Source organism: Balaenoptera physalus, assembly GCF_965194825.1.
Source record: "Balaenoptera physalus genome assembly, chromosome: 5".
Classification (NCBI taxonomy): Eukaryota; Metazoa; Chordata; class Mammalia; order Artiodactyla; family Balaenopteridae; genus Balaenoptera; species Balaenoptera physalus.
The window spans coordinates 70165209-70309387 of record NC_138884.1 but is presented as its reverse complement, the minus strand read 5'-3'; positions in this window follow the sequence as shown (position 1 = coordinate 70309387).

Genomic DNA, 144179 nt, shown 5'->3' with positions numbered 1-144179 from the left:
CAAGGCAATTCTTGGTATATTATGGCTATGGAGTCATTCACTCCAGCACTCAGTGTTCCCTTCTTCCTAAACTCCATGAGTCCAACACAGACTAATGCCTGTCTTTAGCCCTTTTCATACACAATCCAGATAGTGTAGCTGACACTCCTACCTAGAGGAGCATGAAGTCACACCTGAGGTACATAACTACCTTAAATATAAAATGGCTTACTGGAAAACATATCAATCAAAGTAGAGTTACTGCAATCGACACACAAATAATTTTAAATGATAATGACATATAATTTATTCTTAGGAGATAAGAAGCAATATAAGCAAAATTAAATCAGAAAGAAAATACAACAACCAATCAAAAAGAAGAAAAATTAGGTGAAATAAATGAAACAATGTATTAGATAAGCAAGTAGAAAGGTGAAGCCTGATGAAGAACATGAGTTAGAAGATCCGATGCATGACAAACATAGCAGAAATGAATAAAGAGATATAGAGACATACAGGAGATAGATATGCTGATATCAGATAATATCATTCCCAGAAGATAAAAGGCATAAGAAAAGACAGGTAAAAGATGAAAAATGCCAGCTTTAAATGATCTATACATTAAAAAAGAGGATGGATAAGGTGAAATGTAAAAACACCAAAGACAAAAGAAAATTCTATAAGCCTACCAAAAGAGATCACCTACAAAAGTACAAGGATCAAAGAATTTCAGAAGTCAATGGATACAGGAAGAGAGTATAATATTTCTAAAATATTAAAAGAAAAGGGTATTGAGCCAACAATTTGATATTATAATTTAAATGGATGATATAATAACAACAACAACAACAACAAAAATCCCTGACATACAAGACAATGTGCCATACAGGGCCCTGAATTGGAAGCGCTTTTAGAATAAAGACTCAAATAATAAAGAAACTTTGAAAACTAAATATTTTAGCTGGTATTTGAGCTGCAATCAATGTGTTTATAAAGTCCTATTCTTTTCATTCCACCATATTGACTCTAAAATTAAGAGTAACGTTATCCAAGCTTTAAATGATACATTAAACAAGATGGACTTAATTGATATTTATAGGACAATCCACCCAAAAACAACAGAATACACATTTTTCTCAAGTGCTCATGGAACATTCTCCAGGATAGATCATATCTTGGGTCACAAATCAAGCCTTGGTAAATTTAAGAAAATTGCAATCGTATCAAGTATCTTTTCCAACCACAACGCTATGAGACTAGATATCAGTTACAGGAAAACATCTGTAAAAAATACAAACACATGGAGGTTACACAATACACTACTTAATAACGAAGTGATCACTGAAGAAATCAAAGGGGAAATCAAAAAATACCTAGAAACAAATGACAATGGAGACACGACGACCCAAAACCTATGGCATGCAGCAAAAGCAGTTCTAAGAGGGAAGTTTATAGCAATACAATCCTACATCAAGAAACAGGAAACATCTCGAATAAACAGCCTAACCTTGCACCTAAAGCAATTAAAGAAATAAGAACAAAAAAACCCCAAAGTTAGCAGAAGGAAAGAAATCATAAAGATCAGATCAGAAATAAATGAAAAAGAAATGAAGGAAACAATAGCAAAGATCAATAAAACTAAAAGCTGGTTCTTTCAGAAGATAAAAAAAATTGATAAACCATTAGCAGACTCATCAAGAAAAAAAGGGATAAGACTCAAATCAATAGAATTAGAAATGAAAAAGGAGAAGTAACAACTGACACTGCAGAAATACAAATGATCATGAGAGATTACTACAAGCAACTCTATGCCAATAAAATGGACAACCTGGAAGAAATGGACAAATTCTTAGAAATGCACAACCTGCTAAGACTGAACCAGGAAGAAATAGAAAATATAAACAGACCAATCACAAGCACTGAAATTGAAACTGTGATTAAAAATTTTCCAACAAACAAAAGCCCAGGACCAGATGGCTTCACAGGCGAATTCTATCAAACATTTAGAGAAGAGCTAACACCTATCCTTCTCAAAGTCTTCAAAAATATTGCAGAGGGAGGAACACTCCCCAACTCATTCTACGAGGCCACCATCACCCTGATACCAAAACCAGACAAAGATGTCACAAAGAAAGAAAACTACAGGCCAATATCACTGATGAACATACATGCAAAAATCCTCAACAAAATACTAGCAAACAGAATCCAACAGCACATTAAAAGGATCATACACCATGATCAAGTGGGGTTTATTCCAGGAATGCAAGGATTCTTCAATATATGCAAATCAATCAACGTGATACACCATATTAACAAATTGAAGGAGAAAAACCATATGATCATCTCAATAGATGCAGAAAAAGCTTTGGACAAAATTCAACACCCATTTATGATAAAAGCCCTGCAGAAAGTAGGCATAGAGGGAACTTTCCTCAACATATTAAGGCTATATATGACAAACCTACAGCCAACATCATCCTCAATGGTGAAAAACTGAAACCATTTCCACTAAGATCAGGAACAAGATAAGGTTGCCCACTCTCACCACTATTATTCAACATAGTTTTGGAAGTTTTAGCCACAGCAATCAGAGAAGAAAAAGAAATAAAAGGAATCCAAATCGGAAAAGAAGAAGTAAAGCTGTCACTGTTTGCAGATGACATGATACTATACATAGAGAATCCTAAAGATGCTACCAGAAAACTACTAGAGCTAATCAATGAATTTGGTAAAGTAGCAGGATACAAAATTAATGCACAGAAATCTCTTGCACTCCTATACACTAATGATGAAAAATATGAAAGTGAAATTAAGAAATCACTCCCATTTACCATTGCAACAAAAAGAATAAAATATCCAGGAATAAACATACCCAGGGAGACAAAAGACCTGTATGCAGAAAATTATAAGACACTGATGAAAGAAATTAAAGACGATACAAATAGATGGAGAGATATACCATGTTCTTGGATTGGAAGAATCAACATTGTGAAAATGACTCTACTACCCAAAGCAATCTACAGATTCAATGCAATCCCTATCAAACTACCACTGGCATTTTTCACAGAACTAGGACAAAAAATTTCACAATTTGTATGGAAACACAAAAGACCCCGAATAGCCAAAGCAATCTTGAGAACGAAAAATGGAGCTGGAGGAATCAGGCTCCCTGACTTCAGACTATACTACAAAGCTACATTAATCAAGACAGTATGGTACTGGCACAAAAACAGAAACATAGATCAGTGGAACAGGATAGAAAGTCCAGAGATAAACCCACACACATATGGTCACCTTATCTTTGATAAAGGAGGCAAGCATATACAGTGGAGAAAAGACAGCCTCTTCAATAAGTAGTGCTAGGAAAACTGGACAGGTACGTTTAAAAGTATGAAATTAGAACACTCCCTAACACCATACAGAAAAACAAACTCAAAATGGATTAAAGACCTAAATTTAAGGCCAGACACTATCAAACTCTTAGAGGAAAACATAGGCAGAACACTCTATGACATAAATCACAGCAAGATCCTTTTTGACCCAGCTCCTAGAGAAATGGAAATAAAAACAAAAGTAAACAAATGGGACCTGATGAAACTTAAAAGCTTTTGCACAGCAAAGGAAACCATAAACAAGACGAAAAGACAACCCTCAGAATGGGAGAAAATATTTGCAAATGAAGCAACTGACAAAGGATTAATCTCCAAGATTTACAAGCAACTCATGCAGCTCAATAACAAAAAAACAAGCAACCCAATCCCAAAATGGGCAGAAGACCTAAATAGGCATTTCTCCAAAGAAGATATACAGATTGCCAAAAAACACATGAAAGAATGCTCAACATCATTAATCATTAGAGAAATGCAAATCACAACTACAATGAGATATCATCTCACACCGGTCAGAATGGCCCTCATCAAAAAATCTAGAAACAATAAATGCTGGATAGGGTGTGGAGAAAAGGGAACACTCTTGCACTGTTGGTGGGAATGTAAATTGATACAGCCACTATGGAGAACAGTATGGAGGTTCCTTAAAAAACTAAAAATAGAACTACCATACGACCCAGCAATCCCACTACTGGGCATATACCCTGAGAAAACCATAATTCAAAAAGAGTCATGTACCAAAATGTTCATTGCAGCTCTATTTACAATAGCCAGGACATGGAAGCAACCTAAATGTCCATCATCGGATGAATGGATAAAGAAGATGTGGCACATATATACAATGGAATATTACTCAGCCATAAAAAGAAACGAAATGGAGTTATTTGTAGTGAGGTGGATGGAGTTAGAGTCTGTCATACAGAGTGAAGTAAGTCAGAAAGAGAAAAACAAATGCAGTATGCTAACACATATATATGGAATCTAAGGCATAAAAAAAAAAAAAAAAAAAAAGGTCATGAAGAACCTAGTGGCAGGACAGGAATAAAGACACAGACCTACTAGAGAATGGACTTGAGGATATGGGGAGGGAGAAGGGTAAGATGTGACAAAGTGAGAGAGTGGCATGGACATATATACACTACCAAACGTAAAATAGATAGCTAGTGGGAAGCAACCACATAGCGCAGGGAGATCAGCTCTGTGCTTTGTGACCGCCTGGGGGGGTGGGATAGGGAGAGTGGGAGGGAGGGAGATCCAGGAGGGAGGAGATGTGGGAACATATGTATATGTATGACTGATTCACTTTATTATAGAGCAGAAACTAACACACCATTGTAAAGCAATTATACTCCAATAAAGATGTTTAAAAAAAGAGTAACGTTATCTATTTTTGATGTCTTTGTATTAAAAATATGGTAAAGCAGCAAAAACTAGAACAGTGGTTTTAAGTTTTTAGTAGGATTTAGATAATTATTTAAAATTCAATTCACTTAAATTATATAATTTCTTTACATATTAATCACAGCACATTTCATTATAAGATTATAACTTTATGATCATTGTATAAATCAATATGTGTCTGAGAATGAATGTGAGATACCCAAAATAATTAGGGGCAGCTAACTTTCCAATTGAATTGGCTATAGCATTTATGTAGCCCTTAACATGTGCAAGACATTGTGGTGGTACTTAATGTGAGTGAGGGGAGATAATGGTTATACTACAATGGTGATAAAAAGGATAAAAGGATAAATAGTCATTTTAACTGTCCCCCAGTCCCCCTAAGTAAATCTGATTTGTTCACCATCAAAATAAATCTAAATACAACTACTTCTCACAACTCCGCTGGCACCATCCTGTTCCCTTATCACTGCTCCTATAGCAGTGGTCTTCTAACTATTTTCCCTATATCTAAACTTCTCTTCCTTCTATATAATTTCCCAGAGTGATCATTTTAACAGTTTTGGACAGATGGGAGCATTCTCCTACTCAGTCTACCCAGTGGCAGCTACTACTCAGTGGCTACTACTCAGTCCTATTCAGGGGCTTCCCATACATTAAAATAAGCATGTTTCATGTGCACTGTTCTAACTGCTGACATGTGCTAATCTGTTTGTTCCTGAAACATACCTATGTTCCTGATGAGTAAATTAAAGCATAAAGAAATGAAGCATCTTACCCAAAGTCACCTAACCAGTAGGTAGCAGTCAACTCTGGAGCAGAGGTGCTTCAGCTGTGTCTAAACTGCCTGATTGATGAATGTATGCTTCTCCACTATCTTTTTTCTTTTGCCCTCTTCATATTAGACTCCCACGCCTAGCTAGACACATGGATGCTTCAAATAAAGACCATACTGTCCAGCCTCTCTTGGGGCTAGTTGTGGTCATGTCCTTAAGTTATGGCCAAAAAGATGTAAGAAGAATTGTTCTAAGGAAGTTAAAAGAGAAACTTCCTCACCAGATATCTAGAGGGTGCCTTTGATCCTTCTTTTTTATCTCTTTATTCTTCCTGATTGTTGTGATGCAGACATGATGGCAGGTGCTTGAGCAGATCTCTTGGAGCTAGCAGAAAAGACCTACACTTTAAGGAGACAGGGGAGTTAGAATGGGATTTGGTCCCTGATCATAACCAGCTCTGGATATCCTACCTCCAGACTTTTCTTACTTGAGGAAGAAATGAACTCTATCTTATTTATGCACTGTTATTTGTGTGATTTTTGTCTCATGTGGCCAAACTAATCCTACCTAAAAAAACCTTCAAGTAAAAATGTTGAGTATTTTAATTAGATATAAGAGGAGTTGTGGCCATTTACATTAGATATGAGTTATATGTATAGCCTGTAGTTATAAATAGCACATAGATACTATTCAAAGGCATGGAATGGATGAATATTTAGAATGCATACAGTCATCATTATCACATTTCTTAAATCAACCAATGAGATAAATGAACGGGTGAGATTATTATGTATAGGATATTATGGGAAAGCTAGATATTTGTAATATGTTTCCAATTTCTGAGATTGATTATCAAACTAATAATAATAAAATATATATTAAAGACTTACTATGTGCTGGGCACTGCTACGTATATCACAGGGATTGATTTATTTGATATTCACAATAACTCTAAGAGTCAGGTACTAATTTTATCTCCATTTGAGAGATACGAAATTGAGGCTCAGAGAGGTGAATAACCAACCAAAGATCAAAGCATGTGTAAACATTGGAAGCTGGAGTCGAACCCCAACCATCTGACAGTGTGTACATACATATTGGATGCCTGTGTCAGAGACTGCATAATTCTGTTTTATCATGATTACTTGTTGAGTGTTCATTTTCCCTTAGTTTATGATAATCTCCAGGCCAACAAGCCATACGCAGTAGTAACTGAAAAGCCATTGAAGTGCCTGTCACTGAGGAGTCACACTGATGGATTATTAATGGAACTGCGTATCTCAATTTTCACCTTCTTAAATACAACCAAAGGCATAGATTCTAAAGCCATTTCTATTCCCAACATTAAACACTTAAATTTCCACCAATTACATTCTTTTTTTAGACTGAAGTAAATCTATTCCTTACCATCAGTGAAATGAACTAATGAGTAATTCACATAGTACCCTGTCTGACACAATCAAAAAATTATCCTGGAATTTTCATTTAAGAATGTAAATTTGTATACATTAAGGTTGAAAGTCTGATTTCAATAAAAACATGTAAGTTGATCGCAAGATAATGTAAAGGAAAAGTTTCCTTTGGATAAAACCCTGCCAATAACACTTCTATGATGCTCATTGCTTTTAAAATATTAGAGCAGCATGATAAAAAATCAGACATTCTGTTTGGGTTTTGTGGATTTGTATCACATGAGCTTTCTTCCTCTTTTGAATCTATTTTTTGTTTTGTTTCATACAGAGGCCACTTTATTTATTCCAGCCAAGATCTGAAAATTCTGTGATTTTTGTTCATTGTTACCCATTTGCTTAGTTTTATACCCACTTTCATGCATATAACCACAGAGTCACACAGCTAGAATTTTGGAGATGCCAGTAAATTGCAGAGTCCCTTCCTGGTAAATAAGAGGCCACATACCACTCACTCCTCCCTTCTCTGGCTTTGTTTGCAGAGTCACATATGTGGAACACAACTGTTCTGTGCTGTCAAAAGTCAAATGCTTTCAGCAGTTGCCCTGGCTCAATTCCTACCTCTCAGCAGATGTATGAATATTTCCCGAGCCCTCCATCACAAATCGGAACCTGCATTCTGCCAAACAGAGCCAACACATTCCAGACACAAATTCCAGAAACTGAAGAATGAGAGACTCATGGAATTGGATACAACCAAAATAAGTTCCCAGTGAGATATTCTAACCGTTACCAAGGTTCACCTGACACATTCCAGGTATAAACATCACTAACAAGTGCCAGAAGCTGGGGGAAACACTGACAGAATGGAATAAAGAGGCTTCCCACAGCCCATTTAGAAAACCCTAATACATCCTCATGACCCCCACTTGCCAAAACATGAGCATGATGAATAAATGTGATGGATTATACACATTTAGATGAGCAAAATTTCCAAATGTGAGCATTAAAGAAAGAGTCGGAGAGATGGTTGACATGGCATGATTTACAATTTTTTCTTTCTATAATGAGTTGCTTCAAGTTGGGACTATCCGTGGATCCCCAGATGAAAGACACTTGATTTTATTCAGGCCTGGACTCTTTTCCTTTTTTCGATTTGGACATTAGGTATACACTGCCAATCTCCACTAGTATCATTATTTACACACATACTTCAGATTCCCCAGTTGGACCCCTTTCTAAAGTTTTTGGACAGACCCATACCTAATCTGTAGTAGCGGCAATGCTTTTAACAGCAGTTCTTTCCCATGTTCCATATTTTTCACCAACCTCTGAAAGATCAAAGCCATTAAGTACAGAGGAAGGGAGTCCAGGCCACCACTGGAAAAAGCAAAAACAAAGGAAGGGGCCTCTTATTAAGTACTTAAATGCATCAGCACCATCCTAAGCATTTTACATGTATCAAGTAATTTAAACCTCTGAGCAACCTCCTAATATGGTTGTCATCGTTACTGACATTTTTATCACAGATGAGGAAACTGAGTCCCAGAAAATTGAAGCTAACTGCCTAAGATCACAACAAGTAAGCAGTATGTCAGGATTCAACCCAGGCTGTCTCATTCCAGAGCCTCATCTCTTAACTCCTATACTCTGCTTACTCTCATTCATAATGATAGCCAACATTATTTAAGCACTTTCTAGGGTTTTTCTAAATATTCTGCAGACATGGGGCCATGAGTAGCTGTCTCTTTCCAATTGCTCAGCAGACTGAGAAAGAACCTTACTTTCCCAGATATTCGAGTCATGTAAAAGTGGTGGAAGCCAGTATAGCTGTCAGTCTACTTTTCCATGATGGACTTTAGGAATGAAGAGGCAAACATATGGTGTAGCTGGATGAAAACAGCATCCTTGGTTCACATCATTAAGGCTATGAGTTAACCATGCCCCTTACAAAGCTAGGAAAAATAGTACAAAATTGGTCTTCCAATTCACTATTTTGTTAATAATTGTTTTATCCCACTTGGCACTCTCTTCTTGTACGTCCAATTTAATATTTAAATATGAAGGGGAAACTACTTTGAGCCATCTGAAGGAAAATTTAATCTGAATGCAATGTGGTTCATGTTCACTGTTTCTTTTTTTACTAAGATTATTCAAAAATGATTCAGATCATTGAGTTCAGAGCTCTGATTCAAATTATAACTGGAATGAGGAAATGGATAAGCAATCTCAATAGGTAGGGAAAAAAGGTGAAGATATAACTAGAGATGTAGCAGGATCAAGTATTGCTTTTAAAAAAAATGATTTTCATGGCTTTTAGTATGTTAAACACTTAATAGAAATCTGCTGAGTCCACAACGTTAGGAAAGTTGAGGGTCTCATGGTCTGTCTGAGCATGAGTGAGAGCAAGACAAGGAGATAAAATTGTTCTTCATGGGAAAGTAAGAACAATGTTGAGGTTTGGAGTTTGGTGGCCTAGTGCAAGTAGCAAGGTGTCAGGTAGAGAAAGAGGCCCAGGGAGTTGGTGATAAGCTGAGCTCTAATGAAGAATATAGCCATCAGGAAATTCCTTAGGGCATGGAAGAGATGATAAAATTTAGGACAGTGGTTTCTATTTGAATTTTGTTCTTCCTTGGGCTCTAATTACTCTTTGCTACCTCTTTGGTAAGTGTCCAGTCTACACAATAACCTCGTGTGAGTGGTGATTTAGGAAAATGAAGGGAAGGATCAAATTGGCTGGGTCTGGCATGATGGTAGTTGTAGGAGCTTAGAGTGGTGATAAGAATGAGCTCAAATGGTGAAGCCAGATGCAGTGTCTTTTAGAAGAGGATTGCAAGCCTCCTGAAAGTGATGTGACCCTAGAAAGTTAGACCAAGAAAGATAGAGTAAAGATGTTTAAATAAAAAATAAATAAAAAAAATAAAAATTAAAAAAATAAAATAAATAAAATTAAATTAAAAAATTTTTCTAAAAATTAAAAAAATAAAAAAATAAATAAATAAAATAAAATAAAATAAAATAATAAAAAAAAGAAAGATAGAGAAAAAAGGAAAGAAAGAGTGGGGGGAGGAGGAAGGGAAGGTAGAAGGAAAGGAGAGAGAGAAAAAGATAAAGAAAAAAGAAAAGAGAGTGCTTCTTTTTTAAGGAATTTAAATTATTTTAATAAAGGGGCTACAAAGGATGATGCCCACCCTCCCACCTCCCCCTACTGCCACAAATAACTATAGAAAGAGTCAGAGCAGATGACCCCCAAAGTATTCACTGCATCAAAACACAGACCCCGATCCCAAACTAGAAATATGATAATCACGTTATCATCTTTTCTCTAATAAAAACAATGACCTCAATCCAATGGTTTTATTCAAAACAGAGTAGAAAAAAATATTGCATTAGGCCTGTAATTGTTTAGCTTTGTCTGCCAACAACAAATAGAAGTATCATGTACATTAAGGAAAGGAAACAAATTTCAAACAGAGTTGACACTTTTAAAGTCTGGCTGTGCATCAGCTTTCATTTAGTGACCAGGATGCCCATGAGTGCATGCCTAAACGAAGTAATGAGAATATACTTTTGAGTTGAGGGTGAAACTTTTTAGGTACATTAGAAAAAAATAGCCATACAGACCAGTTTTTATCTAGAAGACAAACGAAGGGAGAAGGACACAGTGTTATGTTTACAAGTTCATGAAAACGAGAAGATATAGATGAAAACACAGCTTAAATAAAGTTAGTAAAAAAAAAAAAAAGAAATTTTTTTAAAAAGAGGAGAGAAAGGAAAGAGTTTATTATCTGCAAATGTCTATTTTTCAAGACTTTTAGGGAGATAAAATGTAGGACAAGATAATAAGCAGAACTATCAGGCCATAACAAATAGACTGAACTCTATATATTTGTATTAGAAATGAACGTCTTAGACTTCACCCATACCCCACATGGATGGTGTCTTAGTCTTTTTGGGTTACTATAACAAAAATACCATTGACTGGGTGGCTTAAACAACAGCATTTATTGCTCACAGTTTTGGAGACTGGAAAGTCCCAGGTCGAGGCACCAGCAGATACCGTGCTTGGTGACAGCCCACTTTCTGGTTCACAGACAGCTGTCTGCTGTTGTGCCTATGTGGAAGAAGGGGTGAAAGAGCTCTCTGGAGTCTCTTTTTATAAGGGCACTAACCCCACTCATGAGTGCTCCACCCTCATGACCTAGTTAATCACCTCCAAAAGGCCCTGCCTCCTAATACCATCATCCTGGGAGTCAGGATTTCAACATATGAATTTTGGGATGACACAAACATTCAGTACATAACAAATGGTGTCACATAAATAGACATGAAGTTATTGGTCAATTTCTAGTGAAGGACTGTACAGGTGAGTGAGAGGCTGTGATGGTTCATAGCCTGACTGTTCACAGGGTGGAGGTAAAACTGATTATTGTTATAATTTAACAAGGAACCAGGCTCTTCCTAAGTGAAAACACATGTCATACAGTGGATATAACTTTTCTTGGAGTTTCATGTTATTTAAAAATGAAGAATTGTTTCCAGTCCTGTGTCCTGGCCCTTCCTTTACTCTAGTGACTGAGTGTTCCTGAAGACTCCATCTCTGAATCTCTAAGAGAGTATTGAGTACTCACTCCACCAGGAATATACATACACACTTTCTTTTCTAAGCTTCAAATATCACATGCCAGCGGTTGAATATTCATCAACCCTGGACAGATTTAGTGTACCTTCTCAGTATATAAGACATATCTCTCACCTCTCTCTACACACTGTAATTTGGAAATGAAAAACTAAAAGTTCATAATCATTTATATTGTATTTTACTCTTGACCCATGGTTGAAATTTTAGAATTGAAGCCACTAACTCTGTCTGTATGCCTATTGGTCTGTAATTCAGAGAGGGGAACCATACTCAATATCTTGTAATAACCTGTAATGGAAAAAAATCTAAAAAAGGTTAGATATAAATATATGTATAACTGAATCACTTTGCTGTATACCTGAAACTAATGCAATATTGTAAATCAACTATATTTCAATAAAATTTTTTTAAAAATTGTATTTTACAAATCTATAACCGTAAATAATAATGCTATAGACCTTATTTCTGTCTCTACTATATTTAGGACTGTGTATGCACAACTACTTTGAAGAAAGGGTTGGTAGTTTCTATAAAATTAAACATGTCCTATAACACAGCAATTCTACTTCTAGATATTTTCCCAAGAGAAATAAATATATGTATATCTCCCCTCCCCAAAGACTTGTTAAGATAATCATAGCAGCTTTACCCAAAATCACCAAAAACTGTATACAACCCAATGTCCATGTGATACATTCATACAATGGAGTACAACTCAACAATAAAGAACCAGTACATACATACCCAACATAAATAAATCTCACAGACATTATGCAGAACCAAATAAGCCATACCCAAATGAGTACATACTGTATGGTTCAATTTATGTGAATTTCTTGAACAGGAAAAATAATTTATGGTGAAACAATTCAGAATATTTGTCTTAGGGAATTGATTGCATTTGGAGAGGTAAGAGAACTTTCTGGATGATGCATTCTGTTGTTTGCCTACCCTTTCTTCTCCCTAATAAAATCTTTTAGTTTTAATTTAATTGTTAATTTATTTTTCTTTCTTTCATTCATTCATTCATTCATTCATTCATTCATTCATTCATTCATAGTTATCTATCTCATCCCTAGTTCCAGAGAGGGATCCTGATGACTGTAATTGTTGAAATGGCAACTCAAGTGGACCTAACATGCTTAAAAGATGGAATTACAATCCATTTTTAGGTTAGAGCCTTCTCTGTTGCTCTTCCACAGGACATGAAGAAATAAAAATTACCTTAGGTATTCCTATAAGCTGTTTTAAGAATACAATGGGAACCAGTATCAAAGTGAAGTCTACAATTAGAATGATAGAACAGAGATGTAAAAAGTACTTGGGTTTTGGTCACAGTCTAGCCATTAACTAACTCTGTAGACTACCTTTCTCTGTACTTCTTCATATTGAACTTTATACATTTTATTAACTCTACAGCAGTCTCTGTGAGGTATTCTGCTACAGAAAGCCAAAGCATGCTAAATGGAATGGCTCCATTCTTCATTTGGGATTCCTGTAAAATTATTTAACTAAAAATATACTGGCACCTGGGTTTTGCTATTTTATCCTGCCACAAACAAAGTTTCCTTGATTTCAAGAAACTTTCCACACCCAAAACTTTTAGATTATGCCCTGTCCCAACAAATATCTAGATAAAAATGGTGGGAAATTAAATCTCTATGATCCCAAACCTGTTTCTCTTGCAGGTTTCCTCAGCTATGTAAATGGTATCTCCATACTTCCTGTTGCTTCCGCCAAAATCTTTGGAAACATCATTGACTCTTCTCTTACATCCCACAAATAATCCATCAGGAAATACTCTCAGTTCTGTCTTCAAAATATTTCCATACTATTGTCATGTAGGCTACTGTTCTTATTCTTAGTGCTGTACACTGAAGTTAAGAAATGACATGTCATGATTTTTCTATAAAATACCTTTAAATGAGTTCAGCTAAAAAAAAATTGAATGTGTATATACCCACATACTTACATATACACATAAATATAGGGATGTAAAGCAAGTATAGCAAAATAATAATAGGTGAATCTAGGTGAAAGATATTTGGTTGTTCATTTTACTAATATTTCAATTTTTTATAGGTTTAAAATGTTAGAATATAAAGTTTGGGGAAATGCTGATTCTAAAATACACAATTTTTTTCCAGAATCTAACCACTTCTTACCATCTCCAACCAACCCTTCCTGCTTGTTCTTAGCCACTCTCTTCTCCTGCCTAAGCTATCAAAGTAGCCTCATAACTCTTCTCTTCTGCTCATATGTCTCCATAATCTCTTGTCAATAGCAGCAATAATAATTCTCCTCAAAACTGTATCACATCATCCAATGCTTAAAATTTTTTTTCAATGGCTTCTTATCTCTGTCATAGTCAAAATTTTGACCATAACTATAAAGGCTCTAGCATCTGCCCTGGTCATCTCTGACTTTTGCTTCTCTGACTCTCCCTTTGGCCACTGTACACCAACTACACTGACCTTCTTGCCATTACTCTGAAAGTACATTCCCTCTTGCCTGCTCAGGATCTTTACATTTGCTATTTCCTCTGCCTAAAATGTCTTCATTTAGAGAGCTATGTGGTTGACTTTACCATTTCCTTCAAGTCTCTGCTCAAATGTTAACCGTTTGGTCAAAAATGTCTTGATCGCCTGCAACAAAGAGAGCTAGCTCTCCACCAAAGATGGATTTCCTCTTTTGTGGTGTAAAGCTGTTGCTGGTAAGTGGCTACCCAGACATGGACCACATTTCCCAAGTACCCTTGCATCCAATGAGACCATGTGATTGTATAATACTCAGTGAAATCAGTGAGGGAGGAAGTAAAGTCCATCACATTTATGCTGACCCTATAAAGTCTCCTGTGAGACCTCTACACTTTCTTCTCTTACCAACCATCTAGATGTTGATGTTCCAGGTGATATCAGGAGCCACACTTTGAAGATAGTGGAGGGTAGAGAATGACTTCAAAGAGCAGACCACCCCACTGTCACTACCACCATTTATACTTATATATGAACAAGAAACTTCTATTTGTATAAGCCACTGATGTTTATCTGCTACAAAAGCTACTATATACTTCAAATGATACATCATCCTATGTACAATAGAAAGCCCCTCATCTCCATCTAATACACTCCATTTATCTGCTGTCTGTTTCCCCCAGTAGATCATAAATTGAATGATGCTAGATAACCTCTTGCTTTTGTGTGTTGTTCTTTCACCATTACTTGAGGCATGTACTTGCATCCACCTCACTGTCCACAATCTGCTCCTGTCACAGTCTAACCATGGCACTTCCTTACTTTTGGTTACTTGAAGGCATCCTTTAGCTCTCACATTTTTCTCAAATCCCGCTGCCTATCCATCAACAAATCTATTGGTTCTGCCTTCAAAATATAACCAGAATATCACTATTTCTTACTATTTCCACTGTTACACCATCACCTGGTGGATTACTGCAAGAGCTTCCTGTGCTCTTTATGCTACTGCTATGCCCTACTTCATTCTATATATTTTTTTAAATTTTATTTTATTTTTGGCTGCATTGGGTCTTCGTTGCTGCACACGGGCTTTCTCTAGTTGTGGCGAGCAGGGGCTACTCTTCATTGTGGTGCGTGGGCTTCAGTAGTTGTGGTGCACGGGATTAGTTGCTAAGTGGCATGTGAGATCTTCCCCAACCAGGGATCAAACCCACGTCCCCTGCATTGGCAGGTGGATTCTTAGCCACTGCACCACCAACTTAAGATATTCAGTTAAAACCCAAGTTCAATGATACTACTTCTCTGTTTAAAACCCACCATCTCAGATTAACAAGTCATGCTTACTATGGTCTCCCAAGCCCAGGAGACTCACTTTTTATTCTAAGCCGCTTTTTTCTTACTTCATTTCCTAATATTCTCTTAATATCACTGCTCTAGCTATAGTGGCCGCTTCTGTGAACCTGAATTAAATTTGCTTGGCCCTCAAATGAGGGCCTTTTTATGTGCCCTCTTCCTAAAAAGCTCATGTGTCAGATCACTGCAGGGCTTGCTCCCTCACATTTTTTGAGTCTTAACTCAAATGTCACCTGAAAATGAAGGCCTCCCTGGCTACCCAACATTTTCTAAGCCCCTTCTTCATTTACTTTTATAGAGTATTTATCACTAACCAAAATATTATATATTTTAGTTTAAACCTTTTATCTTGTATATCTCTGGGCCAGAATTTTAGTTCCACAAGAACAGTGGGTTTTGCATGTTTGTATATGCCATATCCCTGTGTTTAGATAAGTATCTGCTATAAAGTTGATTCTCCATAAACATACACTGAATAAAATAACTATAAAACTTAGGAAGAAATATAAAGCAGTTAAATATAGAGTGACGGGCAGTGATATCTTAGACAGGAGAGTCAGGGGAGGCTTCTCTAAATATGTGCAGAGACTTGAATCAAGTAATGGACAAAGCCGTTCAGATATCTAGGAGATGAGAGTTCCAGGGAGAGAGAATGGAAATACAAAAGCAATGAGGCACGTGTGTGACTGGTGTTTTCTAGGAATCTAGCAAAGAGCAAAGTATAATTATAGCTTCAGAGAGAGAAAGAAGTAGTAGGAGGCATAGTCAAAGTTTTTGCCAAGTGAGATTATATTAATCTTCTAGGATATGATAAGAAATTTGGATTTTAATTCTAAGAATTGACTACTTAGTTTCAGGAGCTGTGGCAGAAGATAGGAATACTATAGTGACCAAAATTTCTCAAGCCCTGATCTATTGACAATCTAGTGAGAAAAATACATGTTAATGAACCAAATCACATGCATACATGCAAATTACAACTATTTATAACTTCCTCATAGTATACCCTGTTTACCTCAAATAGATTTGCTCAGAGTGGTAGAGGTATAAAGTTCCACCCTAGGTCTTCTAATTAATTGACTTTGAAGAATTAATTAGTTTTTTGTTCTCGTTTCTTTCTAGAAATTTCAGGATAATATTTCCACAGTGAGAGAATGTGAAATAAAATATTGAAATTATATCTAGAAATTAAAAAGAAAACCACTAAATAAAGGGCTATTTTCATACCATGTCATACGTGTGAAAAAATGCTTTTGCTTTTTTATACTTACATGAACTCCTCTTTCCTTCCACTCTTTTCCAATGACCTCATTTCTCCCTTTCATTCTCTTCTTTTCTCCTCTTTGCTCTTTGTAACCCAGAAATATCCTGAAACCAATCCCTTCCAACTTTCAAAGGACAGTATGCTTTAGGCCATTATTCTCCAAAAAAGTTAGGAGAAAAATGATCCATTGATCGAAAGAAAACATTATAATTATATTTACATTTTATTTTTATATAAAAATAAGAATATGTTAGTTTACTAATACTAAAATATTGAATGAAAACAGTACATTATATGAGTGGAAAACAAATACACATATATTAGGGATGGTTGCCTTTAAAAAAAACAACAATAAACAAATGAACAGAAACTGATGTCGTGTATGTATCCAAAGAATAAAAAGACTACTTTTACACCTATGGGCATAAACAAAATGCTCAGTTTTGTTGTTTTCCTCCATTTAGAACACTCTCCCAACATTATGAATCTTAACTTTTGTTCCTGACTTCAATCTGATTACTCTTAATTATCATTGGGAATATCTTTACAAAATTATAATAATCCATCTGCTATCACACTGAAACTTTCAAACAAGCCCAAAATCTAGGTACCATTATCCCTATCTTATAAATGAAGAAATTAGAGCTCAGAGTGACTAAGTCAATCAATATTAAATAGCTATAATAGGGAAAGGTTGTATCTGTTTGTTCTATCCTCAGCCTTCGAAGTGCCAGGTATGCACTAGGTCACCACACCAATAAATATTTGTTGACTACGTGGTCATGCTTAGATCTAAATCCAGTCTTCTAGAAATCAAAACTTCACTATCTCTTGCAGTACATGCTAAGATATTTAGGTTTTATTTTGTGAAAATAGGGGAATAACTCAGAGAAATTTGAAGTGGGGTGAGAGTAGTGTTTGGTCATTTTATGGCTAGATATGGCATCTGAGTAATGAATTTTTTTTTTTTTTGGCCGTACCACATGGCATGCGGGATCCTAGCTCCCCCACCAGGGATTGAACCCGCGCCCCCTGCAGTGGGAGCTAGGCGTCTTAGCCACTGGACCGCCGGGGAAGACCCCTGAGTAATGAATTTTATCACAGATTGGTGGGCAGTCAAAAAACATTAATAATTATGCTTATAAAGATACTATATAGTAACTATTTTTTACAGGTAATATCTACATATTTATATACGTATATATAATGTCATTTTATTCCTTCTCACATTCTTTAGAGATAAGTACTGTTTAGGAGATTCTTTAGGATCCAACAGACATTAAATGGCTGTACCAGGATTTATGACCTGGGCTGTCTGACTTTGAAGCCATTATGCTAAATACTTAAGGGAGTGCTTTCCTGGTCCAGGTGAGATACAATGAGGCTAAGAATTAAAGTAACAGAAATGTGTATAGATAGGACAGGATTGATTAAACAAATAAATTGGTGACATCATTGGCAAATTTTGAAGAATAAATAAATACTGAAATAAAAGATAATTAATGTCAAAGACGAACTTAATGTTTTTAACCAGATTAATTGTAACATCATTGGCAGAGATCACAAGAACAGAAGGATTAAGAGGATGGAGATGAGGTGGATAATGATTTAAAATATGTTTCTCAGAACCTTCATTCCCGATGAAGTGGAATGTAAATTACAATAGGGCAGTTGGAAAGAAAAGGTAAAATTGAAGAAATAGAAAAGAATAGCTTGAATATATTAATAGGTTATATAAAGATGAAAGAGATATAAAATTGCTATTGCTCAGATAATGTACTTGTGCTTATGTGAAGAGGAAAATCATAAATCTTTTCTCTGAAAAATTGTTTATAAGATGTACTACCTTACAAGTAGCATGGATAGAATAAATGTTCAGTATGATTTTTGTAGTTGATGATGATACTTATTTGGAAGAAATATCTACATCCAATATTTCCTTCAAAAAACATCTTGAGGGCAAAGCTTTACATTTTTCTCTCCTCCAACAAGCCCTGAATTCTAGCCTTAATTTCCTACACAATAGATCTGTATTGATTAAGCTTAAATGTTTGAGATTTACGAAGTTAATTCATTGCTCAGCTAGAGTGGTAAGTCATATCATCTCAACCATAGAGGGCAAGGTTGTACACCAAAGGCTGTTTCCATACACACTGGTGTCCATGAGCCTTTCTTAGTCAAATACGACATACATTTTGGCTCTTGAACTTGCTTGCCCAGCTCCATCTGCCATTATGGCAGCATGCCCATTCACAAGATGCTTTGCCAGGTTTAGCTGGACAAAGGTACAGCCAAGGAGTGGTTAGAAAGGGAATTTGCTTCACATGCAAATGAACACGCTAAACTAAAAAAATGTGCCTGATCCTAGAAGATACCACATCTGAACTCTGAACACTGAAAACATTTCACACCATTTGATCAGCATAATCAATAGCCTTTGAAAGCTTGAAGATTCAGTTTGTTCCCCAGTGTGTTAATAATAGGTCTCTTTCATTAAAACTGCAGGAACTAACTGCTGACCCTTCAGCACACTGCTTAGACTTTAAGAGCAGTAAGTCCTTATAAAAGGAAAATTTATATTATAAAAGAAATATTAATATGTAAAATTAATAGTGTTGTAGAAGAATAACAGTCGTCTTGATAGTGGCTAAATGATCATGTTCAAAGTGGTCATTCTATATTCTACATTCTTTAGCTTGCTCATTTTGCTATTTATAATTACATTAGTTCCTCACCTTATGAGATTATAGGAATTCCACCACCATTATATGTCACACAATTTCTCATGAAAGTATGACATTCACTTGAGTCATGTTTTTTCGGAGAATCTAGTCATCTAAGAGATCATCACCATCCCCTTTTCTTTAAGAAAAAAAAAGAGGTTCTTTATGGTATTTGGATACAATAATTACATAGGTAGTCAGTCATCAGAAACAAATTATTATTGCTGGTTTTGCTATGTCATCAGAATTACATTTCTTTAATTGACTTATTATCCATCAATTTCTGCCAAATTATAGGTTTTACTTATTTAACCACTCTTTTTTTTTTAACTATCTGTTGTATTACTGATGAATGGAAAATTCACCAGAAATTCTTAGGGCTCCAAACTCATTTTTCACCTTCAGACCTACAGATATGTACTGCCCACATTCTGCTAGCTGGCTTCTTTTCATAAACCAGCTCTGATCTAAATAGGTGTCTATTATATCGCTTCATCTCACTGATTTTCTTCTTAGCACTAATTATTATTTGAGCATATATTTATTTGTTTATTCACTTGTTAATTATATCTCTCCCAATAAATTTTTAACTTCCACATCTAGGGTTACCTGTTTTAAGTCACCAGTTTATGTGCAGCAACTAACCCAGTATCTTATGCTCAATAATTAACTTTAATGGATACATATATGAATAAAGATTATCTTATATTAATAAACTTTAATGAGGCACCCTTCTTTCAATGTTCAAAATTGCTATATTACTTTAGGATTCCTAGTTGCAGACAACAGTCCATTCTAACTAGTTTAAGCAGAAGAGCCCTTATTAACACCTATTACTAACTCATAAAATTGGAGGAAGTCCAGGGAACTAAAGTTGATGCTAAACAGTCAAAAATGACCCAACCAGAAGATATATCCAACGTTACCATCCGAAATGGTGTTGATTTTACCATCTGCTGTTCAACGGCATGAAAAGCAAAGGTTCATATATTCAAACATAAGAATCCTCTTAACAGATGTTGTAGAAATAAAAGGACTCCCAGACTATGCTCACGAAAAGAAACAAGTAGGCTTTGCCCACCAGTATTTATTTTTCCCTTCCTAGTCTCATATATGTGTGTCTATTTGGTGGAAAAATGTCTCATTGGAATTCTGATGCACTGATCTCTAAGAAATGCAGTTTTATTTTATTTTATTTTTAAACATCTTTATTGGAATATAATTGCTTTACAATGGTGTGTTAGTTTCCCCTTTATAACAAAGGGAATCAGTTATACATATACATAAGTACCCATATCTCTTCCCTCTTGCGTCTCCCTCCCTCCCACCCTCCCTATCCCGCCCCACTGGGTGGTCACAAAGCACCGAGCTGATCTCCCTGTGCTATGCGGCTGCTTCCCACTAACTATCTATTTTACATTTGGTAGTGTATATATGTCCATACCACTCTCTCACTTTGTCCCAGCTTACCCTTCCCCCTCCCTGTATCCTCAAGACCAGCCTCTAGTAGGTCTGTGTCTTTATTCTCATCTTGCCCCTAGGTCCTTCATGACCATTTTTTTTTTTTTTTTTTTTAGATTCCATATATATGTGTTAGCATACGGTATTTGTTTTTCTCTTTCTGACTTACTTCACTCTGTATGACAGACTCTACGTCCATCCACATCTTACAAATAACTCAATTTCATTTATTTTTATGGCTGAGTAATATTCCATTGCACATATGTACCACATCTTCTTTATCCATTCATCTGATGATGGACACTAAGGTTGCTTCCATGTGCTGGCAATTGTAAATAGGGCTGCAATGAACATTGTGGTACATGACTCTTTTTGAATTATGATTTTCTCAGGGTATATGCCCAGTAGTGGGATTGCTGGGTTGTATGATAGTTCTATTTTTAGTTTTTTAAGGAACCTCAATGCTGTTCTCCAGAGTGGCTGTATCAATTTACATTCCCACCAACAGTGCAAGAGGGTTCCCTTTTCTCCACACCATCTCCAGCATTTATTGTTTGCAGATTTTTTGATGATGGCCATTCTGACCGGTGTGAGATGATACCTCATTGCAGTTTTGATTTGCATTTCTCTAATGATTAAGGATGTTGAGCATTCTTTCATGTGTCTGTTGGCCATCTGTATATCTTCTTTGGAGAAATGTCTATTTAGGTCTTCTGACCATTTTTGGACTGGGTTGTTTGTTTTTTTGATATTGAGCTGCATGAGCTGCTTGTATATTTTGGAGATTAATCCTTTGTCAGTTGTTTCATTTGCAAATATTTTCTCCCATTCTGAGGGTTCCCTGTTCATCTTGTTTATGGTTTCCTTTGTTATGCAAAAGCTTTTAAATTTCATTAGGTGCCATTTGTTTATTTTAGTTTTTATTTCCATTTCTCTAGGAGGTGGGTCGAAAAGGATCTTGCTGTGATTTATGTCATAGAGTGTTCTGCCTATGTTTTCCTCTAAGAGTTTGAAGGTGTCTGACCTTACATTCAGGTCTTTAGTCCATTTTGAGTTTATTTTTGTGTATGGTGTTAGGTTGTGTTCTAATTTCATTCTTTTACATGTAGCTGTCCAGTTTTCCCAGCACCACTTATTGAAGAGGCTGTCTTTTCTCCACTGTATATTCTTGCCTCCTTTATCAAAGATAAGGTGAACAAATGTGTGTGGGTTTATCTCTGGGCTTTCTATCCTCTTCCATTGATCTATATTTCTGTTTTTGTGCCAGTACCATACTGTCTTGATTACTGTAGCTTTGTAGTATAGTCTGAAGTCAGGGAGCCTGATTCCTCCAGCTCTGTTTTTCTTTCTCAAGATTGCTTTGGCTATTCGGGGTCTTTTGTGTTTCCATACAAATTGTGAAATTTTTTGTTCTAGTTCTGTGAAAAATGCCAGTGGTAGTTTGATAGGGATTGCATTGAATCTGTAGATTGCTTTGGGTAGTAGAGTCATTTTCACAATGTTAATTTTTCCAATCCAAGAACATGGTATATCTCTCCATCTATTTGTATCATCTTTAATTTCTTTCACCAGTGTCTTATAAATTTCTGCATACAGGTCTTTTGTCTCCCTGGGTATGTTTATTCCTGGATATTTTATTCTTTTTGTTGCAATGGTAAGTGGGAGTGTTTTCTTAATTTCACTTTCAGATTTTTCATCATTAGTGTATAGGAATGCAAGGGATTTCTGTGCATTAATTTTGTATCCTGCTACTTTACCAAATTCATTGATTAGCTCTAGTAGTTTTCTGGTAACATCCTTAGGATTCTCTATGTATAGTATCATGTCATCTGCAAACAGTGACAGCTTTAATTCTTCTTTTCCGATTTGGATTCTTTTTATTTCTTTTTCTTCTCTGATTGCTGTGGCTAAAACTTCCAAACCTATGTTGAATAATAGTGGTGAGAGTGGGCAACCTTATCTTGTTCCTGATCTTAGTGGAAATGGTTTCAGTTTTTCACCATTGAGGATGATGTTGGCTGTGGGTTTGTCATATATGGCTTTTATTATGTTGAGGAAAGTTCCCTCTATGACTAATTTCTGGAGGGCTTTTATCATAAATGGGTGTTGAATTTTGTCCAAAGCTTTTTCTGCATCTATTGAGATGATCATATGGTTTTTCTCCTTCAATTTGTTAATGTGGTGTATCACATTGACTGATTTACGATATTGAAGAATCCTTGTATTCCTGGTATAAACCCCACTTGATTATGGTTTTTGATCCTTTTAATGTGCTGTTGGATTCTGTTTGCTAGTACTCTGTTGAGGATTTTTGCATCTATGTTCACCAGTGATATTGGCCTGTAGTTTTCTTTCTTTGTAACATCTTTGTCTGGTTTTGGTATCAGGGTGATGGTGGCCTCATAGAATGAGTTTGGGAGTGTTCCTCCCTCTGCTGTATTTTGGAAGAGTTTGAGAAGGATAGGTGTTAGCTATTCTCTAAATGTTTGATAGAATTCGCCTGTGAAGCCATCTGGTCCTGGGCTTTTGTTTTTTGGAAGATTTTTAATCACAGTTTCAATTTCAGTGCTTGTGATTGGTCTGTTCATATTTTCTGTTTCTTCCTGGTTCAGTCTTGGCAAGTTGGGCATTTCTAAGAATTTGTCCATTTCTTCCAGGTTGTCCATTTTACTGGCAAATAGTTGCTTGCAGTAATCTCTCATGATCCTTTGTATTTCTGCATTTCAGTTGTTACTTCTCCTTTTTCATTTTTAATTCTATTGATTTCAGTCTTCTCCCTTTTTTTCTTGATGAGTCTGGCTAATGGTTTATCAATTTTGTTTATCTTCTCCAAGAACCAGCTTTTAGTTTTATTGATTTTTGCTATCATTTCCTTCATTTATCTTTCATTTATTTTTGATGTGATCTTTATGATTTCTTTCCTTCTGCTAACTTTGGGGTTTTTTTTTGTTCTTCTTTCTCTAATTGCTTTAGGTGTAAGGTTAGGTTGTTTATTTGAGATGTTTCTTGTTTTTTAAGGTAGGATTGTACTGCTATAAACTTCCCTCTTAGAACTGCTTTTGCTGCGTCCCATAGTTTTTGGGTCATCGTGTTTTCATTGCCATTTCTTTCTAGGTATTTTCTGATTTCCTCTTTGATTTCTTCAGTGATCTCTTGTTTATTAAGTAGTGTATTGTTTAGCTTCCATGTATTTGTATTTTTTACAGATTTTTTTCCTGTAATTGATATCTAGTCTCATAGCGTTGTGGTCAAAAAAGATACTTGATACAACATCAATTTTCTTAAATTTACCAAGGTTTGATTTGTGACCCAAGATATGGTCTATCCTGGAGAATGTTCCATGAGCACTTGGAAAGAATGTGTATTCTGTTGTTTTTGGATGGAATGTCCTATAAATATCAATTAAGTCCATCTTGTTTAATGTATCATTTAAAGCTTGTGTTTCATTATTATTTTCATTTTGGATGATCTGTCCATTGGTGAAAGTGGGGTGTGAAAGTCCCCTATTATGCTTGTGTTACTGTTGATTTCCCCTTTTATGGCTGTTAGCATTTGCCTTATGTATTGATGTGCTCCTATGTTGGGTGCCTAAATATTTACAATTGTTATATCTTCCTCTTGGATTGATCCCTTGATCATTATGTAGTGCCCTTCTTTGTCTCTTGTAATAGTCTTTATTTTAAAGTCTATTTTGTCTGATATGAGAATTGCCACTCCAGCTTTCTTTTGATTTCCATTTCCATGGAATATCTTTTTCCATCCCCTCACTTTCAGTCTGTATGTGTCCCTAAGTTCGAAGTGGGTCTCTTGTAGACAGCATATATACAGGTCTTGTTTTTGTACCCGTTCAGCCAGTCTATGTCTTTTGGTTGGAGCATTTAATCCACTTACATTTAAGGTAGTTATCGATATGTATGTTCCTATTACCATTTTCTTAATTGTTTTGGGTTTGTTACTGTAGGTCTTTTCCTTCTCTTGTGTTTCCTGCCTAGAGAAGTTCCTTTAGCATTTGTTGTAAAGCTGGTTTGGTGGTGCTGAATTCTCTTAGGTTTTGCTTGTCTGTAAACGTTTTAATTTCTCCGTCAAATGTGAATGAGATCATTGCTGGGTAGAGTAATGTTGGTTGTAGGTTTTTCTCTTTCATCACTTTAAATATGTCCTGCCACTCCCTTCTGGCTTGCAGAGTTTCTGCTGAAAGATCAGCTGTTAACCTTATGGGGATTCCCTTGTGTGTTATTTGTTGTTTTTTCCCTTGCTGCTTTTAATATTTTTTCTTTGTATTTAATTTTTGATAGTTTGATTAATATGTGTCTTGGCATGTTTCTCCTTCGATTTATCCTGTATGGGACTCTCTGTGCTTTCTGGACTTGATTAACTATTTCCTTTCCCATATTAGGGAAGTTTTTAACTATAATGTATTCAAATATTTTCTCAGTCCCTTTCTTTCTCTCTTCTTTTTCTGGGACCCCTATAATTCAAATTTTGTTGCATTTAATGTTGTCCCAGAGGTCTCTGAGACTGTCCTCAATTCTTTTCATTCTTTTTTCTTTATTCTGCTCTGCAGTCGTTATTTCCACTATTTCATCTTCCAGGTCACTTATCCGTTCTTCTGCCTCACTTATTCTGCTATTGATCTCTTCTAGAGAATTTTTAATTTCATTTATTGTGTTGTTCGTCACTGTTCATTTGCTCTTTAGTTTTTCTAGGTCCATGTTAAACGTTTCTTGTATTTTCTCCATTCTCTTTCCAATATTTTGTATCATCTTTATTATCATTTTTCTGAATTCTTTTTCAGGTAGACTGCCTATTTCCTCTTCATTTGTTAGTTCTGGTGTGTTTTTACCTTGCTCCGTCATCTGCTGTGTGTTTTTCTGTCTTCTCATTTTGCTTAACTTACTGTGTTTGGGGTCTCCTTTTTGCAAGCTGCAGGTTCGTAGTCCCTGTGGTTTTTGGTGACTTTCCCCAGTGGCTAAGGTTGGTTCAGTGGGTTGTGTAGGCTTCCTGGTGGAGGGGACTAGTGCCTGTGTTCTGGTGGATGAGTATGGATCTTGTCCTTCTGGTGGGCAGGTCCACGTCTGGTGGTGTCTTTTGGGGTGTCTGTGGCCTTATTATGATCTTAGGCAGCCTCTCTGCTAATGGATTGGGTTGTGTACCTGTCTTGGTAGTTGTTTGTCATAGGGTGTCCAGCACTGTAGCTTGCTGGTCGTTGAGTGGAGCTGGATCTCGGCATTGAGATGGAGATCTCTGGGAGATTTTCACCATTTGATATTACGTGGAGGTGGGAGGTCTCTTGTGGACCAGTGTCCTGAACTTGGCTCTCCCACCTCAGAGGCACAGCCCTGATGCCTGGCTAGAGCACCAAGAGCTTGTCATCCACATGGCTCAGAATAAAAGGGAGAAAAGAAAGAAAGAAAGAAAGAAGGTAAAATAAAATAAAATAAAGTAAAGTAAAGTAAAATAAAATAATTAAAATAGAAAATAATTATTTTTAAAAAATTTTTTTAAGTAAAAAAAAAAAAAAAAAGGAAAGAAAGAAAGAAGAGAGCACCAAACCAAAAAGCAAATCCAGCAGTGATAACAAGTGCTAAAAACTATACTAAAAAAAAATCACAAAAACAAAACCAGACAGACAGAACCCTAGGACAAATGGTGAAAGCAAAGCTATACGGAAAAATCACACAGAGAAGCATACACATATATACTCAGAAAAAGACAAAAAGGGAAAAATATATATATATCATTGCTCCCAAAGACCACCTCCAAAACTTGGGATGATTTGTTGTCTATTCAGGTATTCCACAGATGCAGGGTACATCAAGTTGCTTGTGGAGATTTAATCTGCTGCTCCTGAGGCTGCTGGGAGAAATCTCCCTTTCTCTTCTTTGTTTGCACAGCTCCTGTGGTTCAGCTTTAGATTTGGACCCACCCTTGTGTGTAGGTCGCCTGAGGGCATCTGTTCTTTGCTCCGACATGACGGGGTTAAAGTAGCAGCTGATTAGGGGGCTCTGGCTCACTCAGGCCGGGGGGGAGGGAGAGGTACGGATGCGGGGCGAGTCTGTGGCAGCAGAGGATGGCGTGACATTGCAGCAGCCTGAGGTGCACCATGCGTTGTCCCGGGGAAGTTGTCCCTGGATCACGGGACCCTGGCAGTGGCGGGCTGCACAGGCTCCCAGGAGGGGAGGTGTGGATAGTGACCTGTGCTTGCACACAGGCTTCTTCATGGCGGTAGCAGCAGACTTAGCGTCCCATGCCCATCTGTGGGGTCCACGGTGATAGCCGCGGCTCGTGCCCTTCTCTAGAGCTCCATTAAATGGCACTCTGAATCCCCTCTCCTCACGCACCAGGAAACAAAGAGGCAAGAAATAGTCTCCTGTCTCTTCAGCAGTTCCAGACTTTTTCCCGGACTCCCTCCTGGCTAGCTGTGGCGCCCTAGCTCCCTTCAGGCTGTGTTCACACCGCCAACCCCAGTTCCCTCCCTGGGATCTGACCTCCGAAGCCCGAGCCTCAGCTCCCAGCCCCCGCCCGTCCTGACGGGTGAGCAGACAAGCCTCTCGGGCTGGTGAGTGCTGGTCGGCACCGATCCTCTGTGTGGGAATCTCTCCATTTTGCCCTCCACACCCCTGTTGCTGCGCTCTCCTCCATGGCTCCGAAGCTTCCCCCCTCCAACACCCGCAGTCTCCGCCCGCGAAGGGGCTTCCTAGTGTGTGGAAACCTTTCCTCCTTCACAGCTCCCTCCCACTGGTGCAGGTCCGGTCCCTATTCTTTTGTCTCTGTTTTTTCTTTTTTCTTTTGCCCTACCCAGGTATGTGGGGTTTCTTTCCTTTTGGGAGGTCTGAGGTCTTCTGCCAGCGTTCAGTGGCTGTTCTGTAGGAGTTGTTCCACATGTAGATGTATTTCTGATGTATTTGTGGGGAGGAAGGTGATCTCCACATCTTACTCTTCCGCCATCTTGAAGCTCACCCAGAAATGCAGTTTTAGCTTTTTAGCCTCTGGTTTAAAGGAACATAGGCTATAAGAGGGACATCTGGGGTTGAATGAGCCAATCTACAATATTGTCCACAATGCCTGTGGCTGGACAGAATGTAATGCAATCAAAGAATTGAAAAAAGCCAATGGAGTTGAGGCACAATGAGGGTGAGTATGCACTCTATACACATCTTCCCACTTGATTCTCACCACAATCTGCTAACTCAGGCAATCAACTCTTTAACCCTATCTATTTGACTCCAGAACTATGTACCTAAAATTTACCTGTATTTCTTTTACTATTATTACCAAATATTGAACAGCAGAAACATTTAGCAATTGCTTCAATATTATATATAAAATATAGTAACAAATGGATGTCTCAGGATCTTAATAACTTTAAAAAAATTCCCAAAATATTAGAACTCACTTTCCAGTACCTTAGTTGTCTTTTATTTTAGAATCTAAATTTTAAAATTCCCATTATTACCCATTTGTAAAGCCCTGAGTTGCCCCATATGATTCTGGAAAATGAGCAGTCAATGTTAGTCTGTCTTGTGGGAAATAGTCCAAAATTATCCTGTTGGTCTACTTAAACTGAGTCACGCATAATTTACTGGATAATCACTAGTGTCCTAATCAATATCTCTATCTACCTACTCACTAATCCAGTTCAAGATGCACCAGACTCAAGACTAGCCCTTGGTAAAATTGAAATCTGTGGTGTCTTCACTTCTCTGTTTACCAACTATCCTTTCTGAAACTCAGACTATCGTTCTCATAAAATTTAAAGCAAAAAAGGACTTTAAAGGTTTTTTTTTCACTTCCTCTGTCTCTATGTGAGGAAATGGAAGCTTTAAAGAGAAAATGACTGACCTAACACCATTAAATTAAACAATGATGAGGTCAAAGCTAACAACCTTTGTCTAAGGCATGCTAATTCCACAACCCATGAAACTGCCCATTGTCTCTCTCTAAAATATTCCTAGGACTGCCTGTGGGTCCCAGTCAGCTCTATCACACAGGTCACTAATGTAAAAAAGAGAAAAAAAGATAAAAACCCCTGCCAGTATGTGATGGAATAAGTACGAGATGGAATAACTAAGGTTCTATCCATTCCATTTAATTCCAGCTCAAGAAATACACACTTGCCTTAAAGCCACCTTGAATACCTAAAAAATCACTGGGTTTCTAGTGTAGCTATTGTATTAACCGTATTTTATCTTGGGCAAGTAATTTCATCTCTCTGGGTCTTAACAATAAATAAGAAATTTGGATTTCATGACCTCAAAATTCCCTTCCAACTTAAGAAATTCATGAAGTAGTAGCACTGCTGCTGTATCCACTAAAAGAACGACATGAGGCCAATGATGGCAAATTCACATTTTATATATGACAACCATCTGACACAGTTTTACCAAGACAGTGTTAGTTTACGCCTGTGGTCCCCAAGTTCTGTAATTAAACACTTTCACTCTCAAAATTATTGAAAGATAAACTGTAAAAATATACGTGTAGGAGAGGTCAGTGCTGGGTCAGGCTGAGATATTTATGTATCATGTAAAGCGTCGATAATGATAATAACAATTTCTACATTTATGAGAGCAAATTTGATATGTTTAGACACTTTTTCTACATTATGGCATTCCAGGAATGCAGTGTTATTGCTAAGAGGATGATCTCTTTAGTCAGATTGCTGGATTTGAACTTAGTTGTGCCATTCACTTACTATGTAAGTAAACAGAAATCTCAGTTGCTCATCGAGAGAGAGAGAGAGAGAGAGAGAGAAGGGCATCTTATTTATAAGATCTAAATGAGTAAATTCAGATCAAATACTTAAAAATAATACATGGTAAATGAGATTTCTCAATGTACATTAGGTATCATTATTCCCAAAGCAGTTTCTGGGTTGTTTGTTTTTTTGACATAGAGTTGCATGAGCTTATTGTATATTTTGAAGATTAATCCCTTGTCAATCAAAAAATGGGCAGAAGATCTAAATAGACATTTCTTCAAAGAAGACATACAGATGGCCAAAAAGCACATGAAAAGATACTCAACATTGCTAATTATTGGGGAAATGCAGATCAAAACTACAATGAGGTATCACCTCACACCAGTCAAAATGACCATCACCAAAAAGCCTAGAAACAATAAATACTAAGAGGGTGTGGAGAAAAGGGAACCCTCCTGCACTGTTGGTGGGAATGTAAATTTGTACAACTACTATGGAGAACAGTATGGAGGTTCTTTAAAAAACTAAAAATAGAACTACTATATGATCCAGCAATCCCACTCCTGGGCATATATCCAGAGCAAACCATACTTTGAAAAGGTACACACACCCCAATGTTCATTGCAACGTTGTTTACAATAGACAAGACATGGAAGCAACCTAAATGTACATTGGCAGAGAAATGGATAAAAAAGATGTGGTACATATATACAACAGAATATTACTCAGGCACAAAGAAGAACAAAATAATGCCATTTGCAGCAACATGGATGGACTTAGAGATTATCATACTAAGTGAAGTAAGTCAGACAAAGAAAGACAAATATCATATGATATCACTCACATGTGGAATCTAATTTTAAAAAATGATACAAATGAACTTATTTATAAAACAGAAACAGAACTGTTTGTTTTCACAGATTTCGAAAACAAACACAGTTATCAAGGGAAACAGTGGGGGGAGGGATAAATTAGGAGCTTGGGATTAACATATGCACATTATTATATTTAAAATAATAACCAAGAAGTACCTACTGTATAATTCAGGGAACTCTACTCAGTATTCTGTAATAACCTATATGGGCAAAGAATCTGAAAAAGAGTAAATATATATATGTGTATAACTGAATCACTTTGCTGTACACCTGAAACTAACACAGCATTGTAAATCAACTATACTCCAAAGCAATCTTGAGAAAGAAAAATGGAGCTGGAGGAATCAGGCTCACAGACTTCAGACTATACTACAAAGCTACAGTAATCAAGACAGTATGGTACTGGCACAAAAACAGAAATATAGATCAATGGAACAGGATAGAAAGCCCAGAGATAAACCCACACACATTTGTTCACCTTATCTTTGATAAAGGAGGTAAGAATATACAATGGAGAAAAGACAGCCTCTTCAATAAGTAGTGCTGGGAAAACTGGACAGCTACATGTAAAAGAATGAAATTAGAACACTCCCTAACACCATACACAAAAACAAACTCAAAATGGATTAAAGGCCTAAATGTAAGGCCAGACACTAAAAAGCTCTTAGAGGAAAACATAGACAGAACACTCTGTGACATAAATCACAGCATGATCCTTTTTGACCCACCTCCTAGAGAAATGGAAATAAGAGCAAAAATAAACAAATTGGACCTAATGAAACTTAAAAGCTTTTGCACAGCAAAGGAAAACATAAACAAGATGAAAAAACAACCCTCAGAATGGGAGAAAATATTTGCAAATGAAGCAACTGACAAAGGATTAATCTCCAAAATTTACAAGCAGCTCATGCAGCTCAATATCAAAAAAACAAACAACCCAATCCAAAAATGAGCAGAAGATCTAAATAGACATTTCTCCGAAGAAGATATACAGGTTACCAACAAACACATGAAATAATGCTCAACATCACTAATAAGTAGAGAAATGCAAATCAAAACTACAATGAGGTATCACCTCACACCAGTCAGAATGGCCATCATCAAAAAATCTACAAACAATAAATGCTGGAGAGGGTGTGGAGAAAAGGGAACCCTCTTGCACTGTTGGTGGGAATGTAAATTGATAGAGCCACTATGGAGAACAGTATGGAGGTTCCTTAAAACACTAAAAACAGAACTACCATACGACCCAGCAATCCCACTGCTAGGCATATACCCTGAGAAAATCATAATTCAAAAAGAGTCATGTACCACAATGTTCATTGCAGCTCTATTTACAATAGCCAGGACATGGAAGCAACCTAAGTGTCCATCGACAGATGAATGGATAAAGAAGATGTGGCACATATATACAATGGAATATTACTTAGCCATAACAAGAAATGAAATTGGGTTATTTGTAGTAAGGTGGATGGACCTAGAGTCTGTTATACAGAGTGAAGTAAGTCATAAAGAGAAAAACAAATACTGTATGCTAACACATATATATGGAATCTAAAAAAAAAAAAAAAGGGTTCTGAAGAACCTAGGGGAAGGACAGGAATAAAGACACAGACATAGGAAATGGACTTGAGGACATGGGGAAGCGGAAGGGGAAGGGGAAGCTGGGTTGAAGTGAGAGCGTGGCATGGACTTATATATACTACCAAATATAAAATAGATAGCTAGTGGGAAGCAGCCACATAGCACATTGAGATCAGCTTGGTGCTCTGTGACCACCTAGAGGGGTGGGATAGGGAGGGTGGGAGGGAGATGCAAGAGGGAGGAGATATGGGGATATATGTATACGTATAGCTTATTCACTTTGTTATAAAGCAGAAACTAACACACCATTGTAAAGCAATTATACTCCAATAAAGATGTTAAAAATATAAAATAACTGTAATGGGGTTTCTAAGGAAAAAAAAAAAAAGAAATACATAGGGTAGATCACATTAGACCTATTTTTACACATTCTCAGTGAAGTTTGTGGGAGATTTAAAATCTTGCCTAAAAGGTGGTATAGTTCTTTTATTCAATTTTCTAACATGCTCAGCTCTTTCTTCTCATGGGGCTTACAGACTTCACTCCCATTGTCTCAGTCACTCTACCAGTTTCCAAATGGCTGCCTCCATTATTTCTCAGAGCCTTAGTTTAATATCCCTTCTTCAGAGAAGCACTGTCTGATCCACCAATACCAACTGAGCTAAAAACCCCAAGTCCCATTACTTTCTTTTTTTTTAATTAAAAACAAGGTTTTTTTTACTTCTTTATTGGACTATAATTGCTTTACAATGGTGTGTTAGTTTCTACACTATAACAAAGTGAATCAGCTATACATATACATATATCCCCATATCTTCTGCCTCTTGCATCTCCCTCCCACCCTCCCTATCCCACCCCTCTAGGTGGTCACAAAGCACCTAGCTGATCTCCCTGTTCTATGTGGCTCCTTCCCACTAGCTATCTATTTTATATTTGGTAGTGTATGTATGTCCATGCCACTTTCTCACTTCATCCCAGCTTCCCCTTCCCCCCTCCTCGTGTCCTCAAGTCAATTCTCTACGTCTGCGTATTTATTCCTGTCCTTCCCCTAGGTTCTTCAGAACCATTTTTTTTTTCTTTTTTTTTAGATTCCACATACATGTGCTAGCATACGGTATTTGTTTTTCTCTTTATGACTTACTTCACTCTGTATGACAGACTCTAGGTCCATCCACCTCACTACAAATAACTCAGTTTCGTTTCTTTTTATGGCTAAGTAATATTCTATTGTATATATGTGCCACATCTTCTTTATCCATTCATCTGTCAATGGACACTTAGGTTGCTCCCATGATCAAGTGGGGTTTATCCCAGGAATGCAAAGATTCTTCAGTATATGCAAATCAATCAACGTGATACACCATATTAACAAACTGAAGGATAAAAACCATATGATCATCTCAATAGATGCAGAAAAAGCTTTCGACAAAATTCAACACCATTTATGATAAAAACCCTCCAGAAGGTAGGCATGGAGGGAACTTTCCTCAACATAATAAAGGCCATATATGACAAACCCACAGCCAACATCGCCCTCAATGGTGAAAAACTGAAACCATTTCCACTAAGATCAGGAACAAGACAAGGCTGCCCACTCTCACCTCTATTATTTAACATAGTTTTGGAAGTGTTAGCCATAGCAATCAGAGAAGAAACAGAAATAAAAGGAATCCAAATCAGAAAAGAAGAAGTAAAGCTGTCACTGTTTGCAGATTACATGATACTATACATAGAGAATCCTAAAGACTCTACCAGAAAACTAGTAGAGCTAATCAATGAATTTGGTAAAGTAACAGGATACAAAATTAATGCACAGAAATCTCTTGCATTCCCATTACTTTCTGTTGCATCAGTCTCCTTCATAGCATGGATCTCAATGTTTATTTATATTTATCTTATTGGTTGCCAGCTTGTGTCTCTTTTCTCTACTAGACTAGATACTCAGTGAGGTCAAGACTAATGTCAGTCTTTTTCATTATGGTATATCAAGGACTGAATCCAGTACCCAGCACATAATAAGCATTTTAATGTATTTTCTTAGGAGTTTTGTTATGCATTTGTTCAATGAATGGACAACTTGTAGGTGCCTAACTCAGGATTTACATCTATATCCACTCACTTCAAATTCTCTGCACACTATGACACATGCTTTGTTGGTGCATTCATTGCACTGCACCTCTGTGTTAGTTGATTCATTCAAGAAATCATATGGAACCTGTAGAAAACCATTAAAACTAAACTTGAAGCTAAAAGCCTTAAAACACAATTTCTAGTCGTTCCTCCAGGCTGTAGTTTCTCAAACACAGGACAAGAAATATTTATATTAGGTATTAGCCACATGACGATGTCATTTTTGTGGGTCAATATCAGTTAAATAATTTCTAGCCCCAAAGAATCATTCATCCATTTATAAAAATGTGTCTTCTCGGGTATAATTTCTGATTGTGCATAGCTGATCTGGTAATAGAACTAAAACGATTTGGGAGGCAAAGAATTGACTAAAAAGTAAGAATAAAAGGAAATTCTGAAAAATTGAGTATTTACCACAAGTGCCGAAGAATAAATTAAAGAAACTAATTTTTAATAAATCTTGTTTGAGGATCTTACATCTATGAAAATAATGCTATTATCAATTATAATTTTTCTTTGTTTTATTCGATTTAGGCTAGACAAGGAATGCAAAGTCTATATTAATATTTTGTTTATATAATTCAAGAATCGTTCAAGGAAAGACTAAAATGAACTAAGGCAATTACATATGAGAAAACAATATTTAATGACTAAAAGTAAATAATATGTGAGATGGTCATGTTTCTACCCATTTTTTTAGCAAAAGTTACCTTTCTTCTTTTATTTTTTAGTAGGCAGTCTGCAACCTAGTTTCATGGTCTCTCAGGGACTGGAGTTCTTTAAATAAAGATTAAATTAGATACCACAGCTGACTCCAGTATTTAAAAAAAATTATTTCTAGGTTTTCTCTAATTCTCCTCATCACATTCAGTTTAGATCTTAGCATCTTGAAAGCTTGTACGTTTTATATTTTAAACAGGTAATTGAATAACATTGCAAGCAAGAACTAATTAAATCTTTGAAATCATCTCTCTCCTTCCTGTTCTTGCTGAATCATACACTGGAAGAAACTTCATCTGTAGAACTGGGAAGATTAGCAGGAGAGACTGTTTAGACAGTTTTTGCATTAACAGGCTGACCAGTTGAAATCACTCCCCAGACTTGATTTGGCCTGCAGCCAGATGGTTGATACTGTTAATAGAGAAAACATCTGCTTACCCTAATGTGTTAGTTTAGTGTGCTTGGAGGCCATCAACATGAGCTGCTGTGCACAGGTATTATGAAAGGAATGAATAATCTTTTTTCATTTGGAAGCCAACAGTAGATAGAGGAATCTTGTTTTAAAATCCCCATATTAGGCCGTGCTCAGACCCTGAAGATAAAGAATTACAGACAAACCAGGGACCACACAGTGCTCTCATTAATTCTAAATACCTATTTCCCTTCCTTTAGTCCTGAGTGAAATCAGAAGACTTTATATTCTTGTGCATTTGGCTAAAATGAAGCAATTAATAAAAACATATACACTGCATGTAGCTAATTAGCAAATTCAACAATATCACCTATTATTTAATTCTGTGACTTGTTCTGAAACTGCCTCAGAACATCATCCTAGAACTGTTTTTCATCTAAAAGACAAATACCTGATTTACATGTTTTATGGAGGCCATGTCAAAGTCACCGATGGCACTAAGAAGCCATCTCTGCAAATAGATGAAGCCTTGCAAACTGTACAAATGTGTGAGAAAGACATAGAAGTTGGGTATGTCTTCAGAAACTTGGAATAACATGTTCACAGAAGTTCTTATGAAGGTCGTAATGTGACCAAGCTCCTGTACTATCTTGGGTAATTATGCAAACCTTCATAAATAATTATTGGTTATTGAAGTACAAGGAAAACAAGTTTGAGTTTATATGGAGAAGGTCATAACTTAAATGTAGACCGTCTCATTGCTTTGTGGGATAGGCTAATGAAAAATGTACTTGCTCACCACAGCAAGAAACAGGGCATGAACTAAAGCCATAAAACATTTATGGAGCTTCTCCACAGATACCACATTGTTTTCTTTGCCTCACTCTCTGCAGTGCACTTGATAGGAAAAAGCTAAGTGCAATACCTTCACTTCAAAAGAATTGCTCAAACTTCAATTGTTTTGCTTTGGAGCCAAAGCAAAGAGTCGTTCTGACCATTTTACTGGCTGCAGGTCTGTTGGGAGGTAAAGTTGTACTTCATTATAGTGCTGCAAGTATGAAGTATAAATCAGGTTTCACAAATATGCCCATTTGGTGTACTCAATTGACTGTAAAATAATTATGCTCTGCTGTGTAATTGTTGTGCAGTGGAAGAAAGCAGAACTTCTAAACATGTAACAGAAAATGATTATGGGACCTGAATTAAGACTGTATTTTCTCCCACCATCTTCTGCAGTGCAACAAAAGCATTTTGTAGCAATTTCATCTTAAATCTATAGTGTGCAAGGCTGCCTAGGTATTAGTTGTTGTTGTTTGTGTGTGTGTTGTCATAATTTTTTCTGACGGTCTACTTCTCCTCCTGCCCCACCATTTGAAAACCAGGGCACGTTTCAGTGAAAGTATTAGGAAGTCCATTTTTTCTAGCAACATTTTATTGACCAACTAAAGGGTGAGACACAACGTTTGGGGAGAAAATATTCATTAGCTAAAATATTTTGTTTCATCTTTTTGTTCTCTTTTAAGTTTTTACTGGAAATTTGGTAGTTTATATTTCAAAATCTACTCCTCATCTGGGAAGCTTTGGACATATTAATAATACAAACATTTCAGGTACACCTTGAAAGGTATGTTCAGTCACATAGCACCATCCATTTCCCTATCGTGGTACAACCTGACAGAAATGTCAAGTTCTGTGCCCTTTTTTATTTTTCCAGATATTTCTATTAAGCTAAGAAGAAAAAAATTACATTAGAAAATGTGTTTTGAGCTTTCAATTGTTATATGTTCAGTTCTGTACTCTCCTCTGTTTATAAAATCAATTAAGTGCTCATTGTGTGAAACTTATGACAGGTTACCTACAATCCTATTGTTGACATTTCCATTTATCAAAAGTACATTTTAATATGAAAATATCTTCCCACATCAAATCATCAGGGTTCTGGCTGTTCGTCAGTCAGTATGTGGCCATGTTTCTCGGTACACTGAGTTATGGTCTGAATGTGAGCCACAGTGTGGTATGTACCACTTTATAAATGCTATTATATGCCTGTATTAAAGTTCCTTTAGAAGCATTATATCATACCTAAATTTGTCAGCTTTTTAATATTTTTCTCATGAATCTAGGAAAGAAAATTAGGAAAATATTAACTGTGAGCTCTTTAGCCTATCTTTGTTAGTTTCCTTTTTTTAAAAAAAAAGTTTGCTCCAGCTTGAGTTTATCAGTTTTATTTTGTTGTCTCTATTACAACCGTCACAACCAATTTAATATACAAATCACAGGGCTTCAATATTTAATTGCTCCTTACATGAAAACCTATCACATCATCTTTCCCTTATTCGCCTTAAATTTTTCAGTAGCTGAAGAAATTTGGAATGTCTAGGGTGAAGCCATTATTCTTATGTCTAGGTTTCTTCAAAGACCATCACAATCTATGGAATAGTACTTTGAAGTTTATCTTTTTTCTACTTGTCCTTTCAATCACCAGCGGGTAAGCATTTAATATTTCTTTAATCCAGAGCCAAAATGACTTCCTGCTCCAGTGCTGGCCTCAATTATGGTGCTGGAAAATTATCCTCTCTTAATTAAGGAAATCAATGCTGTCTTGGAGCACGGAACATTCCAATTCAATTTACGTCTTCAGGTAAATATAAAATATTCTGTTTTCACATGTGTTCTGGCTGGATTTTTGGAATAAAATTTATTTCTACCTACTTCATATATAAAGAGCACATGGGGCTTCCCTGGTGGCGCAGTGGTTGAGCGTCAGCTTGCCAATGCAGGGGACGTGGGTTCGAGCCCTGCTCTGGGAAGATCCCACATGCCGCGGAGCAACTATATCCATGAGCCACAACTACTGAGCTCTGCGCGTCTGGAGCCTGTGCTCCGCAACAACAGAGGCTGCGATAGAGAGAGGCCCGCGCACCGCGATGAAGAGCGGCCCCCGCTTGCCGCAACTGGAGAAAGCCCTTGCACAGAAACGAAGACCCAACACAGCTAAAAATAAAATAAATAATAAAAATAAAGGAATTCCTAAAAAAAAAAAAAAAAAAAAGAGCACATGTAAGTATCTAGAAACTGTCTAATTAGAAAGATGAAGACTACAGATTCAAAAGGGGATAGAGTCAATAAACCAGTTCTAATGGCAATACTCAATTTACTTAAACCTATTGAAAGTGATGTTTTTTCTGGAAAAAGAGGATAATGCTAGAGTAGCTTTCAAGAAAGTTATTAGGATAATTTGGTGATACTGCAAAATTGTTTCTGATTTACATGTCATTCATTAATCTAAAGCATTACCTAGATTTAAATGGTTGATTGTCTTGCTTTCCTACGCACTAATGATGAAAAATCTGAAAGTGAAATTAAGAAAACACTCCCATTTACCATTGCAACAAAAAGAATAAAATGTCTAGGAATAAACCTACCTATGGAGACAAAAGACCTGTATGCAGAAAATTATAAGACACTGATGAAAGAAATTAAAGATGATACAAATAGATGGAGAGATATACCATGTTCTTGGATTGGAAGAATCAACATTGTGAAAATGACTCTCCTACCCAAAGCAATCTACAGATTCAATGCAATCCCTATCAAACTACCACTGGCATTTTTCACAGAACTAGAACAAAAAATTTCACAATTTGTATGGAAACACAAAAGACCCTGAATAGCCAAAGCAATCTTGAGAAAGAAAAACAGAGCTGGAGGAATCAGGATCCCTGACTTCAGACTATACTACAAAGCTACAGTAATCAAGACACTACGGTACTGGCACAAAAACAGAAATATAGATCAATGGAACAGAATAGAAAGCCCAGAGATAAACCCACGCACATATGGTCAACTTATCTTTGATAAAGGAGGCAAGAATATACAGTGGAGAAAACACAGCCTCTTCAATAAGTTTTGCTGGGAAAACTGGACAGCTACATGTAAAAGAATGAAATTACAACACTCCTTAAGACCATACACAAAAATAAACTCAAAATGGACTAAAGACCTGAATGTAAGGCCAGACACCATCAAACTCTTAGAGGAAAACATAGGCAGAACACTCTATGACATAAATCACAGCTAGATCCTTTTTGACTCACCTCCTAGAGAAATGGAAATAAAAACTAAAATAAACAAATGGGACCTAATGAAATTTAAAAGCTGTGCAAAAGGAAACCATAAACAAGACGAAAAGACAACCCTCAGAATGGGAGAAAATATTTGCAAATGAAGCAATTGACAAAGGATTAATCCCCAAAACATATAAGCAACTCATGCAGCTCAATATCAAAAAAGCAAACAACCCAATCCAAAAATGGGCAGAAGACCTAAATAGACATTTCTCCAAAGAAGATATACAGATTGCCAACAAACACGTGAAAGAATGCTCAACATTATTAATCATTAGAGAAATGCAAATCAAAACTACAATGAGATATCATCTCACACCGGTCAGAATGGCCATCATCAAAAAATCTAGAAACAATAAATGCTGGAGAGGGTGTGGAGAAAAGGGAACCCTCTTGCACTGTTGGTGGGAATGTAAATTGATACAGCCACTATGGAGAACAGTATGGAGGTTCCTTAAAAAACTAAAAATACAACTACAATACGACCCAGCAATCCCACTACTGGGCATATACTCTGAGAAAACCATAATTCAAAAAGAGTCATGTACCAAAATGTTCATTGCAGCTCTGTTTACAATAGCCAGGACATGGAAGCAACCTAAGTGTTCATCATCGGATGAATGGATAAAGAAGATGTGGCACATATATACAATGGAATATTACTCAGCCATAAAAAGGAACGAAACTGAGCTATTTGTAGTGAGGTGGATAGACCTAGAGACTGTTATACAGAGTGAAGTACGTCAGAAAGAGAAAAACAAATACCGTACGCTAACACATATATATGGAATCTAAAAAGAAAAAAGAAAATGTTCAGAAGAACCTAGGGGCAAGATGGGAATAAAGTTGCAGACCTACTAGAAAATGGACTTGAAGATATGGGGAGGGGGAAGGGTAAGCTGGGACAAAGTGAGAGATTGGCATGGACATATATACACTACCAAACGTAAAATAGATAGCTAGTGGGAAGCAGCCGCATAGCACAGGAGATCAGCTTGGTGCTTTGTGACCACCTAGAGGGGTGGGATAGGGAGGGTGGGAGGGAGGGAGATGCAAGAGGGAAGAGATATGGGGACATATGTATAACTGATTCACTTTGTTATAAAGCAGAAACTGATACACCATTGTAAAGCAATTATACTCTAATAAAGATGTTTAAAAATAAATAAATAAATAAATAAATAAATGGTTGACTGACTAATTTTCCTCTATATATTATTCCCTTAGTTGGATATTTGTTCTTAGATACATCTTAATTTTTATAAGTTCTCTGTCCCAATTCTCCATTAAAGTTCTATGAAGTGTACTCATATTTAGTATTTCTGTTAGAGCAGCACTCTCCAATAGAACTTTCTGTGATGATGGAAATGTTATATCAACACTGGTACAGTAACCACTAGCCAACATGTGACTATTGAGCACTTGAAATGTGGCTAGTGCAACTAAGAAAGTAAATATTTAGCATTACTTAATTTTAATTAATTTTGTTTTAAATTTAAATGGTCACATATGGCTAGTGCTAAATTGGACAGTACAGAGTTAAAAGACATCCATACAAATTCTCAGCAACTCATTCAGGCATGAGTCTTAAGGCAAATAAAAATCTTTTGTGTGCTTAATCATATTTATGCAATTAGATTTTCTGCAGCTGTTATTTATTTATTTATTTCATGTTGTATTACCCTAAACACAAGAATTAATGACAGCTTAAAAATCTCATCTATGCCTTATCATACTGATACCCTTTTAGGAACTGAGCAGCTCATCAAAATTACCAGATCAGAATACTTGTGTATAACATTTTAAATTGGAAATCCAAATGTCTCATTAAGCTTGGGTGAATTTTAATAACATAAGGTTAGATATACGTGTGGTAAAATTTAAAGTAAACACGTTTAAGATCAACTATGTCTAAGAGGGAGTTAAAACATGTCTTATTGATATACAAAGTCAATTCTTAATTCTCCTCCATCTTCCTTGAACACAAGATCCCGCCACAGGGCCTTTGCACTGGCTATTTGCTGCACCCTTCCTCCAAAGACCCAGAAGCCTTATTACCTTATCTCTTCCAAGTGGACACTAATATCGCCTTCTCGGTGTGGTCAACTCTAACTACCCTATTCAACAGCACATCTCACCTGCCCCTCAACACTCCCAAATTTCCATACCTTGCTCTGTTTTCCTCCACATCATTTATTACTTTCTGACATATTATATAATTTATTCACTTCTTTCATTTTTATGTCTTCTAAACAGATGTGAGATTCATGAAAGCAAGTAATTTGGATCATTTTTGCTTACAAATGTGTAACCAACTCCGGGACATAACTAGGCAGTTGGTAGCCGCCAATAAATTTTAGATACCATCCAAAAGACTTAATGAGTTGTCTAATTCACAGATTGGCAATGGTGAACTTTTTCTATAAAGTGCTAAATGGTATGTATTTTAAGCTTTATAGGCCACATATGGTTCCTGTTGCAAATTCTTTAAAAATATGAAAGTTTCTTGGCTGGCAGACAGTATGAAAGCAGACTGTAGGCCAGACTTGGTCCACGAGGCATAGTTTGCTTATCCTTGGTTCGATTGAATGGAGAGATGCAACAGAACAATACTCACAAGATGATTAGCCCTAAAATTATTTTTATTTGATATTATGAAAAGTTTTGTGATTTTGCATGTGGTGTCCAACTTCCTTCAACTAAAAAGAAAACACTATTGAGGTGAATTTAGTCAGACTGGCCAGAAAGTGATCCATCTTGGCAACTACAGCTTTTGCATTCCCCAGTCTACCAAAATTGTTAGTCTCGGTCCCTTATAAAACGTTAATACTAAAGTGATGTTTCTAAATAGATCATGAACCCCATTTAAGAAACCAATAAAGGTTATATACACTTTTCTTGTTAAAAATGTGCATATACACATGATTTTGCACAGATTTTCGGGGCTTATGAAATCAATGAAGCCTGTGAGTTAGAATCCCTTCTCTTCTTTTTAGATTTGCTGTCTCTCTGGCTCACACTCGTTTTGTGCATCTAATAGAATGCAAAAATTGGCTTTAAATGGCTTTTGCGTCTAACTCACTGTTAAATGACATGGTAGAGACTGTCAGAGAACTTTAGTCAAACACAGCACCTAGTAATTCAGCAAATACTTAAAAGCATACTTTGCCTGAGATATCATTTCAGGCAGATAATTCCTCCAGTAATCAGGATTTCATCATAATAAGGAAACTCATTTTGTGTTGCCTTTCTTTGTTTGTTTTTAGTGGTCAAGCCCATTCCATCCTTAGACTCCTCCAGGTTGATAAGATCCTCAGTCTTTTATTTTGAGTGTTGAAAGTCTTAGTATAAACAAAAACAAAAGCATAATAAGTGTTAATATTCTTTCACTTCTTTAGTGAGGTTATCAAGAAGTCTAGGAATTGGATGTTTACCCATCCTCTTAACATGAATCGTTACCAATGTCATACGAGCATATTCTGTAAATGAGGTATGCAAAGATAGCCATTTACCAATCTCTGAGTTTTCAGTGTCTGGTTCAGGCCTGCAGTCTTAGAGATCATCTAGAACAGCAATCCTCAACCAAGATACTGATATGCCTTGCTGGTGAGAGAAAGGCATGTTAAAAGATTTGTTGCTGATCATATTTAAAATATTGCTTTTCCCAAATAATTTACTTCGCCAAAAAACGTTTAAAGTTGGTTGTAGTTATTCCTAGAATAGTAGTTAACTGCCATTTAGTTGAACGTTTCTGAACAAGTGGAAAACAGTGAACTCACATGGGGGATTGAGAGTCCCCCAGCGTAAATCCATGGGATCGTGTTGGTTACCAGAGCATCATCTTTCATGTGTGTTTCTGCAGAAAATAATAAATGGTGAGGACAACTGAGCTAGAGAAATATCTCTCCTTATTGAAAATATATACTCAGCATCCTTATTAAGGAAAATTGCTGCATATAGTCAGTAATATTAGTGGGCACCCTATTTAATAATTTCCAGGGACCTAAGAGGCACATCAACTGCTTAGGCTTAAATGAATATAAGCTGAAAATTATTCTGTTCTATAGTTAAACACAATCTACTTACTGAGGCTGTTTGGGAGGAAATGAAGATAAAGTTATAACAAAGCACATCCAGCATTAACAATGTCAATGTCAAAGTCACACATATTGCTTGGAAATGATGGAAATTACAGTAAGAAAAAAACAATGACAGAACTAGGATAATGACAATCTTTTAAATAGAAATGGATTGTTGCCAAAAAAAAAAAACAATAAAAGAAAGAAGTGATTTACCTGTGTGATTATTCATAAATCCCATTGCCTTTCAATAAGACATCTCTTAGTCTTGTTTTGTCACATTTGTAGATAAAGGAAAACCAAAATGTATCCCGTTAGCCAAGTATTAGATAATATAAACAGATCAGCTTTTGAGACGCATAACAGTAGTAGGAGGCCCAATAAATTATGGATAGAGGGGACTCTGAACAAGCTATTTCCTCTCTCTTCCAAAATAATAAATTTTTAAAGATCAGAGTGCATATCACATGGAGTTAATAAAGTAGAAAATGACACTATATACCTTCATCAAATAATATGGCAAAAAATTTATAGCTCAGCTCCTTGAAAATCTGTCTTATTTAGCCTGCTGTTCTGTGTAACAATAGCCAAAAGCAAATAGCCAAAAGCAAATGGGGAATATAAAGCATGTTAGGCCAACTTTTTTAAGTTTTTAAAAACTCTTTTACTTTATTTGCAGCTTCCTCATGACATATGTTTTATTGTTTTCTGTGGGTGGCATCTATAATGCTACAAAAATTAACGTGTAGTATTAAGTAGTTGGAAGTGGCAGAGAGTTGCATGATGAGTAACTAGCTAAACCACCAAAGGAAGGATAATTGGCAAGATGACTTTATGAATAAGATTTGTGCTTATCCCAGGTCTGTCTACAGATTACTGCATAATGTTCATTACATAATGTTCAACAAATATAAGAAACTCCTATAGTTGACAAACATTTAAAATCAATCTTTATGAATGGATAAAGAAGATGTGGCACATATACACAATGGAATATTACTCAGCCATAAAAAAGAAATGAAATTGAGTTATTTGTAGTGAGGTGGATGGACCTAGAATTTGTCATACAGAGTGAAGTAAGTCAGAAAGAGAAAAACAAATACCGTATGCTAACACATACATATGGAATCTAAAAAAAAACCGTGGTTCTGAAGAACCTAGGGGCAGGACAGGAATAAAGATGCAGACATAGAGAATGGACTTAAGGACACAGGGAAAGGGGAGGGTAAGCTGGGATGAAGGGAGAGAGTGACATTGACGTATATACACTACCAAATGTAAAATAGATAGCTAGTGGGAAGCAGTCGCATGACACAGGGAGATCAGCTCGGTGCTTTGTGACCACCTAGAGGGGTGAGATAGGGAGGGTGGGAGGGAGACAGATGCAAGAGGGAGGGGATATGGGGATATAAGTATATGTATAGCTGATTCACTTTGTTATACAGCAGAAACTAACACAACAATGTAAAGAAATCATACTCCAATAAAGATGTTAAAAAAAAATTAACCCAACAAAAAATAAATAAATAAAATAAAATAAAATCAATCTTTAGAATTCATGTGGCATTTTTAAACTCTAGTATTTTTGTTCTTTGTTACTTAATCCTCATTACTTGTTCATGTGGTAAATGCTTTTCAATACCAGTTTTATAAATGCAGACATTGAGATTGAAACAGACTCAGAATAATCTTTACATGTAAATAATACTCTGGGAGGTTTATTTGTGCTATATCATAAAGTTTCAAGATTCTATTAGTAGTCATATGATGACTAAATGCCCACTAAGTGGCAATGTATGCTTTGTACGGCTGAAAATTTCTTGAGGTGATCACTTACTGCTACCTGAGCATTCGTTCACTCATTTGGCAAAGCTGAATTTTTAAAGTTTTTTTTTTTATTTGAAACTGTATCTAACCCCTACTTTTAATGCCATCCCTTAGTGTCATACAGAAGTAAAAACTAGCTTCTAAATACTTTGCTTTTGTATATTTGAGCTGCCTACGTTTGGTGAAATAATCAGGAATTTTCTGTAAGATTTATTTTAAGGTGTACTTTTTTAATATGATGAAACATTTCATCCGAAATATGAAATGATTGCAAGATATGGCTAGACAAATAGATCATCTATCTACCTACCATCCATCTAAAGAAATAAAGTGTCACATCATAATATAATTGAAAGCTCCTAAATACTTTTGCTTAATTTCCTCTTCTCCTCCCCAAATTATCTACTCTCCTGAATATAATGTTTATCCTTTACATGCTTTCTTTCATAATTTTAACTTATGCATATTTATCTTTTAACAATATATAGCATTTTGGCTATTTTTTAAAATTTATATAAATGGTATTACACACTGCAATCACTTTTGCTTATTGGCTTAATATTTTGTTTGTGACATTCATTTATATTGATATATGCAGCTCTAGTTCACTCTTTTCACTTCTGCGTCATATTCAATTTTATCAACTTTTAAAATTTATCTTTAATATACACTGAAAAGGACACAAATCATGATTGTACATCTCAATGAATTTCCCAGAACTGAACATATCCATGTAACAAGCACCTGATTAATATCAGAACATTACCATATCCAACAAGCACTTGTGCCTTCTCTGGTCACATGCCCTCCACGATGGCAATCACTATCCTGACTTCTACCACGACAGTGTAGTGTTACATACTTGGTTTTGAACATTATATAAATGGATTCACACTGAATGTATTACTTTGTGTCTGGCTTCTTTTGTCTAACATTATGTTTGTGATATTCATCAGCATTGTTTCTTGCTGTTGAAGATTGTTCATTGTCCATTCTCTAGATACCTTCTTAGAAATGGCTAATCCTTTTATTCCACAAGTACAAACAATTCTTATTACTCACAGCATTTGTTTTATAAAGTTGTGGCAAATACAGAACTAGCAAATACTGAATTATTACCTCAAAGGAAATACAGAATTAGATTCCTGTGAGCCTCAGATCACATTGGTATTACTCAATAAGTGCATAATCTTGTTTTATGTGTGTTTCAGTTTAAAGACACCTTATTTAATAGATATTTTTGATTTAATAACATTGAGTTTAACAGAAACAGTACTATAACTCACTCCTAAATAAAGCTTACCTAAAACATTCATTTTCTGTTAAGGCACACCACAGCCTTCTTCCACTTAGGAAAAATAGACAGCACGTCAATACTACACTTGGGAATTATTTTAAACAGCAAAATCAACAACAAAAAGCACAAAAATATAGAAAACATGGCACTAAACAGACTGTGAAAATCATACTTGTTTGCAGTATTAGAGCTGAAACCTAAAGGCTGAAACCTCCTTGTTCGACTTGAGATGAGAATGTTTGCACTGGGTGCCTCAAATTTTTTTTATTTTTTTATTTTTTGCTTTTCTGTACATGTGCATGTCCCTGAATATATGAGAGAATCATGAATACTGATTTCAGTGTTACAAATAAATTCTAGTGATTAGGCAAACTCACAGATATAGAGTCCACAAATGAGGATGAATTGTATCTTCTTTTAAAATCAACTTCACAAATGGAAGATAGATTTTCTGGGTATAGAAATCAATAAACCCAAAAGTCAATAATTATTGCGCCACATCAGCTAAACTTTTGTTACCATATGAGATATCTGAAGTCAGTCCGAATCTCAGTTTCTTTTATATTTGTTTCTTGTTTGTTTGTTTATTTGTTTGTTTACTGAATGGGATTTTGTAGAAAATTTTTCTTAATTTATCTGAAAGAACTATTTATCTAAAAAGTAAAGACATGACATTAGAAAATGTCTAGTATAGCTATTTTTATTGTCAATCTTGCCCAGCAACTAAAGAGCAAGTCCTTTATTTATTCTTTTTTTTTTTTTTTTTTTTTGCTATTGTGCAATGTTTTGGGAGTTCCTGAACATCTCACTCTTCCTCAACAAATTAAATTTATCTGTAAACTACTACTATTGATATATATAGTGGGTATTTTTTCTTTTTTTATTAATTTTTATTGGAGTGTAGTTGCTTTACAATGTTGTGTTAGTTTCTGCTGTACAGCAAAGTGAATCAGTTATATGTATACATATACCCCCACTTTTTAAGATTTCCTTCACATTTAGGTCACCACAGAGCATTGAGTAGAGTTCCCTGTGCTATACATTAGGTTCTCATCAGCTATCTATTTTATACATAGTAGTGTATATATGTCAATCCCAATCTCCCAATTTATCCCACCTCCACTTCCCCCCATGGTATCAATAAGTTTGTTCTCTACATCTGTGTCTCTATTTCTGTTTTGCAAATAAATTCATCTGTGCAGTTTTTCTACATTCCATGATATTATACAATATTTGTTTTCTTTTTCTGACTCATGACACTCTGTATGACAGTCTCTAGGTCTATCCACATCTCTGCAAGTGACACTATTTTGTTCCTTTTTATGGCTGAGTAATATTCCATTGTATATATGTACCACATCTTCTTTATCCATTCCTCTGTTGATGGACATTTAGGTTGCTCCCATGTCCTGGCTATTGTAAATAGTGCTGCAATGAATACTGGGGTGCATGTATATTTTGAATCACGGTCCTCTCCAGGTATATGCACAGGAGTGGGATTGCTGGATCATATGGTAGTTCTATTTTTAGTTTTTTGAGGAACCTCCATACTGTTCTCCATAGTGTGTACAAATTTACATCCCACCAACAGTGCAGGAGGGTTCCCTTTTCCCCACATCCTCTCCAGTATTTATTGTTTGTAGACTTTTTTAATGATGGCCTTTCTGATTGCTATGAGGTGATACCTCAATGTAGTTTTGATTTGCATCTCTTTAATGGTTAGTGATGTTGCCCATTTTTTCATATGTTTGTTGGACATCTGTATGTCTTCTTTGGAGAAATGTCTATTTCGTTTTTCCACTCATTTTTTCATTTGATTGTTTGCCTTTTTGATATTGAGTTGCATAAGTTGTTTCTATATTTTGGAGATTAATCCCTTGTCAGTTGCTTCATTTGCAAATGTTTTCTCCCATTCTGAGGGGTGTCTTTTCATCTTGTTTATGGTTTCCTTTGCTGTGCAAATCTTTTAAGTTTAATTAGGTCACATTTGTTTATTTTTGTTTTTATTTTCATTACTCTAGGAGATGGGTCAAAAAGGACTTTGCTGTGATTTATGTCATAGAGTGTTCTGCCTATGTTTTCCTCTAAGAGTTTTATAGTGTCTGGCCTTACATTTAGGTCTTTAATCCATTTCGAGGTTATTTCTGTGAATGGTGTTAGGAAGTGTTCTAACTTCATTCTTTTACATTTAGCTGTCCTGTTTTCACAGCACCACTTATTGAAGAGGCTGTCTTTTCTACGTTGTATATTCTTGCCTCCTTTGTCAAAGATAAGGTGACCATATGTGTGTGGGTTTACTTCTGGGCTTTCTATCCTGTTCCACTGATCTATTTTTCTGCTTTGTGCCAGTACCATACTTTCTTGAATACTGTAGCTCTGTAGTATAGTCTGAAGTCAGGGAGCCTGATTCCTCGAGCTCTGTTTTTCTTTCTCAATATTTCTTTGGTTATTCAGGGTCTTTTGTGTTTCCATACAAATTGCAAAATTTCTTGTTCTAGTTCTGTGAAAAATGCAGTTGGCAATTTGATAGGGGTTGCATTGAATCGGTAGATTGCTTTGGGTAGTAGAGTCATTTTCACAATGTTGATTCTTCCAATCCAAGAACATGATATGTCTCTTCATCTGTTTGTATCATCATTTATTTCCTTCATCAGTGTCTTAAAGTTTTCTGCATACAGGTCTTTTGCCTACTTTTGTTGGTTTATACCTAGGTATTTTATTCTTTTTGTTGCTATGGTAAATGGAATTGTTTCCTTAATTTCTCTTTCTGAGCTTTCATTGTTAGTGTATAGGAATGCAAGAGATTTCTGTGCATTAATTTTGTATCTTGTTACTTTACCAAATTCATTGATTAGCTCTAGTAGTTTTCTGGTAATGCTATTAGCATTTGCCTTATATATTGAGGTGCTCCTATGTTGGGTACCTAAATATTTGCAGTTGTTATGTCTTCTTCCTGGATTGATCCCTTGATCATTACATAGTGTCCTTCTTTGTCTCTTGTAATAGTCTTTATTTTAAAGTTTATTTTGTCTGATATGAGTATTGCTACTCCAGCTTTCTTTTGATTTCCATTTGCATGGAACATCTTTTTCCATCCCCTCATTTTCAGTCTGTATGTGTCCCTAGGTCTGAAGTGGGTCTCTTTTAGACAGCATATATATGGCTCTTCTTTTTGTATCCATTCAGCCAGTCTGTGACTTTTGTCTGGAGCATTTAATCCATTTATATTTAAGGTAATTATTGATGTGTATGTTCCTATTACCATTTTCTTAATTGTTTTGGGTTTGTTATTGTAGGTTTTTTCCTTCTCTTGTGTTTCCTGCCTAGAGAAGTTCCTTTGGCATTTGTTGTAAAGCTGATTTGGTGGTGCTGAATTTTCTTAGCTTTTGCTTGTCTGTAAAGGTTTTAATTTCTCCTTCGAATCTGAATGAGATCCTTGCTAGGTAGAATAACCTTCATTGTAGGTTTTTCCCTTTCATCACTTTAAATATAACTTGCCACTCCCTTCTGGCTTGCAGAGTTTCTGCTGAAAGATCAGCTGCTAACCTTATGGGGATTCCCTTGTATGTTATTTGTTGCTTTTCCCTTGCTGCTTTCAGTATTTTTTTCTTTGTATTTAATTTTTGATAGTTTGATTAATATGTGTCTTTGTGTGTTTCTCTTTGGGTTTATCCTGTATGGGGCTCTCTGCGCTTCCTGGACTTGATTGACTATTTCCTTTCCCATGTTGGGGAAGTTTTCAACTATAATCTCTTCAACTATTTTCTCAGACTTTTTCTTTTGTTCTTCTTCTTCTGGGATGCCTATAATTTGAATGTTGGTGCACTTAATGTTGTCCCAGAGGTCTCTGAGACTGTCCTCCCTTCTTTTCATTATTTTTTCTTTATTCTGCTCTGTGGCAGTTTTTTTTACCATCCTATCTTCCAGCTCACTTATCCGTTCTTCTGCCTCAGTTATTCTGCAATTGATTTCTTCTAGAGTATTTTAAATTTCAGTTATTGTGTTGTTCATTACTGTTTGTTTGCTCTTTAGTTTTTCTAGGTCCTTGTTAAACATTTCTTGTATTTTCTCTATTATATTTCCAAGATTTTGGATCATCTTTACTATCATTACTCTGAAATCTTTTTCCAGTATTTTGCCTATTTTCTCTTCATTTATTTGGTCTTGTGAGTTTTTATCTTTCTCCTTTGCCTACAAGATATTTCTCTGTCTTCTCATTTTGTCTAATTTACATTATTTGAAGTCTCCTTTCCCTAGGCTGCAGGGTCGTAGTTCCTCTTGCTTCTGTTCTCTGCCTGCCATGGTGATGTTGGTACAGTGGCTTGCGTAGGCTTCCTGATGGGAGGGACTGGTGCCTGTGTTCTGGTGGGTGGAGCTGAGTCTTTTCTCTCTGATGAGCAGGCCATGTCAGGTGGTGTGTTTTGGGGGTGTGTGTGAGCTTAGTTTGATTTTAGGTAGTCTATTTGCTGAGGGGTGGGTTTTCATTCCTGTCTTTGTTGTTTGGTGTAAGGCTTCCAGTGCTGGAAGCTCCTGGCATTGGGGTGGAGCAGGGTCTTGGATTCAGACAGAGGCTACCGTGAGATCTCTCAGCAATTAATCTTCCCTGCAGTCAGGAATTTTCTGGTGGTCCAGCATCCTGGACTCTGGGCTCCCACCCCAGAGCCTCAGGCCCAACTTCTGGTCAAGGAACCAAGACCCCACAAGTCACTCGTCCCAGCAATAAAGGAGATTAAAAAAAAAAAAAAAAAAGACTAACAAAACCCCAGACAAATGGTAAAAAAGCGAAATTAAACAAACAAAAACAGAAACAAGGAAATACACACATACACAACAGAAACAAAAACAGAACCAAATAAAACAGAAAGCAAGAGAACAACCAGACAAACAACAGAACACAAGATGAAATAAAACAATTAAAATGAAAACTGACAAAAACACAATACCAAAAAGCAATACCAAAGCAGATTGCCAACTGAAGAATGAAGCAAAGAAACAAAACAAACTGGCAAAAATGATACAAAAAAAAAAAAGAAAAAGAGGAAGGGGAAAGAAGACAGAACAACAGAAAAGCAAAGTAGAAATAGAAATATAATGAAATAAAATAGAAAATATATTAAAGAAAAAAAAGACAAACAAAAGCCCAGAGAAATGGTAAAAACAAAATCAAACAAACAGAAACAGGGAAACACATATACATGCAAAAGAAACAAAAACAGAACCAAATAAAACAAAAAGCAAGAGAACAACCAGACAAATAAAAGAACTGAAAAACAAAATTAAACAATTTGGATCAAAACTAACAAAAACGCAAAACAAAACCAAAGCAGTGTGCCAACAGAAGAAGAAAACAAGGAAACAGAATGAACCAATATAAATGATTAAAAAGTAATAATAATAGATAAAATAAAAGGGAAAAAAACACAGGACAATGGAAAAGCAAAATAGAAATGAAAATATAAAAAAATAAAAAATATATTAAAGAAAAAGAAGAAAAAAAATAAGGGAAAAGAACACAGAGCAACAGCAAAGCAAAGTAAAAATAGAAATATATAAAAAAATAAAAATGAAAAATATGTTATAAAACATGAAGATCCCAAAAGACTAAATAAATAAAAAATAGTACTAAAACAACAACAAACAAACAAAAAGAAAGAAGGAAACACACACAAAAAAGCCAGAACTAACAACAGAATAAATCAAAACATAATAAAATTAATAGTAATAATTATGTTTCCCTGGGGTCTCAGCTGTAAGTGTCCTTGCATATGTTGTGAGCCACAGCCCACCTCTGCCTCACCAAGAAGCTCTCCTCTCCTTCTGGGCTGGTCTCTGGACCTGCTGTGGGCCCTGTGGGGACCACTCAGATTCTCATCTTGCCCAATTCCTGCATGTGCTTGCCCCAAAGTCCACAGCTGCCAGAGCTAGACCGTTTTAATTTTTGGAACACTCATTGTCTACTCAGATATTCCATAGACACAGGGTCTACCTAGTTGATCATGGGGATTTAATCTTCAGCTTCTACAGCTGATGGAAAGATTTTTGATCTTCTTCCTTAGTTGCTTCATCCCTGGGTTTCTGTTTTGGTTTTATCCCCACCTTTGTGTGTGGTCCACCCACAGGAGTCTGGTCCTGAGGCTGCCTTGGAGCTCTTGGGTCTGCCCTAGTGAGAACAGGGCACAGAGATGGTACGACTGATTGGATCATGGGATCCCCAGTGGCACCAAATGCACAAGGAAGCCAGCACCACAGGTGCAAGAGATATGGCCCTAGTGAGGGCCTTTTCTGGCACCCAGCTTAAGGTGTGTGAGTGCCAGCCCTGACTGGGCTTTTTCTGGCACCTGGCAGCAGGCATGCGAGGGCCAGCCCTGAGGGGACTTTTTTTAATTGCTTGGTAGTCAGCGCACAAGGGCCAGCCCTGAAAGGGCTTCTTTTATTGTCTGTAGGCAGGCGCCGGCATGTGGGGAGAGAGAGGCTACAATAGTGGCTCCTCCCCTTGCGTGTGACTCAGCAGTAGCACCCTGCTCCCATGGCAGTCTAATCTTCCTCTGTAGGCATTCCCTGCTGCGGATTTCCTCCCTCCTGTTTCCTCAGTCTGTCTCCCTACAGCCAACAGCAGTTCTTGCTCTGGGCCTGTTCTCCAATCCCCACACTCCAGCTCCCAGCCCACTTGCACACCTGTGAACGCATGTCCCAGTCCAAGGCACATAGCGCCATGGTACAGACCATCTATGTATGTCTCACTCTGTCCCGTCTGTCACAAATTGGCCACTTCACCCTCTTCTGACAGCCTTAAATGCTTCCCTTCTGTCCCAATCGATTTCCCCGTTGGAGAAGGGCTTTCCCCGAATTCCGGAATCTCTCCTCTGCTTTAGCTCCCCTGCCCTGGGGTGCAGGCCCCATCCCACTTCATCTCTACCTCCTTCTCCCTTCTTTTTTATCATCCTACCCAGTTATGCAGGGATGTTTATAGTCCTTTCCAGTGTCCAAGGTCTTCTGCTAGTATTCAGCTGGTGTTCTGTGAGAATTGTTGCATCTAGAGATGTAGTCCTTACGCATCTGTGGAGAGAGATGAACTCCACATCCTCTTACTCCTCTGCCATCTTAACACCGCCTGTAGATGTATTCTTGATGCATTTGTGGAAACAGATGAACTCTACGTCCTCCTACTCCTCTGACATCTTGCTTTCTCTGGTGTTTGTTTTTGTGTGTTTTTTTTTTAATTTCAAGTCTTCTTTTTCTTTGAACTTCCACCACTAGCCCCCACTTTCATTGTTTCTCACCTAAATTCTTGCTGAGGTCTCTTAATTGCTTAATAATTTCCCAGGAATTGCTGTTTACTCTCTCCTTACTGTTACTAAATCTTCAAATGTTTAGAAAAAGCTCAAGAGCTAGGAAAGGTACACAAATGTACCTAAGAATTTTAGACTCTCTTGCTTGGAAAGAAAATTGGCCAGCACCTCACTTGTGTTTGTGTCTCAGTGCTATCTCCCTCCCCAACTTTCTTTTAGATTCTAATATAATTATCTATGGAAGTTAATGTTTTCCTTTACAATTTGTCCATTGAGGATACAACAGAATGTATTGGAGAAGAACTATTTATTCCAGAACTAATTTATCACTATCTTTTCCTTCATATGCCATGTGTCATGGTGTATATTAAATCTCTTCCTTTTTTTAACCTGTTTGTCATCACCATTACTGTATGATTTTCTTGAAGACAAAAAAGGGTTTTCATTTTTATTTCTGTGGCCTAACGGATCAATAAATATATAAAGTGATGAATTAATGATAAAGAAAATGAAAGTGGCAATTTCCTGAGTACTATTTCCTTTTTTACACACTCCTACACACCAAAATATAAACCAAAAGCAAAAGTCAACTTCCAAGGATATCTTGTATATGATTTTTCTTCATATAAAACTCCTAGAGTTTTCACGTATACATAATTGTACTTGCGCAATCTAATCACATATTAAACCAGAGAGGTAAATTTCAACAGTTTAAGGGAGAGAAGCTTTTATTAGTTTGGTTGTCAATATACTAATTATTTCTGATAATCTTTATACAAATTAATAAAACTTTGCTCTTTCAAGAATTTATTTTAATCCATTTAGCCTAAATTTCTATTTACCTCTTTTCCCATTGTTTCAAGTTGTTTTAAACCCCTGGTGTCTGTTCTTAAATTAAAACTTTATAATGGACCACTAGGTTTAAACTCTTTCCAGTTAGCATTCTCTTAGCTCTGGAAGTTGATTTAAATTAGTAGAAATACACAATGTTCCCAGATGTGGTAAATGATTAGGGACAGTAGCCAACTGTTCTCTCATATAAGACAAAACAATAAGAGTAAAACTGCAGAGGGAGAGATTTAAGTAAAATAACTGAAAGAACTATCCTTTAGAGCTATATGACAAAACAGATTTTATGAGCAATTGATACTATAGAGTCAAAATTCTGAAGATATGTAGGATGTTGGAAGATTGATAGTTTTCTGTAATTACGAAAATACATCTTAAAAATAGGCTCAAGTTGTGTTCATCTTGAAAATGCCTTCCCCGGAGACTTCCATCTCCCCAAAAGTCTTGAAAGACTTTTGTTGCCTTCATTTTCTTACCTCTCCCCAAAGGAATTTTCAGTTCTTTCCACTTCAATTCCAATATATTAAAATTAATCTGACCATCATCATCACTGATTTCTTTCTACTTTCATATTACTTGAAGTATCTGCTACATCTGGCATTTTTATCATCTTATCTTATATGAATTCTACTTTCCTACATGTTCTTGACATCAAATTCTGCCCTTTTGATTCTACTTTTAATTTTTTTGATTCCTGATGTGCTGATACTTATCACTCCCGCTGATTTGTTTTCCTTGCCACGCCCATAAATATTTGTATTCACTTATATGTATCTTCAATCCCCTTCTTTCATCTTTATAAATTTTCTCACTGTGAAATCTCATATATCTCTGCATATTCAACTATCATAGTTATGCTTAAGGATCTTTCACAAAACACGTGGCTGTATTTAAACTGCCTACAAGTTCTTAGCCAAATGATTCACAGACATCTCCAACACATTAAATCCAAAGTGAATTTTCCATCTTTTCTTTTGAGAAGCATTACAATGTGGTGATTGATTAAGAGCTTGGTTCTAGAACTACACTCTCCCAAGCTGTCCCACCATCTACTAGTTTATTATCACCTTGAACAAGCTTTTAACTTCTCTGGGCCTCAGTTACTATATCTGCAAAGGGCAGAAAGAATAGCATTAACTTCATAAAATAGGTGTGGTGTTTTAATAGGTTAATACATATAAATTGCTTTGCACAGTACATGTTAAGAGCCTGATAAAAGAGAACTATCTTCATTTTTATTGTTCTTATTGTAAACTTCCCTTTCTCAGTGAAGACCATCACTATCTACACATTTACCCAAGCTGAGACCTTGAAGTAATTCTACCAACTTCATCACTGCCCAGATACTCAATTCTTTACTAAATACTTCCTCTTCTGCTTTTAAAGATTTCTTACTGATGTCTTCTTTCTATCCTTTTGTTAATGCCATAATTCCATCACTTACTGCCAGAATATTTTTCTAAAACTTCCTAATCATTCTGTCTGTCTGTATTCTCTCTTCTTCCATGAGTGTGGTATTTCTCAAAACAGAGCTATATCTGTTACTTCTTTCAAAACTGCTGTCTCCTGATTGACTTTAGAATAAATTCCAAACTTCATAGCATGGTACAAAGGTCATAGTCTGATCTTTTCCTAGTGTTATGTTGCTATGTCCCACTCCTGTTCACTTAGACCATGTCCTTATAGCTCCGTGCCTGAAAACTTTGTCTAAAGTACCCTGTCTAGTTGGGAAGGTCCTATCATTTTTTAGTCCCCATCCCAAATACATCTCCTCTCTGTATAGCTCCCTGACTCTCTTGATGACCTACCCTCACTCTCTCAGAAAGTTGATTGCTTTTCTCACCCTATTAAAAGCCTTTTCACATTTTACCCTCATTATTTGTACTTCTATTTAGTCTACTCTTAAACTTTGGTATTCTTAAACGACAGAACCAATGCCTTCTCCTGCACATTTTAGTACCAAGTAGATTTTTGGTACTATAATAATTACAGCTGGTTAATTATAACAAATTGTCCTGAATTTAAATAATGGTTTAAACACAGTAGAAGTTTGTTTTTTGCTCATAAGGAATTTCTACCTCACCAGGGAGGCTCTGCTCCACACACTGATTTACAAACATGGATGGAAGAAGAAGCTGGAATCTGCAAATGGTAATAAAGGTTGGTCATGGAAAAAACATCCAACTGACAGAAAGGGAAGGCCATGGAAAAGCCTTAATAGAAAGATCTTCTTTGTTGAAATCACAAGTCACTTCTGTTCATACCATATTTGCCAGAATTCAGCCACATGGCTACACCTAACTATAAAGGAGACTGAGAAATGCAATCTGTCTGGAAGAAGAGAACAGTGATTCTGGTGTGTAGCTGCTAGAATTTATTCCCCCTCTCTTACACACACACACACACACACACACACACACACACACAAAATGAGCAAACTGAATGGTTAACTAGCTCTTGGAATCAGAATTCTTTATGGAGTTTCTTTTTTAATGCAAATACCTGAACCACTCTCCTAAACCTTCTTGACCTAAATATCCAGCTATAGAATTAAGGAATCTGTATTTTATAGTTACACAGATGATTATGCTATATAGGCAGGGTAATCATTCTACAGTCACTGACTAACTAGACTACTGAACAGACCTAATAACATACAGAAATGGGAAATGAGGATAGTCCTTATAGCACAGACTAAATCAGAAGATTTTTAAAAACAGGTTAAATTCTAAACAGAACACATCTCATCTATCTCATTAAAAATTCAGTAAAATGAATGTTAGACTCAGCAGTTCAGAAATGCTTGATTGTTTTGCATGTTTTCTTAAATTTTCTCCTATAATAAATACATACTACATGTGATCAACTGAAGTATAAACTCTGAGAGGACTTTTATCTCCTCTAGTAGAGCCTCCAGCAATAATTAGTACTTACTTGGGACCAATAAATATCAAAGGACAAAGTTCCATCATTTGCCTTTTCCTTTTACAATAGGTTTGAGTAGAGGACTATACATAAATTAGTGAGTTTCCTGAGGAATAGGGTAAGTGGTTTTACTTTACTGATAATAATAATCTCTTTGGTTACATTATCTATGTGCAAATCAGACTTCATATTTATTTCAACTTTAATCTTGTGTTCCTCAATCACTTCAGGGCCACAAAATTAGTTTATAACCTATAATCAATTTAGCCTTTCATTACCCAATGTGAAACTATTTATTCACAAGTGGCAATAATTAGTAAAGTTGTACAGAATACTACACTACACTATACTCCTGTGTTCACTGAGTTCTCTAGCCTTCTGTCAGTTCACTGGAGTAAATATCAAATCTAGACAGGCATGAACACACAAAAATGCAATGGTTTTAAAATAATAACTAATTAAGCATAGGATAATTCTAGATGTGCAATTCAAATAACTTTGTTCACTATACTGAAAACCATGAATCAGTAACTGGTTTATTTCCAAGAGCAAAAGTGAGGTTTCAAATTTTCAAAATGACTATTTTATTTCTAATCATTATCAGCTTATTTCAAAGCCTTCAATAGCATTTCTTGACATGGGAACGTTTTACTCAGATCTATACTGCTTTTAGATTGGTCCCAAACTTACGTAAAGATGGGGTAGGTCAGGTCCTTTGTGAAAAAACTGTTAAGATATACTTGTTACATAGAGATGTGGTATTGATTTGTCTTTGAAGCTTGAAGGCTTAGATGGCAGTGGATTTCTACTTTTTGTCTAGATGGTACTAAAACTGTAGCCATGGAGGCACTTTCTGTAAAAGGCTAGATGTTAACAATAATGAAAAGGCTAAAGGAAACTGTAAAAAGATTACTGTAATAGGAGGAAAGAGAATCACATTTATTGTACATTTAGGTACCAGGCTTTAGGATAGTATTTTGTTTTGTTTTAGTTTTTAAGAAACTGTTGCAGTTATAATGAAATCAATCAAAATAATATCTAGGGAGACTAAATAACACTCTGTTAAAACAACAGAAAGTAGAGGGACTTTGGTTGGTTTCCTCATTTAAGAATCTAGCCTTCAACTTTGCAGCTCCAGAAATTCAATTGTTGAATCAAAGAACTGAATAAGTTCACAGAAATTACTCATGAAGAACAAGGGCAAATGGCAGATAAATGAGTAATAGACTACAACAGTATTTCTTCCAGTGGCTACCAGTGCAAGAATACAATAACAAGGCAATTAGGGGATTAAAAACTTATTACCCAGAATATTATATAGTATGTATTTATGCAATATTCTTTCATACAGTATTGGTATAACTACTTATAAAAACTGTCAGTGTCTACTAAAATCTCATAGATGTAGGTATATAGATACAGATATAAGTATAGATAAAGATTTGGTCATCCAGCAATTTCATCTTTAGCTATATACCCAACAAAAATCTATGTATATGATCACTAGCAACAGCAAAATGTACAAGAATATCCAGAGCAATACTATGTGAAAAGTCAAAAACTGAAAACAATCCAAATGCCCATCAATACCAGAACTGAAAAATAAATTGTGGTATGTTCACACAATGGAATACCAAACAGCAATCAGGTGAATCAGATTTGCCATATGAAACACCATGGAAAAATTCATAAACACAGATTGAACCAAAGAATTAAAACATAAGATAGGACGCATTGTATGAATCCATTATAAATGTTTAACAACCAGCAAACTTCATCAATGGTATTGTAAGGATAGAGATTCCTTTGAGGACATTAGACATCTTCTGGGGAGCTGGTACTATTTAAATTTTTGACTGAGATTCTGACTATATCAACATACATACAATAAAAGATACAGTGAAATGTTTTCACTTTGTGAAAATTTATTGAGGTAGATACTTATGATTCGTAGATTTCTGTGTGTACCTCAATAATATGTGTTAAAAATATTAATAACTTGGGAGTATGTGGAAGTAGGAAGGAATACAGATGAAACAAGATTGGCCACGAGTTGATAACTGTTGAAGAGGGGTGATGAATACATGGCAGTTCATTATACCATGTTTTCTTTTGTATATGTTTGAAATTTTCATAGTAAAAAAATCAAATTTCTAGAAAAATCATAGTAGTCTTCATCAACTTGTATTAGGCATTTTTCCAAGCTAGTTATAGTATCAAAAGCACAATTCAGGACTTCCCTGGTGGCGCAGCGGTTGAGAATCTGCCTGCCAATGCAGGGGACACGGGTTCGAGCCCTGGTCTGGGAAGATCCCACATGCCACGGAGCAACTGGGCCCGTGAGCCACAATTACTGAGCCTGCGCGTGTGGAGCGTGTGCTCCACAGCAAGAGAGGCCGCGATAGTGAGAGGCCCGCGCACCGCGATGAAGAGAGGCCCCCGCTTGCCACAACTAGAGAAAGCCTTTGCACAGAAACGAAGACCCAACACAGCAAAAATAAATAAATTAAAAAAAAAAAAAGCACAATTCACAAAAAACTGATAAATTGGACTTCATAAAATTAAAAACTTCTGCTCTTTGAAATATTCTGTTAAGTGAATGAAAAGACAGACACTATTAGGAGAAAATATTTGCTTAACACATATTTGATAAAGGACTTTTATCCAGAATGTATAAATAATTCTAAAATTTCAATATGACTATAAACAATCCAACTCAAGAAATGGGCAAACGATTTGAACAGATATTTCAGCAAAGACAACATAGGGATGTCAAATCAAATAATCTCATGAAAAGATGCTCTACACAATTAGACACTAAGGAAATGCAAATTAAAATGACAACGACATGTCACTACTCATCTATTTGAATAGATAAATTTAAAATATTGACCATAACCAAGTTTTGGTGAGGATATGGACAACTGGAACTCTCCTATGTTGTTGACGAGAATGTAAAATGTTACTAACCCTTTGAAAATCGTTTTGGAAGTATTTTTTAAAATTAAATATATACCCATCTTTTAACTCAATATTTTCCTAGGCATTAAACAAGAAAAATAAAAGCATATAAAGACTTGTATCTAAATCTTCATGATGGCTCTATTTATAAGAGTCAAAACTGAAAACAACACAAATATCCACCAATAGGAAAATGGATAAAAACATTTTGGTAAATCTGCACAATAGAATATTACTCTGCTATAAAAATAATGAAGTACCTATATATGCAACATGGATAATCTAAAACTAATTATGATAAATTTTTAAAAGCCAGGTTAAAATGAATAAAAAATGTAAATTTCACATTTATGTAAAATTGTAGGAAATGTTAACTCATTTATAGTGAAAGAAAAGAGAGGAATGTTTGAGGATTGGGGAGGGGGGAGAAAAGAAGGACAGAAGAGAGGGATTATAAGTGAGCATGGGGCAACTTTGGGGGGTGATAGATATGTTCACTTTATTGATTGTAATTATGGATTTCTGGGTGTATATATATGTCAAAACATACCAAGGTGTATACTTTAAATATTGTAGTTTTTAGTATGTCAGTTAAAATTCAACATAGCTGTTAAGAAAAAGAAATAGCTGCACAATATGTTGTTTTCCTAGTATGAACTTACTCATTATACATCTCTTAACTTGCAATAAAATAAAATAACCCTGAAAAACTTAGCTATTTTATTCAGGATATAGTGCAGCCTGGTTACCTATCTCCACTTCTCAAAAATATATACATCCTCAACGCCTAGAATATTTAAATCCATTTATATAGACTAACCTGAAAAAGTGTGAGACTAAATTTTTCTTATTTCAATGGTTGGATCATTCTGTGGATGCTTTCCCTCATATTTTTTTTCTTTTAAAGAATGTCTACAAACTGGAGAGTCTACAACTTGATTGGAATTAGAATAGTCCAGTATGCTCTAGCCACCATTAAATTATTCTTATATGCCCCCTTTCATTTCCTCTGATGAATCTTACTTACATGTATATGGTTCATAATTTTATCTTCAGATGTAACCTTATCCTCAGATTTTGAGGAATAGCATATTATGTCCTTATGCACTGTCAAAATATATGTAATTTAAACTTCACAAACTCTCAAGTAGTTATTATAACAAACTTTTGCTGATGAGGAACTCAGATTCAAAGAGTTAAAGTAATTTGCCCAAAATTACACACATGTTAAGTTGCTAAGCAAGGACACAAACCCAGATCTGACATTTTGTCCTATTACACCGTTTTCCAACAGATGAATGTTATAATATTTCTAAGATGCTAGAATTTTTAAATTTTTCCCCCCTTTATATCATTTTCTCTCAGAATAAAAATTATCTTTAAATGTTCCAAATTTAAGGGCACTTATGTACAGCTACATAATCTTTTGCAGTGGGAAATTCAGTCATTGACAATGATGGTGTAAGAGAAAAAAATTCAGCGGCCAACAATGTACATGAGCTTAGGAAAGTTATTTCAACCCCCTAGATTTCTATTTCCTCAATCTGTAAAACTGTGAAATAATACTTAACCTAGCTGACCACTGTCAAGTTTCAAGGTCATGTGGACACAGTAGCATCAAAGTGCTCAATAAATGGCTGCTCCAAAAGACAGGATTGCTGAGTAAAGATACTACTTCAAAGGGCAGTCATTAGATGTTGCTACCACTTTGAAACAATTATTTACAAAAAATCTAAATTCTGTGTGTCTGTGTATAAAATACTCATTTTTTACAGTCAACCGCCAGTATGTTTTTCAAAGATGTATTTGGAGATTTAGAAGACTCACAGATGTGAATCAACGTATTCCTCTTAAATGATGATCATGTTTCCATAACCTCTCTACCAGTTCTGACTGCTTCGTGTGGCTTTGGGAAATTTACAGCCACGTTTCTACCTATTATAATACAAGACAATAGAACTAGATGTTCTCTAAGTTATATTAAAACCCAAAAGTTCTCTCCTTACTATATTATTCTTCCTAATTAAATAATATAAAATAAGCACAACTTTGACTATTAATTTTATCCCACAAAATTAGCACCCTGTAGGATAATAAATTAATCTATGCCAACCACATTCACCTTGCCTACTATTGTAGAAATGCAGTGAATCACACTGGCTCGCTTTTACGAGTTAGTTGCTATGGGATTAATGCTGTGCTGGGCAATTCTGAGTTTTGTTCTTAATTTTACAGTGTACAAGCTTAAAATTTTCATCTCAGCCAAAAGAAAGCAAGTCCCTGGGATTAGATGTACTCTATAAAATTTGAATTCTGTAATGATTCTCTTTTCTGCATCAGCAATTTATCTCTATGGGAACATAGTCAATCCACATGCAAACAACCTTGAATAAAATAAACCCTCCCTAGACCCCGTGTCCTCTATAACCATTACCCCATTTCCCTCCCTGTTGGTCCTGGTATCACTTCTCTGTGTCTATATGATTTGGCCACTCAGCAATAGTTGACACTGCTGGCCATCCTTTTTTTTTTTTTTTTTTCTTGTAATCTTTTTTCTCTCTAGACATCCAGGATATGTTTTCCCTAGTTCTCTTCCTTCTTTATGGGCTATTGCTTCTCAATCTCCTGTGCCAGCTTTAATTCTACTAGACTTCTCAGTGTTCATGGATATGATCTAGAACCCATTCTTTTTTCCATATCTTCCTTGACAATCTCATTTATCTTATAGCTTTAAATACACTGATATGCCGTTGAGCTTCAAATGCACACATTTAGACTTGAGGTCTTACCTGAACTGCAGACTCCTATACCCAAATGTTTATTTGATATATCCATATGGGATTCTAACAGACATCTCAAAATTAACATGTTTAAGGAAAAACAGTTTTTACCCTCTTCCAGCCCCACTCTCCAGCAATTCTGATGAACTTAACCTCTCATCACATTTACAGTTTTTACTGAAACCATCGTCTCTCATCTAGATTATTGCAAAAACCTTCTAATCTCTCTGTTTCTACTCTTGTGATCTTCCAATCCATTCTCAACAGAGCAACCAGAAGGATTTTTTTCAAAATATAAATCAAATTATATTGTTCCTTTGATTAAAATCATCAAAAACTTGCCTTTTACACTTAGAATATGGTATATGTACATACAGTAGACCTCAGTATCTATCCCCTGCTGACTTCTGACCACATCTGCCACTTCTCTGTCCCTTGTTCAGGACACTCTAGCAATTCTGACCTTCTTTCTGTTCATTAAATATATCAACATCATTCATATATTAGGGGTTTATCCTAGTATATTTGAATGGCTGATTCCTCAAAATTTAGGAATCAGTTGAAATGTATCTCCTGTCCACTTAACCTCTAGCACATCATCTTGTTTTTATATTCAACATATACTACTAATCGTTTTATATTCAGCTATTTGTTTATTGTCTGCCTTTCTCTGTTAAATAAAATCTTTAGACAGAACCTTGTCTATCTTATCGAATTTTTTATACCTAAGGCCTAAAATAGTGTTTGTCTCAGAGGAGACTCTCAATACATGTTGAAGGAAAAAAGTGTACATATATATAGATGTATCTATTCACAAAAGGCATGAAAATGGTATCAGATATTTGAACAAGGCTTGGAATGTCTCTAGGAAATTAATAAAATGGTAGCTTGGTTTGGGATAAGAGCAGATTTATGTAATCTGGTAATAATCAGAAATCAATAATTGTTAGTACCTGTGAGCAGCATAGATATAAGGAATTTTTTGTCTTTGGAATCTGTATATATTTTCTGAACAACGTCTTTCCCACACAAAAGCAATTCTAACAGGTAAGCAACCACTAAAATCAATAGGCATTAGGGAAAATCAGTGTCTAAAGGTCAATAACTTTTGGCTTGTTAGCAGTTGTGCTACTCGGCACATAAATGTGACTTCTTAGTTAAGTCTCTGGCTCTAACTTAACCTGAACAGGAAGAACAGGATAAGACAAGTCAGTACACCCATTTCTACACAGACTGCACTGATAAGCTCAGTTTTGGAGAGCTCCAGGTACAGGCCTGATAGTTCCATTCTTTCAGAGGTCATTATATACGGACACAACACAAATCTTGGGGTTTGGGTTTAGGTCACATTTCCTAGGCCAACAGTCAATTCTCCTATTGTTTTTGAAAAATCTAGGATTGCCTGTAATAATTTATACCATTGTGGGCATATGTTTAAGGATTATTAATGTTACAGGACACTGTGGCCTTAGGAATAGTCAAAAGAGTTACTATAGTTAGCCTTAGACGTTGGAAACCATATGTGATCAACCTTGAGTGTCTTTAATAAGCACAGACAAACCCCTTCCCTGCTGTATAATTCAGAGTCACACTTGGTAAAGAAAAACACTATCAAAAAAAGGTTAGTCTTTAGTGACCTGAATCTTCCCAATACTTGCTTGAGTGGCAGACATCAGACAGAGGCTGCACTGCTGAGGGTTCAGGGGCATTTGCTTATTTGCAGATTCTCATCTCTATAGATGTCTCACTGTTAGACCACCAAGTGTATTAGGGCATGAACACCCCTCTTTAGTTTCACAGAAAAATTCTCTTTCCTTATTCTTTTCCTCACCAGCACAAAGAATCTGCTAATGACACAGTTCTTTAACAAGTCTAACCTCATTTATCACTATATGTGGTCTAATTTGGTTTCTTTAATTATTCTCCATTTTGCCAATTGTGATTATCCAGAGTACCACAATTTATCATATTTCTCTACCTCTTAAAAGACTCATTTACAGTTCTTGTTCTTTCATGAATTCTTATTGACATATTTAATTGCAGCTCCTTTAAAGGACCTTCCATACTTCCCTCTTCTTCTCAAAGTGTAGCAGTATTTATCTTTAATGTTCCTAATTATTTTTTCTAATTTATGTTATTCCATGTTGCCTTTGTAAGTGTATTTTCTTAATGTAGGCTGTTCTACGAAGGAAATTTAACTCTGTCATTGACTTTCTGTCAAGACAGTAATGGCATGAATGTCACCTTGTAGGAAAGTAAAAGCAGATAACTTAAATGTTTTATTTAGTAACTAATAAAATGTACTGAACTCAATTCAATGAGTTGAATTTAAAAATAGGCCACAATGGGCTTCCCTGGTGGCGCAGTGGTTGAGCGTCTGCCTGCCAATGCAGGGGACACGGGTTCGAGCCCTGGTCTGGGAAAATCCCACATGCCACGGAGCAGCTGGGCCCGTGAGCCACAACTACTGAGCCTGCGCGTCTGGAGCCTGTGCTCTGCAACAAGAGAGGCCGCGATAGTGAGAGGCCTGCGCACCGCGATGAAGAGTGGCCTCCGCTTGCCACAACTAGAGAAAGCCCTCGCACAGAAATGAAGACCTAACACAGCCATAAATAAATTAATTAATTAAAAAAAAAAATAGGCCACAAATAAATAAATAACAACTAAGTTCTGCAAAACAAACACAGACTTTTCAGAACTCAGCTTGCAAAGTTTCTAACTTATCATCTCTTGGCTTTCACCCATGTCTGTATTCAAGAAACATATATTGTTTACCCACAAGATTTAGAATGCTATTTTAAGTGATAATAAAAGCCAAAGATGAGTTCCTATATTAAATATGTAGCATCTTATAGATATGTATGGTGATACAGGAAGATGCAATGTGCCTTAAGAAGTCAGCAGAAGTTTCTTCTAACTAGGAAAATCATGGAAGACTTTTAGGAAGAGATGACATTTGAGTTGTAATTTAAATAAGATTTGGAATATTTGATATAATGACTAAAGCTTGTATCCTAATAAAGCACATAAGCAAAAAAAAAAAAAAAATGGAATGTATTTTAAGAATATTAATATAGTAAGGAAAGAAGAAAATATCCAAATGGAATGGTGTAAGATCAAGCTTAAGTGTAAGTTGGGCTTTGATCACAGAGAACCTGAAATGAAAATTTTGCCCTAATATGCAATAGGTAAGCATTCAACAATTTAACTTTGAGAGGAATATGGCTGCCTATGTAATGGGAAAACTAATCTTATAATTAAAGGCACACCAGTTATAAGACTACTAAGATGGCAGGAAGGGAAATGGAAGCAAGCTTGATTTAATGCTAAATTTAGAGGTAAAATTAATATATCGGTAACTAATTAAATGAGAGTAAAGCTGAAGCCAAAGCAAGTCCAAGATTCTGTAGCCAGGTAACTAACAACAATAAAAACTATAATACCAAACACTTTCTGAGAGGTTGCTAAATTATAAGTGCCCCAGATGTATTCATTTATTTAACCCTGAGACCATTCCTACGAAGCTAAGGAACTAGCATGCCATTAACAGAAAGAAAATGTAATGGGGGAGTAGATCTGGAGTGAAGGATAATGAGTTCTGTTTTAATTTTGTGGTTTTAGATACAGTTTTCGTCAAAATAGGGTAAGCTAGGCTGTATATATTTTAGAAATCAAATCCAGTGAAGGTTTATTTTTCACACTCATTAAATGTCCCACACAGATTGTCTGGGTACTCTGTGTATACAGTCCCAGGATGCTTTCTTTTACCTAACATCTGAAACAGGGCCTCTGAGGAGTCCACAGAAGGAGAAAATAGGAATGGCGTAGCCACATGCTTTTTACTGCATCAGCGCAGGCAGGACAGGCATCGTTTCCTCTCAGTTTTTTGTACAAAACGAATCACATGCTTTTAACACACTAATTGCAAAGGAGGCTAGGATATGTAGGTGAGTACATGGACTACTTGGTGAACATTACTCTCTCTGCTACAGGCACCATCTGTTCCTTTAAAAGACATAGTAGTATAATAGAAACGGGGTCCAGAACTAAGTATAGAGTTCCGAACCAATTTTTCCACTTATGTGTTAAATTATTTATAGGTCTGAGATCCCACTACTTTCTTAACTGTGCTTTTGTCTTCCACCATGTGATTGCATTTGCTGAAAATCCCTTCCCTTCCATGTCTACATAGTTAACCCCTATTCATTCTTCAACATATAGTTCAATATATTCAGGAAACAGTGCTGTGGTACTTGGTTGTCTATATCAAAGGGAAAAATCTCAAATAAAAATAGATTCTGAGTAAAATAAAGAATAAACGTTAATTTAAAAATATGTTAGGGGCTTCCCTGGTGGCGCAGTGGTTAAGAATCTGCCTGCCAATGCAGAGGACACGGGTTCGAGCCCTGGTCTGGGAAAATCCCACATGCCGCGGAGCAACTGGGCCCGTGAGCCACAATTACTGAGCCTGCGCGTCTGGAGCCTGTGCTCCGCAACAAGAGAGGCCGCGATAGTGAGAGGCCCGCGCACCGCGATGAAGAGTGGCCCCTGCTCGCCTCAACTAGAGAAAACCCTCACACAGAAACGAAGACCCAACACACCCCCCCCAAAAAAAAAAAAGTTAAACACTAGAAGAAAACACAAGTTAATATTTTGAGTATAGGTATAGGAAGAGTCACAAAAAAGATCAATTGATCTAACTACATAATTATAAAATTTCTAGACATAAAATATATTGAAAAATAAAAATAAGTAATTAAAAACACTTGCAAGAAGTAAATCTTAAAAATATTTTACATCCCCAAAAGAAAAATTACAAAGAACAAGCCAATTCACAAAATAAATATAAACAACCACAAAAAACTTTAAAATAAAAATTACTAATTATTAGTTTTAAAATGTTCATAGCAATGAGGTTTACTTCTATACCTCTAATATTGGCACTCAGAATTCTAAACATAAGTAATGAAAACTCTGACATTTTTGTCAGTATCACTACTAGAGAACATTTCTGGAAAGTATTTTCTAAGTTTATTATTAATTCATTCCATAAATATCTGCACATGTACTCTGCACCTGATGCTGTTGTAGGCATTTGAGATATGGCAATTAAAAATACTACTACTAATAATAATAAAAGAAAAAAACCCCTGTCTTCATGAAACTTACACTATAGTTGATGTCTTAGTTTGGGTTCCCTCAGAAGCAGATTGTGAATAAGATATTTGAGTGCAAATAATTTGTTTAGGAGTAGATGAACTGGAAGATATGGTAGTGGGTAATTGAATTAGCAATAGAAAAGCAACCAATTAATGATGAATTTTTATGTCAATTATTATGATGGGAGATTGTCACCTAGTCTTGTACAGAACGTCTGGGAAAGAGTGCAAAAGATAGGTTTGGGAATTATCCACAAGAGGACTGAGAGCGCTCACATATTTATGAACTAACTCATGTGAGTTGGTGGAGAGCTGCTTTGGGGGTGCTTGTTTCTCTACACATGTAGTTTGCCACACACTGAACAGCCTTCTACAGATCCAGAGCAAAGTCATAAATCCCAGAGATGCAGAAACTGGCATCTGGGTATGAGTAGGAATACAGTAAAAGGTCTCCTAGGTATACGTAGGACACTGACAGATAGGCTATATTAAGAAAGGTAATAAAGAACAAACATTACAAAAAAGTAAGTTACAAGTATGTTAGAAGGTGACCAATGTTATTGGCAAAAAGAAAAGAAATAGAATAAGGTAAGAGAGATTGGTATTTCTGGGCAGAGGAAATGCCAGTTTCCAGTATCTAAGTAGGGAGATCAGGGAAGATTCCACTGAGAGGGTGAGACATATGCAAAGACTTGAAGGAGGAGGGAGAATCAACCAAACAGACATCTGTGTAGGATTATTATATGTAGAAAGAACGTTTGAGCAAAGGACCCATTGGATTTTGCCTGGAAAATTTAAGGAACAACAGTAAGGCTAATGTAACTGAAATAATGGCAACAGTGGGAGGAAAAGTAACGAGTTGGCTAGAAAAAGATAGTATGTGAATTGTGCAGGAACTTAGAGGACTTGTAAGGCTTTTTACTGTAATTGAAATGGGGATCCACAGCAAGGTTTTGAACAGAGGGAGATATAAAATGTTTTCTCTTACAAAAAGATGCTCTAGCAATTTCATTTCTGGTCATGAGAAAGTAACTGGTGTCAGACTTACCCTACTGGAATAAACAAAACACTAGACAAAATAGATGTGGTAACTTTTCATACATTAGAAAAGAGGCAACTCAAGGTCCTGATCCTTGAGAGTAGGAAAAATTACAAGCTCACATAAAAACACTTAGGAATGGATTTAATGAATGACAAGCACAACATCTACAATGAAAACACTGTTAAGAGAAATTAAAGGAAATCTAAATAAATAGAGAAATAGACCATGTTTTGTAAGACCATGGATTGTAAGACTCAATATTGTTGAGATATCAGTTTCCACAAATTGATCCAAATATTTTAATATAGTCCCAATCAAAAGCCCAACACAAATTTTGGTAGCAATTTAGAAGTGAATTCAAAGTTTACATAAAAATGCAAAGATATAGCATAAACAAAGCTACCTTTAAAACACTTTCCCCAGCTTTATTGAGATAAAAATGACATATAACATTGTGCATTGTGTATGTTTAAAGTATACAATATGAGTTGATGTATATATACAATGCAAAGTGATTACAACAATAAGGTGAGTTTACACATCCATCATCTCATACAGTTACAATTTGTATGTGTGTGTGCTGAAAACTTTAAAATCCACTCTCTTAGAGACTTTCAAATATATAGTACAGTATTACTAACTATAATCATCATGCTGCACATAACATCCCCAGAAAGTATTCATCTAATGACCGGAAAAACTTTTTTTAAAATATATATCTGGAGAATTTTCATTGCCTGATTTCCAGAATTTTTGAAAAGGTACTGTAATCACACAGTAAAGTATTGGTAGAAGGAGAGAAAAATAATTCAGTAGACCCAAATAGAGAGTTCAGAAATAGAACTTGCAGAAACTTGATTTTCATCAGAGGTGCAATGAAATTTAGGGGGCAGGGAAATCAACAAATGATGTTGGAACGACCAGATAAATATATGAAACAAGATAAACTGCAAGAGCTACATCACACTATATACAAAAATTAATTTGAAATTGATCACAAACCTAACCATGAAAAGTAAAAATATAAACTTCTTGGGGAACCCATATGAGAATAACTTCCTGACAAAAATTTCCTTAGGAGGCAAAAATATCCTTAGAAGGATACTGAAAGTTATAGCCACAAAAAAAAAATGATAAATTGGGCTTTATCAAAATTAAACACTCAAATTTCTGTTTAAGTATAAGATGGTACTACTTGGAAAACTAGGTATTTAATCACCTTTACTATGCCCTGATAATTCTACTCTTAATTATTTACTCAAGGGAAATGAAGACATATGTACACAGAAAGAGTTGTGCAAAAATGTTTATAGCTGCCCTATTTATAAGAGTCACAAACTAGAAACTACCCAAATGTCCAACAAGTGAATGGAAAATGCAGGTCGTATATGTATACATTATAAGCAATTTATAAAATGAACTACTGATTCTGTCAACAGAAAAATATCTAAAATATTATGTTAAACACAAAAAGGAATGAGCTATCATTGTGGCTGAACAATAAATTGTGATAAGAAGGAATGAACTATTACTACTATTGAATAATATATGTGATAAGAAGTCAGAAATGTCCATGGTCTAAATTCCCCTTAATTACAGATCTGCACAAGAGAGGCAGAAGATAGCTATGGAGTATTTTGTAACGTTCGTTCAGATCAGATTATTCTGAGTACAGTGTTTCTCATCTCTGCAGTCATGATGTCATAGAAAGTACTGAACTACCTAAGAGAAGGGTAGAGTTATATGTGGTTTAGTTGCTTTCTCTCAGTATGACAATCCTTGCCAGTCTTCTGTGGTGTATGATACCAACTGTGCTTCCTGAACGTCATTTAGGGGACCCAAGAGACATCTGTGTTGTTCTGCACTTCTAGGTGCAAACACAGAGGGTAATAGAGAGAAAGGCAGGGAAAAGCTGGATGGAGGAGCCCCAAGAAGAATCAAGAGTTCAGTGTTGACTTTGGAAATGTGGGGCTTCCTTGCTCAGGTATATGCTACTATTTAATTCATTTCACCACAATTCATATTTGGGTTGACTTTTTTTGGTAGGAAAAAAAAGGGAGATGTAATCTTCTTGGTTCATGAGCTTGTGATTCTTTGGCATAGTTCTTATCACAAAACTTAATTCCAGATGGACAATGTGACATTTTTATAAAAGGAAATGACTGCTGAAGTTGGAAGTAAAAATCTTAGTGAAGTCTTATTTACTGTGTTCCGCCCTTTCATAACCATGTAACCATGCTTGAAAGGGGCAGCTCTGTTAGAAACTCAAACTTCCTTTATACCCATTGTCTTCCACTTGTTCAACCAATGACCTGAATTGGGTGAAGCCATAATTAATGTAAATGATCTTAAACTTGAGGGACAAAAGTTAACAAACAGGGTCTTTGGACTTTCCCTAAGGGTCTAAACTGAGCATATTCCTCACTAAGATCAAGAATTCTCCTATTCTTCCCAGTTTTAGTAACTATAGATAGAAGTCGGAAGGTAAATGGAGATCTTGTCACGTATATCCTGTGGCTCCTCCCAGTAAGCTCAGAAGTCTCTGAGGATCTCAATTAATTTTAATTACAGTAACTTTGGTCTTTCCACCATTCCTTGTATCTTTCAGTTAAAAACCTTTATTATGTAAAGCTTCCAGAGGAGGCCCACAGAATCCTGAAAATTTAGGCAAATATGACTCAGCTCTCTAAAACTTTAAATTCTTAAAGGAAAAAAAAAAAAAAAAAACTCACATGGGAAGAAATAAGAATCCAATACTGCAGCTGCCTATAAAATCTGGGAAAGTGTGTTAAGTGGGTGTCCTTACAAGGAGTTAGACGCAAACACAAACTGTGAACACAACAGGATTTGCTTTTGATTTCCATGTAGTTTTGGCTGTTGCTATTTTTAGGCCCACAGGTACACACACAGGTGCTGCATCAAGGAGCAGCTGAACCACAAGGGGGTCCAGGGCTTACCGGAGTGTATCAGTAAGGATTATAGCTCTGTAAACAGAACGTGGAAATTCTGAGGGCTTATGACTGTCAGTAGTCCAGTAGTCTTGTTGTCATTGTTGAAGATTCCAGGGGCGAGCTGTTCACCTTCTTTTTATTTTTATTTTTTTAAGATTTTATTATTTATTTATTTATTTTATTTATTCATTTTTGGCTGCGTCAGGTCTTAGTTGTAGCACGCGGGATCTTCGTTGAGGCATGCGGGATCTTTCCTTGCGGCACGCCAGCTCTTCACTGTGGTGCAAAGGACTTCTCTCTAGTTGTGGTGCGTGGGTTTTCTCTTCTCTAGTTGTGGTGCACAGGCTCCAGGGCACGTGGGCTCTGTAGTTTGCGGCTCGTGGGCTCTAGATGAGGCGTGTGAGCTCAGTAGTTTTGGCACAAGCTTAGTTGCCCGGGGGCATGTGGGATCTTAGTTCCTGACCAGGGATCGATCCCAAGTCCCCTGCATTGTAAGGTGGATTCTTTACCACTGGACCACCAGGGAAGTCCCCTGTTCATCTTCTTAGACTTCTCTCTCTCTTGTTCATTATGTTTTGGGAATGCAAGGTCATTGTCATTGGTGAACAACATTCAAGGTGATTTATTATTTTTCAGTTAATATTTAGACTTTGGCTGCTGTGTATTATTGCTAAAAACACAGGCACAGGTTTCTATATGCTTTTGTATTCTGATGTTCAAAATGACCAGAACCAGAAAGGCAGAAAAAGTGGGCAAAAAGTCTAGTGGGCTCTAAAAGGCAATTTTAACTCTATGTTTAGGGGCTGCAAAAGTTCATCAATATCATTCTCTTCTCTTGAAATAGAACTTAATCTAAAAACTGCATTTCTCACCTAATAGAAGAGTCTAAGGACTTTTAATAATCAGTAATACTATGTACCACCTCTTGTCAATCTCAAAGCCTCTACCACCAGCAAACTCTAATTAAATTTCTGTCTGTTCTTCTCCTCCTGCCTGTTCCTCCCCTGTTGAAAACGTGATTTAAGAGTTCACCATTCTCATTCTTTCTCTCTGTCTCTCTCACCCTCTTACACACACATACACAATTCTGTTCAAAAACCTTATAATATTTTCTCTTGAATATTGGTAGTATAATATCAGTAGCTCCAATAGCATTGTTCTAAAAAAAAAAGTACATCTAGGTATAGATATGTGAACATATCTCAATAATCTACTTTCACAGTAAAAACACAGAATTTCCCCAGTCTTTGCAAACTCCCAACAGCATTGTTCTGGTTTTCCTCAAAAGGTGGCGGCAAACGCAGTGTTATCATCTCTCCTATTAACTGCTTGATATTGTGCTAGGCTAAGACATACTACATGAGGGTGGGGATGGGGAATGGTGCCTGATCTTGGCCTGTGTGGATCCCATTACAGGGGATTAGGTTGACACTAATGGGGTTGATTCTGCAGCCTGTTCATTCTTTGTCTGCCAATAGTCAGAGGAGCAGCCAGAGAACAGAACAGCTGAGTGTTCATGCCAAGACAGCTGCAATAACTGAGGCTTGCTGCTATCAGGGCCTCTCCAGAATGGAAGCAGAAGGGGCCTCAGACAAGGGGATGGCAGCAGCAGTGTTTCACAGTCCCTGGCAGGAGGGGGCCGAGAATGTCAGGTGTCATGCTCTGGTGCCTCTTGTTCAGGAAGGGTTGATTCTCACCCAACTATGCCCCTCAGACTATAAAGGCTGATTTGGGAAAGGCATGGGATTATTGCAAGTTCAATAAATAATGTTTTCTGTTATGCTTAGGACAATTTTTCCCTATATGTGGTGTGCCATAGATAAGATTGCATTCATATTTTTTTTCTTGGCACAAAATCTGGCAAAGAGGTAGAATTTGTGCTCCAAATGGAAAGTTTCTATATATTTCCACATGGGCCTTCCTTGGTGCCAGTTGGTACAGCCACAGCTGATATGCACAGCAGAGAGCAAGAGCCAATTACCAGAAGCAGGAAGGAGGTAAAATTATACCCAAAAGCAGCTCCTAAATGTTTAGTCCCCTAAACTCTCAGAATGGCATATAAGCATTTGACAGCCTATAATCTTTGATTTATTTTTCTAAGAGAGAAAGAAGAGGCTTTTTTTCAAAATCAGTAGTAATGTCTTGGTTGGACAACTGGCATTTTAGGTTTAGGTTCTTAGATGTCACTGTATTGATGTCCCACCTGCCCAACCTTGACAACAGCATTAAAACTGCCATAGTGTCATGTGAGTATTTCTTCAAATGAGAACACAATATTAATAATATTAGAAACGAACATTTTAAGTGCTTTTTAAAGTGTTTATTATGTGCCAATTACCTTACGAAGTACTTCAAATTCATTAGTTTTGTATTTAATTTTGGATCTAAACATTATACATTGTTTCAGTCATTTCCTGGAAACTGCTATAGATTTCTCAGGCCCCCACTCAGTTACTGGTTTCAGTCATCATGACCAGGACAAAACACTTTTTTTCCTATGATGTAGAGGGTATTATTCAAGGATAATTGAATAAGAATGTGAGGCAAAGTCCCTGACTTCCAAAGACTAGCATTTCAAATAAGAATTCATGCTATACTCATGGTTCAAAATGGTATAAATGTCTATATGCATTTCAATAGGGAGATATGCTAAATATGACTGTATTTGTAATTCTTCCATTTAAAGTAAGAAAAAATGAACACTGTCAACAAAAGGTTAATAATGTGCCTAGACCCTTTCTTATACAATTTAAATTATTTTTTTTATTGACATACATCTAAATAGTTTTTATTAATGTAGCAATTCCTATTTCTCAAAATATTTTTGATGGATTATTTCTGTCAAAACACACATTCATGTAAATATGGCAAAAATATCTAATTTACTGTTTTAGAAGAAGAAACAAACAAATAGAAATTAAACATACTTATATAAGTTCAGAAATAGTGTACACTACTGATTTCTTTTTTAATACTCTAATCTCTTCATCATGTTTTCTTCTGCACTGCACTCTTATTATAATATATGCTACTCATTACTCTACCTAGTCTGCAATGAAGAACCTCACCAGGCAATTCAAGAATATAGAAATATGTGGCTGGGATGAGACTACTATAAAGATACAGGTTTTTTTCAACAAAGAGTTGAAATTTGCATCTTTAGGATCAACATCAGAGGGCCACTTAACTTTTTCCTTCCATAACTCTGAAAGCTCTATTAGAAACTAAAATGTAGCCTTGTCTGTGCCTTAGACATTTTAACTAGCAGTCCCAATAATTCAGTCCTATAGTTTTAGTCAGAATCCAGTCATGAAATAAAAGCCACAAGTTATGTCAACAGAGAAAATTTAATATTAATAATTGTTAACCAGGTATTAGAGAACTGAAAAGGAAAAAAGGAACACTGGGGTATCATGAAGTAGTAACTGCAGGAAGCAGATGCTAACCCAGGGCTGTGAGAACAAGAGGTTGGAATCTTTAAAGTTTAGAATCTTGGAGAAGAGGCCTCAGGGGAACTAGGACTCGGATCTCTACGCAGGGAGTGAGCACTGCTTGGATTTTATGGAGCCTCAGGAACTCAGAGGAGGGACCCTAAGGAGCTGAGATTCAGAACTCAGAAAAGGATGTCTCAAATGAGGCTGGTTCTAGGATTGCTAAGAAAACCAGAACCTGGAATGCACTGCTTCACCACTGCCACCGTTAGGTGAAAAAGTGTTGCATAGGAGACACTGACAAAACAGAAAATCTCTTCTACCCCGCAACCCTCTAAGTCTCCTTGTGGCATCCCCACTGGCAGAACCTAGCAGGAAACAGCTAGCAAATGGGAAAACATGATGTGCACTGTCTGAGCCCTAGCATCACCAAGCAGAGTATAAAAGGGTAAGTTTGAAGCTAAGACACAATAGTTTAATAACTGTGACATATAAAGAGATAGTAAAGAAATAATAAAAATCTTCTGATAGGTTGTTTCACCAGTATTTATTCTCCCAATTTCATAGAAGTCTCAAATCTGAAGCTGCATGTATATGAACACGAAATATTTATTAATGCATTTCAGTGGCTCTCAGCCCTGGGTAAAGATTATAAACACTTGAAGTACTTTATTTAAATGCCAGGGGCCACTCTGAACAAATTAAGTCAGAACTTTTAGAAGTGGGATTTAAATATTATTTTGCTTTAAATAGCTTACAAGGTGATTTTCATGTTCAACAAAAGTTAAGAATCATTCATAAAACTAGATCAAAAAAAGAAATAAATTGGCAACAAAAATGAGACCTCAAAAATAAATATAAATAATTCAACCTCAATAATACAGAAAATTCAAAGTGTATAAGACATCATTTTTTTACCTAAGAAGGTGACGGTATTCCTTTTTAACGTAATACCTCTTTATTTGATGAATGCTTGAAAAACAGGTACTCCCGTCAATTGAACTAAAATTTAAGACAATCTTTATGAAAGAAATTTAGCTGTTTGTTACAGGAAATAACATTTTTATGATTTGGTCCAGGGATTCCACTTCTAGGAATTCATTCCAAGAATATTTATCCATTTATTTACCAAATATTATTGAAATATAATTATGTGCTTGATAGTGTTAGAAGCAGTGGGATGATAAAAGCTCTCCAGAAAACAGGAATAGAGGGAACTTACCTCAACATAATAAAGGCCATATCTGACAAACCTACAGCTAATATCATTCTCAATGATGAAAAGCTGAAAGCATTCCCTTTAAGATCGGGAACAAGGTAAGGAAGTCTATTGTCATTACTTTTATTCAACATAGTTTTAGAAGTCCTAGCCACAGCAATCAGAGAAGAAATTAAAGAAATCCAAATTGGAAAAGAAGAAATAAAACTGTCACTGTTTGCAGATGACATGATACTATACATAGAAAATCCTAAAGAGGCTACCAGAAAACTACTAGAGCTCATCAGTGAATTTGGTAAAGTTGCAGGCTACAAAATTAATACACAGAAATCTCTTGCATTCCTATACACTAGCAATGAAAGATCAGAAAGAGAAATTAAAGAAACAACCCCATTTACCATAGCATAGAAAAGAATACCTAGGAATAAACCTATCTAAGGAGACAAAAGACCTGTACCCTGAAAACTTTAAGACACTGATGAAAGAAATTGAAGATGCAACAAACAGATGGAAAGATATATCGTGTTCTTGAATTGGAATAATCAATATTGTCAAAATGACTATACTACCCAAACCAATCTACAGATTCAGTGCAATCACTATCAAATTACAATGGCATTTTTCACAGAAATTGAACAAAATTTTTTTTTAATTTATATGGAAACACAAAAGATCCCCTGAATAGATGAAACATTCTGAGAAAGAAAAAAGAAGCTGGAGGAATCAGACTCCCTGACTGCAGAGTATACTACAAAGCTACAGTCATCAAAACAGTATAGTACTGGCACAAAAACAGAAATATAGATCAATGAAACAGGATAGAAAGCCCAGAAATAAGCCCAGTCACCAACGGTCAATTAATTTATGACAAAGGAGGCAAGAATATACAATAGAGAAAAAACAGTGTCTTCAATAATTGTTGCTGGGAAAACTGGACAACTACATGTAAAAGAATGAAATTAGAACATTCTCTAACACCATATGCAATAATAAACTCAAAATGGATCAAAGACCTAAATGAAAATTCAGACACTATAAAACTCTTAGAGGAAAACATAGGCAGAACAGTCTTTGACATAAATCGCAGCAAGATCTTTTTTGATCAACCTCCTAGAGTAATGAAAATAAAAACAAAAATAAACAAACGGGACATAATTAAACTTAAAAGCTTTTGCACAGCAAAGAAAACCTTAAAAAAAAAAAAAGAGGGCTTCCTTGGTGGCGCAGTGGTTGAGAATCTGCCTGCCAATGCAGGGGACATGGGTTCGAGCCCTGGTCTGGGAAGACCCCACATGCACAGAGCAACTAGGCCCATGAGCCACAATTACTGAGGCTGCACGTCTGGAGCCTGTGCTCCGCAACAAGAGAGGCCGCAATAATGAGAGGCCCGCGCACCGTGATGAAGAGTGGCCCCCGCTTGCCGCAACTAGAGAAAGCCCACGCACAGAAACGAAGACCCAACACAGCCATAAATAAATAAATAAATAAATAAATAAATAAATAAATAAATAAATAAATAAAAAAGAAATGAAAAGACAACCCACAGAATGGGAGAAGATATTTGCCAACAAAGCAACTGACAAGGGATTAATCTCCAAAATATACAAACAGCTCATGCAGCTCTATGTCAAAAACACAAACAACCCAATCAAAAAATGGGCAGAAGATCTACATGGACATTTCTCCAAAGAAAACATACAGATGGCTAAACAACACATGAAAAGATGCTCAACATCACTAATTATCAGGGAATTGTAAATCAAAACTACAACAAGGCACCACCTCACACTGGTCAGAATGGCCATCATCAAAAAATCTACAAACAATAAATGCTGGAGAGGGTGTGGAGAAAGGGGAACCCTCCTACACTGTTGGGGGGAATGTAAATTGGTACAACCACTATGGATAACACTATGGAGGTTCCTTAGAAAACTAAAAATAGAACTACCATATGATCCAGCAATCCCACTCCTGGGCATATAACCAGAGAAAACCATAATCCAAAGAGATAGACGCACCCCAGTGTTGATTGTAGCACTATTTACAATAGCCAAGATGTGGAAGGAACCTAGATGTCCAATAACAGAGGAATGGATAAAGAAAATGTGGTATATATATATATATATATATATATATATACAATGCAATATTATTCAGCCATAAAAAAAGAATGAAATAATGCCATTTGCAGCAACATGGATGGACATAGAGATTGTCATACTGAGTGAAATAAGTCAGACAAAGACAAATATAATATGATGTCACTCATATGTGGAATCTAATTTTTAAAAAAAGATACAAATGAACTTAAGAAACAGACTTACAGATATCAAAAACAAACTTACAGTTACCAAGGGGGAAACGTTGGGGGGGAGGGATAAATCAGGAGCTTGGGATGAACCAACACACACTACTATAAATAAGATAGATAACCAACAAGGACCTACTGTAAAGCACAGGGGACTCTACTCAATATTCTGTGATAATCTGTATGAGAAAAGAATCTAAAAAAGAATGAATATATGTATATATATATAACTTTATATATATAACAGTATATATCACTTTGCTGTATACCTGAAACTAACATAACATTGTAAATCAACTATACTTCAATAAAATTTTTAAAAAAGAAGAAAGTCACTTTCTCAAAGATCTGTATATATTGGAAGCTCACAATAATACGATTATTGACTTCACACTGAAAAAATTAAAATTAATGGGGGATGGGGGGTTAGCCATTAGTCCAGCTGATTCACTTCATTGTACAGCAGAAACTAACAGAACATTGTAAAGCAATTATACTCCAATAAAAAACAAAACAAAACAAAACACTGGGAACATGGCAGTAGAAAATAAAGATAATGAAATAGATAACTAATATGGAATTTGTGTTCAAGAGGGCAGAGGAAGAAAAAATGCATAAATATACATAATCAGGTAATATAGCACTTTAATGAAAATCAATTCAAATTATGCGTGCAGAACGAAGTTACTTTAGGTAGGATAGTTAGGGATGATCTCTGAGGAGCTGATATTTATAGAGTCAAACCCCAACAAATTTGTTATAGTAGTTGAACAGGAAGAAGTTCAACGTGGCCAAATTCAACAAAGGGCGAAAGAGAAAAGAGAGAGATTTACTCAGGAACCAGTTCAAGTAGAGCCTCAAAGACCAACATAAGGAGGAGTGTGAACTTTGCTCTAAGTCCAGTGAGAAGTAATTTGGAGACTTTTAAGAGAAAAATGACTAATTTTGATTTTAAATGTCACTGTGAATGCTGTGGTGAAGAGGAAGGGGGTGGGAAGTGTGTAATTAGGGGGATTAGCAAGAACAATATTAGGGTTATCAAGGTGAGAGATGAGAGTGGTTCAAACTAAAATCGTCCTGCAGAAGTGAAATAAGTGGATAAATATGGAACATATATTTGAAGTAAGGGATTGGAATTGAATGAGTAAAAAGGAAAAATACCTATGGTTTGACTAATTAAGTAGACAGTGTTACTGTTTACTGAGATGGGATACTGAGGCAAAAAAAGCTTTAGAAGAAAACTTAAGAAATGTTTACTGTAGGTTTTATGTTTTAGATCATATGCCAATATGATGGCTGGATAAAAGAGTCTGTCAATGGAGAGAGCAGAGTTAAAAGTATGTATTAGGGAGTCTTTAGCAGATAATGATAATCGGAGATGCTGACAAATGTCTTCACAAAGGCATTCATTGTGACATTTTTTTGTAACAGAAAATGTTGAAAATAATATGATAAAGGCTAGTAAAGTAATATAGTGTCCATAGAAAGAGAATCAGGTTGACTTCTATCCTCCAGATATCATTACATTTTCTTTAATTAGACAAAGTGAGAGTGCAATGATAACAACCATTATTTGGCTCTGGAGCCACATTTATGATTGTGACTGAGAAAAAAATTATATGTGGCTTAAAATGGTTCATTTATGCTCATATAAAGATTATTTAAACACTAAAATTAGAGGCATCCACGGTTCACAGGAAAAGTTTTCTATAAATAGAAAACTACTCCATGCACTAATGCATCAGGATTAGGAAGATCTGGCACATCTTGGTTAAGTTTATGATTTAATAGCACTTAATGTCAGACAATTTTAGACTTTAAGTACAAAACATGGGCCCCTCTACTCATTCATACTTAGACCTAATTATTCTATTTTGTCTTCATCTATTATCCAATGTACATTACTTGGAATTACTCCTACACAATAGGTTTCAAATGCAGGGGATTAACTATTAAAGGCCAGTATATAGTACCAGCACAGAGCATCAAACAATGGAGTTCTCAGAAAAGTTTTGTTTTTTGGTTTTTTTAGCAGCTTAAAGTAATGCAAATTTATCATCTTACTTTAAGTCAGAAGTCTTGGTTGGCTTGGCTGGTTTCTCTGCTCCGAGTTTCACAAGACTGGAATCAAGATGTGGGCCAACTGGGCTCATTGGAAGAGTCTGGGAAGAATCCGCTTCCAAACTTATTCAGGGTGTTAGTACCACTTCCTTGTGACTGTTTCTTTGCCGGCTGTCAGCTGGGAGTTGATCTTTGCTCCTACAGGCTGCCCACATTCCTTCTAATGTTCTCCTTGTGGTCCTCCTCTAGCAATTGATTTTCTCTCATGCTTCACATCTCTCGAACTTCACTTTCTGACACAACTCTCTGACTCTTCTGCCTTTCTCGTCTGCTTTTAAATGTTTATTTGATGACATTTGGCCTACTCAGATAATCTGAGTTAATCTCCCTATCTTAATGTCAGCTGAGTTTTTTTAATAATAGTGATGGAATTCACCTTTTTTTTTTTACTAATCTCAAAAGTAAATTACTTACCAATTTGAAACAAATTGGTTTCTGGTGGGGGGAAGGATGTGCGGAGGGATAGATTGGGAGTTTGGGATTGACATATACACACTGCTATATTTAAAATAGATAACCAAAAAAGACCTACTGTAAAAAAAAAAAAAATTAATTAAAAAAGGTATTTTTTGAAAAAAAGAAAATGGGGAAAAAATCAATAATGGACTAATAATAACTAGCTAGTAATAGAAATAATTAGTAAAGAACTAAAATAAATTACACATTGGAAAAAATTCAGAGTTTAAAAGAGAAGGATTTTTTTTTTTTCTGATAGTCTTTCATTCCCCATTCTCTCCAAGCTGCCCTAAATCAATCTTATCCTCAGACAAGATAAGAGGAAAACAAGAGAGAAGGAAAAAGTGGAAGAAAAAGTTTTTTTTTAATTTGGTATACTTTAGATAGAACAGAAGCAAGTAAGACAGGACCAAATTATCCTTTTATAAAATTACTCTCCCTGTTTCTAACATGTAAATTTTAAAACACAACTAACAATAGTGTTGTTAATTAATCTCAGGGCTCATACACTTTAGGTATTCTATTTCCTGTAACTTGAAAACTACCTAAACAATAAGCCACTTTCTACTACTGGTAGTTAAAGAATAAAAGTACACACGTTCATATTCAGTGACCTCACTATACATATAGAACTATCCAATTCCTTAAATTAGCCCTGCTTCTGTATCACATATCAGATATTTGATAGTTTTTCTAGAGATACTTTTTCACATATTGAAGTGAGAACAATGAAAATTCCATATAAATTGATTCAGAGAGAATATGATATTCTCTTCATTATATCAAAAATATTGAGAGATTATTATTCATGGACATGCAGATATTAAACCAATAAATTCCCGAACAATAACTCAGTCCCACAATTCTATAATAGTTAGTAATTCTCACCAATTATTATATAGATCCCTAAAAATTCTGGATTCACCCCAGGGTTGTGACAACACTGTTGCAGTTCTCTTAATATAGTGTTAACAATATCTAAAACCATCATAGAATGCAGAAGAAACTGCTGATGGTATTTTAGAGCTAATTTTACCAGCTCACAAATAGAAGAAAGCAGAATTACTGGGAAGAGAAAGAACTGAAAAGCAATTTTCCATTAACTCAGCCTCAAACTTCTGAAATTTTTTTTAAAAAGGAATTATTTAAGTAAAACTTTTAATGGAAGTGAAATATTAATTTTATTTTTTCACTTTTGAATGAATTCAGTAGTGACTGTTGAGGTTATTATCTGTGCACAGTGTTATGGAAAACACAAAGAAGTAGGAGAAACATCTCCAAAAAAGTTTAAAGTCTGGCTGAAGAATCAAAACATTGGAATATGAACGGATCAATGAAAACAAAACAAATTGTGGACACCATAAAAATACACATAAATGTGTATGAAATATCAGAGAAAGGGTGATTAGTGCAGGTTAAAATTCAAGATAAAAAAATTTTAGCAGAGGCAAATATAAGATTTATTCATTTTTATAACCTATCTCGTCAAGTACCTTTTGATATATTGTAGGTTTTCTGCTAATCCAAGAAAATACCAAGATGAAAAGAAAGCAATTCCTACCTTCTACATGTAAACTAATTCTTAAACCAGTTTGTTGTGTGCTGTATTCGAGTGTAAACCAGAGGTTAGAGAAGTTCAGGGAAAAAAACTTAGTTAAGTCAGGAGATGGCAGAGAATGTCTCATACAAAAAGTGACATGGGAGTCACTGTAAATGATGAATAAGAGAACATCCTAAGCAGAACAAACCACAAATCAATGAGCAGGCATAAAATATTGGTCATTTCCTGTGGTTGTCTCCTAGGAGAAATGTTCATAAGTACCACAAATACTGCAAAGATAAGCAAGAATTGGATCATGAATCCCTTGTATTTGATATTAAGAATTTTTAAATTTATCATATGAGCTTTGTGAAATTACGTAAGAACTTTAAGACTGGATTGGTAGGATTTGCAATTTAAAAGATCCAGCTGGTGGCGTTGCCGAAAATAGACTAGATGAAGTAAAGGAGAAGGAGTTAGGAAATGTGTTAGACACCTCTGATGAAACACTTCAGATCCTCTCAGGTTCAGTTGTCTCTGCATTGACAGCACTTTCCCACATGGCCTTGTCTGATCATATGCTTTGTACCTCTAGTCCTGAGGCTTCCTTTTTGACCTTTGTGGTCCCATTTGATAACCACTTATGTGCAACCCACAAGTGTGAGGCTGTAAAAGCCCTGGGACAAATCCTTGACTAATAAGAGATGGGAACAAGTTGATAAATTCTTCCAACATTTTCTTAACCTCTCTCCTTCCCATAAATGTAAGTTATAGGGCTTCTCAGGGATGGTTTTTCAACGTCTAGCAGCCACATTTAGTGTCAGCCAGCTAGATATTGTGTCCACTGATTGGCTCTCTTTCCTTCCCTCACTCTCACTCCCTGTATTCCATAAAAAAAAATTTACCAGGTTATTTATTTTAACCATAGCAGTGAAGGAAGGAAGAGAATGGGTTCAAGTGGTATTAAGAAGATAGACTAAACATGGCCTTGTGACTGATTGGTCATAAATGAGTAGTAGATAGTAGGCTAGAGCAGCTTCTAAGACTGTAGTCTAGGAGATATTTTGGAGAGTAGTGCCATTGAACATATTAACAAATACAGGAAGAGAGGCAGGCTTTGGAATGTAGAAATATATTCAATTTTAGATATGACATCATTTATCATTGAGAAGGAGCAATCAAAAAGACTATTGGAAATATGTGTATAGAGCTCAGGAAAAAAAAAATGTTTAGTTTAGGAGCTATAGTTTGGAAGTCATCAGCTTTAAATTGGCCAGGTAAATTCATAGTTAAAGAAGAGGATAAAGGATGGTACTCTTAAGTATTCTGTTATTAAGGGACATGGAAGGAGAAAAGTCAGAAAGAGTCTTACAAAGAGTTGTGAATGTGGAGGGAATGTGGAGGTTTCTGTTGTTTACACCAGTCAGTCTGTGGTACTTTGAACAGCAATCCCAAGAAACTAATACAGTTGGCAATACTCTTAAAATGTATCTGCTGATTCAGTATAATTCCAATAAGTATTCCAGCTGCCTTTTGTGCAGAAATAGACAAACTGATCCAAAAAGTTGATACAGCAATTCAAGGGACTCAGTATATCCAAAACAATATTGAAAAAAGAGGAACAAATTTGTTCCTGATTTCAAAACATACTACAAGGTCACAATAATTAAGAACAATGTGGACTGGCATAAGAATAAACATATAGACCAATGAACAGATTGAGCATCCAGAATAAACCCTTATATTTTTGGTCAACTGGTTTTAACAAGGGTGCCAATATAATTTAAAGGAGAAAAACAAGTCTTTACAACAAATAGTACAGTGACAATTGGATATCCATCTGTAAAAGAATGAAGTTTAATCCCTTCCTCACATCTTATACAAAAGTAACTCAAAACAGACCATGGAAGTAAATACAAGAGCTAAAACTATAAAACTATTAGATGAAAACATAAATGTAAATCTTCATGATCTTGCATTAGGTAATGGTTTCTAATCTATGACACCAGAAATACAAGCAACAAAAGATAAAATAAATAGGACAATATATTTTAAGTTATTACATTTTTGAGCTTCCTTCTTATATTCAGTCTTCTCATATGCATACATCTCTGATTATTTTTAATCATAAGCAAAAAATGATTATTCACAAAAAATGTTTAATTACTCATCATTCCATCACCGTAACATAATTATTTTTATTATAACATCCCCTTCTGATTTTATGCCTATCCCTGAAAGTAAAAGTATGGTATGCATAAGTTTATATTTTTTTATTATCATAACAACTGCAGTGAAGTGAACCAAGAAATTGAAATGAGGACCCAATAAATCGGAGAACATATGTGCAATCAGCTATCTGATAAAGGATTTATATCTACAATATATAAAGAACCATTGCAACTCAACATAGGCAGAACACTCTTTGACATAAACTGGAGCAAGATCTTTTTCAATCCACTTTCTAAAGTAATGAAAATAAAAACAAAAATAAACAAATGGGACTTAATTAAACTTAAAATCTTTTGCACAGCAAACGAAACCATAAACAAAATGAAAAGACGACCCTTAGAATGGGAGAAAATACTTGCAAACAAAGCAACCGACAAGGGATTAATCTCCAAAATGTACAAACAGCTCATGCAACTCAATATCAAAAAACAAACAACCCAATTAAAAAATGGGCAGAGCACCTAAGTAGACATTTCTCCAAAGAAGACATACAGATGGCTAAACAGCACATGAAAAGATGCTCAACATCGCTATTAGAGAAATGCAAATCAAAACTAAAATGAGGTATCCCCTCACACCAGTCAGAATGGCTATCATCAAAAATCTACAAACAATAAATGCTGGAGAGGATGAGGAGAAAAGGGAACCCTCCTACACTCTTGGTCAGAATGTAAACTGGTATAACCACTATGGATAACAGTATGCAGGTTCCTTAAAAAACTAAAAGAAGAGCTACCATATGATCCAGCAATCTCACTCCTGGGCATATACCTGGAGAAAACCATAATTTGAAAAGACACATGCACCCCAATGTTAATTGCAACACTATTTACAATAACCAGGACATGGAAACAACCTAAATGTCCATCAACAGAGGAATGGATAAAGAAGATATGGTACATATATACAATGGAATATTATTCAGCCATAAAAAAGAACAAAATAATACCATTTACAGCAACATGGATGGACCTAGAGATTGTCATACTGAGTGAAGTAACTCAGACACAGAAAGACAAATATCATATGATATCACCTGTATGTGGAATCTAAAAAAAGGATACAAATGAACTTATCTACAAAACAGAAATAGAGTGACAGGTGTAGAGAACAAACTTATGGTTACCATAAGGTGGTAAGGGGAGGGGGGAGGGCTAAGTTGGGAGATTGGGATTGATATATACACACTACTATATATAAAATAGATAACTGGGGCTTCCCTGGTGGCGTAGTGGTTGAGAATCTGCCTGACAATGCAGGGGACACGGGTTCAAGCCCTGGTCTGGGAAGATCCCACATGCCGCGGAGCAACTGGGCCCGTGAGCCACAACTACTGAGCCTGTGTGTCTGGAGCCTGTGCTCCGCAACAGGAGAGGCCGCGACAGTGAGAGGCCCGCGCACCACGATGAAGAGTGGCCCCCACTCACCATGACTAGAGAAAGCCCTCGCACAGAAACGAAGACCCAACACAGCCAAAAATAAATAAATAAATTTATAAAATAAAAAAAAATAGATAACTAACAAGAACCTACTGTATAGCACAGGGAGCTCTACTCAATACTCTGTAATGGCCTATATGGGAAAAGAATCTAAAAAAGAGTGGATATATGTATATGTATAACTGATTCACTTTGCTGTATACCTGAAACTAACACAACATTGTAGATCAACTATACTCCAATAAAAATTTTTTAAAAAAAGATAAAACAAATAGCCTATGGCAATGTCAAGGAGCCTGTTTACCCTCAGGAAAGAAGTCACTACTTATAAGCATTTTAGGCCATTTTAGTGTGATCAGATCCTGAGTGGCAGGATGGTACTTTAGTATGATAAAACATTTTTTTTAATTTAATAAGCTGCAATTCTTATTAATTTATTTTTTCTTAAAAGCGATACAACTGAATTTCTTTAAATAACATTTTAGACCTAAGAAAAATTAAATTCAAATATACAGACTAACCTTTTTAGCTAATCAAAACTAGAAATATTTTACAATTTTGAAAAATTGATCTGTATAATATTTCTTTTGCTTCAAAGATTAAACAAATCGTATTTGTCATCATAGTGGTCCATTCATTAATGTCTAAAATCTAATAACTGTGTCAAAGCATTAACATCTCTAATTGTTGTAATTCTCCATTGGCCTCTGGGTGTTCATTTCCCTCCCATGGATCAGAGTAAATTAAAATTTAGATAATTACATCTCTTCCATCAGGAAATATATTTTATTCTTTTCCTGTGAAACATAATGCTAGTGTATTTTTCTACATGCAGGCTGTGGACACGTATCTTCTAGTTAAAGTATATACTTTTTTCAAATCATGCACTCACTAATTTCAGGTAGGATTATACAAGATTTTGTGCATATTTTTATTTGTTTTGCTTGGAGAACAATTTGCAATAGCATTTAAAACCTTTGCAATATTGTCTATTGAAATTTTGAGGATATATTTAAGTCTGATACTTGATCTTTGTTAAAAAATATTTGAAAATTTGTTAATGTTTTCTTAAAATATTATTTTCCTAAGTTATTTTTGTAATCTGGTAAGACTTTCATCAAGCCCATTTTCAGTTCTAAAAATATCCAAGAAAATTTATTAAGTAAAATATGTATTTTTACATAGGAAAAGATGACTGTAATTATGTTTATATTTTGTCTTTTGAGATATCGATTGCCTCATGCTGCCCCAGGACTTACCAGGTACCATATTTTAGATGTCTCACCTTATGTGTGATTTATGTTTTGGCCCTAACCTTTACCTCTACCACATATTTTGTGCCACATTTTCCAAAGATTACATAATAAATCATTTTAATATGCTAATGACTGTAAAATATTAGGTCAAGTAAGCTTTGGACAGTCACAAATAGTACTCTAATATAACATAGAAATCCAGTTTTATAGCTATGTTAACCTTGAAGGTTCATCCCACGGCTGTTAGCTGCCAAACAATAAAATCCATCCTTTGTCTCTTTTGTCATAGACCTGGTAACCATTACCTTATTCTGCCTATGTTCTATGTTCCAGATTGTTTCTCAAATCCTCAGCCACTCCTATCATGAACACTTTTAATGTCTTGGATCTTAACTCATCCCTCAAACCTGGGTTTTAGTACTGTTTTCCTTCTCTTCATCTTCAGCTTTCCTCTTTCACTGGGATTTGTACTAGTTATTTTGAAACAAAGTAGGCTTGTGTTAAGCAAGAAAGATGAGAAAATGGAAACAAAATTGAAACACCCAACAATATTTTTAGAAAAATAATACACAAAGTGAAATCATAGGCTTCCAGTGTTGAAATACTGCTTCTGTACTTAAAATGTAAACATGTATAACCAAAGTGAACTCAGCTACCTTTAATGTCAAAGATTTATATTGGTTTAATGCTGGCACAATAAATTAGTTTATTATTTCATGAAATGGTTTCAGAGACTTCTCCAGGGAAATGTAAGTAAAAATATTCCTAGAGGAATGTATGAAATGTTAGTCATCTCTCTTCTAATATTATCTGTCTTGAAAGTCTCTAAACAATGTTCCCATGACATTTGGTAAGATTTCATTTTAATGCTTAAACCGTCTTCATTATTGTTTCCAGAACCATGGTATATTTTGCACGGTATCTTGATTTTTTTACAGGAAAAACTATTGATGTTCTCTATGTAGTGGAGTCAGGGTTTATATTTTCTCTAATCCCAATAAGTAATTGCTTAAACTAAGCTATACAGTTAAAGGTATAGTGGTGTATTAAGCAGGTGTGAACTTCAAAGATACAGACAAAAGCAAAGCTTAGATGTTCCTTGCATTCTGTTCTCCCACAGATTACCTGGGGCAGATAGAGTGAGAGGATTTACCTAAACATTGCTGCTGTATTACCTCATTCTTTCCTCATTATTTTCTATTATTTCATAATCATCTTTATTGTTTAATACATTACATGTTATTTTCCTCCTGGTTTGTCCTCATATAAAAAGTCAGGGCATAAACCACAAAGACACTTTTCACTGATGAACATGTATTGCTCTTCAGTAACATGCAAGAACTAGTGTATTCTGCAAATGGATGAAACAATAACTGGGTACCTATTTATATATGTATGTGACTGTGAGGTTATGGCAACATCTGTCAGGAAACTGAAACCTTCTAGGTCATGTACGCTTGGTGAATAAGGATTGCTCAAAGTCTACTTTACATACATATGTCTTATATTTAAGAAAGGATAAGAGCTCAAAGATATTTCTGAGGTTTTGGAAGGACACCTATTGCCCCTTCCCGTACTCCAATTATCCACAATCCTCTTTTATACACTGATGTATGCTTGCAATTCTGCTATCAGAATTCAATTTCTAATTTACAACTCTTTGGCCTGTTAACAATAAATTATTATTGGGAGATTAATACCTTAAGTGGTTAGTCATTCATGCAAATGAAAAAAAAAATGGAGGATATATTTTAGTGGGAAGCTTGTGGAATGATTATAGGAGTCCTAGCAGTCACAGAGAAAAAATAGATGGTAAACATTTCTGTATATGCTTGCATTAAAATCAAGGAAAGAATTAAAGATACACACTAGACTGTTAATATTGATTATCATGGAGTTGGAATTTGACTGGCATGTTTTGTTTATGTTTTGTTTATCTATTCATCAATTGATGGACATTTGTGTTGTTTTCACTTTTTAGCTGTTATGAATAATGCTGCTATGAACATTCACATCTAAACATTTTTTGGAGCAGGTATTTTCAATTCTTTTGAAAATATATATACTTTGAAGTGGAATTGCTAGGTCATATGGCAACTCTATGTTTGACTTTTTGAGACAGTGACAAACTGTTTTCCAAGACATCTATAGCATTTTACATTCCCATCAGCAATGTCTGAGAATTCCAATTTCTCCACATCCTTGTCAATGCTTGCTATCATATGTCTTGTTGACTATAGTTTTTCTAATGCATGTGAATTGGTATCTTGTGGTTTTGATATGAATTTTCCTATGACTAATGATGTTAAACACTGTTTTATATGCTTATTGGCCATCTGTAGATCTTCTCTGGTAAAATATCGAAGTCAATGTCAAGTTTTAAATTTTTTAAAAAACTTTTTACTAGGGTATAGTTGATCTACAATGTTGCATTAGTTTCAGGTGTACAGCAAAGTGAATCAGTTATATATATGTATATGTATATACATATATACAAATGTATATACATTTACATATACATATAAAAAGGATCTTTTTTAGATCCTTTTCCCATATAGGCCATTACAGAGTATGAGTAGAGTTCTCTGTACTATACAGTAGGTCCTTATTAGTTATCTATTTTATATATAGTAGTGTGTATATGTCAATGCTAATCTCCCAATTTATCCTTCCTCCCTCCCCTTACCACCTTACGGTAACCATAAGTTTGTTGTCTACATCTGTCACTCTATTTCTGTTTTGTAGATAAGTGCATTTGTACCCTTTTTTTTAGATTCCACATATAAGCGATGTCATATGATATTTGTCTTTCTGTGTCTGACTCACTTCACTCAGTATGACAATCTCTAGGTCCATCCATGTTGCTGTAAATGGCATTATTTTGTTCTTTTTTATAGCTGAGTAATATTCCATCATATATATGTACTACATCTTCTTTATCCATTCCTCTGTTGATGGACATTTAGGTTGTTTCCATGTCCTGGTTATTGTAAATAGTGCTGCAATTAACATTGGGGTGCATGTATCTTTTCAAATTATAGTTTTCTCCAGGTATAAGCCCAGGAGTGGGATTGCTGGATCATATGGTAACTCTACTTTTAGTTTTTTAAGGAATCTCCATACTGTTATCCATAACGGCTGTACCAGTTTCCATTCCCACCAACAGTGTAGGAGGGTTCCCTTTCTCCACACCAGACAGGACATTTACATGTAAAAGAATAAAATTAGAACACTCCCTAACACCATACACAAAAATAAACTCAAAATGGATTAAAGACCTAAGTGTAGGGCCAGATACTATAAAACTCTTAGAGGAAAACCTAGGCAGAACACTCTTTGACATAAATCGCAGCAAGATCTTTTTTGATCAACCTTCTAGAGTAATGAAAATAAAAACAAAAATAAACAAATGGGACCTAATTAAACTTAAAAGCTTTTGCACAGCAAAGGAAACCATAAACAAAACGAAAAGGCAACCCTTAGAATGGGAGGAAATATGTGTAAACAAAGCAATCAACAAGGAATTAATCTCCAAAATATACAAACAGTTCATGCAGCTCAATATCAAAAAAACAAACAACCTAATCAAAAAATGGGCAGATCATCTAAATAGACTTTCTCCAAAGAAGACCTACAGATGGCTAAAAAGCACATAAAAAGATGCTTAACATCACTAATTATTAGAGAAATGCAAATCAAAACTACAATGAGGTATTATCTCACACTGGTCAGAATGGCCATCATCAAAAAATCTACAAACAGGGCTTCCCTGTTGGCGCAATGTTTAAGAATCCGCCTGCCAATGCAGGGGACATGGGTTCGAGCCCTGGTCCCGGAAGATCCCACATGCCGCGGAGCAACTAAGCCCGTGCGCCACAACTACTGAGCCTGTGCTCTAGAGCCTGCGAGCCACAACTACTGAAGCCTGTGTGCCTAGAGTCTGTGCTCTGCAACAAGAGAAGCCACCACAGCGAGAAGCCCACCCACCACAACGAAGAGTAGCCCCCGCTCTCTGCAACTAGAGAAAGCCTGCACACAGCAACGAAGACCCAACGCAGCCAAAAATAAATAAAATAAATAAATTTATTTTAAAAAATCTACAGACAATATAGCTATTTGCTTTAAAAGCCATCTCTTCACCGTTGGCCCTAAGTAAACCATAATTTAACCCTTGTTCTCACTATTACAAACAGAAAAGCTTGATGTCACAGTTGGTGCTAAGTAAACTATAATCTAACCCTTGTTCCCATTATTACAATTAGAGATGCTTGATGTAGTGAGAAGGGCACTGAAAGGAAACATGAGGGAGACACCTGGGTGTAGGTCATTTCTTACTACTAGTTTGTTGTAATGCTTTGGTCTCATCACCTAATATTTGACTCTAATTGTTCTCATCTCTACAGTGAGGGAATTAAATAAGAGACTTTATTAGGATTTTCCAGCTGAACTGACAAAGTACTAATTAATGAAAAATTACTGTACTAGACTACTACTTGATTTAATAATCTACCATACACAAATGCTTTAATAAATCAGTCAAGACAGTTGATAATAAACACAATGTAATGTAAGACTTAGGCTTAAACTTTGAGAATTGTTTGGTATATTTTTAAGTACATATTTAATTGTCAGCTCTTGTTACTACTATATAGCTGTAAGCCTGTTGTTTGTTTGTTTTTAAAATTTATTTGTTTATTTATTTATTTATTTTTGGTTGCATTGGGTCTTCGTTGCTGCACGCAGGCTCTCGCTAGTTGCGGCAAGTGGGGGCTACTCTTCGCTGCGGTGCGCGGGCTTCTCATTGCAGTGGCTTCTCCTGTTGCGGAGCACGGGCTCTAGGCACGTGGGCTTCAGTAGTTGTGGCTCGTAGGCTCTAGAGCACAGGCTCAGTAGTTGTGGCACATGGGCTTAGTTGCTCCGCGGCATGTGGGATCTTCCCGGACCAGGGCTCGAACCCGTGTCCCCTTTATTGGCAGGCGGATTCTTAACCACTGCACCACCAGGGAAGCCCTGTTTGTTTGTTTTTTTAAACATCTTTATTGGAGTATAATTACTTTACAATGGTGTATTAGTTTCTGCTTTATAACAAGGTGAATCAACTATACATATACAAAGAAATGAAATTGAGTTATTTGTAGTGAGGTGGATGGACCTAGAGTCTGTCATACAGAGTGAAGTAAGTCAGAAAGAGAAAAACAAATACCGTATGCTAACACATATATATGGAATCTAAAAAAAAAAAAAAAAAGGTTCTGAAGAACCTAGGGGCAGGACGGGAATAAAGACGACACAGACCTATATGGAATCTAAAAAAAAAAAAAAAAAAAATGGTCACGAAGAACCTAGGGGCAGGACGGGAATGAAGACGACACAGACCTACTAGAGAATGGACTTGAGGACATGGGGAGGGGGAAGGGTAAGCTGGGACAAAGTGAGAGAGTAGCTGTAAGCCTTTTAAAAATATCTAAGATAGAGGTTAAAAAACCAACAGTCTACGAGTTAAACCTCTTCAGCAGTTGATGTTTAACACTCACTCTGTTTGTTTAAAAGAAATAAATAACCTTTTTACATTAGGAAACTTATGATTAAAAAATATGGATTCTAACTTCTTTAGAAAAAAAGGAAAGGTTTGGAAACACTGGTCCAGTCATTAATACAGAGAAACAATTGGTGGATGGAGGTAGCTGGGGCCCTTTGAGAGAGGAGGAGTTCTCACCTCTCTCCCCACCCAGACTCACTTTCTCATTTACTTGGTAGGCTTTGGGTTTGTAAATCTTAATCTATTTCAGAGATTCATCAAGTGATTAATCTGAGTTGAGAGAATAAAATAACATGAGACTTGGTCCTAGAGCATTTCACTGGGGAGAGTGATGTCCTTCAGGAATTCTAGCAGAAGACATGAAATCAGCAACCTTGCCTATTACCTTTTTCTATTTGCCACTAAGAAACATATCATCCTAGTAATATGTCAAAGAAATTTCTTCCCCTAAATATGTACAGACAAAAGGGCATTATCCCATTTTTTAATTTGTTGGATAGAATATATAGTGCCTGAGCTGTATGTAGTTTTGAATTGCAGCAGTAAAAAAATTAGCTGTGTGAACAGGAAGCAAAAGACAGACTGTGCGCTATATTTCCTGCTCATATGTTGTCTCAGCTGTTTTGCACTTTCCAGTTTCAGCTGAAGAATGTCCATTTATCACGTAATGCTAATCAGTTATCATTCTACTCTACATTTTGTACAAAACATTGCTGGGAAGTCTGTTCTGGATTTGATGGATAGCCAGAATGGGACAGCACATAGCCAAAAAAGGCATAAATACTCACAGATGTCTGGTCATACAGATGAGTTAAAATCAAAGAAAATTAGTGCTGGATAAGACAGACGTGATCATAGAGCACATCAGGGGAGCATAAACTTGCTTTTTCTTCACCTTTTTCATCCAAATGGGCTTTTTTCTCATTAAAATAAATATTCAAACCAGAAGGTCTTTTATTTGTTTCCTTAAACTAGTAGGTTTTTTTCTCCCCAAATGTAAACCCCACATCAAGAAGACAAAAAGCAGAAATCCTGTTTATTACCAAAGATATCCAAAAAGCCGTCCAAATCCAAATTAGACCATATGGTGCAAATTCCCCCCTCTTATATCCTCCAGCATTCCCCATCTCATCCCCTCATCTCACTATTGTTCTGGTTTGGGGAATCTGTATATTTTTTTATTCAAGAGCTACAGAACAAAAGTCATTTTTGCTGCACCAAAATAATTGGCTAGCGGAAAATAAAGCAGTAATTTTACCATCTCCTTATTCCATCAATGATTTTGTATTTTTGTCAAGCAATATCTGATTATTGTAAATGTTTCTCACATGTTAATTTTTTTGTTGAATATTATTCTTTCTTATATATTGTTATCTGTGCATCAGCCTTTTGTTTCATACTGCTGATATCCTTTTAACACTGCCAACCAACCATTACTCTCATAGCCACCAATGAAAATTTTTCCATATGAACTAGACTCTGTCTGAGCTTATTTCCATAACTTTACTATTTTTGCCTATAAAAATAGTTATTGCTGTTTTCTCTTGTATCCTTTCAACTAATGAAAATTTAAAATTAAAGAATAGTAGTTGTTTTCTTCTTGGGAATTTTCCTTTCACATTGTGATACTTCAAAATGCAAAAGTAAATATATTTTATTTGGATATTCTATCATATGATTAATTTTCAAGTCACACATAAATATGAATTCAGCCCTCTCAAAGTTGTATTGTTTTCCAAATTTCTTGATAGATTTATACCATAATAATGTTTAACAATATAAAAGATACTTCTAAAATATTGTATATTTGCTTAACACATGTCAAGATTTCAAATCAAGTGATGATGGCAATCCAGGAAAGAGGTTCAAAGATTAGAAAATCTTTGCAGATTTTTAACTCCTAACACTAGATTTTTAAAGTGCAATCTGGTCACTTCAGTAAACTTGTAAAGGCCAAGGTAAGGGTTATAATAGGGAATGCTCAAAGTAATCACCCACTTCAAACTGATGTCTTCTGAACTCATTTTTCAGCATAGATTTTGGGATATACATTTCTTTAAAGTTTATTTTGAGTTGGAACTGCTAGAAGGAAATTGACTTGACTTATACATGACTACGCTTTCTTTCTGAGAAAGAACAACGTCATCAGATTATTAAGCAGAAAAAAAGTGCCATTTCTCAAAACTAGCAGTCCATTCTTCACATACAGGACCACTAATTCTATTTCACTCTTTAACAGAATTGTACAATTCTTGCCAACTGTTTTAAATGTTTAAATGATTTAGCAAATAAAGACCATCCCCTCTTCTTCAAGTTCAAGTATTTAAAAAGACAAAGGAAAATTGTGAATTATAAAATGTTGATGGCATATTCTACCTGATGGGTAGAAAATGAGAAACATAGCAAATAAAAAGAATCATATATAAATCAAAAATAAGCAAAAAATTATGAATTTGAGACATATCTTTTCAAACTTTAAAATAATCATCTGATGATTTATATATAAATTTAAGACAGAATCTACTTAGTTTATTCATTTATTCCATTTAAAAATTTTATTTATTCAATACACAATTACTGAGTAACTCTTATGTCTAAGACACTCCACCAACATGTGAAAACATGTTATTAGAATCTCAGGATTCTAGAGTCAAGGCAAATTAATTTCAGCTTGATTTGAGGTCACAGAGGATATGCCTTACTGCCCCCATTTGACAAAGTCTAGATTTGGGGCAACCGATAATAGAAATTCAGGATCAATATTAATTCACTAGTACTGGACATGTCCCTAATAAAGGCTAACAACACAATTTCCTGTGCAAAGAGCAATGCAATTAACTTTATTTATCATAAAATTGAAGGAAACATGGATAACCCCAATGCTTCATAACAATGCTTTTTACTGTTTTGACAAAATCTTAAAATGTATTAATTCATCATTAATTTATTTCATAAATGGTTATCACACACCTACCATGTGACACATTTCGGAGCTAGCTGTGGTGAATAAGCATAAAGAGCCAACAAACTAGAGAGGAAAACAGACAAGAAAACAGGCAATTTCAATATAAGGTGATGAATCAAGGGAGGCATCTGAGGGAAGATGGAGAGGAGGAGCCATGCTTAGGGGTTTCAAATTCTATCCTGTAGACAATAGGAAGACACTGAGGGTATATAAGCTGGGAAGTAACTTAATACGTTTTGCATTTTAAAAAGATCATTCTCATTGAAAAAATGGAAAATATTATAGAAAAATAGAAGACTAGAAGCAGAAAGACCAGTTGGAGGATTCTTTCAGGAAATAAGACAAAGAATAATGTCTGGAACTAAAACCATGCTTATAAAAATGGAGAGAAGTAATTTGATGTGAGGTGAATCCAAAGAGTTAGAAAAGATGCACTAAAGTGATTGATTTTATGTCGAGGTCAGTGAAAAGAATATTATAGTTGACACTGAGGAATTTGTATGACGATTCAAATTCACCATATGTAAAACTCATTCACCTACATGAACACTGATCACATATATTTATTATTTTTATACCTAAAATTGTTTACTAATTTGATATACAGTTTATTCCCTACAAAAAATTCAAATATTGATCCATTCTTCATTCATGCATTCATTTAGTTATTCATCTGTCAAATATTTACTGAGAATCTTCTGAGTGTTCCACACTGAATTAGGGTAAATAGGACATAACTGGTTGAAAAGAGATAGAATAATAGAGGGAAAACCATGTGCAAATATGATAAGAGGTACCCAGAATGTACAATGAACTAAAAAGGTAGAGAATTAGAACTGAAAATGCAAAGGAAATATCATGCAAGTAGGAGCTCCTGGAGAGACCATGCTGAGTCCTATATTCAATATATTAATTAGCATTAATCTAAGAAAAACTGACAAGCTTTCAAGACTTTTAAGCAGAGGAGGAAAGGTGGTGCCATTACTACATTTGTGTTTTGAAAAGGTTATTCTGGCTGCAATGTGGGAAAATGGATTTAGAGTTGTTAAGGGAATAAATAAATAGGAGAGTTCTTTAAGGGGATATATTTAATGGTATTAAGCATCAGGATAGTGAAGTGAAGAATATGGAGAAGAATAGATAAATATATTTAGAAGACATAAGTTACAAAGGCTCAGTGAAAAATGTAAAAGAGAAGGGAGAGAAAAGAGATTATCAAGCTTTCTGTCTTGAACAATACTATATGGATAGAACTACCATTCACTGAGACAGGCAACATTGGAAGGGGGCAGTTTCGTTTGAGGAAAGATCATATTTTTGAGGTTCCTTTAAGACCTACAAGAAGAAGATCTCATAGGCAGTTGGATACACAGTGTGTTCCAAATACACTGGTATGCCTGACCTGAAAGAGATGAGTGCTTCTATTTTCTCTGTGAAGTGGAATATAACATTAGGGATGGAGCAGGAAATAAAGCAAGTTGTAGTTTATGAAGAAAACAAAAGTTTTAAATAGTTGAATGAATGAATTGCCCAAAGAAATATAATAAGGTTGGCAAGCAATGTGGAGATAAATACCACGCATTTATAGTGGAAGTTGTTTCCACTGGACTTTCTCTTTCAGTGTTGGGATAGACAAGACATAATTAGGTTCATCCATGGGAGTTATCACACAGACATGATTTTTTTTAAAATGAGAAACAAGGGTGTTTGGTGTATTTGTAAGAGTACAATTGAAATTATTAATCATTATTTTAATTTGGATAAAAAGAAGAATGAAGGAAGAAGAAGCCTTAAATACTGGGAAATATTAGAGTTATAAATGTTTTCTTGTACTGAGGAAGAATTAAAATGGCAGTCGTAGAATAAGCAAGGTGGAAGAGAACAAAGTAACATTTAAGTGAGAGATTTCGGAGACAGAGTAGTTACGGATAATGGGAGGGTCCAAAGTGTGACTGTGGAAGAGAGAAACTGAAGAAGTCAAATAACTGCATGAAACAGATTTTTGGAGAGTGATGCATTGATGTGGCTTTGAAATTATTGAAGATGAAGGCAAAGTTTATACATAAGGTGCTTACATTTTTTCTAGATAAGAAAGAATAATCAGATCAGAGATTATCAGCAACACAGAGGGAACAGAAGCTTGATTTTCAAAGATGCAAGAATGAGTAGGAGGGTGCCATGGGCTGAATTGCTACCTCCCCCCCCCCCCAGATTTATATGTTGAAGTCCTAATCCCTAGTACCTTAGAATGCTACTATATTTGGAGATAAGTTCTTTAAATAGTCAATTAAGGTTGAATGAGATAATTAGGGTGGGCCCTAATAGAATATGCCTGGTGCCCTTATAAGACGAGACAATTAGGTCACAGATGCCCAGAGAGGGAAGACAATGTGAAGATATAGGGAGAAGATAGCCATCTATACATCAAGAAGAGGCCTCAGAAGAAACAGCTCTGCTGACCCGTTGATCCTGGACTTCGAGCCTCCAGAACTGTGAGAACATAAATTTCAGTTGTTTAAACCATTCAGCGTGGTACTTTGTTATGGAAGCAAATTAATACAGGGGAATTAGAGGAAGAATGACCTGGAAGCAGCAATAGAGAGCTACCAACCCCTAATCTTGGCCCTGAGGTTCATGGAATATAATTTAAAAAAAAGAGACACTCATTTAAAAGTACTACAGGGTAAATTAGTACTCAAAGTTTCAGTTATGACAAGGAGGCAGAGTAGTACTAAGCAAAACATTTGAGGATATAGCGGGTAATATGGATACTTCTCTATTTCTAATAACTCAAACTCAATTCTAAGGAAGAAAGCAATCAAAGGAGATCAAACTCTCCTAGAAGCTGAGGTCAGGATGTAAGCCAGTGGGCATTAACCCTTCTAATAGGCACTCCTAAGTACAAACTACATAGTTTAATTAAGTGCACCATTTAGATCAATCCAGATTTAGATAGCCAATTTAGATAGCAGCTGGTCTGGCCTAGAACAGAAAGGAAACAAACAATCTCTGTCTTTCACATTTCTTCTGTTTTCATACTGACTAAAATATACTTAAAAAAAAAAGACATTTGTTAAACATTCTTAATAAGAAAAATGGGAAATGGAAAGGAAAATGAAGGCAGACACACTTATTGACCTGTGAAAAGTCAGAAATTTCCCAAGGAGAAAGTTCAAGATCTTAGAGGCCTAGCTAGAGAGTTATGAAAAAGAAAAAGTGATATACCCAACTACAAATCCTTTTAAAGATGAGTATAGAAAAGTGAAAATATCCAACTTGTGCCCAGGACTCAAGTTGACTTAAAAGAATAATAAGATTTTCCAAAGTAAGCTGAATTGACTTCCCAAGAGGGAGACAAGATGAAGACACTTTTGAGGCTCTCTCTGAAAGCATAGAAAAGAGTTAGTAATTGGAGCAATTGGGGAGCTTATTTTTCATGAATGGATCAACTTCATTACAGGTGAACGTATTTGAAAGAGGGAAAGCTAGAAAATCATGGATGAATACTTCCGAAGTCATTTAGTAGTTTCAAAGGGATAGCATTATTGTACATGGGGAATCAGTTCTGCCCTGTGTGAAGGTTCAGGGAAGGTGAAGACAGAGGAATTACCAAATCCACTAAAAAGAAGCCAGATGAAACAATTTGTCAAAAACTATTATAAAAGTTTATCTCCTCTATGTAAATGCCACAGACAGGAAGAGGATAAAGAGAAGGTGTTTTGTTTACTTTTTGTCTGTTTAACATAACAGATGCTTTGGAGAGACCTACTATTTGTCGGCTTTCAAAGAAACCAACAAGGCAGAATATAGGAGATTATGCTCAGGGAATAAGTGTCTAAACCTGAAACAAAGAAAAAGAAAAATTTTTTTTTAATTCTACAAGTAATATGGTATCCTTTCTATCAAAAACATAAAAGAAATATGTACAATTAAAAAGTAGATTGGACTTCTTCAAACTTAAACTTTTAAGCAGATTGGCGTAAACCAGGGAAAAGTGGAAGCCTTGGGAAATGGGACCCTTGTTTTAGAAGTAAAAGAAGTAAACTGTTTTTCTGGTGCCTCTGAAATAGCTAATAAAAGATATTACGGCTTGGGGCTTCCCTGGTGGCGCAGTGGTTGAGAATCTGCCTGCTAATGCAGGGGACACGGGTTCGAGCCCTGGTCTGGGAAGATCCCACATGCCAAGGAGCAACTGGGCCCGTGAGCCACAACTACTGAGCCTGTGCATCTGGAGCTTGTGCTCCGCAACAAGAGAGGCCGCGATAGTGAGAGGCCCGCGCACCGCGATGAAGAGTGGCCCCCGCTTGCCGCAACTAGAGAAAGCCCTTGCACAGAAACGAAGACCCAACACAGCCAAAAATAAATAAATAATAAAAATAAAGGAATTCCTTTAAAAAAAAGTCTAAAAAAAAAAAAAAAAAGATATTACGGCTTGGAAAATTAAAACTCTGAAGGGAAGCACAACTTTGTGGGGCAGTAAAAAAATACGTATTCTTTCATTCCCTAAGTCACAGAACATATAAGTTTAGAAATGTCAATAACAGCACCTTAAATTCAGGGATCTGTCGAGAATGGCCCTCCAGTTAGTCCAGTGAGAATACCAGGAGAAAGCCTCCTTAGCTTAGCAGGTAGCAGCAGTAGGCGCTACAGCACAAGGCCACAAATGGGGGATTCCATTTGTGTTGAAAAAAATACAGATAAGAGCATTCATTTGGGCTTGTGTGAAATCATGACAATATCACTTGAAGAGTTGCCTGCTACAAAGGTGAAGTACTCTACTCACAAGTGAAGATAGAAGCTACCAGAAGGAACTCACAATAAGCCCAGCTTTGAAGTGTGGAGCTGATGCAGAACTGTTCCATTTCTTATTCAGTCATGGGAATTTTGGAATGGTGAAAAACAGGAAAAGTTTGGGGTTAGAATAATGCCCCTTAGGAGTGGAAGAAGGCTTGGGCTAAAGCTACTAATATTAGCATATAATTAAGACTTGTATTGCTGAAAGGGTTAATAGATATGGTTGAATTCAGGGTTTAACATCTTTGAAACTGAATTTCTCCAATCAGGAAGGGAACTTCATTTGTATTATAATTTCTCTCTGAAAATGTTATAGTGAGGTGTGATTCATGCTGTGAACGGCCCCTCTTACATAGCATAATTGGATTCATTTTCTGGGCTCTCAAATCTTCTGATGGGGCAAGATGGATAGCAAGTTTTTGGTTTTGTTTTGTTTTTAAGGTGAAATATTTAATCAAATGGGTTAAAATTTTAGCCTAATGTACAAAATTTCTTTGAATTTGCTTTAACTAATGTCCTATTAAGATCCAAGTCAAAAACTTCTGAGAGCAATAAAACTACCCATTTTGGTACTTCCAAGTGTGTGAGTGTGGGCTTCAACCAGAAGCCCAAGGTGGACCCAGGACTCGCTTTAAAGACTACTGGCTCCTCCCCACCAAAAGGAAGTGCCACATGCTGGATGACCACAGTCTCTCTGGGTATCCTAATGAGTTAAGAGAGGACAGGCATCAGGGAGCATTGGGAAAAAATACATTCCCCTTCTCATAGCCTAGCAGAGCAATCTAGCATAATGAATGAAAACATAGCTATGATTCCTAATTTCACAAGCTATCAACTTTTTGACCTTGGACAAGTTACTTAGTATCCTTCTGCTTAGATTTTTCATCTTCAAAATAGGGTTAATAAATATATACCTCAAACATTTTTTGTGAGGATTAAATGAAGGTACTGAGTATGTGATAAGGACTCAGTCAATTTTGGATATGATTAAACTTATTATCTCATGTCAGATTAAATACCCTTCTGTCAACCTATACCAAATTCTTCTTCATCTGCCCCACCCTCACATTCTCCCTTGGACAAAAAAGTATAGCAAAATGGTGAAGAGCATTGGCTTTGGAATCAGACTGTCTATATTTAAATCCCAGCTTGTAATATGATTTGGGAGCAGATACCCTCATTGGACCTCAGTTTTCTTCTATGTACTTACCCAGCAGGGTTGTTATGAGGATTAAATGAGTTGCTATATGTGAGGAACTTAGAAAACTACCTCTATACAGCATGTGTATTTTAGAGTGCATGAGAAACACTATGTAAGCATTACTTCCATCAGTATTATTGCTGAGAACCTGGGCCCTCTGAGGATCTCATTTTACCACTGTGCCTTGAAGACCAGAGTCCTGCTCCCCCTTTCCTCTTGAACTTGATGCTCACTGTGGCCTGGCTGTAGGGGAAACATGCCTAGTTCCTAGGGCAGCTCTGACTCAGTCTCTCTCTCAGATTTCTATAGATAGCAGTAGAGGTGGGGCAGAGTAGGAGATCCCATTTTGGCCCTCAGGCCTATGTCAAGGCTATGATTTATAATTTTCCCCAATAATCTGCATTAGAGGATTAAGAAATTACACAGCTATTGAATAGTTGATTCCAAACAAGTAATTTAGTTAATTAAGCAGCTTCTGTAGGAATCTCATGAAGTATAAGGAGAGATATTTGGCAGGATTCATGGTTCAGGCATTTCTGAGTTCTTAGGAATGACAGCAATACAACAGTGTTAAAATTGCATTCTTAACTTTAACACAAAATCTCTGATATGAAGCATATTTTTCAATATTTGTAAAATTACGAAATGCCATAGAGAAAAAATAGTACAAAAGAAATAAAGTTTAAAACCATTAATAAAACTTCCAGTCCTTATCACCTACAAAAAGAAATAGAATATTATAAATACCCTATGTAACAAGATTTTGTTAGTTTCCTTCCTTGAAGAAAATGATATAACTTTCTCATCTTAAAATGTTCTCTCCTTTTTTCTTTTTTTAATGAAATCACAATACTCAATGTTAATATATTTCTAAGTAATACAGTCCAGTCAGAAATACTATTATTCACCAGTTCATAACATTGAAACAATTTTGAACATTCTGGATTTCTTGGTGTAGATATAATGTACTCTGATAATGAGATTCCCCAAGTGCTGCCATCTTTCATTTTACACAGTTTACACTTGAATGGGTAAAATTCATTCATAGTCAAAGAATACGTTTAACACTTGGTATACTGACAAGTCCTATGCTTGACTTTCTCTGCTGAGTTTCACCCTCAAACCAAGGAACTTTTTAATGGTTAGCAATGTGTAAAACTAAAGATCATTTAACTTCTCAAAGCTTAATTGCCGAAATAGACCTAGCACTGTTGCCTTGAAGTTTCTTGGCTGGAGGACACTGTCTTCAACATGACAAGCCTCCCTGCACATGTACCAAATAGAAAAGAGAAGTTGAAAGAGCACAACCAAATATATCTGCCTTACCTTTTTCGTTTACCCTTGTAAACTGCTTTTACTACTTGGTGTCAAATATCCAAAAGAGTTCTAAAAAGGCCTTTGTCCAAAAGACCATAGAAAAAAATTTTTGCACATAGACGTGTAAACAGGGGGAAACTTTCTGGAGGAAAAATTGATCATAAATAACAAAATAAGCATTTTTTTATTGAGGTATAGTTGATTTACAATATTGTGTTCATTTCAGGTGTACAGCAAAGTATACAAATATATATATATGTATATATCTATATTCTTTTTTTGATTCTTTTCCATTATGGTTTACAAAATAAGCATTTTATATTTCCTTGAATCAGTAATTCACATTGTAGGTGTTTTAACTAAAGAAATAGTCAGAGAAGTGTGCAAAGAGATATGTGGTCATTGTAGTAGTTTTGTTGGTTTTGCTGCTGTTTGTTGACAAAGTAAAAATAGTTTAAATATCTATTAATAGAAGAGTGGGCAATTAAAGTAAATGCCTTTATATACATACTAGTTAAAAGGAATTTAGAAGATTTATATATATTAAAATGGTTCAAAATAAATGAAAAGATTACAGAGAACATATATAGTATGATTTCATTTCTATTATTTTCATGTAGAAAACTCTTGAAGTGTAGACATTAAATTGTTAACAGATGTTATCACTCAGAGCTGAAAAACTGTGAAGACTTCCTCTTTATACATTTTTATATTTTAATATCCTACAATTAAGTGTATATATACACCTATATTTTTCCAACAGACGGGGAAAAAATGAGAAAAGAATGGTTCTCTGGAGATGATTTTCTCCAGTCTTCTGATATTCACTGCCATTCTAACATGGATTATGTAAAATTAACTTGTCAATATTTAAAGTACTTTTATAATCTCAGAAAGAAGAAGGAATGGATGCAGAACAAGTCCATTTATAAAAGGGCAGGAAAATAGAATATTGGATAGTGCTTAGTGAAGAAGCAAGAACTGAAGAAGAGATGTGTAGTGGGGTTAAGAGAAACTTGGACAATAATTTGCTTATGTCCCAATTTTTGCAGGTAGCTAGGCTTACTATTCAAAATTTTGGGAATCCTACAACATTTAAAGTAACCTCTGACAAGCCAGAATTAGGAGGATCACATCAAAAGAATAAGATGATATAGCTGTCCTGTATTTTTCTACACCAATGTTAAAATTAAGTAAGGTCATATCTTGCTTTTGTACCTGTTAATAGAATAAAGTACCAATTCCTGGCATTCTTTTCTGATATCCAGAGTTAGCACAAGCCATTTCTGCAAGCAGTTTCAACAATAAAACAACATCAAGCAATGTAATTGCTGCTTGAAAAAGCCAAAAGATACACCTAAGAAAAGAATCTCACACACAAGACCAAATAGGGGGGAAAAACCTCTCCCATCCAGCCAAGAGCCTCTCTCATGATTCATTCATGTTCCCCTTCCTTGTTGTGATCCTATCACCAAAAGTTTTATATCTGAAATTCAAAGCATCCCTAAATTAAACAATATACAGGCAACTAAATGCTAGTCTTTCACTTCCCATGACATCTACATTTTATGCATTTTCCTTTTTAACAAATGGCTTTCATTTGTGCTAAATGACTAAAATTGAGTTCTCCTTGTTAATCACTTGAGGGGTGTGTGTGTGAGTGTGTGTGTCTGTGTGTTTAATTTATTGCATAGAGTAGCACTCAGTATGCAATAAAAAATATTCTGGTGATCATAAGGCCTTTAAAAGCCACTGGCTCTAAAGTAAATGGTTAACACTTTTGCCTATGTGGTGAATAAACTTTGATTGGTATTAATAGAACTTATAAACTCATGAACTGTTCTTTAAGCCTGCTTTCCCATTCCAAACAGTACAGATATGCAAAGGGTTTCTTACTTGGAAAAATGGAGTACATTACTGAGTAAGTATTGAGCTGCCAATGATGTAGCCAAAAAATACAAACAGTTTTACTCACTGAGGCCTCTCCTGAGGACTTTAAAGACCACAATTTGCTGCCTTCTAATTCTGGATTTTTGAAATAAAAATAAGACATCTTTGGAATGAAGGAAGCTTATAATCTATCCATAAGGCTATTGCCAGAAAATAAAGCCTATTTAATTTCATTTAACATTCAGAGTGGCATTTCTTTACAAGAACTATAGTCGTACTGAAATTATATGGCAATGTTTTGTTGAGTTTGAGTCCTGTAGGGAGAGCTCATTCCACTGTACATTCGTCTAATTGAATATTTTCCACTGACAGTCAAACTAAGATTGTATAATTTGGCCAACAGCCAGATGTAAACTTTGAAGTGTTGTAAGTATCCTGTTCAGGGTACTCCAAGACTGCAGTAAATTTGTGAAGCCAGGACTGACTGACGTGGGCTCAGGAAATCCATTGTTGAACCTTAGTGATTTGTATTAACTTTTCCTCTATTCTCAAGACATGAGCTACGTGACTCTAGACAAAGCTGTTTTCTATATCAGGTGATTATCATTAGAGGTACATTCCAATAATTAAAGGAAAGTATATTCTTGAACTACAAAAACATACTTGTATATACACACATCGCACATTCATACTCATGTACACATGAATGACGGAGCATTACATATGGTGATGCTCAAATACGTATATATTTATATATAGTATGTAATTCATCATATTTTTCCCAAATATACATTATACACTCATATACAAGTCTGTAAATGCATAGATAATTCTGGAAAAATACATTAGAAATTATTATGTGGAAAATACTCTGGGAAGTGTGAGTGAGGCGTTGGGGGTTTATTAGAGAAATCCTTATTTTTCACCATATGCTTCTTTGAATTGTTAATTTTATTTTAAGCAGTATTTACAATTTTATAATTTTTAAACTAATTATAAATATTTATGAACAGGATTAAAGAAAAGATGTTATTAATCTTGATTTTAGATAAATATACTATTAATTTTCTATAAAAATCAAGAAAAATTAATTCCTAAGAGAAATTTTTGTCATATTTACAGATCTAAACCTACTGAAAAAACATTTAGTCTGTTTTTCTTATGTTGTATATACATACTTAATGCAGATTTAACTTTTATATAAAACTTTTTTTCACATTTATAGGATATTTAACCCAGAGAGCACAGACTCACAAATATTTAGACATACTAATGACAATGCTCTCCTACTCTCAGCAATTTAGCCATATTTTCTAACAGTGAATTGGTTACTCTTGATCAACACTGGAAACTTCATCTCCTTGCAGAGGAGTCACAAATGAATTAAAGAGAACTAGTAGTGTCTCCAAGATAAAACAAATTTAAGTAATCTGAAAACTGTTACCATAAGAAATTGGCACAAGAGGGGGATATATATGGCAATAATTGGGCTACGAATGGCAAATTCAAGGTATCTCAAATACTTTAATAAAATACCCTCATAGGTAGAGTGCAGATGGAAGTCAAAGGCGTATGCCTCGATTTCATGGAATATGGTCTTTGCTTTAAGAGATTAGTGAGGGACATAAAAATAATTTTCCTTCAGATAATCTATGAAGAGAGTGTCCAAAGTGCAGGAGCAAAAAACCGAAAGAGAGTAATATCCCACGAAGACAGGAAACCAGGCTCCATGACAATTCTTCATAGCAAGATCATATCCCACCAAATCAAAACCTAGAAACACACTCCTTTGGTAGTATTCAGAATCCGTCAGTCCAGTGGTCAACTCTGTGATTAGTACATTATTTCCAACTAACAAGACCTCAGATCGATGCACTTTTTTTCCCCAGAGAATTCCAATATACCGTTCCTCCTCCCTCACAGTTTCCCTTATTATTAACATGCATTAGTTTGGCACATTTGCTACAATTGATTAGCAAACATTGATACATTAGTATTAGCTAAAATCCATAGTTTACATTAGGATTCAGTCTTTGTGTTGTAGTTAGGTTGCATTGGTTGTATTTTGACAAATGCATGATATCATTTAACCACCATTATAGTATCATACAAAATAGTTTCAAGTAAGTGGTTGACAGATGCATTATTCATCCTTCCTGCCTTTTGTCGAGAAACTGAGTTACAGGTTACAGATGATGTAGCATTAGTTTCTCCCATCCAACATTGCTCGTGTTTTCCTTACCCTTTCTGCTTTTCTGGCACCTCTTGAATGAAACATCTGCTGGATATACGTGGACCTCTGCTTGCTCCACAGACCACCCCTCTGCATTCTGACACTACAATCTATACTTGAAATGGGGGTAAATCTGCTCCTAGAAGTATTCATGGAAAGAAATGTGAAAACTCCTAATACTGCCTTTGGCTTTGTGAGTTTAGATGCATTCATCTATACTCACTGAAACCATAAAGGTAAGTCTTAACTGTGGAGATCTTAAATCAACAGTGTAGAGTTTAGATCCAAAAACTGTTGGGAGGGGAAACAAAAAAAAAAAAATAGCATAAACTAAGTCTCTCACATCAATCTTAAATAAAAGGAGTTCGGGGTTTACAGTCCTTGAGAAAAGTGAGCTTGATGATATTATTTATTTATCATTTAATAAAAATATATGTGATAATCACATATTTTATCATAAGCCAAGTTCTTTAGTACATGAGATTTCTGTTGAAGTTCTAGACCATTTTTAAAACTGTTTTGAATGATTACCATGTAAATTCAGTTATTAAGTTATTCTGTAATAGTTTTCAATAGGTAGTATAATGTTATATATTAATGGTAATATCTTGATATCCTAAAATTAACACATTGTTATAATTTAAGTTTTTGTATATTTCTAACCTCTACTTTGAAATTTATCACAGGTTGATGTCAGAGAATTCATTCAATAAATACTGATGACCTATTTATCCTTAGGTTCTACATTTAAAATCTGCTAAACAATTAATGATGGCCTATTTGGAAATCAAAAGTTTCTAAATACCAGAAAATCAGAAAAATATTAATCTGTTCATACCTTATTTCTTACAATATAATGACTCAATAATAGATAAATATGGGGGAAAAAAACTATAAAATTGAGAAAAGAGGTATGGTAGGCAGAATATGCACTGCCCCCCCCCACCCCAAAGATATCACAAAGTCCTAATTCCTTGAACCTATGAACATATTACCTTACATGTCAAGAAGGACTTTTCAGCAGTGATTAAGGTCCTTGAAAAAAAGGAGAGCATCCTGGATTACCCAAGTAGGCCCAATATAATCACAAGAGTTCTTATAACAGGGAGGCAAGAGGGTCAGAGTTTTAGAAAAGGAGATATGAAGATGGAATCAGAGGTCAGAGTGATGCTGTCATGAGCCAAGGAATATAGATGGCTTCTAGAAGCTGGAAAAGACAAGGAATATATTTTCCTCTAAAGCCTCCAGGAGAACTCACCTCTGCAGGCACCTTAATTTTAACCCCATAAGACTCATTTCAGATTCTGACTACTAAACTGTAAGATAATATAGTTACAGGTATACCTCATTTTATAGTATTTCAATTTATTGCACTTTGCAGATGTTCTGTTGTATACAAATTGAAGGTTTGTGGCAACCCTGCATTGAGCAAGTCTGTCAGCCCCATTTCTCCAACAGCATTTGCCCACTTTGGTCTCTGTGTCACATTTTGGTAATTCTTACTATATTTCAAACCCTCCACCAGCAGAAAGATTGTAACTCGCTGAAGGCTCAGAAGATGGTTAGCATTATTTAGTAATGAAGTACTTTTTAATTAAGGTATGTGTGGGTTTTTTTTTTAGACTTAATGCTATTACATACTCAATAGACTACAGTATAGTGTAAACATAACTTTCATATTCACCAGGAAATCAAAAAATTCCTGTAACTCACTTTATTTTGATATTGTGGAAGTGAACCCACAATATTTCTGAGGTATGCCTGTATGATATTTTAAGCCACTAAATTTATGGTAATTTGTTACAGCAGCAATAGAAAACGAATACAAAAAATAACATCTGCCAGTTACTTGCTTGTTTCTTCTCAGGGCTATGGTATGCTCTACTCTATCCCTAGCTCTTTTTCCTCCGGCTTCTAGGAAAACATAGCCAACTGAAGGATGTTTGGGTGACTGGAGGATGGGAGGCAGGGAGGCCAAAGTACGCCTTCTTTGATTCAGAAGAGCTCCTTCTGACCTGTGCCCCCTCTACGATGCCAGCTCCTGCTGGATAGCTCTCCCCTGTTTATTTAAAACTAGCAGTAATCGTTCATTTATCCCAGAGATATCAATATCTTGAGAGCATATGTGTTAAGATATTTATAGATTTCTTTTAGTACTAGTTTACTAGCTGTCTTATATGTTGAAAAAATGCCAATTGTTAAAACCTGCGCACTTTGTTCAAAATATTCTCTTAAATATGTCCCAGGCTCCCACAATCTGCTACCCACACCAGACCTTTAATTATCCCAAACTCAGATTTTTGTGCTAATGTTGAATTTGTATAACTTGTTACTATTTCTCACCTTATGCTTTTAGCTTGAAATTCCCCAAAACTGCCCTTCCTAGTTGGATCTGAGCTTTCATAACACAGCAATCCCATCTCCTTCTTCTTTAATGCCAACTTTTAACAGTCTTGACACTTTCAGGTTTCCAGTCCACTGAACATTATTTCCACCTTTCATTCTGGGTGCTCCATCAAGGCAATTGGTCTTAAAAGCTATGACACATGCAATTTTTAAAAAGTATAAAGATATTTTTTATATCGTACATGCTGTTAATGAAAGTCTAGAGCAACACAACCTTCGATCTCAGAAAATTAAGATAACGTGATGAAAATGTGCCACTAAATATTTCTTGATGTTTTCATAGATAGCTATTAAATAGAAATTTAATAGACAGTTTAATAGAAAATAATTAAGAACAACAAAAATAAGAGGGCAATAAGTCTGCAGATGTCAATGAGTTGTCCAAGTCCTACATTTTCCAAGGCAGCTTGCTTGCCCTGTTTCTTTATAATACCAAAAAAATTCCTTAGAGTTAACAATTTTTGAGTAAATTTTAATTCTAAATGTTTTCATAAATCCTTAAAAATGAAATATTCACCTACCATATGAAAGAATGTGTACAAAAAAAGGAATATTATTTTATTTTTCTACTCACAAATGACTATTAGACTTCTCAGATATGACTTACAATTCTATAATATCTTCCTAATATGCATTACTCATAGACTACATACATCATCAATGCCCTCTCTACTTCCTCTCAAAGTGAACTGGGATTTCAAGGTAATAAACTTTCACAATTTTTTTCCTGCCTAAGCCTATATGAATGTATTACTTGCAGGCAAAAAGAAAAGTAACATTAAGCTATGTTTAATTTGAGGCCAATTTGAAAAAAACATCTGAACAAAGAGTATTGCACAATTTGCATAGTGCTTTTAGAAAAGCAGCAAGATGTCCAAGTATGATTGAGATTGGCCCCTAAATCCAAAATTACATCAACCCAGGAGTTATGGTTACTTTCATTAGAAAGGTGAAAGTTGCCTGCTCAGTCAGATTACTTTCAGCAATATGCCAGCTCTTGTTGGCCATATGTTTCAAGTTGTAAGATGTCCTGTTAGAGTTATGGATACAGTTTTGCAGTCAGGAAAATGACAGATTTCTCTTCCTTTAAGACATTAACTTTATTCCACTTTGTTCTAACACTGTGTGCAGACAATGTGAATGATATAATAGTCCCCTGTTTTCTCAATGAGTATAATTCAAGACAAGCCTACTGCTACATTCTCAGATGGCTTCTGTCTGAACTTTTGAATTCCAGCTTACTCTCAGTCTTGTCTTCTACCAGTATTGTCTCACTTATGCTGTTCTTTGATTCATTTCTTACTCATTTAGTAATAATGAATTATTATTTATTCAATAATAAAACATTATTTATTATTACTGCATGCCAAAGAAAAATATTAATCTGTTCATCTAGTCACTTGAGAGTTATTGCACAAGCAAATATCAAGTATAAACTTAAACAGACAACCAAACAACACAATTAGTGACCATTTTCATATAGAATACTTCCCACTAATAATGAAATTTTAAAATATACAGATATTTTAATACCATAACTTGCATTTATATATTAATCCATAAGAGGACTCTTTCTTTCTACCCTAAATGCTGGAATTTTTTGTTTAATCCCAATGTACCTGATCCTTTAGCTTAAATATTTGGGTATTCCTAACAATTCATCTTCAGACACACACTTAAGGATTGCTTGACCCTAGGATCATGACAGTTCCCCAATCTTTCTACTCTACTTAAGCATCTTTTCTTGTACTTTGCTGCAAATTTTGCTTCTTTAGTGCATATCAATTAACACATAAATTTTTGTTGATTTTTACTAGACCCTTATACAAAATTGAATATCCTTTTTCTCTCTTTTGTGAGGGAAATTTCCCTATCTTTCATGAGGTATAATTAACAAATAAATTGTATATTTAAAGTGTACAACTTGATGCTTTGAGATATATATTTTTTATTTTCTATAAGGAATATTCTATCTCCTTTTCTTAAATCATTTCTTCCTATCTGTAGGTATTTGTTTTATCCATTTAAAATCATGAACAGCTGGAGAGCACAACCATGCATTGCTTTTCTTCTCAGAATCTCATGTTTTAGAAAATACTTAATTAATGGAGTATAAATATGGTGAAAAACTGCCTTTGGCAGGAATATTGAGTCATTGTGGATCTTCATTTATTCAGCAAGTACTGAGCACTTGATATGTGTCAGGCATGTTGGAGACATGGTACATGTGACAGAGAAGATGTCCTGCCCTCCCAGAGCTTACACTCACTCTTACATTCTAGTTGCAGAAGACAGTCAATGAATAGTGAATCACACAGAATCATGACGCAAAGAACAGTTCAGATAATAATTTGAAGAATGAAAACAAGGTATTATGATAGAAACGGAATGAGGCTGGGGGACTATGTTAGTCTGAGTATGAAAGTAGGCCTCCCTGAGAAGATGACATCTAAGCTGAAACTTAACTAAAATGCCAGCTATGCAGAGTTTTTACAGATTAAAATCTAGGTAGCAGGAAAGTTAACATAAAGAACCTAAGGCAAAATTAGCAGCGGTTTTAAAACGATAACCAGATGCAAAATCAATATAAAGAAATCTGTTTTGTTTCTAGACACTAATAACAAACTATCAGAAAGAGAAATTAAGAAAACAATCCCATTTACAATTATACCAAAAGAATAAAAACCTAGGAAAAACTTTAACCAAGGAGTTTAAAGACCTGTAAACTGAAAATTGTAAGATGTTGATGAAAGAAATTGAAGAAGACACAAATAACTGGAAAGCTATTCCATGCTTATGAATTGGAAGACTTAATATTGTTAAAATGTCCATACTACCCAAAGCAGTATATGTGTTCAATGAAATTTCTATCAAAACTTCAACAGGATTTTCCACAAAAATAGAAAAAACAATTCTAAAATTGGTATGGTACCACAAAAGACTTCAAATAACCAAAGCAATCTTGAGAAAGAAGAACAAAGCTAGAGTCATCATGCTCCTTTATTTAAAAATATATTGTATTACAAAGTTATAGTAATCAAAAGAGTAAGTTATATGCATAAAAACAGATACATAGATCAATGGAACAAAATAGAGAGCCCAGTAAAAAACACACAAATATATGGTCAATTAATTTATGACAAAGGAGCCAAGAATATGCAATGGGGAAAGGACAATTTCTTCAATAAATAGTGTTGGGAAAACTGGACAGCCACATGGAAAAGTATGAAACTGGACCACTGTCTTATATTATACACAAAAATTAACTCTAAATGGGTTGAAAACTTGAATGTAAGACCTGAAACCATAAAACTCTTAGAATAAAACATAAGCAGTATGCTTCCTGATACTAGTCTTGGTGATGTTTCGTGGATTGACACCAAAAGCAAAAGCAACAAGAGCAAAAATAAATAAGTGGGACTACATCAAACTAAAAAGCTTCTCCACAGCAAAGCAAGCCATCCCCAAAATGCAAAGACAACTTACTGAATGGGAGAAAACATTTGCAAATCATACATCTGGTAAGGGTTAATATCCAAAATATATAAATAACTTATTCTACTCAAAAGCAAAAAACAAAAAACAAGAACAAAACAATTGATTAAAAAATGGGCAGAGGATCGAATAGACATTTTTCTAAAGAAGACATACCGATGGCTAACATGCACATGAAAATGTGCTCAACATCACTAGTCATCAGGAAAATGCAAATCAAAACCACAATGAGATATCACTTCCCACCTGTTAGAATAGCTATTATCAAAAAGACAAAAAATAAAAAGTGTTGGCAAAAATGTGGAGAAAAGGGAACCCTTGTGCACTGTTCATGGGAATGTAAATTGGTGCAGCCACTATGGAAAACAGTTTGGCAGTTCTCAAAAAATTAAAATAGAACTACCATATGATCTAGCAATTCCATTCTTGGTATTTACCTGAAGAAAATGAAAACACTCATTCAAAAAGATATATGCACATGGAATATTATTCAACCATAAAAAGAAGGAAATTTTGCCATTTTTCACAACATTAATGGACCTTGAGGGTATTATGCTAAGTAAAATAAGTCAGAAGGAGAAGGACAAATACTATATGATCTCACTTATATGTGGAATATTTTTTTATTGAGCTCATAGATATAGACAATAGATTGGTGGTTGCCAGAGGCAGGGTGTGGAGGGTGGGAGAAATGGAAGAAGGGGGTCAAACTGTACACACTTCCAGTTATAAGACCATTAAGTTCTGGGGATGTAACTACAGCATGGTGACTATAGTTAATAATACTATATTGCATATTTGAAAGTTGCTAAGAGAATAGCTCTTAGAAGTGCTCATTACAAGAAAAAAAATATTTGTTACTATATATGATGACAGGCGTTAACTAGACTTACTGTGGTGATCATTTTGCAATTTATACAAATATCAAATCATTATCTTGAAACTAATATATTATCTGAAGCTAATATAAAGTTAGATATCAATTAATTAATTGATTAGTTAATTAATTAAAACAGTTACCAGGCAGCTATTTCTACAGCATAGGAGGCAAGGGAAGGGAGGCACAACGACAAGACTGGAGGGATAAGTAGGTACAGTTCCTTTTAGGGTTGCAGCCCATGGTAAAAGTGTTGCGTTTATTCTACATGTAATAAGAAGCCTTTAATAAAGCAAGGTGATCTTTTAAAAAGATCTGGAGAATGAAAGATATCCTGGCAAGACTGAAACAATAAGGTCAATGAGGAGGTTATTATAACAGTAAAAAAGTTCAGTTACAATAGAGATTGAAAAAAAATGGAGGAGTGCAAATTATATTTCACTGCAACACTTTTTCAAACTCTTTAAATCCTTAGCACTTGACTATATTACTCTCCACCTTGGAAGAGTTCATTGATTAACATACTACTAATTCTGCCAAATCCCAAATGAACACTTTTTGGTTGGTTTATATATCTATTGTTGTTTTCTTTTCAATAAAACAAAGACTAGAATATTTCTGTTATATTACTTGCATGCATTTTAAACCTGCAATACCCTACTTTCCTTTGATGAATGTATTTTTTCTTTCTATATAGCTACACTGAATCAGTTAAATGATAGGAAATCGTAGGTGAATTGCAACTGGAAAGAGATATCTTACTTGGTCTCAGCCTTCAAAGGTGGAACTGTTAGCATATCTATCCATATTTTAAAGCTATGTTCAAGACTATATTCTGTCTATATTTATTTATACATTCATGTATTTTATAAATAAACTGTCAGAATCCTGACTATGCCTGTTAAACTAATGTAGTTATTATTTTAAAGGGTCTTTTATATAGAAATTACTTTCTTAGAAATTTGTGTTCTTGCAGGAATTCCCTGGTGGTCCAGTGGTTAGGACTTTGAGCTTTCACTGCTGGGGAGTCCAGGTTCAATCCCTCATCTGGGAACTAAGATCCTGCAAGCTGCGGGGCAAAAAAATATTGTGTTCTTGGAAGGAAATGGGTCTCGATGCAAGATGGGGAAAACAGGCTTTTTTAATCCAGTACTCAAGCTGAAGATTGGTTTAATGTAGTGACATCATTATGCCTTCAAAACACAGGAATAGTAATTTATAGTTTTGAGGAAAAGGAAAGTGATTTGTTCATATACAAACATATATATGATGCCATGCATAAACCAGAAATTTTTTTTAAATGTTTTCTCAATTAACAGCTTAAATTTCTTGTGAGGTTAGTTTTTTCTCTTCATTTCTTTTCTTTTTTTGTTTTGTTTTGTTTTTTTTATTGGAGTATAGTTGCTTTACAATGTTGTGTTAGTTTCTGCTGTACAATGAAGGGAAGCAGCTATACGTATACATATATCCCCCCCTCTTGGACCTCCCTCCCACCACCCCCAATCCCACTCATCTAGGTCATCACAGAGCACCAAGCTGAGCTCCCTGTGCTATACAGCTGGTTCTCACTAGCTAGCTATTTTACACATGGTAGTGTATATATGTCAACCCTAATCTCACAATTCATCCCATCCCCCCTTCTCCCCATGTCCACATGTCTGTTCTCTACATCTACATCTCTATTCCTGCCCTGCAAATAGGTCCATTTGTACCATTTTTCTAGATTCCACATATATACATTAACATATGATATTTGTTTTCCTCTTTCTGACTTACTTCACTCTGTATGATAGACTCTAAGTGCATCCACATCTCTGCAAATGACCCAATTTCATTCCTTTTTTATGGCTGAGTAATATTCCATTGTATGTATGTACCACAACTTCCTTATCCATTCATCTGTCAATGGACATTTATTTTCTTAAGGCAGATTAGATAATCAAGTATTCAACCTTGAAACTAGTATGAAGTTTTCAACTTTCATTTAAATCTTCCAGTCTCATCTGACAAGATGGTGGAAGGAGGCAACCTTTGTATAATGCATTAAAGCCAAGACACAACCCCCCAACATTTATAGTGATGACTAAAGCAGAGTAAGTTTCACATTCTTGTTAGAGGAGTGAAACTGAGTAGAGTGTTATATTTGGGAACCAGGGCCAAACTAAGAGGAAGGGCCTTTGTAGTGAAGGAAAATGTGACTGGATTTAGTTACAAAGCTATAATGAGGGCCAGGATTCTAGGTGGAGGTCAGGTCTAAGGAGCGGTAATAAGTTACATCGCAAGATTTCCATGGCCTCTTCCCTACTACTGCAGTAAAGAATTCATTGCAGCTAAAATTTGAACAAGATTGAAGCATATTCAGCCCTCTCTGAGACCCATCATCACCTTATTTTATCTGACAAATACTCAGAACTCAAATCCTCCCATCCAGCCCACCTCACTGACAGATGGGGAGAAGAGATATTACCCATTCTTAGGTTCAACAGTTACATGCAGATCTGGAGGAAAGGTGGACAGAAGTAACTACACAGAACTGCTTTCCAATGTGGCAAGCACATCAAGTTCAGAGCTGACATCTGCCTTTGTCTCTGCCCTGAATTTTAATAAACAAACATAACTAAGGGGTTTGTTCATTCACCATGGTTAGTACTGTATGCTAACTCTTTTGCAAGAAAATTATAAGAAAGAGGAAATGTTGCTGGAATAGTTTTATTGATATGCCTTATTTAGAAAGGATTTTGAAATATGGCTGTGACTTGAATCTGCTTTTAGAAAATTCATATTCCTAAAGTAAAGGAAGGAGAAACAAATGCTCCAACAATTTTTCTTTTTCTCTGGTTGCAGTTGGTAGGAAAGGACTGTTATAAACTACTGCAAATTAGTTGCTTCCACAATGGTGACTAAAGTTTGCCGTGTTTTTTAGCAAAAACAAAGAGAAAGTTTATAAAAATTATAAACTGAATACTTACTCATGGTACTGATAAAATACAGTATAAATGTGCATATAATGTTAAGTAAACATTCCCTTTCTTTCCTATTCCTTTCGCGAGAAGTTACTCACATAACCCAAATAGTAGTCATTAATAACACTTCCAAGTGTTTGTTAAAATTTGCTATGCATTTACATCATATATAGGGGTATTCTTTTTATTTACAGAATGAAATTTAGAAGAGCTAACACCTATCCTTCTCAAACTCTTCCAAAATATTGCAGAGGGAGGAACACTCCCAAACTCATTCTACGAGGCCACCATCACCCTGATACCAAAACCAGACAAAGATGTCACAAAGAAAGAAAACTACAGGCCAATATCACTGATGAACATAGATGCAAAAATCCTCAACAAAATACTAGCAAACAGAATCCAACAGCACATTAAAAGGATCATACACCATGATCAAGTGGGGTTTATCCCAGGAATGCAAGGATTCTTCAATATACGCAAATCAATCAATGTGATACATCATATTAACAAATTGAAGGAGAAAAACCATATGATCATCTCAACAGATGCAGAGAAAGCTTTCGACAAAATTCAACACCCATTTATGATAAAAGCCCTGCAGAAAGTAGGCATAGAGGGAACTTTCCTCAACATAATAAAGGCCATATATGAAAAACCCACAGCCAACATTGTCCTCAATGGTGAAAAACTGAAACCATTTCCACTAAGATCAGGAACAAGACAAGGTTGCCCACTCTCACCACTATTATTCAACATAGTTTTGGAAGTGTTAGCCACAGCAATCAGAGAAGACAAAGAAATAAAAGGAATCCAAATCGGAAAAGAAGAAGTAAAGCTGTCACTATTTGCAGATGACATGATACTATACATAGAGAATCCTAAAGATGCTACCAGAAAACTCCTAGAGCTAATCAATGAATTTGGTAAAGTAGCAGGATACAAAATTAATGCACAGAAATCTCTTGCATTTCTATACACTAATGACGAAAAATCTGAAAGTGAAATTAAGAAAACACTCCCATTTACCATTGCAACAAAAAGAATAAAATATCTAGGAATAAACCTACCTAAGGAGACAAAAGACCTGTATGCAGAAAATTATAAGACACTGATGAAAGAAATTAAAGATGATACAAATAGATGGAGAGATATACCATGTTCCTGGATTGGAAGAATCAACATTGTGAAAATGACTCTACTACCCAAAGCAATCTACAGATTCAATGCAATCCCTATCAAACTACCACTGGCATTTTTCACAGAACTAGAACAAAAAATTTCACAATGTGTATGGAAACACAAAAGACCCCGAATAGCCAAAGCAATCTTGAGAACGAAAAATGGAGCTGGGGGAATCAGGCTCCCTGACTTCTGACTATATTACAAAGCTTCAGTAATCAAGACAGTTTGGTACTGGCACAAAAACAGAAATAGAGATCAATGGAACAGGATAGAAAGCCCAGAGATAAACCCACACACATATGGGCACCTTATTTTTGATAAAGGAGGCAAGCATATACAGTGGAGAAAAGACAGCCTCTTCAATAAGTGGTGCTGGGAAAATTGGACAGATACATGTAAAAGTATGAAATTAGAACACTCCCTGACACCACGCACAAAAATAAACTCAAAATGGATTAAAGACCTAAGTATAAGGGCAGACACTATCAAACTCTTAGAGGAAAACATAGGCAGAACACTCTATGACATACATCACAGCAAGATTCTTTTTGACCCAGCTCCCAGAGAAATGGAAATAAGAACACAAATAAACAAATGGGACCTAATGAAACTTAAAAGCTTTTGCACAGCAAAGGAAACCATAAACAAGACCAAAAGACAACCATCAGAATGGGAGAAAATATTTGCAAATGAAGCAACTGACAAAGGATTAATCTCCAAGATTTACAAGCAGCTCATGCAGCTCAATAACAAAAAAACGAACAACCCAATCCAAAAATGGGCCAAAGACCTAAATAGACATTTCTCCAAAGAAGATATACAGATGGCCTACAGACACATGAAAGAATGCTCAACATCATTAATCATTAGAGAAATGCAAATCAAAACTACAATGAGATATCATCTCACACCGGTCAGAATGGCCATCATCAAAAAATCTAGAAACAATAAATGCTGGAGAGGGTGTGGAGGAAAGGGAACACTCTTGCACTGTTGGTGGGAATGTAAATTGATACAGCCACTATGGAGAACAGTATGGAGGTTCCTTAAAAAACTACAAATAGAACTACCATACGACCCAGCAATCCCACTACTGGGCATATACCCTGAGAAAACCATAGGTCAAAAAGAGTCATGTACCAAAATGTTCATTGCAGCTCTATTTACAATAGCCAGGACATGGAAGCAATCTAAATGTCCATCGACAGATGAATGGATAAAGAAGATGTGGCACATATATACAATGGAATATTACTCAGCCATAAAAAGAAATGAAATGGAGGTATTTGTAATGAGGTGGATGGAGTTAGAGTCTGTCATACAGAGTGAAGTAAGTCAGAAAGAGAAAAACAAATACAGTATGCTAACACATATATATGGAATCTAAGGGAAAAAAAAAAAAAAAAAAGTCCATGAAGAACCTAGTGGCAAGACGGGAATAAAGACACAGACCTACTAGAGAATGGACTTGAGGATATGGGGAGGGGGTGGGGTGAGATGTGACAGGGTAAGAGAGTGTCATGGACATATATACACTACCAAATGTAAAATAGATAACTAGTGGGAAGCAGCCACATAGCACAGGGAGATCAGCTCGGTGCTTTGTGACCACCTAGAGGGATGGGATGGGGAGGTTGGGAGGGAGGGAGATGCAAGAGGGAAGAGAAATGGGAACATATTGTGTGTGTATAACTGATTCACTTTGTTATAAAGCAGAAGCTAACACACCATTGTAAGGCAATTATACTTCAATAAAGATGTTAAAAAAAAAAAAAATGAATGAAATTTAAAATAATATTTTAAACTTGCTTTTTTAAAATAACATTTAGAAACATAAATGCTTCTACACTTCTATTAAACTAAATTACCAAATAAAAGGGTGCATTTATTTAGGGCTGTATCAAAAAGCAATGTTAGAAACTCACAGATGTAACTGAAACACAGGTCTTTTCAATATTTCAGACTGCTTATGAAGTTTTTAAGTTAGTAAATAAGTTGAAGGGAAATGAAGAAATTTGAACTTTTAGCTCAGAAAATATCAAAGAAGAAAATATAAAAATCTAACTCCTCACCCCAAATATGTTTATATATTGGTAAATGTGGAAATAAGTATCAATATGGATTTTTTAAGAGGAATACTATTTTTACTGGGGTTGAAAAATAGTTAAACAGAGATACTGGCTAAATGAAGTGAGGAAAAGCTAATGACTCCATTGGTTAGATTCTCTTCGTTCATAAGTTACTCTAGAAATTTAAGTGTTTTGACAGGAGCATAAACTCAGCATCCTGCAGCTGGAACATAGTCCCAGGAGCAAAATTTACACGCAGAATTTCTGGCTCACCATCAAGAAAACTTTTATACAAATAAATCAAAAAAATTATAGTGCTGGAAGGGACAACAGAATTCCCAAAAGAGATAGAGTCTATTCCCCTATATCGAGACATTCCATACCTTCCAAAAGAATTTACCTTCCTTGCTTTTAAAAATCACCAGTGTTAGTAATTCTCCAATATCTTTGTGTAATGCAGCCCTTAGCCTCACATCCTTATGTTTAGAATCATATGGTCTTCTGGAAGTCTAATTGCAAAGTATTTCAGCTATAATTCAGTCAATTCATCTTCTGTTAATGAAAGAGAACTGAACACAACCTCACAGTTCATTTAGTCTAAGAAGATTATTAGCATATGTCAGTCTGCAATATTCCCTGGAGAATTTTTTTTTCCAGTTTTCCGTAATGCACCTAAAATTTTAGCAATACTTTGTAAAAGCTTCAGCATTATTTGCATATACTGTGCACAGCTGGATGAAAACACAGTTTTCATCGCTTCTCTAGTATTCCTTTACAAGGCAGGAAGCTGAAAAGAATATATAAAATGAGAGATCTCATCCTTGCCTGAGACTATTTATTCTGTGGTGAGGAAGAGGTAAAAGCCATTTTGAAATGTTTGCTGCTGCCTCACAAGAAACAGGCTTGAAATAAAATAAAAGAGCAGAAGAGCTTTCATTCTGAATGGTATCTGGATCTGTTGGTCCCAAAACAAAAATCTTACACAAGGTCCTTCAAGCGCAGCCAAACCCCGGGAGGAAAAAGACACAGTGGGATAAATGTATGTTCTGCTAAAGGAAATACATTGAATAATGAAGTTGTAAGTGAGATAGAGCTGAGGAGAAAACATAAAGTATTCACGGGTTGATTTCAGGGAATTCAAAGAAATGAACTTTTATGTGAAGTTGTAAATGAACCATATGAAGGACCAGGGAGATGAAGAAAATGATCAAAGACCAAAAAAAAAAAAAAATGTACATAGAATATTAACCTTGCAGAAACAGCCTGTTTGATTTAGAGAACACACGAGAACGATCCAGAAAGTAAAAACAGAAAATAAAATGGGGAATACAAAGGGCATTGAGATAGATGATAAAAAGTTTTACAGATAAATAAAGCAGCAATAACCTTATGAGAGACACTGTTACCTCTTGAGAAACCAAAGGGCAACTGGGTAATGGAACAAGGAGATAGGATGGGATGTGTTTATTCCCCTTTTCTCCATCAGAAAGCAGAAGAAAACATTATGAAAAAAGACTTATTTCTTCTAAAGGTAAAGAGACATTGAAAAAAAATGAAAATTGAGAGTAGGTCAAATATATGTTAAAAAATTCTTAAGCCAGTTAAACTAGAAATCTGAAGAGACTGCTAGTTATGAAAAAAGAAATAAATATTTGCATGTACTGACTAATACAGGAAGATAAAATGTACAGTTAAAGTTTGTGTTTATATAGCTTAATGATTCTTTTCTTGCTGGTAAACATAGTAATATTTTAGGTACAGTATGAGATGGTTTGTCAGTTAAACAGAATAAAATTTCCTTTCTATTTATAAGAAATGGAAATGAAAAAAATTGATGAAAACATGTTGTATAGATACATCATTTTTTGAAGTTTCTTCATGATATAATTTTACTTCAAGTTTAATATGGCTCTAACTTCTTGTACCCCTAGCAATGGTACAATCTTGTAACAATGTGGAAAAATTAAATTATCAATGTAAATCATTCAGAGACATCACAGAGAAACGCTTACCAAATATCTTTAACTGCTTACTAAACATTATTACTATTATACCAAATTATTCAGAAAATTTCTTTAAAATACCTGAATGCTTTCTGTTCTTTATTGTTCCTCTTTAAAGTGACTACAAATAAAAGTAAACGTAGTCAATATTGTATGTCAGTATGTCAAGTTATATAAAAACATATTCACTTTTATTCATTGTGCTGCATTTCTGTCAAAGGCACACAGATGACCAGAAAGCAGTTAGGCAGTTAAATCTGAATAGCAATTGCAAAAGTCAGAATACGTAGGTTATATGCATGCTCTCTAGTCCATATCTCCATATCCCATAGTTTTCTGTATGGCATCACATTTTCCTTCTCGTTTTAGAGGAATTGTCTGTATTAAATCCAGTGCTGTGCACAACTCTTAACTTGATCCAGGTCATTGAACTCAGACATGTAAGGTTGTCTCTATTACTCTTAATTCACCAGAAGCAAGAAAATAAAAAGAAGTTTAGAAGTTTTAAAGTTCTCACCACTTTTTCAGATCAAAAATAATTTATTACTTCATTATCACGTAAGTCCAGGAAAGATTTATTACATGATATTCTGATATTTTAAATGTGTGACATCAGTAACATTTTCTTCACGACAGCATGAGAGTACTGCAGATATATATCAGAGTTAACAGAAAACTTGGGAAAATAACTTCAATGTATTCTTCAGAGAATCACCTCAAATATCTAAAAAATTATCTGAAGGAGTGGCTTTTCTTTAATGGTAAATTTTACAAGCTTTAGGGAAAATGCTTCTCAATTGCAACATAGTTGTAATAGAAATGCAGATATCAGGACATCAGTTCTTTCATCTCTCAGCCACGAATAATTTCATTAATACTCAGAAGTGTTACATTCGAAGAGAAGACCTCTGTTGACCATTCAATCTTTATTTCCCATCAGTAAGCACTCTATTAAACTAATAAGATTTAAACAATCCACACAGAAGCACAGTGTTGATTTTAAATTGATTCAACTGTATAATGCATACATTACCATCAAAGCAAATATTCCAGAATGGGTAGGCTGATATAATGCAATACTCTGTTGATATAATTTACAATATAAACAATTGACCCTGTAATGTCTTGCCATGCAGCTAGTAGATTCTGAAGATATAAACTGCTCATCCTCTGTGATAGACAATAAGCATCTGATTTCTGCCAAATATAGCATTAATTACTATGCCAAAATGACACATAGCACTGATTCTTTAGTAACCTTTATTTGTCTATTAGCTTACTATCAGGAATATAAATGGTTGAGGAAGCTGTGTCTCTTGCAGTGAATGGTGTCATTCAGATTTCTCTGGTTTTACTTTGTCTTTTAATCAACAAGTTTAACTCTAGCTTATAAATCACATGTCAGAAATGAATTGGGATGTAGGATATCTTATTCTAATGTTTTTCTAGCCTCAATCAATTTAATAAGATGTAATGTAAGGCTGGCCTTGTCAAATTACTTAACACTTAGGGAAAGGAATAAAAAACCAGGGATTTCTGCTAAAACTAGATTTTTTTTGCCATAAGCATAACATTTAGTATTATAGTGAAGTGGAAAATACAATCATGTCTCTTATTATGTCATTGAAAATTAATCACATCAGAAATAATGCCATTAATCAGGGGAAAAAGGCAATAGAAATTATTTTATTTTCACATCAAATTTTGTCCTCTTTCACTAGTATCTAGATTACCCTTACTTTATAAAGATATATTTTAAATTAAATATACTGCCAATTTTACATCACTCCTACCTTTGGATTGATTCACCCTCAAGGAAGCAAGACAAAAATGTTACCACAGTAATTTTTTAAAGCGCAGGCATCTTTGCCGTGTGAAGCAAATCTATGGTTCAAAATATAGAATCTGCCCAACTGATGGGCTCCATGGGGTATGAGCCATGTTCACCAGCTATTCTGTGAAGAGTCCAAATAATTGTGGGTTGAACAGAAACATGTATTTTAATTCTATAAGACAAATTCAAAACAATTCCTGTGCTATTTGTAAAATTAAAATTGTTCTTGAATGGGAACACCCTTCATTGCCTTTGACATTCCAAAGGCTAAGTTCACCATTTTGCATACCACGCTCATATATAAAATTGATGCGTAGAAAAGACCAGATCTGCTCTTAGTACCAGGGAGGCAATTATCTGGGAAACTATGGTTAGATACACAGATAAAGATAAGATAAAGGTAGAGACACACGTAGGCAGTTCAGAAAATAAATACTGAATTAATAAACAGCATACAAAATTTGTTTTAAGCTAAATCCATAGACAGTGTATGGCGGCAGTAATTTTTTTTTCCAAAGCTTTGTGGTTACAAGTGTTCATTTAACCTAAGTCCAACTTTCAAATGCCAAACACAGAGAGTGACATTGTTTCCAGATGTAGCTTTTAGCAGATCATGTCTTTAGTAATTAAGTGCAGGCACATCTGAAAACACTAGTAATTGAAGTAGTATAGAACACAATTTATTGCCGAACAATTCCAGACACAAAGAAGAAATTGGAATTAAAGTGCTTCAAACATCAGACTCCATGTTCTTGGAAGTTGTTTTTATGCCTTTGAGTAACAACATTCATTTTGTTTTAATACATACACATACACACATGCACAGCATATACAATAAATAAATAATAAAATTAGTTGACTTGAAGAGATGGGGAAGTTCCTGGAAATATATCATCCCCTCCGGGGTATCCATGGTTTCAGTGTTACTTTGTTTTGTTTTGTTGTACATGTATATATTATATTATTTAGTGCAGTAATTACACATATAATGAAAACTCCTTAGATGTCCACTTTACCCCTATCTACTTAGTTCAAAGGACGGACAGTTTGACTCCAAACCTGAACATTAGCTCTTAGATCTCAGCTCTGATGTGCTCAAAATAGTTTATGTGCATGTATAAACTGAACCATCAGAAATAGGACCTCAATCCATTAAAACGTCAGAAGATCAAGCTCACAGAGAGGCAATAGCTAAATTTCCAAGCCCACAGCCTGAATCATTATCAGAGTCTCAGGATTATTTAGGTGAGTTGATTTACTAACATGGCAGCCAACAAGATTTGTGTTCTTGGAGGTTGATTCATAGACTGAATTCATCGTGTCCCACAAACTGTAAATAATATCTACCTAGAAACAAAATTTCGAAAAAGCCGCTTTTAAATATCAAAAAACATACAAAGTTTTCAAATGTATTGCTCTGTCACACAGTGGATGTTAGAGCCCTAGGCAAGATCTGCTTTAACACATTCTCACAAGAAGGACTAAAATAATGAAAATATATATTTCTATTCTTAATAACTGTCATTTCTCACTTTGATGCTTCTTTAAAACACAACAGACCACAATAGAAAAAAATCATATTTTTTCACTTTATCAGGCTCTTAATCATAGCTACTTTTTAAAGAACCAAACACTAATATCTATGAACTTCTGGGAAATCTAGTTTATCAAAGGTCATTGTATCATTGCTACTAATAGATGTAATGATTCCACTCCAATCAGGCAGATGTCTATATTCAAAATTTTTTCATCTTCAAAATCACATAAAAAGGTTAAATTTTAATTTTTGCTTGGTATCCTTGGATAGGAAGATATTCCAAGAGTATTACGGACCAATCATATGCATTGTTTTAAATGATAAATTTCTATTTGAACATTTTTATATTTGTCTCATATATAAAACACAAAGAAGGTTAATTCTTACTAGTCAACAGAGTAGCCATTGCCTATATGACTTAAACATTGTAGGCAAAATGTATATGAGGGGGATAACAAAAAGCTATCTATTAGAAGACATTCATCAAAGCCATTAAGGAATTAAAGTATTCATTTAGCAAAGCCTTAGTTAAAAATGAAACTTAGCACTGGTTTTTGGCAAGAAGTGGGTAGAAGAAACATTATTTACTAATTTTCCTAGCACAGTTTTATTTTTCACCTAATAGCATTCCTGCTTTTCTAGGGTCAATCAATTTTGTGTAGTTTGCCCTTGCAAATGAGAACATGACCTAAAACCCAGGGAACAGACGTACCCCTTGGGAAGCTTATCTATTCAAAATGGGCATATAACTAGTGCAGGTTAATCAAAATTCTCCTTGGGCAAATCAACCTGAGATATTCAAGAAAGTATTTTATTTCTCATGGGATTACCAACCTGGCAGGTATAAGTCTTGGGAAATCAGAGAATCTCTATCCCATCATTGAAATTAAGCATTTGTCCAATAGATGAAAAGGAAAATGGAACACTGATGGATGTTGTTTGAGTCCCTGGATCCAAGCATACCAGATTCAAATGAAGCCTTGGCTTATCTCATTACATAAAACAATTAACATCATTTTTTTTTTTTTTTTGCTAATTAGAATTGGGTTGATTTTGTTTGTAACTAAAGTAATTTTTGACTTATACTATTATTAGTATATCATCTAGACATTAGGGCTGTAATTTAATTGGGCTGTCCAAAATTCTTTTTTAATTATGGCTTGCTATTTATGAAAGCTATGGGAGCTTCTCTGGTGTGTTTTTGTTTAGAATACATCACAAGACAGAAGGAATCCACAAATTCATTCATTCAGTAATAATTATTGATTGTTAACTATGAGTCAAGTGAACTATATCAACATGGTCTCCATTCTTAAAAAGTTTACATTGCAGTGAGGAAGACAGACAAAAACAAAAGCAAGTAAACAAGAAAATTAGTATTTTGGAATATTTATAATTTAATATTATAATATATATTTACGTAATTTATTTTTATATATAAAATATCTAAGAAGCTACTGAATATGACTAAGGATCATAATATGAATTTTTAAAAGATAAAACTTTTTTCTTCCTCGATATTTCTATAATTAGAAAGGCATTACCAAAATCATCTTTAGAATAAACAAAGAGTAATAAATTTGGCCTAAATTAATTAATTAATTAATTTGCTTCACTATAGAATTATGCTGCAAAAGCTTGATAGTAACTTTTAAATTGAATCACACATATTATGATTAATTGGTTGATCCTTATTACAGATAAATTCATAAAACTGAAGCTGAAATAAATTATGTTTTCAGACACAACAAAGTGAGCTTTTAGGTTTCCATGATGTTGGGTGAAGGCGTTATAATGAGCTGGTTGGTCCCCAGTTTTTAAAGTGCAGCAAAAGATAACCAGAATGAATTTTCAAGATTTCTTGTTCACTTTCCCCTTAAAATGAAACTGATGTATGGTAGTCAGTGCTTGACTATTGTTAAGTTTACCCCAAAAAATGTTGATGAATGAATGAATGAATAATTTTTACTCTTAAAAAGACTTATAGAGAACTATGTTTCACTTAGGAAGGTATTTGATGTCATTGCTAATTTACTTTTACTGCAGTCTAAATTCTCAGAAAGTCTACTGAGATATTCCAATCAAATATGTGGTATATTTCACACAAATGTGTTTATGTTATGCTTTCTGGTGAGCTAAATTTGTTATTATTTAAATCCTATTATACATCCTCCAAAAACTTCACCATACTTGAGATCTGATAAAGCATGACTATTGAGGATACTAAGATAGGACATCTATTCCTGAGCCTGATTCCCGTAGACCTGAGATAGAAAAGGCTTTCTGACATGCATCCTTAGTACAAGACAATGTCAAAATAAGTTTCTAAGGCAGATTAGATGTTGCCATAAACGCCAACATAAAACCCACAGTGCTTTAAAACATTATAACAGCACACTGTATATTGTTTTTCATTTCATGCTCCTTAAACATTGGACTCATTTTCTGAGTCAATCTTCTTTACTCCTCAGTATGCCTTTGGCAGATATTTCCCTCCATGCTATTTACAAGCTTAATTTCCTTGCTTGTCTTTAGGATTCTTCATTTTTTCTTTGGTTTCCCTTGATTTTTTTAATTAAAAAAATGTAGAATCAATATATTTGAACTTGTGTAATGATATGTCTTAAATATCTTGGTTATAAATAGACACCTAAGATAATGTATGAATATATTTTAATCTATAAATACATTAATAGGGTACATTTTTAGGCATCTATATAGTATAAATGCCTAAATATGTACCCTATTAATGTAATGTAAGTATATATCAATACATTTTGCCTAATTCATCTTTCTCATCACACTCACTGGCAAAGTTTACTTTAAATTTCTTATGCAAAATCCATTTTCTTACTTTCTTATCATCAAAGTAAGCATTAATTATGTATGCTATGTAACTAATTCTAAATCCCACCTATGCCTGTTGTTCCATAGCCGTACCACCCCTGAGAACATTGGCTAATAGTGTTGGGTCCACAGGAAAATGCTGGATGCTGCAGTATGAAAGAGAAGTTTGTGATGACTGTCACTTTAAAGCCAAGATGAGACCTAGAGACTTTCCCAGGGTAGGTGCTCAATAAGTTTATTATTATTCATTACTACACCCGTATTTTACATTTTCAAATACTGTGACATTACGATGTATGTTTCCCAAAAAATCCTTATTTGTTATTTCATATAGTTTTTGAAATTTTTCTGAAACTTCAAGGCAGATAATCTGTTTAGATTGTCTTGATTTCCTCTATTAATTTTCCTTGAGTGCAGAGTCAATATCATAGCCAAAGACATATCTCCTAATCACTTGATCAGTTACCAATTACATGGTAATTGAAAAATCAAGTAAAGAAATTTAATTGAGAACACTAACACATAGAGAAATAGGAGTTTTGTCCCAAGTTGCACTGTTAATAAAAACAGACACACACACACAAGAAAGGTGGTGAAGGTGACTCTAGAAGTGCCGACACCAAACCTTTCTCTCGGCTAGAATATATTTCCAAGATAAGTTATTTATCTGTGGGGCAGGGGAGGGGAGTGGTGCGGAAGGAGGTGGAGAGCTGGAGCTCAGTGCCTACCATCTGAAAAAATACATATCTCTAATGTCAATATTCAAGCAATGCTAAAGACTGTGTTATCAGCTTACAAAGTTCAAAGCAGAATGCTTTTTGTGCTGTTGTGTTACTTCCTGCTGAAATAAGAGTACCTCACCAAGTAAATAACTATTTGTTTAGGGATTTGCTTTTAATTGATCAATCAGCCCCCAGACTGGTTGACCATGGATCTGTCTCTAATTGTAGGGCAGTCTTTGACTCTTCACTAGATTGAATCACTGCAGCTGTATTTACGTATCCACTGTTCTCCTTGCTGCCTCCTCTTTCTAATCGATTGTTAAATTAATTAGAAAGTTGAGACACTAAAGAGTTACTCTTTCCATCACTTTTTGAAAACACAGCCGTCATAGGAGCATTAGAGATTATACTATTCTATAACGTGTCTATTCTATTCACATTGTGAATTCTCATTCACAGAAAATAAAACTATTTACTCTTTTCTCTTGGTCAAAGTATACCTTCAAATGTTATTGGCTGAAACATGAAATTGACATTTTTAAGGATCAAAAATATAGTTCAATTTAATATATTTATGTAATGCCTGCTGATTCAATAATGAGTCACTTCATATGTGTCATACTGTAATGGTTAAGAGCACAGAATCTGAAATTAGACTGCCTGGCTTTAAAGTCCTGTTCCCTAACCTGTCCAGTGTGACTTTGAGCAAATTACTTAACAGATTTTCTATGTATCAGTTTCTTCAGTTTTAAAATGAGAATATTAACGGCCCTTACTTCATAGAATTATTTTAGATACCAAATGAGTTAACATTTATAAAGCAATTAGAGCAGTGCCTGGAGTAAAAGTATTTGTTAAATTTTTTTAAGAAAGGGTCGGGGGGAGAGGTACTAACCCCATTTTATTGATACTCATTCATCAAATCTGTACTGAAACTTTACATTCTGGTTACTATGGTTACTGAAAGGATTTTACAGAACAGTGGAGCAGTCAGGATATGTGTTTTTAAAACAATTAATATTATGAAAAATGAGAAAGAAGCAAAGAAAAAGAAGTAGTCTGAATGGCAATTTAGAAAAGATGCATTTTTTTTTAAATGACAAGCACTGAATTTAGGACCTTTCTGTTATTACAATCACCAGAATATCTGACTATTTATATTTAGCACAATCTAAATGGTTATTAAAACAATGCAGACATGTGAGAAAAATTGAGCCTCCTGGAAAAGGCCATTTTAGTAAACCATCTCTTACCTGAGGGTAGGGTCAATGATTAGGAGAAATGGTCTGGTGACATCCAAATTGTGCTGCTGCAGCTTCAGTTTACTATCCATTCTGTTTTCTGAAAAGAAAGTAATGAATTTAAGATCTGCTGGAAAGAAAAAAGATAAGAATGCTAAACTACTAGCCACAGCAGCTGTATATGACATTGTTTAAAAGCAGGGATTCTAAAGTTTGATTCCCTGGGTTCAAGACTTAGTTTTGACATTCTCATGCTCTGTGACTTTGAGCAAGAAACTTTACTTCTTTGTGTAATATTTCTCCAACTGTTAAATGAGAAGAGGGCTCTTTGTGTTTGGTTGCAAACAGTACAGTACATGATCTAAAAGAGGTGTTTCATAAATGATAAATAAACAGTATAGCTTTGTTACTAAGAGCCTCTGAAATAAGACTGCCTAGATTTGAATCCTGGCTCCAGGGTATAATAGTTAACAAATATTACTTAATCACTCTATAACTATCAATCAAAAGGAGATTTACAAAGTCTACGTATTTTAAAACATTTTTGTAAGGATAGAGTGAAAATTTTTATTTAATTTACCTTAAAGGGATCATTCTGCTCTGATTCATCAAACTATAAAAATGATCCCATATTTAGTAGCTTAAAACAACAATAGGCAAGCTTCTGAAAGTCCACGTAGGACTGGAAATATTGCTTAGATGATTTCTTGGAAACTATAATTTACCACCGTCTGTTCTCTGGTCATAATAATTCATAACCCTCTCATGAGACTAGTCTTATCCCATTATGGCATTTGTTTCAGGATTGAGGCCCAGGATCTTCTAAATCAGTTCCAATTATAGATTAAGCTCCTCAGGTGAAATTTATCTAGTATAACTTTTAGAGAACAATCCTGTAGATCTGAAGAGCTGTAAACTAAAAGGAAAAGCTCTCTGACCCACACAATCCCAACATACCATGGTTAGACATGCAATAGATCCTTCATTTTAAAGGGAGAAAAATCTAAGGCATTAAGAAATCACAAGTCCATAGAAATTCTAAACCCCAGTTGGACACAGGTTGACAGTAATGATTCTCCCTATCTCTTGGCTTTGCCTTCTGGGCTTTTGATAGTTTCCTCTAAAGTATTCTTCATTTGCCATAAAAAAAAAAATTGTTGGTGTTAACAGATGAATGATTCTTTCAGCCTGTTTTCTACCTACAGAAGTTTGAAGATCCAAAGGTCTCTTTTCATTTGACACTACCTCTGTGTTTTTTAGTCCAAGCTGGCAGTGTTTCCACTAATATTATTCTCTTAAAGAGTCTATGGATTTCTTATAAATCTTATCATAATTTAATCCATTAGATAAAATCTACACTCATAAATCTTGAAATAAGGCTTTGTGTACTGTGGGTTTTAGATAAAGGTATTTTAGGGCAATGTCCCTTATAGTCTTAGGAGCCTTATTTTTTAACAGAGAGGATCTATGAGATACTAAAAGGAATTTTGTCTAATCAAAGTACTACCGTAAATCCTTCTGAACTCTTAACAAGGGGATATATAGTTACATCCTTGTCCTCATCTACAGCCATGTTTTTATGACAATACACTGATACAATCTTTGTCTAAAAGCCATTTCTTAAATTTAGTATTGTTCCCATCTGGAGAGGTTGGGAGTGGGGAACAAATTTATTTTCAAACCCAACAAATACTTGCTCATTTGTATTAACTAGTTCCTTCTTAGCTTATAGTTTTCCTCTTGACTTTTATAATAGTCAGTAAGAAAAACCAAGAATGACCTTCATCACTTTGTCTGAGTCTCCTTAGCTAGGTCATCAGTTCATTAGTTATATTTTGTATTTTCCACATTACTACAGGCAATTGTGAAACTTTCTACCACTACACAAGTTTTCTCTAGTCTCCAGCTTCAAATAACATCTTACTTTCCTTTAAGGTATTATCAACAGCCAACTCACATGCCAACAGGCTTTTGCCTTTTGTTCTTCCAGCTTGTGCTTACACCACAGTCCTAGATTCACATGACTAAGTTTGAGGCTTCCTTACATACTTCTGGTTAAAAATAGATAGATAGATAGATAGATAGATAGATAGATAGATAGATAAATGATAGATAGATAGATATAGATATCTATAGATATATATTCTGCTACTCAATTAACCATGATTTATTTTCTGTATTTTTATGCTTTAATATATGGGGCCTTGCTGTCCCTGGAAGGACTGTCCCTCCCAGAGCTAGTCAATTCCTAGAGATAGTAAACAACTCACCCTTGAGTGTGCCTTTCAAATGAAAATATAACAATCTAGAGCTCACACAACTAAGAACAGCACTCTGCCCCAGAGCCCATCACAATTATTCAAACTAGCCAATCTTAAGCCCACTTACTTTGTTCATTCCTTCCTATGGAAGCACAATAAAGTCTCTTGTCCACACTTCCCCTTGCTCTCTCTGCCTCCTAACAGATGCTGGTGCTTCCCCATGTGGCCTTCTGTGGCATGGCGTGCCACCTCCCCTTGGGAACTGTGCATATAACAATTTTTTCAATGGCAGTCCTCTTTTGATCTTTTGGACCTGCCATACCAAAATACTAGTAAAACTTATATTTAAAAAACAGTTACATAACAAATTATACCAAATAGTAGTAGCTTAAAATAACACATTAACTTGGCTCACCAACCTGAATTTGGCAGGGCCCACTAGTTTAGCTTATAAATTAGTAGAAGCAGCAGTTCTGGAAAAGCATGTGAGGTCAGAAGAATGAGGAAGACATTTCTGAGAAATAAAATCACCCACCTGCGTCACAATTTGAGTAAAAAGCTGAACTAAAGTGCATTTTTTTAAATCTTCCTATGCTGGTGGTTCTACAAAATAAGCCAAGTAAAATGTTTGATATTTGCTATCAAAAGCAATAACATTTCTAAAAATCAGATATCTGGAATATTATCAAAATTTGAGTTAAAGCAAATTATTTTGGTTCATGAGACACTCCTATTGCAACTACCTCAAATACTTTATATTTCATTTCTTGATGTTTTAATCCACAACTTTTCTCCTATACAAATATGTTAGATCATTTGTATAGACTGGGAAAACTGTCCCTTTGTCATCTATACCTATATCACAAGCTAGAATATTTTTTTGAATTTTTTACTTAATCCTTCTAATTACCAAATTATTTTGGCACTTTATTTTTCTAATGACAAATTCACAAATACTAATTTATTATCCAACACTCTCAAAAATGGGATTCAATGTAATGGAATCTTCCTGATAATTAAAGTTTTCATCTCAAGTGCCATCCGTTAATTAATTCAATAGGTGAAAGTAAACAGTGTGCAAACTGTGTTTTTCCTTTCAATTTGGTACCTAGGCTCCTACAGATTATCTTTTTTTTCTTAATTCTGAATTTATCTTTCCAAAGTTTGAGATTTACAGATATGTCTGATTTCAAAAGTAGGGTTTGATGCTGTATATTTTAAATTAAATTTAAATTAATTTTTCCTGGTGAAGTTGGGAATTTTATTCCATCTCTTGAAATAATCAAACATTCCCTGGGGGTGTTGCAACAGCAATCAATTAACCATTCATAGAATTACTGTTCTAATAAAATTCTAATTAGTGTCTGTCTCTTCCTGTCTTAAGTGGTTGCTGGTGTTATCATCAGAATTGTCTAGTAGATTCTGAGATTTTTATTTTTTCATATCTTCAAGAAGAAATATCTGGGGAAAAGCAGTGCTCTGATTAGGCAAAAGATACATATTTTTTCTTTGAGAATTCTCCATTTATAAATTGCTTACTTTTGATAATGAATGTTACAAATATATATTTAGCCATAAATTTAGCTTATAAATTAGTAGAAAATGAAATAAAATTTAAAATAATGTTTTGTTATTATTTCTATACTTAAATCTGCAAAGATAGCAATGCAATGCATAATTGCTGAATTCTTGAGTTGAGTGAGTAAAAACACCTAAAAAGTCTTGAAATCATTATAAGAACTCTGACTTAATGCTATCTACATACAATTTCTTTAATATGATAAAATTGGTCATTGTTAACTTGTTACTGGTATTTGCTGGTGGTTATATGGAGGGTTGAATTGCTGTGGTTTGAAGTATATGCTGAAGAAAAATAAAAGTCTTTGTAAACAATAGAAATCATCTATTTAATTTGTAAAAGAGTAATAATGTAAGAAGAACACTGAATACTGAACTTTCACCTGTGGAGAGTAAACTGAAGCAGAAGAAATGGTATACTATTGGGTTGGCCAAAAGTTCGTTCAGGTTTGTCATAAGATGTTACGAAAAAACCCAAACGAACTTTTTGGCCAACCCAATACAAGTCACATTCAAGAACTTAGCACTATGTGAGCTCCATAGAAGATAATGAGTGCAAATCATGATAGCTGTGCAACAATGTTAAGTTATCATGTCAACAGGAGAGCATCTGTTCCTTTTATGCAGAATCAGCTTTGTTTCAGGCAATTCAAGGCAGAGCAATTGATAAATCAGCCTGTATTCAGGCACTGCTTTGAGCCAAGTATTTACATTTTTATTTCAGATGGGGTCAAATGTAGCTAATATATTTTAAAAGAAAACTCTCATCTCTGGGTACTTGGAAAATAATAGTTTTTGATCATTTAGATTCTAGAATGACCATTACTCTACATATTGAAATACAAGATAAAGAAACGTAACTAATGATAATAATTTCAAATTTTTTCTCTGACTCTTTTTCTTGAAACCCTTCTTATTCTTGGATTTTTTGAAACAGCACTTCCCTGTTATTGGATCTGTGGTAACAAGGGCCTGTCCTTACTCTGCTGCCTTTCTTTTTCTACATTGAGTCTCTCTTAGGTCACGAATTTTCTAATCCTCAAACGGAGGATATCCTTCCTTTATGTTGACATCAATGAAAAGGAGAGCATTTAGGGAGGTACAAATAAACCATGTACAATCAGATATTATTGCCTTGCAAGCAACCTACAGAGAAAATCCAAAGATAGTAAATTTAGTAAAAGATTCACAAAATACAACCAGCTTACTAAATCTCATAATTATGCCAAACCAAACACTCTTCAGACCCCAAATTAACATCAATCTAGAACTTAAGTCGCTTTATATTATAGACTCATCAAACAAATAATGTTCAGAGTAAAGGAGAAATTATTTCCTAAATTATTTATAAGGAGTCTACAAAAACTAAAAGCATGGATACCAAACACGATATTCAACTCAAATGTAATCATACTACTAGCCTACAGCTGCAAGAATTGGAAAGAAACCAAAATCTTACACAAGGACTGGATAGCTTTGTAAAGAAGTACAATGGAGGATATTTTACTGGAATGAAACCAATTTACTCCAGCAGATAATCTGAGGAAATAACCGTTGAGAACTATGTCTCTACCAGAACTAGCAATAAGCACAAACTTATTTAAGCCAACTATTCCAGATGTCCACCCACGGGCACAAAGCCGCAAAATCAGATGGTATGACCTGACTGCCAAAGAAAAACCTTAAAAAGCACCACAAACAGAAATAAAGGGCAGTTGATCTTAATGCCATACAACAGATGGCAATAAATGTAGAAACAATTATATTTTACACCTTGTGCCAAGGTTGGAGAGGAAAGGAGGCAATAAACACTCTCATTTGTGGTAAGAGTATATTGTTGTCATGTCAAATCTAGACTATTCTGCAGTCCTTTTCAAAATAGAGTAAAACACTGAGAAATAAATCTTTATTTTAAACTGGATCATACATTTTAACTGAGCAAAATTATTTACAGTGGGTCACATTTCTTTGCCTATGACCAACACATATATAGGGTTTGATGTTGCTCGTAAAACCATCTAAGTGTAACAACACAATGAGAGGAGGAATGTACAGAATTTACTCTACTCATAGGATAAATGATGGAGTTTTTGATTTAACATTTTACTTCTTTACTTCATAATTTTCATGATTTATTTAGCACCTACTGTATGCAGAGCTGAGTACCAAGATTTATGTTTATCTTATTGTTCACTGCAGACGAGCAATGGCATAACACAGGTGCAGATGGTGGTGTAAGACTACAGTGGACCAGTTTAACCCCATCTTAGTGTCATTTGGTAATATGAATTGTCAAGAATATATAATTTATTCTTAATGATCCAGATATGAAGTGCCCATGGAATCATTTAATAATGTCCACTAGTACTTTGGCACTCAAGATACTACCTTCCAGTCACCTGTTGGCATGTATTAAGAGAAGGTAAACTAATGGTGATATTACTCAGAGGAAAATGCGAATAAAAAATATATGTATAGAACTAGACAAACACATAACGCATACCAGAAAAAAAAAAGCAAAGCCTTTAATTTGTTGCTTTGACTATGTGCCATTGTTTTCCAATATAATTATCCAATAATAACAGATACAATCCATGAAATGATTCCTAAATGTCACACACGTTGCACATACTATCTATACTCATAACAATTTCTTTCTAGAAGAGTACACTGATGCTTATTGAGGTTATATAAATTGACCAAAGTCACACAACCAATAAGTCAATAGACAGAAATCTAAAATTATCCATATATCTTACTAATCTAAGGAAAACATCTGTGTACCTAACTCTGGAATAATGAATAAGACCTGTTGTGTTCATTTTATCTGCAGCTGCATGCTGTTGGAAATCCACTAAGACATCCAGTGGGGATTATTAAAATTCTCCCCAAGTATTTTACCAGGTATCAATATCAATGATTTGTTAGGATATACATGGTTTTGAAATTGAGTTTTGTCCTTGAAAACTTAATTAGGCCACATGGTTGATTGAAATGGACTGAACTTCTAAGCTGAAAAACAACCAATATTTTTATTTTCAAAAGTATCTCTCAGGCAAAATAAACTAATAGTGATGCCCCAGAAATTACAAACTATAGGAATACTATAGGTATAAACAAATGGGGAAGGAGGAATATGATGCTGTAGTTTTTTGCTTTTTAAATATGTCTATTTCATACTTTGACATCTTAAGTGCTTTGCAAGTTTGCAAATTAAAATGATTTATATTTCCAGGCAGATAATATAGTATGTGAATGGGCTTATACCTTACAATTGGGAGTGGTGGATATATACATCCAGAGTAAATACTATTCAAGGTGTTGTTGGGTTTTTTTTAACATCTTTATTGGAGTATAATTGCTTTACAATGGTGTGTTAGTTTCTGCTTTATAACAAAGTGAATCAGCTATACATATACATATATCCCCATATCCCCTCCCTCCTGTGTCTCCCTCACACCCTCCCTATCACACCCCTCTAGGTGGTCACAAAGCACTGAGCTGACCTCCCTGTGCTATGCAGCTGCTTCCCACTAGCTATCTATTTTACATTTGGTAGTGTATATATGTCCATGCCACTCTCTCACTTCGTCCCACAATCCCCTTCCTCTTCCCCATGTCCTCAAGTCCATTCTCTACATCTGTGTCTTTATTCCTGTCCTGCCACTAGGTTCTTCAGAACATTTTTTGTTAAGATTCCATATATATGTGGTAGCATACGGTATTTGTTTTTATCTTTCTGACTTACTTCACTCTGTATGACAGACTCTAGGTCCATCCATCTCACTACAAATAAATCAATTTCGTTTCTTTTTATAGCTGAGTAATATTCCATTGTATATATGTGCCACATCTTCTTTATCCATTCATCTGTTGATGGACACTTAGGTTGCTTCCATGTCCTGGCTATTGTAAATAGAGCTGCAATGAACATTGTGGTACATGACTCTTTTTGAATTATGGTTTTCTCAGGGTATATGCCCAGTAGTGGGATTGCTGGGTCATATGGTAGTTGATTTTTAGTTTTTTAAGGAACCTCCATACTGTTCTCCATAGTAGCTGTATCAATTTGCATTCCCACCAACAGTGCAAGAGGGTTCCCTTTTCTCCACACCGTTTCCAGAATTTATTGTTTGTAGATTTTTTGATGATAGCCATTCTGACAGGTGTGAGGTGATATCTCATTGTAGCTTTGATTTACATTTCTTTAATGATTAGTAATGTTGAGCATCTTTTGATATGTTTGTTGGCAATATGTATATCTTCTTTGGAGAAATGTCTGTTTAGATCTTCTGCCGATTTCTGGATTGGGTTTTTTGGTTTTTTGATATTGAGCTGCATGAGATGCTTGTAAATTTTGGAGATTAATCCTTTGTCAGTTGCTTCATTTGCAAATATTTCCTCCCATTCTGAGGGATGTCTTTTCATTTTGTTTATGGTTTCCTTTCCTGTGCAAAAGCTTTTAAGCTTCATTAGGTCCCATTTGTTTATTTTTGTTTTTATTTCCATTTCTCTAGGAGGTGGGTCAAAAAGGATCTTGCTGTGATATATATCATAGAGTGTTCTGCCTATGTTTTCCTCTAAGAGTTTGATAGTGTCTCGCCTTACATTTATTTTTTTAATCCATTTTGACTTTATTTTTGTGTATGGTGTTAGGGAGTGTTCTAATTTCATTCTTTTACATGTAGCTGTCCAGTTTTCCCAGCACCACTTATTGAAGAGGCTCTCTTTTCTCCATTGTATATTCTTGCCTCCTTTATCAAAAATAAGGTGCCCATATGTGTGTGGGTTTATCTCTGGGCTTTCTATCCTGTTCCATTGATCTATATTTCTATTTTTGTGCTAGTACCATACTGTCTTGATTGCTGTAGCTTTGTAGTATAGTATGAAGTCTGGGAGCCTGATTCCTCCTGCTCTGTTTTTTTCCCTCAAGACTGCTTTGGCTATTCGGGGTCTTTTTTGTCTCTATACAAATTTTAAGATTTTTTGTTCTAGTTTTGTAAAAAAATGCCGTTTGTAATTTGATAGGGATTGCACTGAAACTGTAGATTGCTTTGGGTAGTATAGTCATTTTCACAGTGTCGATTCTTCCAATCCAAGAACATGATATATCTCTCCTTCTGTTTGTATCATCTTTAATTTTTTTCATCAATGTCTTATAATTTTCTGCATACAGGTCTTTTGTCTCCATAGGTAGGTTTATTCTTTTTGTTGCAGTGGTAAATGAGAGTGTTTCCTTAATTACTCTTTCAGATTTTTCATCATTAGTGTATAGGAATGCAAGAGATTTCAGTGCATTAATTTTGTATGCTGCTACTTTACCAATTTCATTGATTAGCTCTAGTAGTTTTCTGGTAGCATCTTTAGGATTCTCTATGTATAGTATCATGTCATCTGCAAACAGTGACAGCTTTACCTCTTCTTTCCTGATTTGGATTCCTTTTATTTCTTTTTCTTCTCTGATTACTGTGGCAAAAACTTCCAAAACTATGCTGAATAATAGTGGTGACAGTGGGCAACCTTGTCTTGTTCCTGATCTTAGTGGAAATGGTTTCAATTTTTCACCATTGAGAACGATGTTGGCTGTGGGTTTGTCATATATGACCTTTATTATGTTGAGGTAAGTTCCCTCTATGCCTACTTTCTGGAGGGTTCTATCATAAATGGGTGTTGAATTTTGTCAAAAGTTTTTCTGCATCTTGAGATGATCATATGGTTTTTATCCTTGAATTTGTTAATATGGTGTATCACATGGATTGATTTGCGCATATTGAAGAATCCTTGCATTCCTGGAATAAACCCCACTTGATCATGGTGTATGATCCTTTTAATGTGCTGTTGGATTCTGTTTGCTAGTATTTTGTTGAGGATATTTGCATCTATGTTCATCAGTGATATTGGCCTGTAGTTTTCTTTTTTTTTTTTTAATAACATCTTTGTCTGGTTTTTGTATCAGGGTGATGGTGACCTCATAGAATGAGTTTGGGAGTGTTCCGCCCTCTGCTATATTTTAAGAATTTGAGAAGGAGAGGTGTTAGCTCTTCTCTAAATGTTTGATAGAATTCGCCTGTGAAGCCATCTGGTCCTGGGCTTTTGTTTGTTGGAAGATTTTTAATCACTGTCTCAATTTCCATGCTTGTGACTGGTCTATTTACATTTTCTATTTCTTCCTGGTTCAGTCTCGGAAGGCTGTGCTTTTCTAAGAATTTGTCCATTTCTTCCAGGTTGTCCATTTTATTGGCATATAGTTGCTTGTAGTAATCTTTCACAATTCTTTGTATTTCTGCAGTGTCTGTTGTTACTTCTCCTTTTTCATTTCTAATTCTATTGATTTGAGTCTTCTCCCTTTTTTTCTTGATGAATCTGGCTAATGGTTTATCAATTTTGTTTATCTTCTCAAAGAACCTCTTTTAGTTTTATTGATCTTTGTTATTGTTGCCTTCATATCTTTTTCATTTATTTCTGATCTGATCTTTATGATTTCTCTCCTTCTGCTAACTTTGGGGGTTTTTTTGTTCTTCATTCTCTAATTTCTTTAGGTGTGAGGTTAGGTTGTTTACTTGAAATGTTTCTCTTTCTTGAGGTAGGATTGTATTGCTATAAACTTCCCTCTCAGAACTGCTTTTGCTGCATCCCATAGGTTTTGGGTCATTGTGTTTTCATCGTCATCTGTTTCTAGGTATCCCTTGATTTCCACTTTGATTTCTTCAGTGATCTCTTGATTATTAAGTAATATATTGTTTCACCTCCATGTATTTGTATTTTTTAGACGTTTTCCGGTAATTGATGTCTAGTCTTATAGCGCTGTGGTCGGAAAAGATAGTTGATATGATTTCAATTTTCTTAAATTTACCAAGGCTTGATTTGTGACCCAAGATATGATCTACCCTAGAAAATGTTCCATGAGTACTTGAGAAGAAAGTGTATTCTGTTGTTTTTGAATGGAATGTCCTATAAATATCTATTAAATCCATCTTCTTTAATGTGTCATTTAAAGCTTGTGTTTCCTTAATATTTTCAATTTGGATGATCTGTCCATTGGTGAAAGTGGGGTGTTAAAGTCCCCTACTATGATTGTGTTACTGTCAATTTCCCCTTTTATGGCTGTTACCATTTGCCTTCTCTATTTGCCTTCTCTATTTGCATGGAATATCTTTTTCCATCTCCTCACTTTCAGTCTGTATGTGTCCCTAGGTCTGAAGTGGGTCTGTTATAGGCAGCATATAAATGGGTCTTGTTTTTGTATCCATTCAGCCAGTCTGTGACTTTTGGCTGGAGCATTTAATCCATTTATAATTAAGGTAATTATTGATATGTATGTTCCTATTACCATTTTCTTAATTGTTTTGGGTTTGTTATTGTAGGTCTTTTCCTTCTCTTGTGTTTCCTGCCTAGAGATATTCCTTTAGCATTTGTTGTAAAGCTGGTTTGGTGGTGCTGAATTCTCTTAGCATTTGCTTGTCTGTAAAGGTTTTAATTTCTCTGTCGAATCTGAATGAGATCCTTGCTGGTAGAGTAATCTTGGTTGTAGGTTTTTCCCTTTCACCACTTTAAATATGTCTTGCCACTCCCTTCTGGCTTGCAGAGTTTCTGCTGAAAGATCAGCTGTTAACCTTATGGGGATCCCCCTGTATGTTATTTGTTTTTTTTCTCTTGCTGCTTTTAATATTTTTCTTTGTATTTAATTTTTGATAGTTTGATTAATATGTGTCTTGGCGTGTTTCTCCTTGGATTTTTCCTGTATGGGACTCTCTGCACTTCCTGGACTTTATTAACTATTTCCTTTCCCATATTAGGGAAGTTTTCAACTATAATCTCTTCAAGTATTTTCTCAGTCTCTTTCTTTTTCTCTTCTTCTTCTGGGACCCCTATAATTTGAATGTTGGTGCATTTAATATTGTCCCAGAGGTCTCTGAGACTGTCCTCAATGCTTTTCATTCTTTATTCTTTATACTGCTCTGCAGTAGTTATTTCCATTATTTTATCTTCCAGGTTACTTATCTGCTCTTCTGCCTCATTTATTCTGCTATTGATTCCCTCTAGAGAATTTTTAATTTCATTTATTGTGCTGTTCATCATTGTTTTTTTTTTTTTGCTTTTTAGTTCTTCTTTGTCCTTGTTAAACATTTCTTGTATTTTCTCCATTCTATTTCCAAGATTTTGGATCATTTTTACTATCATTACTCTGAATTCTTTTTCAGGTAGACTGCCTATTTCTTCTTCATTTGTTTGGTCTGTTGGGTTTTTGCCTTGCTCCTTCATCTGCTGTGTGTTTCTCTGTCTTCTCATTTTGCTTAACTTACTGTGTTTGGGGTCTACATTTTGCAGCCTGCAGGTTTGTAGTTTCCATTGTTTTTGGTGTCTGCCCCCAGTGGGTGAAGTTGGTTCAGTGATTTGTGTAGGCTTCCTGGTGGAGGGGACTGGTGCCTGTGTTCTGGAGGATGAGTCTGGACCTTGTCTTTCTCGTGGGCAGGACCACATCCGGTGGTGTGTTTTGGGGTGTCTGTGACCTTATAAGATTTTAGGCAGCCTCTCTGCTAATGGATGGGGCTGTGTTCCTGTCTTGTTAGTTGTTTGGCATAGGGTGTCCAGCACTGTAGCTTGCTGGTCATTGAGTGGAGCTGGGTCTTAGTGTTGAGAT